This window comes from Syngnathoides biaculeatus, chromosome 2 (genome assembly GCF_019802595.1).
Source record: "Syngnathoides biaculeatus isolate LvHL_M chromosome 2, ASM1980259v1, whole genome shotgun sequence".
NCBI lineage: Eukaryota > Metazoa > Chordata > Actinopteri > Syngnathiformes > Syngnathidae > Syngnathoides > Syngnathoides biaculeatus.
The window spans coordinates 21468851-21613029 of record NC_084641.1 but is presented as its reverse complement, the minus strand read 5'-3'; the positions used below and the strand labels follow the sequence as shown (position 1 = coordinate 21613029).

General features: G+C 42.1%; 3 protein-coding genes and 1 long non-coding RNA gene across 16 annotated transcripts; 2 read left to right on the top strand and 2 right to left on the bottom strand.

Annotated features, from left to right (window-relative positions):
* Positions 1-21130: 21130 nt before the first annotated feature.
* On the top strand, positions 21131-24612 carry LOC133494920 (uncharacterized). The gene is made up of 3 exons (XR_009793459.1): positions 21131-21407; positions 23542-23710; positions 23824-24612. It is a non-coding gene; the product is annotated as an uncharacterized LOC133494920 (long non-coding RNA).
* A 4246-nt stretch (positions 24613-28858) lies between these two features.
* Positions 28859-35886, bottom strand: sox18 (SRY-box transcription factor 18). The gene is made up of 2 exons (XM_061840566.1): positions 34891-35886; positions 28859-31596 (listed from the first exon to the last, which is right to left on the bottom strand). The coding sequence occupies exons 1-2, from the start codon at positions 35267-35269 to the stop codon at positions 30380-30382; spliced, it is 1596 nt and encodes a 531-aa protein (XP_061696550.1). The 5' UTR covers positions 35270-35886; the 3' UTR covers positions 28859-30379.
* Positions 35887-65481: 29595 nt separating this feature from the next.
* LOC133511594 (transcription elongation factor A protein 2-like) lies at positions 65482-84821 on the top strand. Of its 3 annotated transcripts, none has more exons than XM_061840527.1 (11): positions 65482-65848; positions 67363-67627; positions 68800-68862; positions 69377-69482; positions 77297-77393; positions 79385-79512; positions 81596-81653; positions 82290-82443; positions 82517-82663; positions 82756-82827; positions 84502-84821. In XM_061840527.1, exons 2-11 carry the CDS (start codon positions 67559-67561, stop codon positions 84508-84510), a joined length of 903 nt encoding a protein of 300 aa, XP_061696511.1. In that variant the 5' UTR covers positions 65482-65848; positions 67363-67558; the 3' UTR covers positions 84511-84821. The 3 variants fall into 3 exon arrangements, with proteins under 3 accessions (XP_061696511.1, XP_061696510.1, XP_061696509.1); XM_061840526.1 differs by having other exon boundaries at positions 65485-65848; positions 67437-67627; positions 79382-79512; XM_061840525.1 differs by having other exon boundaries at positions 65485-65848; positions 79382-79512.
* Positions 79519-129876, bottom strand: LOC133511630 (regulator of G-protein signaling 17-like). 11 transcript variants are annotated; one of them, XM_061840532.1, is made up of 7 exons: positions 129214-129862; positions 113662-113753; positions 105428-105597; positions 103387-103482; positions 101254-101488; positions 95815-96059; positions 94987-95116 (listed from the first exon to the last, which is right to left on the bottom strand). In XM_061840532.1, exons 2-6 carry the CDS (start codon positions 113674-113676, stop codon positions 95862-95864), a joined length of 714 nt encoding a protein of 237 aa, XP_061696516.1. In that variant the 5' UTR covers positions 113677-113753; positions 129214-129862; the 3' UTR covers positions 94987-95116; positions 95815-95861. The 11 variants fall into 11 exon arrangements, 9 of the variants coding, with proteins under 9 accessions (XP_061696517.1, XP_061696536.1, XP_061696519.1 ...); XM_061840533.1 differs by lacking the exons at positions 94987-95116; positions 95815-96059; positions 113662-113753 and adding exons at positions 79519-81101; positions 85535-85645 and having other exon boundaries at positions 129214-129875; XR_009798003.1 differs by lacking the exons at positions 95815-96059; positions 113662-113753 and adding an exon at positions 90695-92893 and having other exon boundaries at positions 93238-95116; positions 129214-129833.
* Positions 129877-144179: the final 14303 nt, after the last annotated feature.

Here is a 144179-nt window from a genome sequence, read left to right as displayed (position 1 = left end):
GACAAGCTCTGGTAGCTGTGTGAAATAACACAAATATGAAGAGGCTAATGAGGAAGGCTACATATTTCCTCTAATTGGTCAGCTCCCTTCATTCTCACATCTTTTTGGAACACTAACATAAAACAAGAGCAATTCATAAACTTAGTGTACTACATGAAAACAAAAAAAAAACTCTGTTATCCACACTTTGACCTAGCAGGACTCATCAGGGTCATACTGAATCGAGGATGTCTGCAGCACTGAAACAGATGCAATGCAATGTCCCAAAAAGAATAAAAAATCAGAATCAGCTTTATTGACCAAGTGTGTAAAAACACACAAGGAATGTTTCTCCGCTACTGTCTCAGCAGCTCTTGTGAAAGGCTGTGCTTCCACAGAAGCCGGAAAAAGTACATCCTTTGCTGGGATTTTTTTGAGGATGGAGTTGAAATTCGTCCCCCACTTCAGGTCCTCTGAGACTGTAATTCCCAAGAACTTGAAGGTCTCGCCAGTTGACACAAGACAGTTGGACAGCGTCAGGGGCAGCTGTGGTGAAGGATGCCTCCTGAAGTCCACAATCATATCCACAGTCTTTAGAGTGTTCAGTCCCAGGTTGTGTTGACCACACCAAACCTCCAGTCTCGCCACTTCCTGTCAATAGGCAGAGTTGTCACCGACTTTGATGAGGCCAATGACCGTGGTGTCATCTACCAACTTCAGGAGTTTGACAGTGGTATTCCAAAAGGCGCAGTCATTCGTGTAGAACAAGAAAAGCAGAGTGGAGAGGACACAACCTTGGGGTGCCCCGGTGCTAATAGTGCGGAGGTGGTGTACCCCTGCATCACCAGCTGTGTCCTGCCCGTCAGGAAGTTGTAGATCCTCCGGAACATGGCAGGCGAGACGCTGAGCTGGAGAAGAGGAGTTCAGGGATGATTGTGTTAAACGCAGAGTTGAAGTCCATGAACAGGATCCTCACATAGGTACCCTCGCTGTCAAGATGTTCAAGGAGGAAGTGCAGACCCATGTTGATGGCATTATCTGCAGACCTGTTAGCTCGATAGGCAAATTGCAGTGAGTCCAGTTGGGGACCTGTGACGCTCTTGAGGTGGGCCGGCACAAAGCATTCAAAGGACTTTATGACCACAGATGTCAAGGCAACAGGCCTGTAGTCATTAAGACCTGAGACTGCTGCTTGATTGGGGACCGGTATAACGGTGGAGCGTTTGTAACAGGTTGGTATTTCACAGCGTTATAGAGACCTGTTGAAGATCTTTGTGAAGACAGGAGCAAGTTGGTCTACGCAGACACAAGTTCTGGGCCCGGCGCTATGTTGATCTCAGTGCTATCAAAGTTTGGGTTTTTTTAAGGTTGGGAAATGCAACTTGGACTGGTTTCGTCCACAATGTTTGTTTTTTCATTATACAACATTGCGAAGGGTTGTAAGATATGACGGGATGGACATAAACCAGCCTTTGACTGGATTATATTACACGTCGGTAACATACTTTCTAACCTTAATATGATAGCCCCAATTCCAAGACAACTACTCTTTCACAATTGTCTGTTATTTCTGACAGTGAGCCACGGCACCCAATGGCCCATTAGAGACTAGCAGTATTTGCTTCTGTTTGTATATACAGTATATTTTAAAAGGCCCATATTGGACTTGATGGAGGCCCTTTATGGGTTGCAGGCAATAGGAGCTGTTTGGGGAGATTCCAAAGCAGCGACTGTGAAAGTTCCACCTCAAAATGTTTGAATATAATTTTAGCCCTAAAATGAGTGATGTTTTAACGTAACTGCATTCCACGTTGTTGGAACTGGTCACCAAAGTGACTAAAAAAGTAATTATTTTATCCAGATAATCACTCACTCACCCCAATGTAACCTTCTGCAAGGTTTAGTATTTTTCTGTGTAATCCTGCTAATTGCACATCCTACTATTTCCCGTTTGTTTTTCTCTAGAGTCGCAGTTATTTATCCTCCAAGTTGCACGCCACCCAATAAATGAGAGTCTTGATGAGTGTTGGAGCACAGGAAGCTCATTAAAAGGTCTCAGATCAGTGCACAATCATACACATTATACAAGCAGCATCGTGGTTTCTAGGGATTTAAATACTGTATATCTGCACTGCTCCACCCCTGCTTTAAATATTGATTTTATTTCAGTGAATGCTCACCTATGGGCATGAGCTGTGGGTTGTGACCGAAAGAACAAGATCCCGGATACAAGCGGCCAAAATGAGTTTCCTCCGCAGGGTGACCGGGCTCTCGCTTAGTGATAGGGTGAGAAGCTCGGTCATCCGGGAGGGAATCAGTGTCGAGCCGCTGCTCCTCCGCATTGAGAGAAGCTAATGAGGTGGCTGGGGCATCTGATTCAGATGCCTCCTGGATGCCTCCCTGGTGTGGTGTTCCGGGCATGTCCCACCGGGAAGAGACCCCGAGGATGGCCCAGGACACGCTGGAGAGACTACGCCTCTCGCCTGGCTTGGGAACTCCTCGGGATCCCTCCGGAAGAGCTGGAAGAAGTGGCTGGGGAAAGGGAAGTCTGGGTATCCCTGCTGAAGCTAATTCCTCTGTGACCCGACCCGGAAAAGTGGTAGATAATGGATGGATGGATGGATGGATGACATACTACTGTAGTCTGAAATTTGTTGATGCAAAAAAGAAACACAAAACAGACTAAGAAGTGGTAAAAATGTGAGTTGAAACAGCAGTTCAGGAATTTTTCTTTATCAGTCAGGGTTGGTATCAGGAGAGAAAGGGAATGGCAATTCTAAGACTCCATGACAGACAGAGGCCTGAGAAAATAATACAATATTTTCACTTTGCAGTATCGGCCCAAAGTACTACTTTTTCTATTGGTCCACAAATCATTGGTAACAGCCCTGCATTCATGTACTGTATATAATGCAAATAATATAACCTCACAAAGTGGTATTGGTCAGAATTTCAGTTGATCATATGTGAATAATGTAAATAAATGTAATATTTTGGAAAAATAGGCCTTTAAACAGAACGTACACATATAATGTAGAATTGACCTTGAAGAGGCTCCTCCACAGGTTTGTGCAGCTGAGCAGAATGCGTGGTCTCCCACGGTGATGAGCCACCGCACAGTAGGTGTGTGGACATCAAGTAGCCTGCTGCCTGTGGATCTGAATGTACGGTTGGAAGACTTTAGACTAGTGATGAGATCTTGGAGGTTGCATAGCGTGTGTCCGTAGATATACCTGTAGATTAGCAGCCAGATTTTGAATTGGATCCAGGATGAGGTTGGAAGCCAGCGGAGTAAGTAGAGGATAGGGGGCTAGATGCAAGTTAAGCTACAGTATTTCCGAAGTCTCTGGAAAATCTTGTCAGTGCAATTGTGGCAGTGTTACAGCTTCTGGATTCTCTTGCAACTAACCCTGATGAGGAGCCCATTGAAGTAGTCCAGCCATGAGAAGATTATGGAACTGACATACAGTACTTCTCTGCGTGTATCTGGCAGAGAGTGGAACTGAGTTGGAGATGTTTTTCAGATGGTAGAATGAAGTCTGGTTGCACAGGAGCCAATAGTGACCATTTAAAGCGAGCTGACAATAGGTTGAGGACTAAATCTGTTGTATCAGTATTGGTACGATTTAATGATTGATTTCCAGGCAGGTGCTGAGACGTGCAGAGCTGCAGTCAGGTTTGTGAAGGTTCTCTTGTAAAGTTGTGTCATCAGTATCAATATGGAAGGACATTCTATCGATGACAAAACCAAACAAAAGCATGTATAAGATGAAGAGAAGTGAGATGAGTATTGTCCCCTGCGGAACGCCACCTGTAACAGGGTGCAACCTGGATTTAATTTTTTCCAGTGTCTATTGTATCGAGTCCTGCCAGACAGTTAGCCAAAGCAATTGTGGTAGTGTCAGAATTTCAAAATATGTTGAGTCAAATGCGGTACTTTACCTAAAAGGAGAGCACTTTCTCCGGAAATTGGGTGAACAATTCTTTCAATATCTCTTTCTTAAAGAAAACCCTCAAAACCACTACGGTAATTTTTGAAGGCCTACGTAAATGTTTTGACTGCCAAATGTTGTTTTGCATTTTCAGTCATTCCCTGTGTTGGGTTGTATCTGCGTATTCCTGATGATTTGCTAAATTGGTTTCAGCCAAGTTAATCTCGTAAAAGCTGCAGAAAAACCAAGACCATTAAGAACATGGATTTACGATCTTGAAAAGTCCCCCACGCTGATGCAGCTGAGTTGAAGGCCTGCCTTCAGCAACTCAGCACTGTGGTCAGTTAGTATGTGTGGCAATTTATTTTAGTTCCAGTTTGCTCCAAAGCTGAAGGATTCTTCAATACATGTTCTTATATGATCTTCATCCAACCACAGTTGATGATATGAATATTAATCTGAATAAAATGGCATTACTTTTGGTTGTTTAGATATGCAGTTGTGTCAGTGCACTAAATATAAGAAACTCAAGACTTATTTTTCAACAGAAAACAACACTCACTCAATCAATCAAATTTTATTTGCCTGGAGCTTTTCATACAGTAAAACGCAATCCCTTCCTGGCCCTCATCCACACAGACACACTCATACATACACACAGGTCAAAACAATATTAATAATGTAATGTTCTATGGCTGAGCATAGAGAATCCAAGTGAGGAAACACCCTTGACGCATCTTCAAACAAGAAAAGATTAAAAAGGGGCAGGCCCAGACCGTGTTCTCCCATTCTGTCTCAAAGTCTGCACAGACCAACTTGCTCTAGTCTTCACAAAGATCTTTTGCAAGTCTCGAGAAACGTATGAAGTACCAACCTGCTTCACACACACCACCATCTTCCCGCTCCCCCAAATAGTGAGCAATCTCAAGTCTAAATGACTACAGGCCTGTTGCCTTGACATCTGAGGTCATGAAGTCCCTTGAACGCCTTGTGGTGGACCACCTCAAGAGCATTGCAGATCCTGAGCTGGAGCCACTGCAGTTTGCCTATCGAGCTAACAGATCTGCAGATGATGCAGTCAACATGGGTCCGCAGTTCATCCTTGAACACCTAGACAGCATGGGAACCTATCCGCGTATCCTGTTCGTGGACTTCAGCTCTGAGTTCAACACGATCATCCCCGAACTCCTCTCCTCCAAGCTTTTCCAGCTCAACGTTTCACCTGCCATCTGCCAGTGGATCTACAACTTCCTAACAGGCAGGACACAGCGGGTGAGGGTGGGGGACTCCACCTCATCCACACACACTATCAGCACCAAGGCACCCCTATGGTGTGTCCTCTCCAAGCTGCTTTCTCGCTCTACATGAATGACCTCAAGGCATTCAGCTGTCGGACTCCTAAAGTTTTCAGATGACACCACAGTCATCGGGCTCATTAAAGACGAGTCTGCGTATCGACAGGAAATATAGAGGCTGGAGCTTTGGTGTGACTGACGCAACCTGGAGCTGAATGCACTCAAGACTATAGATGGTTGTTATCCTTCACTACAGCTGCCACTCAGCTGTCCAACTGTCTCGTGTCAACTGTTGAGACCTTCAACTTCTTGGGAATTACAGTCTCACAGGACCTGAAGTGGGAGACAAACATCAATTCCATCCTCAAAACAAGCCCAGGAAAGGATTGACTTCTTTCGGCTTGTGAGGAAGCACAACCTTCCACGAGAGCTGGTGAGACAGTTCTACATAGCAGTCATCGAATCAGTACTGTCTAGCTCCAGTCTGGTTTGGGGCTGCCACAAAAAATGACAAACACTGATTGCAGCGGACAATACAAACTGCTGAACAAATTGTTTGCACCACCTTTCCCACCCTTGAGGACTTGCACGCCACCTGAACTAGGACAAGAGCTCTTCCAGCGGGCAGGCACTATCTGCCAATGCAAACCAAAACTAGGAGTCATTCCAACAGCTTCTTCCCTCTTCCAGTTAAATTGTTGAGCAGCTAACTTACAATTCCACTGCAACACACTGCCAGTTTTTTGCCTCAGGTTTGTTGTCACATCCTGCTGTGCCAATTAGTATTATATATGATAGACTATCGCACGACTAGACATTCTAAACGGCATACATTCCTTGAAGTCTTGACAGCCTTTGCACAATGGCCATTGCTCTGGACTATCGCTCCAGCTGAGAGTTCTCTTGTGAATTTGAAAAGTGAAGTTCTGTGTTTTGACCAAATTTGAGTTGGTATCCCACTGGGGCCTCTGTTCCCCGAGAGAGGTTGCGTCAGGAAGGGTATCCAACGTAAAAACTGTGGCCAACAAATATGAACCGGGACAAGCCGAAAGAAACTCATATAGAGTATATATAAATCTATCTATAGTGTGTGATGTCAACCAAATATCAGTGAGCCACTGGAAACTGTTTAATTAAAGGATCATTTGCTGGACTATTATTTTGGAATATTACAAGGAGTAAGACACTGAATTAATTGGATAATCATTCACTTATGTCATCACGGATAGCGAGTGTGGAAATTCACCCTGAGTCTAGGACCTAATAATAAAATACTGAAAAGATTAAGGAAGTTAAAAAGTAAATAAAGCCATTTAAATGTTAGAAAATTAGTTATTAATTGAAAAGGTAAATTACAAAGGGGCACCGTGGTGACTGGTTACCACCTCTCCCGCCTGTGTGGAGTTTGCATGTTCTTCCTGTGCCTGCGTGGGTTTTCTCCAGGCACTCCGGTTTCCTCCCACATCCCAAAAACATTAATTGAACACTAAATTGCCCCGAGGTGTGATTGTCAGTGTGGGTGTTTGTCTCTACGTGCCCTGCGATTGGCTGGCAACCAGTTCAGGGTGTACCCCGCCTCCTGCCCATTGACAGCTGGGATAGGCTCCAACACTCCCGGGACCCTTGTGAGGATAAGCGGCAAAGAAAATGGATGGACGGATGGATAAAAGCAAAATTACAAAGAGGCACCGTGGTGACTGTTTACCACTTCGCCCACACAGTTCTGGGTGCCCGAGTTCAAATCCAGCTTCGCTTCCGTGGAGACTGCATGCTGTCCCCATGTGTGCGTGGGTTTTCTACGGGCACTCTGGTTTCCTCCCACATCTCAAAACCAGGCTTGCCTGGTTACAGACTTTAAATTGCCCTTCGGCGTGTACATGAGCGCAAGATGATTTGTTTGTTCACGTGTGCCCTGCGATTTGTTGGCGACCTATTCAGGGCGCACTGTGCCTCTCATCCAACATCAGCGGGGATCGTCTCCAGCACACCCGCGAGCCAAATGATGAGAAGTGGTACAGAAGATGAATGAATGAATTAAAAATGAGGGTCTTGAGCCTGTTCTTAAAAACATGGAGTCTCTCTTCACCTCTACGTTTGCTCCAGTGGGCTGTTTCACAGAGGACACAGAACACTGGAGCACATCACACAATATTTCCATTGATTTATTTATCTTGTATGCTGGTCTGCATGTTCGTGTTGTGTGTGCACATGTCACAACTGCAACCTACAACTCTAGTAAAGACACACACCCGGACACACACTTCAAAGAGCACAATGTACAGACAGACAGACAAACCGTCTGCACTTTATTCATCCTGTAGCTAGCCGGTAGCTGCAATATTCACAATTGGTACACGAAATATAACCACGACCAACAATGTGAAAAGCAAAAATAAATACCGAAACATTGTTTGAACGGGACATGAGGAAAATGAACATCTAATATGAAGCAGGAAGAAAGGTCGAAAAATCCATGAGGTGCTGGGTGATGGGACACACATCCAAAGCAGCTTCTCACCCATCAGAAAAGGTTGGATGCTATTGATTGAACCGGAGAAATGAAAAGTTATGACTCTCACAGTGCCTCCGCTATCATCCAGGTGTGAGTGAGCACGATAGATCAGATCGGTGACATTATTAGCCACGCCAACATGTGGCTTAGGTGTTCATGTACAGTACGAAAGCAAGCATTCGTCGGCTGGAAAATGTTTCTCATTCTCCTCGAGTGAAATATTTCACCTCACCCATTGGAAGATTAATTCTGCTCGATATTTGTACGTACAATAGCTCTGATGTCACCTTTTTCATTTCTTGACATTGCTTTAACCAGAGTTTCCTCCTCATATATAAATGAAGGTCACATGTAACGTAAAAAGGTCAACTGACATAAAGAAAAACCGACTTGTTTCTTTTCCATTTTGGGCTAATATAAAAACTTGAACTCATTAAACGTGTGTGTTGTTTTCGCTAAGGGATCAGTGACTAAGGAACATCTGTCGTCAGCATGTTTGAATTTGCTTGTTTTTCTTTTTTTTTTTTTTTAAGTGCGTGGTACTTCTATTTTAAGTACATGAGTTCAATTCAGTTGATGTTATTGCTTCTAAACTAAGTTGGAGCGCTCACCGAATCCGATACTTGCAAGTACACGCGATCTGAAATATCTGATTAATCCACCTGCGATCGGCTGGCGACCAGTTCAGGGTGTACTCAGCGGGCTTGTATTTGTGGACGAAAATACTATGTGACTACCATGTATCCTACTTTTCATAGACCCATACACAAACCATTTTAATTGTTCTCATGCAATAGTTGGGTTTTTGGCGTGGCTGCCCACTGCTCATTGTTCAAGTCTGAAACTGCAAACGTGATATGCAAGCCGAACTCACAGGGGTGAGCATCCCCCACCCTGGAGAGAGTCTCAGAGTCACCAGAGGTCTACGATAACGCCACAAAAAGTCACTAGATTTGTTGAAAATTTCACGTCAATAGCACCTGTGGAAATACACGAAAATGGTGACCTGTTAAACCTACAATGAAGAAAATAAGTATTTGAACACCCTGCTATATTGCAAGTTCTCCCACTCAGAAATCACGGAGGGGTCTGAAATTTTCATCGTAGGTGCATGTTCACTGTGAGAGAGATAATCTAAAGAGAAAAATCCAGAAACCACAATGTATGATTTTTTTAACAATTTATTTGTGTGATACAGCTGCAAATAAGTATTTGAACACCTGTCTATCAGCTAGAATTCTGACCCTCAAAGACCCGTTAGTCCCCCTTTAAAAGTCCACCTCCACTCCATGTATTATCCGGAATCAGACGTGAGATCCGTGTGAAGTCATTACCTGGATAAAGACACCTGTCCGCCCCATCCATATTGCCAAGACCATGGAAATCTTTTGCCTCATCATATTTGCACATGAAATTTGTGAGCTAGTTTTGGAATTACAGATCAAGGTTAATGTGTTTTTAACGTATTGCCGATGCTTGGGTAAACAATAATGCTCGCAATATCTGTATGTACCGTACGTTGGTCTTATTGACATTGAACGGCATTTTTTATACATACGTTTCAGCGTCTGAAGTCCAAATTCCATGGCCCCCGAGCCCTCACCCTGAAACGTCACCATGGTTTCAATTATTCAGTCAGGATGAATTTCTGGTGTCCAGAAATGGTACCCGTCTCATTATGAAATTAATGGGCCCCCGACAAGAGAAGGAGAAGATGGATGACTAAGAAAAACGATTTCTCCCCTCATGCACACTTAAATATTCAGTTTTAATTACTCTTTTTTTTCCCACAGCTGGAGAATCTCATATGTTTCATTTTATGTATTATGAATGATTAGATTTGATCATAAATGATTGAATTGATTTTTAAAACATTTGGTAACCTTATTATCATGATATCATGTATTTTTACATAAAACCCAGCAGGACTGTGATAGAAAATTATGATAAAAACATTTGTGTTCATATTTAGACACCCGTGTGAAAATTGAGGTGACCAAAATATTACAAATTCAGTATGATGCTTCAGAGTTGGGCATATCCATCCATTTCTACCGGATGCCTTTTGTACTAATTAGAGTCCTTGGTGACCCGCAATCTTTCCCAATTAACCTCGGATGAGGGACACACTCAGGACTGGTTGCCGGTCAATCGCACATATAGAGAACTTTTCAGGCTCTTGTTCACAGTCATCCATCTGTTTTCTTCACCGCTTATCCTCACGAGGGTAGCGGGGAGCGTTGGAGCCTATCCCAGCTGTCAAGGGGCAGGAGGAGGGGTATACCCTGAACTGGTTGCCAGCCAATCGCAGGGCACTTCGAGACAAACAGCCGCACTCACAATCACACCTACAGGCAATTTAGAGTGTCACTCAGCAGCAGTGCTGCTGTCTCCGTTGAAAATCGACGGAAGAGAGCTATAGCTGGGACCACGGTAGCTCAGCTGGTAAAGCATTGGCCTCACAGTTCTCAGATCCCGGGTTCAATCCCGGACACGCCTGTGTAGAGTTTGCATGTTCTCCCCGTGCGTGCGTGGGTTTCCTCTGGGCACTCCGCTTTCCTCCCACATCCCAAAAAACATGCAACATTAATTGGACACTCTAAATTGCCCCAAGGTGTGATTGTGAGTGCAATTGTTGTCTGTCTCCATGTACCCAGCGATTGGCTGGCAACCAGTTCAGGGTGTACCCCGCCTCCTGCCCCTTGACAGCTGGGATAGGGTCCAACGCTCCCCGCGACCCCCGTGTGGATAAGCGGTGAAGAAAATGGATGGATGGATGGATGGATGGAAGGATGGAGAGCTATAGCTGATTGTTTAAACAGTGTAATAATAAGTTGTTGTTTTTTTCTGACAAAGGAGAAAGGCATTTTTTAAAATAGTTCATACCCATCTCTAACGTTCTGGCGAGCCTTGTGAGGATAAGAGGCTCAGATAACGGATGGATGTTCAGCCATCGTCGGTTTACCGTGGAAAGCAACACTGCCGCCTGGCGGATGGACGGAGGGCCTTCCCACGCGCGTGAATATTCTCAACGCGTGTGTTTGTGTGAATATCTTGAAAACTGCTTTATGTTTGTCTCAGAAAATAAATGTGAGGGGCTGCTGATCCACAAAGACACCTTGAACAATTCCCAAGCACAGCTGAATATTTACAAATGAGCAAATCACGATAAATGCACGTACAACATAAAAAAAAAACAACACGCAAATCGTGGATATATTTGTTTTTGAGAAATCTCTCCCCGTTGTGGGAGGTATTCTGACAGAGCACAATGAGAATAATTTCTGGCGGGCTATTTTGAGTTCTCACTTTAAAAAAAAAGCAATGTTCAGGTAAGAGAGAAAAAAAATATCTATTAAAAAAAGTAAACAGAAACTAAAGACACCCCCAAGGCACTGGCGACTGTCATCTGCCGCCACCTGTTGGTGAAAGTGTGTAACACACAACCTTCCTGCGCAAAAGGTTTAAATTTCATGCAAAAATGATGTTGACCAGAAACTTTTCAACCAGGATTTGTCGTTTGTCTACAGGCAAAACTATACGAGTGGAATTCCGGGACGAAATAAAAAAAAAAAAAAAAAAAAAGCCAATTCGTGTGTGTTGAGCTCATCTGCATCCTAGTTCTGAGGTTTGGGGTTCAAATCCGGGCTCTGGCTTTCCTGTCTGGCGTTCGGATTTTTTTTTTTTTTTTTACACATTTGTCTCGGGGTTCTTCAGGTATTTTGGCCATCTGCCACTTTACAAAAACGTGCATGCTACGTTTATTGGAAACTAAATTGTCCTTAGGAGTGAATAGTGGTGTCAAGGTTTGGTTGAGCTACTGGCAGGCTAAGATAAATTTCACGGTTTTGTACATTTTAATGGGATTTATTTCCCACGTCTATGAAAGAGAAGCATAACACTTTTTGAAAGTATGTGACTAAACCATAATTTCTGACTGAGCTGAAATAAGTCACAGCAAGAGACAAATGGATTGGATCCATAAAACAACCAGACCAGAGTCACTGATGGTACACACGCCTGCCTTTGGTGCGGGCAGCGTGGGATCGATTCCCACTCAGTGACGGTGTCGAGTGGTGGACACTTGTTTCCACAAGAGACAGGACCATAGGTTGACCCACAAGAGCGGATTTTCAAATTACGGTTTATCATTTGGATTATTTCTTTTATCAGCTAATGCATCTTTGAGCCACTGACAACGAGGAGAGCTAATTAATTTTTTCATCATTTTACGGGAGAGTGATTTTAAGTTTTATGGCTGCAATAAAATCTGATTTATGTCATGGTGATTTATATGTAAATGATTACGTTTTGCGGGTACTTGTTTTTGCAGATATTGTGGTTCTCCTCAGATTTTAGTTTGTGACAAAACATCTGTCGATTCAACCAATATTTCATAAAAGATGACAAAAAATGACTGGTGAGCACATCTGCCACACAGTCCTGGGGGCTGGGGTTCAAATCCGGCCACCCCGTGTGGAGTTTGCATGTTGTCGCCGTGCCTCCGTGGGTTTTCTCCCACATTCCAATGATAGATTGATTGAAGACTAAATTGTCCGTAGGTGTGAATTTCAGCTCGCATGGTCATGTGTGTTAATATGTGCCCTGCGATTGGCTGGCAGCCAGTTCAGGGCCTGATGACAGCTGGGATTGGCTACAGCACTCCCCGTGACCCTTGTGAGCATAAGCGGCTAAGAAAATGGATGAATGGATGGATGGATAGTTTGTTTCTTTCAAGTGTCGTGAATGTATTTTCCTTAGCTTTGTGTAATTTAAAATTTGATGCCCAAAGTGAAATGTTTCAATTTGACCAAATGATTTTCTATATTTTAATGTGATTTGTGCATGCAGTATGGATTTGGATGGAAGAAGCAATGTTGACGTGGATTAGAAAAATTTCTTAAATTTGAATTTGGATCAAAAGTGCTACTTTTGGCTTTGTTGGTGTTTGAATGAACACAAAGTCAAATGAAAATGTATTACAATTACACCCTACACTATTTTGACTGTTGCTTCTTTCAGGTTTTTTCACTTGTAATTTCCCCCCCCCCCCACCATTTCTTGTCTTCTGTCTACTTTGTAGTCCTTTTTGCTTATTTTCTTTCGCATCACGTTCTTTCTTACATTTCAGGATTGGATATTTATCAGAACCAAGAACTGCGGGACAGATGTGCTCGCCGCTCGACTGCCATGCTGTTCTCTGTTTCGACGAGCTTTTCGTCATTGATTCTTTTCCAATCTTCTTTTTCCTTTCCTCTCCTACCTTCTTGTCCCTGTTTTTCCTTCATTTGTAGTCCTTTCTTTCTTCTGGCATTGCTTCTAAAGCTATTTAAGTATAAAGTGGCTTTTTTTTTTTTTCAATTTGAGGGGAGTGAAGTTGGTGCTCAGTCAAAGTGAATTTGAATGTTCTTTTAGTGTAATGTAGAAATTGTCCATCACCTGCAGAACCATTTGATGGAATTACTTGCTAATCGCTTCTCATTTCCTACCTGATGTGTGTCCAATTTGCAAACAGCCATTGTTGCTTCTCAGCTGGGGTGTGACTCATTTGCGACTCCGCTGAGACGTTTATGTCTTCCCCTTTAATTATCTTTAACGTGTGAGACAAAGTGAAAAACCTGTTGCCGTGCCGGACGGGTTTCCTCCAACAGGATGTTTACTGTCGGGATTTCCTCCATTTACTGTGACTCTTCCTTCTCTCATTCGCAAATCGACCCTGTACCCCCCCCCCCAAACTCCCACCCCCACCCCCACAATCCCCTGTTAACCATATCTGAAAAAATCCCAGCATTGTTTTCACACTGAAGACTACGCACAGAAGCACAATGAAAATAACCTTTTGATCAATTAATGTATTTATTTGCATGCGTGGATATTCTCCGGGCACTCCGGTTTCCTCCCACATCCCATAAACACGCAACATTAATTGGACACTCAAAATTGCCCCAAGGTGTGATTGTGAGTGAGGCTGTTGTCCGTCTCCATGTGCCCTGCGATTGGCTGGCAACCGGTTGAGGGTATACCCTGCCTCCTACCCAATTGATAGCTGAGACTGGTTCCTGCACTCCTGCGACCCTTGTGAGGATAAGCGTCTCATAAAATGGATGAGTGTATTTCACAGGAAGTACATAGTAATTACATAAATAGACATCTGTAGCCATATTGTAATAATGACATCCACATAAATACATGGTGACTGCAGTCAAAGCACATTAAAAACTGTCAAATGTTAATTAGTTGGAGAAAATGAATATGTTCATATGCATGTGCGTGTGTATGTGTGTATGCGTGTGTGTGTTGTGAAGTCATTAGTCATTATGTCTATCATTGTATTTGATTGACTTTTTCACATTTCTTTAGTTCTCACCAGACCAATAATGTCATAATCAGCCCATAACAATTGGCCGAAGGTGATTACATCATCCATTCAGGGCTTTAATAACTTTATGGGCTGTGCTGATCCTTCATGAGTACATGACTTTGCCACCAGGGAGCAGTTTAAACCCATGCAAACTACATATTGTACAGTCGTATGATAACAATAAATCGCATTCATTCATTCAAATTAAGAAGAGTTTGACAACTACAACAAGTGACCCATCCATCATACAGCAGTAATGTTAATAATTTTTCACAGAGGCTAAAAAAATACATATACCTGTATTCTATTTTTGTCTGTCTTCATAAGTTGCAACTCCATTTGTGTTTAAATGTCCATTGCTTAAGGCAGAGGTGTCAAACTCTTTTTTCTCGAGGGCCACATTGTAGTTCCGGTTTCCCTCACAGGGCCGTTGTGACTGTGAAACAATAAAAATATTGAATCGTCTCCTCATATTTACATCATCAATTTATCAACTAGTTTTGCAATCAGAAATCAAGGGCAATGTGATTTTGAACTGGTAACACAAAAATGCGTTTAATATCTCAACTTCATCTTTTATGATAATGACAATTTGAAATTTTGGTACAGATTTTAAAAGGGTCATGAAAATTGCCACTCTAGATTTGGCTCCGTGGGCAACATAAAATCATGTGGCGGGCCAAATCTGGCCCCAGGGCCTTGAGTTTGACACCTGTGCTTTAAGGGGTTATTACATCACCACATCCATGCTATAAATTAGCCTGTCTATGGTGTTTCCCATTATGTGTTAGCATTAAGCTAGAAGACTTGAACTCAAAGTTACAATATGTGATTGTACACACATGAAGTTTACAACATCTTTGTTTCTTGTTTTGTTTGAGAATGAACTTCTACTGGAAGTGCCATAAATAACGCTGAAGCCAAATTTTTGGGATGTTTTTTTTGGATTCACTGCGACTATACAGCATTCGGATCGAAAATTTGTTTTGTTGAACAAAACGATGGCTTGTATTTCAAACCAAAAACATAAATTGGGGCACTCATGTCTGAATAATTAACGCGAGAATAATTTTTGGGCATTGTGACCATTTTTCATTTTCTGCAAACAATTCTCTAAATTACAGTGCAATATTTGTGCTACGTTGTCAGTCGTTTATAGAATTAAATCCATCAATCCTTCCATTTTGTTCGATGCTTATCCTCACAAGTGGGGTGTGAAGAATAAAATCAAAATGTTCATTTTACTGAAACATATATAAATAGAGGGGCAGCACTGTGGAATGGTGGATCAGCTGGTAAAGCGTTGGCCTCACAGTTTTGAGGTCCCAGGTTCAATCCCAGACCTAACTGTGTGGAGGTTGCATGTTCTCCCCGTGCCTGCGTGGGTTTCCTCCGGGGACTCCGGTTTCCTCCCACATTCCAAAAACATGCAACGTTAATTGGACACTCTAAATTGCCCCTAGGTGTGATTGTGAGTGCGGCTGTTTGTCTTCATGTGCCCTGCGATTGGCTGGCAACCAGTTCAGCATGTACCCCGCCTGTCTTCTGCCCGTTGACAGCTGGGATAAACTCCAGCACTCCCCGCGACCCTCTTGAGGATAAGCGGTTAAGAAAATATATGGATAGATATATACCTAGGGATAGCAAAATCAGAGAAACTGATCATTTTGGAAAGGAGTCTTATTTTTTTCCACAGCTCGACACGTTTTACTGTATGTAGTGGTTCTGTTGTCTTCATCCTGTTTGTATCACAAAAAAGACAACTGCCCAAAGCAAATCACATCTGGAGTCAGTCTTTGGATGCTCGCTGAACTGAACTTGTGATGTTCCTTCCCCGAGCTCCTGTGTGTCAGTCGAGTGTGAAAGCCTTCCCCCCAAAACGAGGAGGTTTTGCTTGAATTTCTTCCAAAGGTGTTGGTCAAACTCCAAGTAATACAACCTTAGGCCGTTAGACTTTGGAGGGTCCATTAGAACGTGATGGGAATAATCAGGTTGGATATGAAGCACCAATGTATGAATTGTGGTGGACAAAATCCTTTACACATGGTGGTCACGTGACCTCGACACTCGGCCAAATGACAGAGTGAGAGAGCCAGCAGCCGACTAAGAGAGAGAGCGCGAGGTGCCCCTCAGTCCCTGAACGCACCAGCGGCTAACCGCACACTCCATCTCATGGCTCCAGACACACGCACGCACACGCGTGTGTGTGCACGTACACACACGCACACACAGACGCCGCCGATGATATGTTGGGAAGAACTCGTAGGGGGAAACCTAAGATGGGAAAAGCGAAGACAGGAGACAAACAAAAACAATGGCGCCCAATTTCTTGGACGAGCAACATTTTGGCCCAACGTGCTGTGCAGGGGGTCCCAACAATGGAGCGACGAATGTCCTTTTATCGCTCATAATCACGACAGAGACCATTAATATGCATTGTAATCCTCAATTAATGTCTTTTCTTGGCATTTAAAATATTCATGATCACGGTGAACTTATTAACTTCTCTCTTCGGCATGGGGGGGGGGGGGCACATGGAAAGTGACTTACACTTCTATTTCGGACTGCAAGGCATCGACCTTGAAACTGGTGCGCCTTCATCCTTGGTTCATTTGAACAACAATTCCTCATCTAGACATTAACTATATCAATACATACTTATCCCTGTAAGAAAGTGCTTATTTTTAGTATGACTCCTCTCGGAGATATTTTTCCTCCTCGTGTTCTTTTTTCAGTTTCCCACACGTTCTCTTTGCGTCTGCTGGCAGTCGTGCACGCTCACCGCGGCGTCACGCTGGGTCGCCACGCTGCACACCCTCCCACGTGGCGTCAGGGCCTCATATAGTGACAAAACCAGCGGAGCGCAAATATAGAAAGATGGGTTGAAATTCCATTTAATTTTAGCCAGATTTCCACATCGCTGGTGCGCTCGCAAAGCCAGTGTTTAGACCCACGCATGTCGATTCACGGAAACCGAGCCAGCCAGAAAGATAAATATTCCGAACTATAACAGAAAGTTTGGACACGCAAATAGCAAGATCGCTTAAGTTGAGGGTTTACAAATAGACGCTGTGGAGCACAGAGAGCCTCGATTCCTAAAAATGCCCCGCAGTCAGCCATCTCTGACTGACTTTTATCTCACTCTCCCCGCTTGACACACTTCAAACTAAACGTTTAGAGCTGGGAAAACGCAGCACAAAAAGTTAAGAAACATTTGATAAAACTTTTAATGAGGAAAACTAGCAGTGAAAAAGTGGGGGAAGGAATCAATCCAAACTACTCCATCAAGACAAGAAGACAATTGTACTTGGTGTACACCTCATATATGGCGAGTTACTTAAAGCTCAAGTGTCATGCCTATAAACATTCTAAAATAGATATTGTAATGAAAAATAAATATAACATTATTCACTTAAATGTCTATACGAAAAAACAAATACGAATCTTCCATGCGCAAAGTTGCGGAAGTCTCATTCGACATCCAAATGGTAGCCATATTGCCTGCAACATCATCAGTAGATGTTACACTGGGACATTCGCCATTAAGCAGTCAGATTTGCAGTGTTGCACTTTGTCCCTTTTGCTGTTATGTCATCACAACGGTACTGTTCTGTGGCAGCATCACAACTTCCCAAGGAGGTCGTCCTTTGGAGGTCTCATGAGGTTCACAGAAGACAATGTTGTGATTATGTGTAAAGTATGGAGTATTAGTATAAAGCACATTCATTCTTTATGTTAACTCAATCTGTCCGGAATGGCATAAAAAACTGAATCGGTCAATGTCATACTTTAGATACGATACGGAGCATTATACAGTAAAGCCTCGGTTCCCGAACGTCCCCGTTTTTCAACAAATCGGTTTTCGAACAAAAATTTTGAGATTTTTTTGCTTCTGTTTTCGAACAAAAATCGGTACTCGAACGCCCCAGACAAAACCCGGAAATAACATACTGCGCACGGCCAGACCAACTGACCCACGCTGTCCTTTGTTGTGAATCCCTACGCCGCCGAAAAAATCCGGAAATAACATAATGTGCACAGCGCAACCAGCTGACCCACCCACGACGGATTTCGTTATTGTCAATTTGAACGCCCCCCGGAAAAAAAAAACGGAAATGACATAACGCGCATGGCACAACCAGTGCACTTTTGTTATTCTGTATAACGCAGCCTCTGTACACAGACGTGTCCCGGTAGTGACAGTTTAGTGTTGTTTTTCTTCTTATCGAGGACGACCGTATTAACCAACCAATCATGGCTCCAAAGAAGGTAAGTTCCTTGTTTAAAATTATTCTGCACTTTTGTTAATAAAAAAAAAAAAATACAAGGCTGGGGGCGGAGTCGCTACAGATACGGCAATGCACTACCAGCCTCGCGTACTTCAAGACTAAAGCATACATTTTAAGGAAAAATTTAATATATTTCTTAAATTATTTTATTATATAAAGTATTTTAACTATATATGTATTTTTACTATGCAGTTTATTATCAGAAAAAGCTAAAAAAAATTGCTTTAAAAAGCCACATTTTTTTAGGTTTGGAACACATTATTTCTTTTTCCATTCATTGTAATGGGAAACATTGATTCGGTTTTTGAACAAATCACTTCTTGAACCGTTTTTTGGAACAGACTGTGGTCGAGAACCAAGGCATCATTTTTCTTACACTTCTCTATTCTAATGGGAACAAAGCCTCAGACTATGTAAATATATCCATCAAACCATCCATGACTCATTGAATATGAAAACAATGGATACTGAAAATTGTTTTCAGGAAGAATCCCTCTTGCCCATCCCCACAGGTTTGGTCCATCCATCCATCCATTTTCTTGGTCGCTTATCCTCACAAGGCTCACGGTAGAGCTGGAGCCTATCCCAGCTGTCATCGGGCAGGAGGCGGGGCACACCCTGAATTGGTCACCAACCAATCGCAGGGCACATGGAGACAGACAACAGTCGCACTCAAAGTCACACCTACAAGCAATTTAGAGTGTCCAATTGATGCATGTTTTTGGGATGTGGGAGGAAATCACAGTGCCGGGAGAAAACCCACGCAGGCACAAACTCCACACAAGCGGGGCCGGGATTCGAACCCCAGTACTCATAACTGTGAGGCAAATGTTCTCACTAGTCATTCACCGTGTTACTTTTTTGCCATCGTCATTTGTTAAATCCAATGGTAAAGGAATTTGGAATAATGACGATGGAGTAACAAATACAAGCAAAAAAAAAACAAAAAACAGATTGAATCGATTTGATTTACTGTATGTTTAAGTTTTATCATACGCGAGCTAATATATTTCACCAAGAGTCCAACAGAGAGATAAAATGCAGGCTTGCCTCGCCACTTGTTCAACAAGACCAGAAATAAACTTTATGCTGACTCAGATTCTGACTGGCAGCTCGGCTGGCTGTTACCACGGTGATAGATGGCCTCCACCAGTTAGTGGCTTCTAGCGAGCCCGCAACCCGCGAGACCTTGGGAGCCAAGGCCACCAAACCGGGCGAGCTCAGAGGTTTGACACCCACACCTTGGCTCGCAAAGTGCAAAAAAGGGAGCGAGCGATGACGGGAGGAGGTGAGCGAGCCAAGATTTGGGATTCAGGATCAGTGGAGCGGATTTGCTAGATGTGGACCAAATACAGCATAATACTAGAACGCAAAGTTAAAAGAAAAATCAGCCAATGAGGAAGTGACCTTTTTACATTTTCCTTTGATTTATTAATTGGGCAGACAGGCTAAGTCTTTTATAGATGAAAATGTTACTTTTACTTTGATATGTATGCAAATGAGGCGGCACGGTGGGTCAGCTGGTAAAGCGTTGGCCTCACAGTTCTGAGGTCTCGGGTTCAATCCCGGACCAGCCTGTGTAGACTTAGCATGTTCTCCCCGTGCCTGCGTGGGTTTCCTCCGGGCACTCCGGTCCAAAAACATGCAACATTAATTGGACACTCTAAATTGCTCCTTGGTGTGATTGCGAGTGCGGCTGTTTGTCTCCATGTGCCCTGCGATTGGATGGTAACCAGTTCAGGGTGCAACCGGCCTCCTGCCCGTTGACAATTGGGATAGTCTCCAGCACTCCCATTGATCCTCGTGAGGATAAGTGGCAAAGAAAATATATGGATGGATGGATGGATGTAAATGGAAATTTCTCATTTTGATTATAGAATTAAAAATGGTAATTTCTGGCCTACATGTCGAGACCTTTTTCACACGCTTTCAACCCTGCGGTTTATGCAGTGATGCGGCGGTAGTGTTAGCGCGGCGCTAGCGTTAGCACACCTGGTTATAAGTCATGTACACAGAAAGAGTTTAATGCTAGCGCCACGCTAAGGCTAGTGCCACGCTAACACTAGCGCCGCATCACATCATAAAGCGCAGGGTTGAAAGCGTGTGAAAAAAGTCGTGGCTTGTAGGCCGGAAATTACGGTATAATTCTATTATCAAAATGAGCAATTTCCATTTACATCCATCCATCCATCCATCCATCCATCCATCCATCCATCCATCCATCCATCCATCCATCCATCCATTTTCTTTGCAATTTATCCTCACGAGGGTTATGGGGAGTGCTGGAGCTGGAGTTAGCTTCGTGCTAGCATTAAACTCTTTCTGTGTATCGAGGCTTATGAACAGCTGCGGTCTGCATGCCGGGATTTACGGTAATTCATTCTTATTTTTACTGTATTATTTTCATGACTTTAATTAGACTTTTAAAATACATTGGTGAACAGCTGACCTATAGGGCTTTATGAAAATGAATAGAAACGAGTAAATACAATGCTCATTCGCCAATTTTAGTGAAATTAGCTAGATTGATTGACAAATATTCCAAGACTCTTGCTAATGTAAATGGTGAGTAAACCCGAATAAAGATATTTGCTCGCCACTGCCTTAGACTGTCTGACAGTTAACAGGTTAGACTACTCAATTCCTCCCACTTTGGAATATTTCAATCAGTTCACCCACCCCTGAGCTCCCCCAGTCATCCTTTCATGTTTGGAATGAATATCCGCACCTTTTCTTTTTTTCCATGAGCTCGTGCCTCTTGCCAAATTTACTCACATAGTTCTGTAAACTCCCTCCGCTCAAAGGAAGTGAGTGCAGAGCGACTTCCTGCACGGACAGGAAACAGGAAGTGGTGGGGGTTGGAAGAAGCGAAAAGGCAAGCGGAACGCCCTCGTGACAACATGGAGTCCAGGCAGAGTTCAGACGTGTGATGCTGAGTTGACACTGCGTGGATTTATGTAACAAATATTTCACGTTAGTGACAAACGATGAAAGTGGAATGAAGAAAACTTCAAGGCAGGAAAAACAAACACGAAAAAGGTTGGGATTGTATTCTACTGTGGTTCTCCTGAGCAAATGTGACACAAAACAACTAGTAGACAGAACCGGTGAGGAATCATTTGTTCGCAGTTTAGAACGTTATGTGCCCTCTAATTGGCTGGCGATTGGTCGAGGGCGTACCCCGCCTCCTGCCCAAAGTCAACAGGGAGAGGCTCCACGTCCAGCGTGACTCAACGAGGTCACGTGCCAGTGAAAATGGATGGACAGATGAACTTTTGCACCAAGCCTGCTCCTCTGGCGTGATAGGATTTCATTGGAGGAAATACCGATTGAGTTTTTGAGGACCCCTGCAGATGGCGAGCTGAACATCAGCACCACCAGCCGACTCCGTAGCGAGCATTTTACAACGGACAGTTTTGTAAGCTTTCACCAGAGTCAGGAGTGCTTCGTAGGCAACTTGATACTCGTGGATGGGGCAGTACCGACTATCTGGTCTTCCTCCAACCGTCTCGCTCTCATCAGATGCCGTCTTCGGCTGTGACAATAATGCCACCAACATTGAGGCTATGTTTCTAATTGTTGATTGCTAAGCTAATTTTTCCAATTAAAGTTCCCAACAACCATTCACTTTTGAAGTTGAGCCCACCAACGCGAATTTCACCCCCTCGGCATGTTTGAGTCCCCTTTAGTCCATTCATTCGAAACGGTTACAGAGTCCGAGACCTGTGAGGTGACCCTTATTCTTCAAGTTTTGAAATCAGATTAAATTTACTGTACCATATTTTTTTTTAATTCATTGAAATTTGGCAGGTTTGGTAACATTACTCATCTCTGTGGTGTGTTGAATTTACATTCAATTTTTTTGGGCCTGCTCACTGTCACTTTACCTCACAACCATCCATTTTCACTTTAGGGCCACAGTTGACTTGGATCCTATCCCATCCTATCCCATCTGACTTTATCCGAGAGGTGGGGCACACCTTCAAAAACTGGCAAAATCAAATGAACACTAAGTACCGAAGATAGAGGCACGGTGGCGTAGCTGGTAAAGTGTTGGGCTGACAGTTCTGAGGACCCGTGTTTGATCACGGCCCCGCCTATGTGGAGTTTGCGTGTTCTCCCCGTGCCTGTGTGAGTTTTCACCGGGCACTCCAATTTCCTCCCACGTCCCAAAATTGCAACATTAATTGGACACTCTAAATTGCCCCAAGGTGTGATTGTGAGTGCAATTGTTGGCTCTCTCCATGTGCCCTGCCATTGGCTGGCAATCAGTTCAGGGTCTACACTGCCTCCTGTCTGTTGACAGCAGCGATAGGCTCTAGCACTCCCCGCGACCTTCGTGAGGATAAACGGCAAAGAAAATGGAGGGTTGGATAGAGACAAACGCACATTCACAGCGATGGACAATTTCGAGTGTTTATTTGATAAAACTAAGCAGAATCCACACAGGCCTGAACAAAGATTTGAACCCGGAACCTTAGAACTATGGGGCAGATGTATTTTTTTTATTTTTTAATTTCTAACTGGACATTTTATTTTGTTTTGCTGTTTTTTTCCATTTCCTACTGCAGCCATCTTTTAAGGACTAAAATCTATCCATCCATTCATTTTCTTTGCCGCTTATCCTCACGAGGGTCGTGGGGAAGACTGGAGCCTATCCCAGCTGTCAACGGGCAGGAGGCGGGGTGTACCCGGAACTGGTTGCCAGCCAATCGCAGGGCACATACAGACCAACAGATGGACTCACAATAACACCTACAAGCAATTTAGAGCGTCCAATTAATGTTACATGTTTTTGGAATGTGGGAGGAAACCGGAGTGCCTGGAGAAAACCCACGCAGGCACGGGGAGAACATGCAAACTCCACACAAGCGGGTCCGGGATTGAACCCAGGACCTCAGAACTGTGAGGCCAGCGCTTTCCAGCTGCTCCACCGTGCTGCCGGACTGGTCAATGAAATCCATAATACCATTGATTCAAATTCCGTAATTGATGAAATTTGTAACTTATTGCAACTGTCCAAAATTAATCAATGAGATGCCCTCCTATTAGCACCGTAGGCCAGGACACGCACACATCCAAATAAAAAACATGGGAAAATCCCTCCAACTCTTACATTACCACACTCTTCCCCCCCCCCGCCCCCCCCCCCCTCTCTCTCTCTCTCGGACAGATGGCTGTCCAAGCTACACCCCTGTGGAACTTCTCGCCAATCTTCTGGGACATTTTGTTCCCACCGTACGGGTTACAAAGCAGCCCCACGACACGCAAATCCGTGACGAATTCATCGAGTGGATGTTGCACTCTTTGAACATCTTTTACGACACCGCACTGCTTTTTATGTGCGTCAACACGCGGCATTGTGCAACATGTGCGCACAACTTAAAACGGGCGACAGCCTAAATGAATAACGTCCGTCTATCTATTTATTTTCTACACTGCTGATGCTCTACAGGTTCCCTGGAGGAACTTCTCCCAGCTGATTTCGATTGAAAGGCGTTCTGCACCCTGGACTGGATGGGGCATAAAGAGACAGATTCTGAGTAGAACTCGACCCGCGCTGCCAGCGCTGAACTTGGACAAATGCACCACTACCATCAGCAACTAATGACAAACATTTTAAAACCGAAAAACTGAAAAAAGCACATGCAAATTGTAACCTCCAGAGGCATTTGAACAGTTTCTTCAAATGGATTCAAAGCAATAAATTATGCCATTGTTATTGTATTTATATCGTAACAATTTACACTGTTCAAACGGTTACTGTCACACTTGTCAGCACTCTTTGAGTTCTAAGTGGACAAAAGATGGATCTCAATTTTTCCAAATGAGAAACGATTTCAGGCGTTTTGCTTTAAATGTAAGTGAACCTGTTCCTGTTTGCATCTTTTTTTCATTTTTTTCCCCTTACTGTCCCAAATATGAACCAAACCATAAACCCAAATTCAAGATACATACCGGACAGTCATTATTTGCCTACCATTACAGCCCAAGTTACGATCCATTTATGTTTTTGTTTTCACAGATATAACAACCATAACTTTGATCTAACCATAATCTTAACAGTAACTTGCAATAAAAAACAAGGTGACACTGATGGACTAGTGAGTGAAAAGGCACTAATAAACAATATTGAGTAAGCCTGTCCAGATGATAATATTGATCATGGTATGGCTGATGTGGTATGTTAAATGAGGGAAAGGGACATCTTGAGCACATAAACCTCCTTCACATCAATCATGCTAACAGATCACGGCTGTCAAAATATTTTTTGTAGCAGGCCACATTGTTGTCGTGACATTCTGGAAGGAACTGAAGAAAGGATTTCGGCGCATCCTAGACAGAGAGTGAGAAAGAGAAAGAGAAAGAAAGAGAGAGAGAAAGAGAGAGTCGTGATTGGTGGAGACTGTAATAGACATATTGGTGAAGGAAACATGGGTGATGAAGAAGTGATCCAGGAAAGGAAATTTGAGGGACAGATGGTGGTGGACTTTGCAAAAATAATGGAAATGGCTATAGTGAACACTTTTTTTTTTTTCCAGAAGAGGCAGGAACATAGAATGACCTACAAGAGCGGAGGTAGAAAGTCGAGTTCAACAGATGAACTTCATTCAAGACACTTAAAATGGTGGCAGGACTGTACTGAGTCCCCTTTAAGATGAGTTTGAATGTGATTGGTTAACTCTCAACACAGCCGCATCCCCACTTGAGCAATCACATTACTTCCTTTTTTTTTTTTTTTTTTTAGTTTCCCTGGAAAGATAAAGATATTTTTTTTTACTTGAGTTGTACAGGTTCCCGGTCCCATAAATGGTGGAAAATGTTCTGAAATGATTTATCATGTTGTGATATTAGTAAAACACGACAATTGGACAGGACTGTTTAGACGTTTTTTTTATCCACTTGATATTCTCTAATCATTGTCGAACACGAGTCCAATCAAAGTCAACCATGTGTTTGGTTGCGTTCCTCATCCGAGCTGATGAAGGTGTGACCTTGTACGTTCAGCATTCTGTACGGTTTAGTGGATGAATTTCATTGAAACATCAAGGGAATTATGAAATTTCTGTTCTTCATAGCAAACCTCAAATCATTCAAATTCAGGATTTGGATCCTCTGGTGCCAGAACCACAGTTCCCCTGACACTTGCCGTAGTGATGTGGTTTCCTGTTAGAACTTGCGGTTTTGCAACTCAGCTTCTTCTACGTTGTCCGTGATCCAACACTGCAGGATTAAACGTGAAACCTCTGCTAAGCGGCCCCTAAACTCATTTGACGAGTTTGTATGCCGGAGACGCTACAATCTGTTTATCAGCACCTGCGGATCATCTTTAAGACGCATGTGAAATATTCCTTGGTGTCTTTTTTTTTCTTTACTGTGGCAGAATCTGAGAATTACCTGATTTGTAATTTTGGGGGGGGGAATTATGAAGGCAAATTTCCAATGAAAAAAAAAGATGAATTGTCCATCTTTAAATATTCATCTTATTTTTCATATTAAAATTTTATAAGTATGATAACTGGATGAAATTGTAGCTAAAAATGTGTGTTTTGTTAATTACTGTTTGTGAATGTGAGCATGAATGGTTGGTTGTTTCTATCAGCCGTGTGATTGGCTGGTGACCAGTTCAGGGTGTAACCCGCCTTTCGCCCAAAGATGGCTGCACCGGGGAGGCTTCAGGACGAGGACGAGCGTTATAAAAAAAATGGATTGATGGATGTGTGCTTAAAGTGCGACTGTCATGAAATGGATGATTGCGGTGCGTCGGGCTTTGGGGACGGGGGCCGGCTCTGAAGAACCCAGCCGAGAAAGCGTCACTCAGCCGCATGCGCGCATGAAGCGCCCCAGCTCGACTGTGTTGCTCAGTACTGCGTCGTCTGTCAACACCCCCCTAAAGCAGGCCGGCTCGGCTCCGTCATAAGCCACACCGGCCGGCCGGCTGCGATGAGCCGCGATGGCTCATCTCCGCCGAGGAAGCGGATCGGACGGGGAAGCGGTTTGGCCGTGATCGCATATCATCTGAATATGGCTCAAAACAAAAGTGTAATATTGCCCCAAGGGCTCGAAAGAATAGTGTAATATTGCCCCGGTAACTTCACTCGGTTGTGTGGCGTTGTCCTTTTCGAAAAGAGCTTCCGTGTCAGACGGGGCGCGTTTGTCTAACATAGTTAGGGTGCACCGCGTGTTTTCATTGGCGAATGTCCGGGTGACGTCACGGACGGAGGATGCAGCCAATATGGCGACCACATGGATATCGTAGAATGACACTTCTGCAACTTTGCGCATGGATGGTGCGCTCTCCGCTCACATTTATTTTTTCGTATAGACATTGAAGTGAATAATGTTATATGCATTTTTCATTACAATATCTATTTTAGAATGTTCATAGGGATGACACCTACGCTTTAAGTTGAAGTGTCTTGAAAAAAGTCTTAAAGTCTATTGCCTATAGAGTTAATAAAAGTTTTCTGATGGTGACAGTTTGACTGATTGTTATTATAAAATCATTTTACAGAACAAATTATGTTGTGATTGAATTACACACCTAATTAAAAAAGCGCAAATGGCATTGATTTGATCGTGTCTGGTTCCTGATAATGTTCATTTCGATAATTAGTGGACAGCAACTAACAGTGTCGATTTTAATTTCTATAGAGCACCAAACGCGGCTGTTGTGTTTTACGCGTTTACTTTGTAAAATTCCATCATAAAATAGTACAGAAGCACCGACAGACCACCCAAATATTCCAAAAAGAAAACACAATAGACAAATAAAAGAAACTACGTCTCCAAAATGTCCCTGCCAAACAGATTGGGAACGAGTGGGAAAAATCCTGCTCATAATTTATTTATGCTGCTTGAAAAAAATGTCCTTTGTATCAATCCACAAATGTTATGTCCTTTTTGTCCCGCCACCCCAACCCCACTGCACATAATTATAACCAAAAGCCTCAGAGTTATTGCATGACTCCAAAGAAATACCCCTCTGATGTGCTTTGTGTGTCACAGCTAATTAAAGTGGGAACAAAATCCTAGCCAAGACGAAGAAGAAGATGAAGGAGATGAAGAAGGACTTTTTCATAATGTTGTTTCTCCAAGTGAACTTCAACCCTCCGAGGACACGCTTGGAAAGATGAATTCGGCCACAAGGAACAGTGCGGTAAATATCGTACAACATACTCGATATACTTCTACTGTGTCATGTAGAAAAATGTATTGTGTGTGGCTGTAATGCACAACAGATGGAGGGGAAGATCAAAATCAACATCTTGCTCGCAACAAAACTACATGTTGTATAAACATCTCGGGAAACAAAAAAAAAACACAAAACAAAACAAAAAAAAAAACGGCTTGATTTGTCATTTTTCCCAGGACAGACAAAACCACATATTCGCATTACACTCTCCAGTAAACACTTATCTGGCTAGAGGAGAACCTTTTCTAGTGTTGAGCAAAGTAGAAGTTCTTGTAACAGATTTGCCGGCTCATTCTCGATTAGATTAAATCGAAAAACAGGACACATCGATGCATTTCCCATCTCAGAGGAAGTGCATGACATTTTCATGAGGATCATATTGCTCTAAATGAACAGAATCCCGCAACACACCGGTTCAGAATCCACACCCCTTACAGAGCAAATTATTCATTTTACGTTTAGATTAGTCACTGGTGTAGTGGTACACATGCCTGCCTTTTGTGCGGGGAGCGTGGGATCGATTCCCGCAGGATGGATCAGCTGGTAAAGAGTTGGCCTCACACTTCTGTGTGGCGTTTGCATGTTCTGGTTTTTCTCCGGGTATTCCGTTTTTCCCCCGCATCCCAAAAAACACGCAACATTAATTGGACACTCTAAATTGCCTGTAGGTGTGATTGTGAGTGCGGCTGTTTCTCTCCATGTGCCTTGCGATTGGCTGGAAACCAGTTCAGGGTGTACCCCGCCTCCTGCCCGTTGACAGACGTGATAGGCTACAGCAAAGGCTCCAGTCACAAATGGGACGATATGTTCTCAGCAAACAAAATTAAATGGGCTACTTGTTGAAAAATGATACATTTATTGCGTTAGAAGTAATAACGGGTAGGAGGCCACCCTGAACTGGTCGCCAGCAAATCTCGCCAGCCAATCGCATGGCACATCAAGACAAAGAGCCGCACTCACAATCTCACCTAGCGGCAATTTAGAGTGTCCAATTAACCTGCCCGTTGTCATCTGGAATAGGCTCCGACCCTCGTGGGGATAAGCGGCAAAGAAAATGGATGGATGGATTATACAAATGAGCAAATTAGAATTCGCTTATTACTTCTAACTCAATAAATGTGTCATTTTTCCACATTTTAGCCCGTTTCATTTTGTTTGCCGAGAACATATCGTCACATTTGTCTTATTTTTGGTAAAACCCTGTTAAATATTTTGAATTGTTGTGCGGAAGTGTTATCTTTTAGTGACTGTTTGACACGCGACTTAGATGATAGCATCACAGTTTAAAGGCAAATACGAGTCTTTATTTCAAATACAAATGAATAATATCACAGTCCTTTTTTGTACAAAACATTGAAAAGCAAGGACATTTAGAGTTGGAAATTCTATACAGCAAAGACAAACCCAGTGCAAAGAGAACATTTCATACTTCAATTTCCCCTTCACAGAATCACGCATGAGCTCTATGTACAGTATTTTACACAGTTAAAGTCCCCGTGGAATCGGGCGTTCCAAAACTCCCACGTGCTCGTGAGCAAGCAATTTCGAAGAGAGAGCTGGAGATGTCACATTTTCTTCTTTGCATTTTGGGATGGGAAGCCAGACAGCAAAATAAATGAAGCTCATGCTGGGATATAATGACGCATTCATCGCATACTGATCTTACATGAAGAATCCGTACGAGCATCGGGGGCCAATGTGAACATTGCGGTTTACAGACCATGAACAAAAACATGGCAGTAATCACTGGCCTTGTATTAGCTGTGCTTCCATGTTTTTGTTGCACTACTTTCACATTGTGGTCAATTCTGGCCTGTGCTCAAAAAGAAAAAAAAAAAAAGTAAAAAAAAAAAAAAATAATAATAATCCCAGAGCTGATTGTGATCTTGGAATTCAAAAGTTTCCATGATCTACCGAGTGAGGCCTAAAGCCCCATCTTTTTTTGTTCCATAGAACTAAACAAGAGACATGTTTGCAATGTCGACTGATTAAAAGGAAAGACTTCCTAATCTGCGCACGGGTCATGTTTGCCAAGCGAAATGTTGGCATGAAGTGAGGAAATAGGGAATATATCATGATCCCGCTCAGGAACAAACTTAAAGCCATCCTATAAAACATCCGAATAGTTTGTGGGAGACCTCAGTGGTCCGCCCCGGCTTTTGTGGCTCAGGCTTTCCCGGAAACACGCACACGGAGGTTGGATCGAGTTCTCCCATTATCCCCTCTTTTCTCCTGAGTTTGGCCTTCAAGCGGCCGTTAAAGAAGCGCCTTCCATTCATCTAAACCTCATCGCCACAAAGGCGTTTAACTTGACCTTGCAAAAACTCCTCTATCTTAACGACGAAGTCTTCCAGTTAATTAGGTAGTACACTTCATCGCGGAATTGTCACTTCTGATGTCACAGCACCGAAATGGTAAATTTATGCAAACACATCAGTGAGTAAGTCCGCATTTTGTGGTAGAAATTGAGTGACAACAAAACAAAATCTGCCTTTTTCACTGTAAATATATAATGAAACAAACTAATACATGATCTATACTAAGAAAAGTCACGCCATCAGTTTATATTTCTCGACTCAGATATTGGAACTTACTGGACCACCACCTTGCTGTTAACTAGCTACATAGCTAGCATATTTTAGCAAAGGAATGAGCTCCAATTTGAAACATTGAGTGACCTTTTCTTTTTTTTTACCAGTTACCACCGGCACATTTTTTTACATGTTCCTATAATAATAGGGATCACAGGGGTATAAGAGCACCTCGACAGTTAAGATGAATTGGAATCAGTCATGTCCGTCCCCAAATGAAGATGTTAGCCCGTGATACAGGCGCTGTAGTAGACAGCACTGCTAGCATCAGAAAGAACAGATATAAGGGGGCTGACTCCTTCTTCACTGCCGCCATCCCGGTCGGAGTTGCTAACACCCCCGCTACCGCACCAGACCAGGACTTTGGACCCGACCCCGCCTTGTCCATAGACCTCATCTCGATTTCTCGCCGCAGTATTCACGTACTGGTCCAATTCATGCCTGTCCACCTCAGACCAGAATTCAGCAGATGAGGAAGGTCCCAAATGACCCGCTGAGTCTGTGTTGGATTGGTCTGCTATATGCACAGGGTGGAGGAAGGATGAGCAGGAAGGGGGGGAGGTCTCAGGAGGAGGCGAAAGTTGGCCCAAGTGAGTCGGGGTGAAATTGGAGGTTGCGCTCCCATACATTTGGCCGTAGTAGCTGAGGGGAACTGAACCTTGGTGATGTTTAACTGTCTCATGGAGGCTGACTGAGGACTGGGGATAAGACACTGAGTCATGGGGAGGCGGCGGGCATTTTATGGGACTCCTCAAAGCAATATGGCGGCCTGATGTTTGTGCGAGGTTCAGTCGAGAACCGTTGGAAGGAACTGGGCTCATACTCGAAGCCATATTTGATTCTACTGAGGTCATTCTGGGATTCCGACCTGCACTCAAAGTGTTCATTGCCAAATTCATTCCTGGATTCGGGTTCTGCATGGCATTGTGGTGGTTGCCATAGTGATGGCCGTAATGCGAATTATGGTGGTGTGGGTGGTGGTAGCTGTTCCAGCCTCCCATCCCTGTGTCCTCCTGTGGATGCTGGGGGAAGAAGACTGATTCACCAGCTCCGTTTTCCAGAACATCCAGAGGGGACATCTCTGGGGTGGGCAGGCCATAGCTCTCCAGATCCTGGTGGCCCGGTGCCTGGAGGTCCCTAAAGTGGCCCAGAGAGGGGAGCAGATGATGGGTGTGATGGTGGTGTGGCACATTTCCGTAAGGAGAGCTTCCTTGGCCACTTTCACCACCCAGGGGGACCATGCCAGGACCCATGCCGTGGCTCTGGGCTAAACTGTGAAGCAAGAGTCCCGGTTCGACACGCTTGAGTTTCTTTGTGGTCTTTTTGCGGCGAGGGCGGTACTTGTAGTTTGGGTGGTCTTGTAGATGCTGCAAGCGCAGACGTTCGGCTTCCTCCACGAACGGACGCTTCTCCGTAGAATTCAACGCCTTCCATGATTGGCCTGGCGGACATGGAGAGTACAAGGTTCAAATTGGTTGCATTATTGATACGGAGAATCATAAGTATTTGCTTTGGTTGAGAGACCAGAACACTAGTGAAGGTTTTGCAAAAGATGGTGGTTTTGGCTTTTGTAAGAAGACACTCTGTCAAAGAGACGTGAAGCAAAAAAACAAAAACAAAAAAAAAAAACAACTGCGGATCTCAGGGGGAAGAAAACTGTTATCTCTTTGGCAAAATCAGCTGTTTTGGTTGACCCTCTCATCCGCTGTCTTGCCATTAGGCTATTTATCATCTGATTTCCTCTTTGGCACACTCACAAAAATACTCAGGCCCGCTTTAACTTTTAGAAAGTACCCACAATGTCAACAAAGAAGCCTGTGTCACGTGGCAAGAGCTGTAATTAAAAACAAAACCATTTTTTTCTTTTTTGTTCGATTGTGGTACTATTTAAGTGGTGTAAAAAGACACGACATCCTACCATGAACCAGAGGTGTGGAGTTGAGTCATGGCTACAAAATGTCACACAACTTGCAACTCCACTTGGACTCGAACAGCAACGACTCGTGAAGGAACACCTTGCAGATCCCGCTCTGTAGTTCAATATGTTAACGTTTACTTAATTACAGAAATTATGTAACCTGTAAGGTGATGCTTTCGACAATTAACATTCTGGTAGAAGCGTGCCACAATAACAAAACTTGATGGGAGCATTTTTCTTTCAACAGTTAACACCCTGCTAGGCACAGACGCGGTGAGGAATTCACCAGAACGTCACTCTTTCATACACGACCTAAAATTTTTTTATGAAAAAAAAAAAAAAAAAAAAACAAAACAAACCAGCTATCAAATGTGGCAGCTGCATAAGGTGCATATTCCACGCAGTAATGGTAATAAAATGACAGCGACAGTTAACATAACAATAAGGTTTGTTTGTTATGTGACGGGATAAACTCGAGAAATTCGAATGACTTCAGGCCTCTCTGCAGAAAAAAATGTCTGAAACTCAGCAATGGGTGGACAATTTTAACACATATTTCACATTTACTCAAGCACTACAGGGACAATATTACATCCACATACTAGAAAAGCTGGTTCGCTGAAATATGTCTCATGTTTTGGATATTCACAAGAACTACCAAGTTCGAAATGAAATCTATTCATCTTTGTGTGCGTGTGTGCGCGTTTTTTAGACATATTTGTGCTCAAAATGACCTCACTAGAAATTTTTCCTGGGAGACGCACGGTGTGAATTTAAGAAATGTAAGAAACATAATGCTGATTATCGACAAGAGGCCAGCAATTGATTATCCATTACTAAGCCATACAAAAAATATATTTTATCCAAATACTTGATTATTCCATAGCATTGTCAGTAGGATACTTGATTACTAATGGCAATGATAAAAAATATGTCATAGCAAAGAATTATCATAAAATAATTGAAAACATACTATCGACTGATTTTGAAGGGATAAAAACTAAGTGCTCCCCCGACTATCAACGTTGAAGGTGTGAACATTTCATCAAGCCCTAGTTTTCAATGTATTTGTTTTTCCAAATTAGTTTTGCAAAATAAATGTAAATTTTCAAAGATATCAATTATATAAGAATATAATATTGATGACAAATGTTAATATGTTAATATTATATATATTATTACTTTATTGATAAAATGACTCCCAAGGACTTGAAACTCAAAGTGAAGGACTTGGGACTTGACTTGGATCTTGGCGGTCTCAACTTGGGACTTGACTTTGGCTCCGACCTGAGACTTGCAAAGCAATGACCTGGTCCAGCCTCCGCTACAAAAGTGTTATAATAGTTTGACGCTGTATCAGTGACATCAGGTAACCAAAACATGGTAAAAGGCTGCCATTAATAATGCGTTTATTATGAAAATAATAACTCAAACCTATTCAGTTTTATTACTTTTCTGAATGTAAAATACATCAATTCACTCTTGCACTGGATTTCATTTCTATGATGCATGTACCTAATGAAGTGGCTTGTCCTTTTATATTTCTCATGGTTTTTTTTATTATTATTGAGATCCATAGAACATATCAGTGCAACACTTTAAATGTACTTTAGCTCAATATGGTGCACTCAGAATTTTTTTTGTATATTATATTATATTATATTGTATTGCCCAATTGCTATCACAACAGATGCGATATATTTACTGCGCAATGTCAGCGCTATTTGTCTGCTGTTAGGAAACCTTTCAATTACTATTTAAGTATCATTTTAATCAGGAAAAAAAGGGGAAAATGTACAGCTGTGTGTAAAGGAAAACAATCTTTCCGAGTTGAAGTTGAAGCAATCAGTAAAGCGAGACAATCCTGACACATTTTGTGGTTGAGTTCTTTTAAAGTTACTTTGTTTCTCATCTTCAAGATACAGTATACATCCAGTAGTGTCATTTTACGTCCGGTTTGGCGGCAATAGCGTTTCCTTCATGGATAAGTTAGATTTAAAATGAAGGAAGATGACGAATGATTGAAAGCTATCGCGAATGACACCCTCTCGCAAAGTTGACACCCAAGTTTGGGGCATATTTCACGCGGCGTCCCGACACTCACCGAGTTCCAGTTTGCAGCAGTTCTGTGGTCACTTTGGATCAAGCCCTTGACATTTATGACATAATGAGCACATGGACGCAGCACAAACCTAATTGACGCTCTGCTGCGAGGCCTCGGACTCTTTTGCAAGACTCGAAACCTGCCAAATAATCTTTAGAACGATAGCCGATTATGTAAATATCTACTCTCTTTCCTTTATATATAATATATGCGTGGGGTCCACACAGTCTGCGTGTGGTTTTTCATTCCGTTTTCATGCACGGCACAAATTTTTCCAGTTTACTACGATGCAGATTTACAACATCTTAAAAAAAAAAAAAACAAGTGAATTGGATTTATCACAGTACGGGTATTTGTTAAATGCTAAATCCATTGAGCTGGAGCAAAATTACACAATGATGATAGCGGCAAAATGCATGTCGACATAAAAAAAAAATACATGCATATGCCTTGGTAATTTACAGTGGCACGAACGTGCCTCTCCCAAGCCCACACGAGAACACGAGAACTCTGATCAATGTTCTTGATAACGACACTTGTATGTGTCCTACGATTTATTGTTTTCTGACACCCAAACTGGTGCTGAAACGACTGCAAAATATGTAGTTTACGCTCCCCTGGCAAATTGCAGCCGCTAGTCGAATTTAAAATGATTGTCAAATTGAGCGGCAAATCGTTTCAAAGGATTCGGCGCAGTTGTATATTTGTCTTACCGAGCATCTTGCTGAGCACGGCGTTGTGCAGGTCTGGGTTCTGCAAGGCCAGTCGTTTCCTCTCATCTTTGGCCCACACCATGAAGGCATTCATGGGCCTACGAATCCTCTGCTCGCTCCCCGCACCCTTCCCATTGCCCGAGCTTCCCCCCAGATCCGGACTCTGGCCCCCTTCCGTGGGAAGGCCTCTGGGCTCTGTTCTCCTGGTGCCTCCGTGGTCACTGGGAGAGCTGCAGTCTCCAGAGATGCTGTGCTCAAAACCCATTTCAAGATCAGAAGCAGGACTTGGGGTCCTTGAGGCCCACGGAGGGCTCACGAGTGACACCTGGCCGGTATGCATCAGAGCCCCCCGAGACAAGCTGGGCTGGATTAAATTCATTCCAGAAGTGGGCTTCCAGAACTCTTTGCTTTGAATTTAGTCCAAGTTGAATTCTGAAGACGTCTGTCTCAGTTTGTTGGGTTGCAAAGTCTCAGGGATACGCACCCACTCTTTCAAATGAAGGGAAGACGGTTCGGGAGAGTGTGAAGGATTTGGACCACAAATCCTGAGTACAAACATAGAGATCCAATAGGGGCGGGACAATGGGACAGAAACCAAAATATTCCTCAGAAGATATTCCACAAAGTCTCTGCTTTTCCCACTGCCCTTGTTTTGGAGAGACTGGTTTGCTGGTTTCTGCTCAGTCTGACTCACTGGCTCGCATCTGTTGTTCCTGCTAGGAACTTTGAGAACTTGTGGCCGGAGTTCGCCGACCCACGCTGAGCATATATAAATGCACACGCGCTCACACACACACACACACACACCACACGTACACGCACGCCCACACACACACAAACACCCAAGGCCAATGACAAACACTCATAGATGTAAATTTAACCAATGAGATGCCAGGCAACCGAGGGTTGGAAGAGTGTTTGTGTGTGTGTGAGAGAGAGAGAGAGAGAGAGAGAGAGAGCGAGAGAGCACGCAAGAGAGCGAGCGAGAGAGAGAGGAAATGATGGCGGTCATCGAGGAGGAAGGAGGGGGAGGCAACTTTTTTAGGACCACCAGTACCCATGGTCTCTGACCCACCCCCCCACACCCTTCTTTTCTCCATCCCTCACACACACACACACACACAGTACCCGCTGTACAGGGGAGATGTAATCAGAGAGGTTCCATTGTTTCTGCCCAAGCGAGAATTGAGCGTCTCTCACACACTTCAATACACACATCCAGGACTAATGTAAGTGCTAACGCGATCACACACGCACATGCACCCACAGATGTATGTGCTTTGCAGGCCAAACTGTCAAATGCCTTTGAAGTCGTACGATTTGGAATTCGGCCAGCATTTATGCCACAGAAATATGTATGTAAAAAAGCCAGAACTTCATACATTCTGTCATGAGAAACTTCCACGAGTGCTTTTTGCCTGAACTTTGCGTGTGTGCTTATATCACCACAGACGGGTGCAAGTGACGGGAAAGACATCAAGTGTCTTCCAAGGGGCAGTTTAAGAAATTTGGACGATTAATTAAAAGATTTCTTGTACAGGCGGCACAGTGATGCAACTGGCAAGAGCGTTGGCCTCACTGTTTCAAGGACCGGGGTTCAAATCTCGGCTCTGCCTATGTGGAATTTGTATGTTCCTCTCGTGCCCACGTGGGTTTTCTCTGGCCACTCGGGTTTCCTCCCACATCCCCAAAACATGCAACATTAATTGGACACTGTAAATTGCCCGTAGGTGTTATTGTGAGGAGCACTGTCTGTCTCGACGTGCCCTGCGATTGGCTGGCAACCAGTTCAAGGGTGTACCCTACCTCCTTCCTGATGATAGCTGGGAAAGGCTCGAGCACCACGGCGACTCTCATGAGGATAAGCAGCTTGGATAATGGATGGATGGACTTCCTGTACAGTTGGGAGATGACGACAGTTCGACCCTGGGACACTCATAGCCGCTATGGTCAGTCTTGTAAAAATTAGCATACCTGAAATTGAAACTTGGGAAAAAGTACCAGTACTGCCAAACGTGAGTCATTCATAGAACTCTACTTTAGTAAAAGTCCAAAAGAAGCTGATGTCTGCTGTACTTAAGAATCAAAAGTTATTTTCTGCAATTGAATATACTTAAGTATTAGGAGTAAATGTTAAATATAAATTTTTTTTTCAAGTATTTCGAATTTTTATTATTTTTTGTTTATTGTAATATTTGTTTTACTTCAGCGGTATGCTTAAAAAGTGAGTTTCGTTACTATACACAATCATAACTGCAAGAACGTCATGACAGCCCTGTATTCAAAGAAATTAAGGTAACGTACCAGGTCGGAGGGGAAATTTCAAGTGCCAATATTTCTGTTACTGTAAGCAGTCATACAAGGCATTTGAACGTTTTTTTTAAACGACCAATGTTTGGAGAAAAGAAATACAAAGAAATTCAAAATACGCCCACGGGTGTGCCACATTATTCTCACTATCACCACCACAGAGTTCACCACTGTAGCCGTCTTGGTGCTCATCTCTTGCTGAGTGCTGTTGCGGCAACAGAGTTGGCAACAGGTGCTTCCATCTTGAATTCCATTTCCCAGTTTGAATTGTGTCAGTCGGAGAGGACGCTGGAGTAGCCACAGAAAGTCTGCGCAAGCACGTGGACAACAAACAAACTCCAAAGGAAGGCTAAAACCCAGTACAATGTCCATGAGGCAGAGGTGCTAACCATTAGTCCACTGCGGTCACTCAAACCTGAAGCACATTTGTTCTATTACCAATGAATCCCATGGGAATTTTTTTCTTTTTTTTTTTTGAAACCCAAACAAATCAGATGTCATCCAGATGTTTGACCTTAGGAGGTCTATGGGACTGAATCATTCATGAATTCTGTATGCTAGCATGAATCAATTGTGTGTGCCCCAACCGCAATGATTAGTTTTAGACACTTCAGTAAAATAACAACTGGGGTTATAATGGTGGCAATTCGGAGATGGCATTTTCACTCACATTGTTTCTTCCGGTGTCTCTGTCATTGGTTCGCAATCAAGCAAAATTATATAATGAGAATGATTGCATTTGAGTAAGTCTACTGATAATGTTGCGTATAGGGGACGTAAAAACATATAATGTCTCTGCTACAGTGTAACTGCTGACGCTCCCACTGGTCAAGGGTTCCGAAAAGGCGGTGGAGGTCAAGTGGACGACGAAACACTGGTGGAGACCAAGAAAAGCTTGGCTCCAATAAATCCACTGAGATGAAAGTATCAAACCACCTGTCCTGCGAGCGTAAACATGTTATTTTAGACGTGCGTCTTCTGCAGCCAGTCAGATTAAATAAAAGCCGCCTGGATGCAGCTCAGCCTCGCCTAGACACGAATCGTCCGACGTGTCAAATGTTTGGACACACAGAAAGTACGATGCCATGATGCGATCTCTAAACCGGATCTAGGCAGAGGACATGGGTTTATACCTTCCATATGAGAGAAATCTTAATATTACATTCAGGAACACAAAGATGTAAAACGGGCCCTCTTTTCTGTTTTTTCCCACCACTCAGTTTTTATTTAGGTGTAGAGCTGAAATTCATTGTCCTGCCCCCTCACTGTACTGTAGGTACGATGTAGATCCACGGCAAAAGATCAGTGCAAAGAGTTGAACTTCTAAGGCCGAACACAACCCAATCCAGGTTGCTGGTCAACATCCAATTTGTTCAGATTCTATGGGATTTGTTTTCCTTTTGAAATTAACACTCTACAAATTATTTACAAAAAATTACAGTGAGGAAAATAAGTATTGATCACCTTGCAATTTTCTAAGTTCTCCCACAATGAAATCATGGAGCGGTCTGAAATTTTCTTCTGAGGTGCATGTCCACTAAGAGACATAATCCAAAAAAAAAAAAAAAATCCAGAAACTGCAATTTTTTTGAAATAACATATTTGTATGTTATTGCTACTAATAAGTATTTGAACACCTGCCAATCATCGAAAATTTTGGCCATCAAAGACCTGTTAGTCCAGCTCTAAAAAGTCAGCTGAACTCCACTTAGTATACTAAATTAGAAGCACGTGTTTCAGATTATTAGCCGCATAAAGAATCCTGTCCATCCTACACAATGAGTAAGACTCCAACTACTAACATTGCTTGGATGAAAGAGCTGTCCAAAGACAACTGGGACAAAATTGTAGACCTCCACAAGGCTGGAAAGGGCTACGGGGCAATTGCCAAGCTGCTTGGTGACAGAAAGATCAACTGTTGGAGCCATTTTTAGAAAATGGAAAAAGCTAAACATGACTGTCAATCTTCTTTGAACAGGGCTCCAAGCAAGATCTCACCTCGTGGCGTATCAGTGGTCCCATGAAAGAGGAGGAATTTGAACCTGAAGAGCGCTAGCACCATTGTTTCCAAGGTTACTGTGGGTAACGCAGTAAGACATCATGGTTTAAAATAATGTATGGTGCGGAAGGTTCCCCTGCTTAAATCAGCAGACATCCAGGCCCGTCTTAAGTTTGCCCATGACCATTTGGATGATCTGGAGGAGCCACGGTAGAAAGTTCTGTGGTCAGATGAGATCGAAATAGAACTTTTTGGTCTTAATTCTATTCGCTGTGTTTGGAGGAGCAAGAATGACGAATATATCGCCAAAACACCATCCCAACTGTGAAGAATGGGGGTGGAAGCCTCATGCTTTGGGAATGTTTTTCTGTACATGGGACAGGACGACTGCACTGTATTAAGGAGAGGAGAGGGATAACCAAGGAGTGGCTTCGTAAGAAGCATATCAAGGTTCTGGAGTTGCCTAGCCAGTCTCCAGCAGATCCAGTTTTTTGACATCTTTATCACATCTATACATTGAGCTAAAAAGATTCTGATTCCGTCATGAAGGCGTGTTCTTCAACTATTGCTGGATTAATTTGCAGCTGTGTGCAAAACGGCTTGGATGAAAATCAACACCTCCAAATCAGAGATCACGGTGGGAAAAGGAGTGTCATCTCAGGGTCGAGGGGGAGATGCTACCCAAGTGGAGGAGTTCAAGAATAAAGGGGTCTTCTTCACGAGTGAGCGAAGAACGGAGCGCTAGGCGGATCGGTGCAATGTCAGCAGTGACTCCCTCAATCTGTTGTGGTGCAGAAGAAGATGATTTGAAAAATAATGTTCTCAATTTACCTGTCCATCTATATTTCTTCCCTCACCTATGGTCACGAGCTGCGGCTCGTCAAGTTGCTGCTCCTCTGCATTGAGAGGAGCCAGGAGAGGTGGCTCAAGCATTTGGTTAGTATGCCCCCCATGACACGCTGGAGAAATTACAATACCTGCCAGGCCTAGGAAATCCTCTGTATCCCCCTGGAAGATGTGGATCAAGCGGCAAGGGAGAGGATAAAATAGGCTTCCCTGCTTAAACTGCTTCCCCGGTGACCTGACCTCGGATGAGCAGAAGAAAATTGATGGATGAATGGATGAAAAATGAAATAGCACAGCTTCTAAGGAATGGCAAGACTACTGAAGTTGAATATGACGGGATATGTTTGTGTGTCTGTCGTGGGCAGTCCCCCACCCTTCACCACAATGAGATGACACGTGCACACGCACACGCATGCACAGACGGCTCCAGGGGGGTGCTGCAGTGGCGTCTCGCAGCCTCCTGCTTGACCACCATGAAGCGCTCCTGCTACGTAACTGGCCACTGTTCTACACTGTGCGGATCAGCGTGAAGACAGAGAATAATTCCAGGCTTGTCGACTTTCCAGTGAGTCGTGTATAATTGGAAGTTTGTCTGCCTGCACAGACATACTGGACTCTAGGTCTACATCAGCATGCACAACCATGTCAACGCCATGCTGCTTTGCAAACCATTGTCCGCATTTGTGTGAGGGTTCTTTTCGACGCCTCACTGTCCTGTTAGACGCCTTCCAGAAATGAGTGTCTCACCATTTTACATGCACACAAGGCAATTTTCGAGCTGTTTCTTTAAATAAAATCTGCACGGTCATCCCTCAAGAAAAATACTAGAACTTTCCAACTAGAATAGCATGATTCCACAGGTGTCAAACTCAAGGCCTATGGGCCTGATCCGGCATGCTTCATCATTTTATCTTGGCCCGCTTAAACAAAATCATGTGTCTCTACTTCATGTTTCTTGCTAGATTTCGAACCAAAATAGGGAATTGCGGGCATGGTTATGAAACCCTTTAAAATGAACACTAATTCAATAAACTATTTTGCTTGACTTTTGATTTCAGAAAGTTGATACCCATTAATGACGTATAAGTAATAATATAATGAGGCAATTGGGGTCGGATTGCTTCATGTTACTGATTATCAGACATTATTTATGTACCGGTATTTCCAGTCAATGACGGACCTCCGAGGGAAAGAATAATAATACCCACGACAAATGTTGACACGCCTGCTTTATTAGGTGTCCCGATGCAAACAAACATGGTCTGTTTCTTATATCAGGATAAGACAGATTTTATAACTTCCCGGCATGTGCGTGTTTGTACTTGTATGTATGCGTGTGTGTGCTTGCATGAGATGGAACCACACCTTTGTATCAAGGAAATTTGGCAGGGACTGTAGACTTGGTGGCGAGAGAGGAGACAGAATCAAGGAGGGAGGACGAGGCAAAAAGCCGACAAGTGCTGATACAACATTCTACCCCCCACCACCACCACCTCAACACCGCGCACACACACGGACGTGGGGACACAATGGCATCGGCAAGCAGGCGTGTTTACTTGTGTGAGTGTGAACGTGTTTATGTGTGGGAGAGGTCATGTTCACACACATCTATTTTTGAACGCACTAAGAGAGGGAAGTGTGTGTGTGATGGATGGACATACACACACACACACACACACACACTTCCAACACAGGTCACCACGGGAATCCCCAAACACTATCACACACAGACACATGCGCATTGTTCTACACTGGAACTGCCTACAATCACAAACAAGGGTACAAATAAGAGGTCCAGTGTATAATAAAACTGAACTAAGTAAAAACCATTACTCCCACTATGGAGTACAGATATTTGCATCACAATACTCTTGCCTATGATGTGTCGTCAATATGTACCCTTTCAATTGCTTGATTGAAATGTGCGGCTTGTTAGCAAGCTTGCCACTTTCAATCTTCTTCTTCTTTTCCTTTCGGCTTGTCCCGTTAGGGCTCACCACAGCGTGTCATCTTTTTCCATCTAAGCCTATCCTGTGCATCCTCCTCTCTAACAGTCACTGTCCTCATGTCCTCCCTCACAACATCCATCAACAACCTTTTCTTTGGTCTTCCTCTCGCTCTTTAGCCTGGCACCTCCATCCTCAGCATCCTTCTACCAATATACTCACTCTCTCGCCTCTGAACATGTCCAAACCATCGAAGTCTGCGCTCTCTAACCTTGTCTCCAAAACATCCAACTTTGGCTGTCCCTCTCATGAGTTCATTCTCTTCCCCTTCAATAAATGGTGGAAAGTACAATAAATAATATTATACAAGAGAATACTCTGTAGCTTTGTGTTCCACAACCCACCAAGATCTCACACTGAGTACATTTTGCAGTAAATTGTAAATATCATCTTTTTAGTAGCATTTACTTTTACAAACACTGAAGGAGGGAAAGGTTCCTCCTAAACACAAACACGCTGACAAAGGTTTTTGACCGCTCAAATCCGCTTCCAAAATTACACTGGCCTAGAAGTGCAAAACAATATCACAAATTGTGCAACACTCTCGCAGTTCAGAAAACAAGTGCACAAAAGCCCAAACCCTTTTACAGTTCGGAAAACGCATTAACAAACGTAGAAACAGTTGTACAAAAGAAAAAAAAAATTAATTGAGACAACCTAGAAAGGTCCCGTTTTGGAGATCCCACGGCCTTTCTCGCATGACCCGTCTCGCTTTGCGGCGATTTGTTCCTGCATTGGGAGGCTACGCAGATGTAATGAGACGTCCATCCGAAGTATAATATATAAAAAAAAACAAAACACTAATAAGTTAATGGCGGCATGGATGAACAGCTGCTAAAGCGTTGGCCTCACAGTTCTGAGGACCCGGGTTCGATCCTGACCCCTACCTTTGTGGAGTTTGCATGTTTCCCCCGTGCTTGCGTGGGTTTTCTCCTGGGACTCCAGTTTCCTCCCACATCCCAAAAAATATGCTTTCTAATATTTTTTTCTAATCCTAAATTTCTAATCCTATCCAACCTGCTCACTCCGAGCAACAACCTCACCATCTTCATTTCTGCTACCTCCAGTTCTGCTTCCTGTTGTCTCTTCAGTGCCACCGTCTCTAATCCGTTAATCATGGCCGGCCTCACCACTGTTTTGTAAACTTTGCCCTTCATCCTAGCAGACACTCTTCTGTCACATAACACACCAGACACCTTTCGCCAGCTGTTCCAACCTGCTTGGACCCGTTTCTTCACTTCCTGACCACACTCTCCATTGCTCTGTATTGTTGACCCCAAGTATTTGAAATCGTCCACCCTCGGTATCTCTTCTCCCTGTAGCCTCACTCTTCCCCCTCTACTTTTCTCATTCACGCACATATATTCTGTTTTACTTCGGCTAATCTTCTTTCCTCTCCTTTCCAGTGCGTGCCTCCATCTTTCTAATTTCTCCTCCGCCTGCTCCCTCCTGTCACTGCAGATAACAATATCATCTGCAAACATCGTAGTCCAAAGGGGATTCTTGTCTAACCTCATTTGTCAGCTTATCCATTATGATCACAAACAGCAAGGGGCTTTGCGCAGATCCCTGATACAGTCCCACCTCCACCTTAAATTTTACTGACACACCAATGCCACACCTCCCCGCTTTTCTGATGCCCTCATACATGTCATGTACTAGCCTAACATATTTCTCCGCCACACCGGACTTGCGCATGCAGTACCACAGTTCCTCTCTTGGTACTCTGTCATAGGCTTTCTCTCTCTTTCTACAAAGACACAATGTAGCCCCTTTTGACCTTCTCTGTACTTTTCCACAAGCATCCCCAAGGCAAATACTCCTCATAAATCATTCTGATTTCGATTTTATGCGATTTATGGAAGCATATAGTTGGTAATGGTAGTGTATGTAATTTAATCTTGATTATTGCTTATATTGTAAAAAGACACCTGGTATGTTCATACCTCATATTCTTGGCAGTGGTGGAAAATGGTTTGTGCGACACCACAAGGCAGCAAGCACTCTGCATCTCCCCTTGGTGTTTGATGCTGGACTGTATATACAATAAATTGTACTTGATCACATTTCTTCATCCATAAAAAAATAGATTAAGAGTTAAGGAAGAAGCAGGTTGTAAAAAAAGAGACAATCCAGTTCAGAATTCAAGAGAAAGTGTGGATATTGGAAAGGAAAATGCCGGTTCAATTAATTTGAATGTACATCTTGGTGACGAAGTTCACTTTTTCATGCCCAGGCACATTTAATATTATGAACATAGGCTAGTATTGAGTTAAAACAACATTTGATGCTTTACATGCTGTTTATATAGATTGAGCCAAGTCAATAAATGTATTTTCACAGTCGCGGAACACCCCGGTGCATTTTGAATTAATCTAAAACGGGACGTTAAAAGGCCGTGCAACGGAGATGATAATTTTAAATTGCGTCATAACCAGTGGCCGACTGATCAGCTGCTCACGGAAACAGTTGCCAAACCACGTACACGCTTGTACTTCAGTTGGGTTCGGCAGCGGTGCTCGCCGTGCGCCAGCCTTAACCAGCATAATCCTACCCTTAACTCATCCAATACTGCCCCCAACCTAGTACTAAACCTAACCATAATAAACCTATTAGTCCATAGATCCATTTTGTTTGCCGCTTATCCTCACGCCAATTGCTGGGCACATAGAGACAAACAGCCGCACTCACAATCATACCCAAGGGCAATTTAGAGTGTGTCCAATTAATGTTGCATATTTTTTGGGATGTGGGAGGAAACCGGAGTCCCCGGTGAAAACCCACGCAACCACGAGGAAAACGAGACGGGTCATGCCGAGAAAGGCCGAGAAAGGCAAAATTTGTTTCGTCTTCTGTAAAACTGTTTCTGCGTTTCTTAATGCGTTTTCCGAAATGTAAAAGGGTTTGGGCTTTTGTGCATTTATTTTCCGAACTGCAAAAGTGTTGCACAATTTGTGATATTGTTTTGCACTTCCAGGCCAGTGTAATTTTGGAAGCAGATTTGAGCGGTCAAAAACGTTTGTCAGCGTGTTTGTGTTTAGGAGGAACCTTTCTCTCCATCAGTGTTTGTCAAAGTAAATGCTACTAAAAAGATGATATTGCAATTTACTGCAAAATGTACTCTGTGAGATCTTGGTGGGTTGTGGAACACAAAGCTACTGCGTATTCTCTTATATAATATTATTTATTGTACTTTCCACCATTTATTGACGGGGAAGAGATAAACGATATATCATTTGTAGTAAATACATTTTTTTTAATCATTTAACCAATTATAGTGCATGAAATTGAATTATTTCTGGCCGTGGTATGCACTAATGGTTTGGAATGACTGCTTGAGACAATATTCTACTACTCCTTACATACATCACAGCTGATGTTTTGGCTTGTCACATTGTAAAAATGTCTTATCGTTGTTAAACTTCTGTGAGGAAATGCGTTGTGATTCTTTTGTACTGAACACAGTTAAACATCGTGTGGATCGAGCAGCTCACGTACGCGTCGAAATGGCGGCGGCGGGTGTGTAAAATTTCACGTATTTGCTCTTTGTTTCTCGGACAAACTGCAGTCTGTTTAGTCTGCACATGTCCACTTATCGTTCATTTCACCGACTTTCTGCTCTCGACCCGACTTTCCGTAAACTCCCTACATTTGTCACTCCTGTTTGGTTTCCGTCGCCACGTGAATATCTGCGGCCCATCAAGCGAGCGTTTCCGAACAAGAAGAGAAAGTGGGATTGGAGCGAGGAGGAAGGAGGAGGTGGGAGATGGTGGATTGTTCGCTGCGACAACAGCAGCAGGCTGGGAGGTGAAGTGTTGTTGTTTTATTTTATTTTTTTTCTCTCTCTTTGTGGTGTGCCAGTCAAGTCAACTTTTTTCTTTTGTGGCCAGCCTGTGGGAACTGTTCAATGAGACGGCGTGATTCCTCAAGTCAATGCTATCAGGCTGAGACACACTCAAACAGTGGTGGTGGTGGTGGTGGTGGGGGGGGTGCAGAGGATACCAGGGAACAATATGGGGGTCACTCTGGGATAGGGAAGCCACGAGGAACATCTTCTTGTTCTTTACCGAAAACATCAATCAGGCAAAACAGATGAGGGACCCAAACTGGATTTACACCCCTCACTGATGTGTCATACATTTTTTGTTTGTTTGTTACATTTTACAGGAGAAACCGTTATAGTTTTATAATTTAAGGAATAGTTCTCTGACCCAGTCAAACTCAAATATGAACACAATTTTGTGTTTACCATAGGAAATAATGTACTGTAAATGATATTTTCCAGAGCCATCTTAAGACATTCATGAACTGAGTTTTACATTTGGACATTCAAATTTCATCCATTCATCCATTTTCTGAGCTGCTTATCCTCACGAGGGCCGTGGGGAGTGCTGGAGCCTATCCCAGCTTTCAACCAACAGGAGGCGGGGTACACCCTGAACTGGTTGCTAGCCAATCGCAGGACACACAGTGACAATTGGTCACACCCACAATCACACCTCGGGGCAATTTAGGGTGTCGAATTAATGTTGCATGTTTTTGGGATGCTCGGAGAAACCCCACACAGGCACGGGGAGAACGTGTAAACTCCACAGAGGCGGGGCCGGGATTTGAACCCCGGTCCTCAGAACTGTCAGGCCAACACCCTACAGCTGCGCCACTGTTCCACCAATATGATGAGAATGAAACTCTTAACCTTAATGAAGGTGAGTCAGGTCACAGATGGACCATCCACATCACATCAACTCAACACAGCAACTCCTTCCTGTTACAAAAGTGTAAAAAGAAATTAATCAGCAAAATTATGACAAAAACAATTATTTTAAAAAGGAAAAAAAAAATTTAACTGCTCATACTAAAATGAAAACTTTTATGATGGTGTAATGTAAGGATGACTTGCTTCCCATGTGTAATGTATTGTAAATTGTATAAAACCCATCAAATATTGTTTTTATTTCCTTGGGTTGTCTCACAGTGATATTAAAGCTGGCTTGATGACTTGAACCCTTTGTGTGTGTGATATGGACAAACAAACAAAAACCAGAAACAGAAAAACTTTTTCACAGCACTGGAAACTTGTTTACCGGATGACCGAGTACGAGCTTCAAGATTTTGTTCAGTGGCTTTGATAGAGCCTTTTATTGGATGAAGGCGAGACGGGAAAAATGTCGGGAATCTTTCTTTAATTGTTCCATCGTGCTGCAGCTAGCTAGGTGGTCTCGCAATACGTTTCTGTGGGCTCTTTACATGTTGTGCCTAATTAGGTGCAAATGAAATGCATTATGACTTATGACCGAGCACTTCCTAGAGCATGCACTTTTGGTTTTAGTCCTGTTTCCTCCTTTAAAGGCATCTTGCGGTTCCATTCACTTACAATAATCCATGACATTTGGTCAGACTTACAGTATAATTTATGCTACAGCGGTAAATAATGACACCATCTCACGTGCCAAATGGAGGAATGTTCATCAAAACACATAAAAGAACGTCTCGAAACTCAAATTGCTTGTGACATTTGGACAAAAAGACCAAATGTTTCAGCTCCACAAACACTGCCGGTGGTGTCAACGTATTGACAACAGAACCACAGTAGCATTGGAACGTCCAAAACATTAAATCAGTCAACCGAGTGAAACTTAAAGAGCTTGGAAAAGTACCAAAGAAGAGTGCTGTTAGCAAGTCTGGCAAATCTGAATGATTAAAAATAATAGACACACAAAGAAAATAAATGTAAATAATATAAAATTATATATATATATATATATTATCTTCTTCTTCTTCTTTTCCTTTCGGCTTGTCCCGTTAGGGGTCGCCACAGCGTGTCATCTTTTGCCATCTTAGCCTATCTCCTGCATCTTCCTCTCTAACCCCAACTGCCCTCATGTCTTCCCTCACCACATCCATAAACCTTCTCTTTGGTCTTCCTCTCGCTCTTTTGCCTGGGAGCGCCATCCTCAGCATCCTTCTACCAATATACTCACTCTCTCGCCTCTGAACATGTCCAAACCATCGAAGTCTGCTCTCTCGAATCTTGTCTCCAAAACATCCAGCTTTGGCTGTCCCTCTAATGAGCTCATTTCTAATCCTATCCAACCTGGTCACTCCGAGCGAGAACCTCAACATCTTCATTTCTGCCACCTCCAGTTCAGCTTCCTGTTGTTTCTTCAGTGCCATCGTCTCTAATCCGTACATCATGGCCGGCCTCACCACTGTTTTGTAAACTTTGCCCTTCAGCCTAGCAGACACTCTTCTGTCACATAAACACACCAGACACCTTTCGCCAGCTGTTCCAACCTGCTTGGGACCGTTTCTTAACTTCCTTACCACACTCACCATTGCTCTGGATTGTTGACCCCAAGTATTTGAAGTCGTCCACCCTCGTTATCTCTTCTCCCTGGAGCCTCACACTCTCCCCTCCACCCCTCTCATTCACGCACATATATTCTGTTTTACTTCGGCTAATCTTCATTCCTCTCCTTTCCAGTGCATGTCTCCATCTTTCCAATTGTTCCTCTGCATGCTCCCTGCTTTCACTGCATATGACAATATCATCTGCGAACATCATGGTCCAAGGGGATTCCAGTCTAACCTCATCTGTCAGCCTATCCATTACCACTGCAAACAGGAAGGGGCTCAGAGCTGATCCCTGATGCAGTCCCACCTCCACCTTAAATTCCTCTGTCACACCTAAGGCGCACCTCACCATTGTTCTGCTGCCATCATACATGTCCTGTACTATTTTAACATACTTCTCTGCCACACCAGACTTACGCATGCAGTACCACAGTTCCTCTCTTGGTACTCTGTCATAGGCTTTCTCTAGATCCACAAAGACACAATGTAGCTCCTTCTGACCTTCTCTGTACTTTTCCACGAGCATCCTCAAGGCAAATATTGCATCTGTGGTACTCTTTCTAGGCATGAAACCATACTGTTGCTCGCAGATACTTACTTCTGTCCTGAGTCTAGCCTCCACTACTCTTTCCCATAACTTCATTGTGTGGCTCATCAACTTTATTCCTCTATAGTTCCCACAGCTCTGAACATCCCCTTTGTTCTTAAAAATGGGAACTAGAACACTTTTCCTCCATTCTTCAGGCATCTTTTCGCCCGCTAGTATTCTGTTGAATAAGTTGGTCAAAAACTCCACAGCCATCTCTCCAAATTGCTTCCATACCTCTACCGGTATGTCATCAGGACCAACTGCCTTTCCATTTTTCATCCTTTGTAGTGCCTTTCTGACTTCCCCCTTGGTAATCATTGCCACTTCCTGGTCCTTCACACTTGCCTCTTCAACTCTTCCTTCTCTCTCATTTTCTTCATTCATCAACTTCTCAAAGTATTCTTTCCATCTATTTAGCACACTACCGGCACCAGTCAACACATTTCCATCTCTATCCTTAATCACCCTTACCTGCTGCACATCCTTCCCATCTCTATCCCTCTGTCTGGCCAACCTGTAGAGATCCTTTTCTCCTTCTTTCGTGTCCAACCTGGTGTACATGTCTTCATATGCCTCTTGTTTAGCCTTTGCCACCTCTACCTTTGCCCTACGTCGCATCCCGATGTACTCCTTTCGCCTCTCCTCAGTCCTCTCAGTATCCCACTTCTTCTTCGCTAATCTCTTTCCTTGTATGACTCCCTGTATTTTGGGGTTCCACCACCAAGTCTCCTTCTCCCCTTTCCTACCAGATGACACACCAAGTACTCTCCTGCCTGTCTCTCTGATCATCTTGGCTGTCGTCGTCCAGTCTTCCAGGAGCTTCGGTTGTCCATCGAGAGCCTGTCTCACCTCTTTCCGGAAGGCCGCACAACATTCTTCCTTTCTCAGCTTCCACCACATGGTCTCTGCTCTACCTTTGTCTTCTTAATCTTCCTACCCACCACCAGAATCATCCTACATACTACCATCCTATGCTGTCGAGCTACACTCTCCCCTACCACTACTTTACAGTCAGTAACCTCCTTCAGATTACATCGTCTGCACAAAATATAATCTACCTGCGTGGTTCTACCTCCGCTCTTGTAGGTCACTATATGTTCCTCCCTCTTCTGGAAATAAGTGTTCACTACAGCCATCTCCATCCTTTTTGCAAAGTCCACCACCATCTGCCCTTCAAAGTTCCTTTCATGGATGCCGTACTTACCCATCACTTCTTCATCGCCCTTGTTTCCTTTACCAATATGTCCATTACAATCTGCACCAATCACAACTCTCTCGCTGTCTGGATGCTCAGAACTACTTCATCTAGTTCCTTCCAGAATTTCTCTTTCAACTCTAGGTCACATCCTACCTGTGGTGCATAGCCGCTAACCACATTATACATAAAACCCTCAATTTCAAATTTTAGTCTCATCACTCGATCTGATACTCTTTTCACCTCCAAGACATTCTTAGCCAGCTCTTCCTTTAAAATAACCCTACTCCATTTCTCTTCCCATCTACTCCGTGGTAGAATAATTTAAACCCTGCTGCCAAACTTCTAGCCTTACTACCTTTCCACCTGCTCTCTTGGATGCACAGAATATCAACCTTTCTCCTAATCATCATGTCAACCAACTCCTGTGCTTTTCCTGTCATAGTCCCAACATTCAAAGTCCCTACACTCAGTTGTAGGCTCTGTGCATTCCTCTTTTTCTTCTGACGCTGGATCCGGTTTCCTCCTCTTCTTTGTCTTCGAGACACAGTAGCTGAATTTCCACCGACGCCCTGCAGGTTAGCAGTGCCGGGGGCGGGCGTTGTTAACCCGGGCCACGGCCGATCCGGTATGGGATTCTTTAGATGAACGCTCATATTTGTTTGGCACAGTTTTTACGCCGGATGCCCTTCCTGACGCAACCCTCTGCATTTATCCGGGCTTGGGACCGGCCTACAGATTGCACTGGTTTGTGCCCCCATAGGGCTGCATTATATATATATATATTATATAGAATATAAAATAAGGCTCACAATTTATGAAAATTACTGTTTGAACTCTCCTCCAAAAAAATCTCTATAACTGAGATGCTGGAGCAAATGTTCACGCTTTATCAAAAATATTCATTGATGCATTTAAAAATACATATTCATCTATCAAAACGAATTGGATAAACAAGTGCATGGGACCTTTATAGAAAACTAGGGGACAGACCAAACTGTTTCCACCTTCAAAGCCAATCGTTGGGGAGTTTATTGTCCCTTGAAAAATGATTGATTGTAGGTTTTCACTTATTATATGAAAACGCGATGCTATGACTTACTATTTCTTACTTTATTTCTGATGTGACATTAAACGGAGCTGTCACAAATGAGAATTTGCAATCCAGTAGTGTTGCACTTAGTTACCGAGTACTTCTACTGACAGTTCTATTGGAATAACTCTGTATAAGGCTAAAATATATTTTGCTTGATTAAAGAACAATTATAATTACACGAGAAAATTACAAATGTAATATTATTATTATTGTTATTCCAATTTGGCCCCACCCGTTTGGAGTTTGCACATTCTCCTCAGGCAGCTGGTAAAGCATTGGCATCACAGTTCTTAGGACCCGGGTTCAATCCCGGCTCCGCCTGTGTGGAGTTTGCATGTTCTCCCCGTGCCTGATTGGGTTTTCTCTGGCCACTCCAGTTTCCTCTCACATCCCAAAAACATGCAACATTAATTGGACATTCTAAAATGCCCCTCGGTGTGATTGTGAGTGCGGCTGTTTGTCTCTATGTGCCCTGCGATTGGCTAACAACCAGTTTAGGGTGTACCCCGCCTCCTACCCGTTCACAGCTGGGATAAGCTCCAGCACACCCTGCGACTATTGTGAGGATAAGCAGCAAAAGAAAATGGATGGATGGATGTTCTCACCATGTTTGCGTGGGTTACTTCAATTTCCTCCCACATCCCCAGAACTTGCAAGGTAGGTTAATTGAAGACATCAAATTGCCTGTAGGTATGACTGCGATTGCAAATGGCTGTTTGTCTCAATGTGCCCTGCGATTGGTTGGCAACCAGTTCAGGGTGTACCCCGCCTCCTGCCCGAAGATAGCTGGGATAGGCTTCAGCAATCCTGTGACCCTGGGGAAGATAAGCAACTCAGAAAATAGATGGATGGATGGATGGATGGATGGATGGATGGATCTAAATCATTATTATCTTGTCTCAAGATGCCATTTTATCCAACTGTGGTATTTCAGTCAGAACACTATGGGGTACAATGCAAAATTTTACATGAAAAAGAGGCATAGATAAGGACATGAAGAACATAGTTACATATTGAATAGATGCTTGCTCTGTGATATACAATCCTTGGGTTGCAATCACGTGATAATCGCCGCCATTTCCACAGACAAGCTAGGCATTGCAGACGACATCACCATGGCAACGTCGACAGATGCACGTGTAAGCGGCGAGCGGCGGAGGTTTTCTGCCTACTTAAAATCACGCGATGATGTTGCCAAAGCTAGATTTGTACAGAAGATCAAACTCTGTGAAGATATCGATGCGTATACTCTCCACAAAGACATACTTTCAAAGGATCTGAAAGAGTTCCCTGAAGTTGAATATCCGGCACTAGAAATGCACATGCTTACGACTTACAAAATGATCAGAACAGACTTTCAAATAACCTTGTGTACTTGAGCTTCGTTCAGATCTGCACGTCATACATTTGCGAGTATATTTCGCCGTTTTTTAAATAACTCCAATGTATCTTCTCCTTCATGCAATCAAATCTTTGGAACATGGAAAAATCACTTCCTAATGTCTCCGTTTCCACGATTTCCACATCTGTAGACGCAACAAAAATCTGGCATGATGACGATGGACAGCTGACTGCTTGTCTGCAAAATGGTGGTCAAGTACCCGGAAGAACAAGTGTGACGTCACGTGCCACTCAGCCATAAAGGTATATAAAGTCACTAAGAAAAAGAAATACAGCAGACTACTACTACACTGACTAAAATCAGACCACACGGTACAGGAACTTCAGAGAGCGCACGACCGCCGTGGTGTGTAACTATATGCGTCATCGCTCGCAAAGTTAGCCGCTGATGCTAACAAAAACAAGCATACGTAACATCAGCCAAGCAATTCCCACAATGCAACGTGTTTGTTTTTTTTATGTTTCAAGAATTAACATCTTTATCGTTACATTAAATATCATTGTCATTTCTGTATATGTTAACAGTGTTTGTTGGAATGTACCTTATTTACATTTACAGTTACATTATTTTTTTATGGACCTGTATGTTGTATATTTTTTATTTGAATAAAACCACTTCAGGTAGTGTATGAAAGAATATAACCTCTTGCTCAAATCCTCTACCAGAGAATACACGACAAATTGTTACCTGTTAACAGATAGCAAGAACTTACTTCACATTAGCAATGATTGTGTGGGACACTACAACTTGGTAATATTTGGAAAGACCTTAATCATTGTGTTATCGCTTATTATGTAATAATTGTCCTGTTGTAAAACAGTAAGTTGCATCTACAGTATAGTGTGGCTAGAGCAAAAGAAATCCACAAAGTGTTGTTTTCTCTGTGCTGCGGTCAGAATAGAAACTCTTTTCAAGTCAGTAGGTTCAAGCCCAAGTGAAGTCACGAGTCATTGCCGTTCAAGTACACTTGCAAGTCTTTTAACTTCATGTTGAGTCGAAAGTCATCATCTGACTCGAGTCCAAGTCATGTGAGTCGAGTCCACACCTGTACTAACACGATTGCGAAGCGACACATCTTCTCGACAGCACCCTTTCCGATCAGCCTTCAGCTTTTGTTGAGAGCAGAGTTGAGCGAGGACAACAAGTGACAGCGAACTCGGAGGCTCCACTTCAGTCACCACACACTTGGCACACATGTTTTCTTGTGGTTTCTGCAACTATGCAGACAATGTCAAAGATTGTGTGTGTGTGCGTGTACGGGCGTGTGTATGTGAGGTCGGCGAAAGCTTGCGTGCAAGTGCCCATGTATGTGACCCCACACTGAGCGTATAATGTTCATGTTGATGTCGGCGGTTTTGTATCACGCTGCCTGCTTTTCTGTAAGTGGAAATCATACAGAAAAAAAAAAAAAAACATCTGTTTCATCATAGACATACCGTACATTAATATACAGTAACCGCATACTAAAAGCATCGTTGTAACAGTTACCATAAAGAAATAGCCCAGCTCAGCTCTACTGATCATTTGATTTTAAAAGTAACTTGGATTACAAGAAACGTTTTTCTTGTTACATTCAGCAGATGCTGACACCACTGCAACACAAAAATCATAACCAGATTTGGCAATATTTTATTGAAACAGCGTTTTACACACATGGTCAGCACAACCAAGTGGCGCTGTGTGTGTAGTGATTCACACGGAGTGTGCCAGAGGAAAAGTCGTGTAAAAGCCTGCCAATGGTGATACAGTCAGACCATGCAGGAAAGTGGGTCTGAAACACAAACAACATCCTAAATAAATGCAGAAGAATACATAAATAGTATGTACTGGTACATTATAGGTAATGAAATGCTGAACGATTTTCAAACCCTTCTGGAAAGTTTTTGTGGATCCCAAAATGTGGATTTGCCCAGGAAAAAGTACCAGTGCACCACATGTAAGTGGTACAATATCAGAATGTTATTAGAAATATCATACATTCATTCATTATCAGAGACGCTTATCCTCAGAAGAGTCGGCAGGAGCAACGGAGTCTATCCCGGCTGTCTTTGGGCAGGAGGCGGGGTACACCCTGATCAGGTTGCCATCCAATCACAGAGGACATAGAAAGAAATCACACCTAAGAGCAATTTAGACTGTCCAATTGACCCCTCCGTACAAGACAAACAATTCGTAAAAAATGGCAAATACAATACAATACATTGTTAGACGTGCAGACGCCATGCTTCTGATTTCATTCAAATCAACGATATATTATAGATTCTAAATACATTACATTCTGAACTGAGAGAGACGCTATGCTTCTGATTTCATTCAATCATTCACACGTAGCAATGTTATGCTAGCGAAGAACGTCTCATTCATTTATACGAGACGTGTATTAAAAATAAAATTTAGGGCATATCTTCGTGCAAACACAGTCTGGTTAAGCTTCGGCCGCGAGCCAGCAAGAAACCGGCACGTTTGTGCAGTCCGATCATCGCTAAATATCGCTCAACAAAGAATAAGTGTGTCAATCGTTCACATGTCCCGGTGTTATGCTAGCGGAGAACCTCTCATTCATTTATACAAGACATGTATTGAAAATCAAATATAGGGCATACCTTCGTGCAAGCATATCTGTTCCGGTTGATATTAGACAAAGTTTGATCCAACGAAGGCATTTTTCGTACTGGGTCTTCGGTTTTGGAAAGGGTACGAATCGAACTCCACCAACTAGCCTTTCAGGATACCTGTCGTCACTATTATAAAGTCCGTGACTACACCTCTTAACCATATTTTTTGTTAAATAACCCAAATACGCGATAAAACGCTAACAGAACCAATACTGGACCATGCAATGTTGTCTGAGAAAATAGCGGGAGCAAAAACGGGCTTTGGTTTATGCAGATCTCTGGCCTCTGATTGGTCAGTGACGCGGATTGCGTAATTTCCACGGAGGGGTCAATTAATGCACGTTTTTGGGGATGTAGGATGAAACCGGAGTGCCAGGAGAAAACCCAAACAGGGGCGAGAAGAGAATGCAAATGCGACACGCTCGAACAAATCGCGCCACCCTGTCGCCATACATTAGTACTGTACAGCGAAAATACAATCACTGTGATTGTGTTCCATGCATCCATCCATCTTCTACTGCTTTTCCGGGTCGGGTCGCGGGGGAAATAGCTTTAGCAGGGATATGCAGACTAAATAAGATGCCCCTGCCACCTCATCTGACTCCTCTCAATGCGGAGGACCAGTGGGTCACTGGGCCCCTCCTGGATGACTGAGCTTCTCACCCTATCTCTAGGGGAGAACCAGGACACCCCTGCGGTGGAAACTCATTTCGGCCGCTTGTATCCAGGATTTTGTTCTTTCGGTCATGAACCCACAGCTAGTGATCATAGGTGAGGGTAGGAACATAGATCGACTGGTAAATTGAAAGCTTCGCCTTTGGACCGAGCTCCCTTTTTACCACAATGGACCGATACAAAGTCCACATTACTGCAAACGCTGCACCGATCAACCTGTCGATCTTCCGCTTAATTCTTCCCACACTTGTTAACCGCTTGGGGCAGGGTCTCTTCCCAAAGGGCACAACGCCCTTTTCTGACTGAGGACCATGATCTCAGATATGGAGGTGCTGAATCTCATCCCAGCCGCTTTTCACTTGGCTGCAAACTACTCCAGTGGGCATTGGAGATCACGGCTTGATGAAGCCAACAGAACTACATCATCTGCAAAGAGCAGAGATGCGATGCTGAGGCCACCAAACCGAACACCCTCTAATGCCTCGACTGCACCTAGAGATTCTGTCTATAAAAATTATGAACAAAATTGGTGACAAAGGGCAGCTTTGGTGACTGGAAACGAGCCTGACTCATCGCCGCCAATGGGGGCCAAACTCTGACACCACTTGTATGGGGACTGATCAGCCCGTATAAGGGGCTTAGTTACCCCATACTCCCAAAGAAACCCCCACAGGACTCCCCAAAGGACACGGTCAAACACCTCCAAATCCACAAAACACAAGAACTCCCATGCACCCTCAAGGATCCCGTTGACGGTGGAGAGCTGGTTCACTCTTCCTTGACCAGGACGAAAACCACATTGCTTCTCCTGAATCTGAGATTTTACTTCCCGACGGAACCTCCTCTCTAGCACCCCTGAATGGACCTTACTAGGAAGGGTGAGGAGTGTGTTGGAACACACCCTCTGGTCCCACTTCTTAAAATCCAGAGGCACTGTCCCCGGTGTTCAAATGATGTTGCAGATTTGTGTCAATCTGCCTACCACTGAGGAGTTTTTTAACCACGTCAGTGACCTCAACCCCAGAGATAGAAGAGCCCGCCTCAGAGAACCCAGACTCTGCTTCCTCATGGGAAGGCGTGTCGGTGGAATTGAGGAACTTGAAATTGAAGGTATTCTCTCCACTGACTCACAATGTCCCGAGTTGAGGTAAGCAGTGTCCCGTCCTCACTATACATGGTAATTGTGTTGTGTAAACAAACTGTAACTCCCATAACAATCAATAATTCAAAATAAGAGTTACAAAAAAAAGTTCACTTTTTTTTTTTTTTTTAAAAAACGTGGATGATCTATTTTAAAAGATGTCTGCAAAGCACACGCATAATAATGAATGATGTGCACTCAATGCATAATGGCAGACATTTTCTTTCGCTTGGACCGTTGTACACTTGCAAGTCGACACGCATGTAAAACGTGCAGCGCTCACGTGGTCACAGTTAATACAAATCGATAGGGTGTGCACGTTTTGTGGATGAAAGGCAGTTTCTGGGAATTGTGCTGCCACCACAGTAAGGAGCTGTAGAGTGCAGGAGGTGGGTGGACCGTGTGCGTCTGTGTGTTTTTGTGTGTATTCCATTTATTTATTTATTTATTTTTACAACGGAGAGCGATTACAGCAGCGTTTCGACAATCTTTTCAACAATCAAAAGTCCTACCGAGCACACACCCTCATTTGACCTAAATGCAACTTTGCTTGCCAACACACACTCACACACAATAATGAGGGCAGGCATGCTGAAATGGGACAAAGCCTTTTACTTCAAGATGAAGCTGATTGAGAGTGACAAAGACTCGCCAGAGCTGCTGCGCGTCCTATGTGCGCTGGAACGTCCAAGGTCAAACTCAATCAGTTCCGGGATAGTGGTCACCCCCCCCCCTCCCCCATTTTGTTCAAAATGCAAAGTAATTTCCATCCATCCATTTTCTGAGGCGCTTATCCTCACAAGGGTCGTGGGAGTGGTGGAGACTGTCCCGGCTATCATCGGGCAGGCGGCGGGGTACACCCTGAAATGGTTGCCTGCCAATTGCAGGGCACAAAAGTACACAGGCAGGGCCGAGATTTGAACCTCGGTCCTCAGAACTGAGGCGAACGCTCTAACAAGTTGCACCACCATGTCACTGCAAAGTAATTTTTGGTTTGGAAATAATACAAATACATACAATGCAATCCAAACATAAAACTTTAAACTGGACATTACAACTATCATTTCACCTTCTACACTCAAACAATTCTGGTGATGTCAGGCACAACAGAGATTTAAACTCTAAATTCGTGTGCGACTTAATGCTATAAATCCTTTATATGGTGCATGTTTTTCCCATGTTTTGTGATGGTTCTCACATATACGGCAGCCATTTTGTCGTGGTTTACAGGCCTGATGGGAAATGGCTCTTTGTGCTCTAGGAGGGAGGATAGAGGTCAGAGAAATTCAGACTGCTGTGGCCACAAACAACATCCTGCAAAGCTGTGTAGCATCCATGTTTCATCCATAGAAAGCCTTTACCAGAAACAAAGGACTTCCCCTGAATGTGACCAACGCACTGGCATTGTAGTCAACCACGGTCAGAACTGTTGCGTGGCTTTGTGGCCCCAACTAAGGCCCATCATGGTACATGATAGATTGTGAGAAAACATAATAAAACTTGAAATAAGGAGAAAAAAAAATGGCCATATTCCAACCCACCGTGGGTGCCAGGAACATAGTGTAAATGTAGCATGTGAGGTGTATGTTGGACACATTCCAAATTCTACAAATTCAAGGATCCACGACTGTTGGTTCCATGACAAAATGTCTTCTCTAGAAAACAATAAGGCAGCTAAAATGAGCGCTACAGTCACGTTGACGATTGAAAAATCAACAGCTATTAGTTAGGGAATCCGTTCAACTAATTACAAACTTCCACATGTCCCATTGACAGGAGGTCTGTCAACTTTATGCATATATGTGTCATTGTGCATGGATTATACAACGGTGGTTGGAAGACGACTCAGAGAAAAAACGTTGTCTATTTCATGCTACAGCAGCTATTGTTTTGCATTAAACCCTGTAGGGTCACACGCATGGTGCATGTGCTTGTCCAGACAAAGAGGGAAACAAGGAAGATGTATAATATCTTTTTAACCTCATTCTTTTCGTGTTTTTCAGAAGGGTTCTTGTTTTATTATACAACAACAATACGCGAAACATCAGATGGAAATTGTGATTGGGAGAGTGACAATTGAATGCTCGACCTTCCAACGCAGTTACCTTAAATCTACTGTTTAACATAGAAGTGGTTAAGGTAGCCAAATAAAGTGCTCAAAAAAGTACTGTTACAAATACAATTCCAGTGAAGTTGGGACATTGTGTTAAAGATGAATAAAAACGGAACAAATATTTCATTCAATACACTACAAAGATAATTAACGTTCAAGTTGATCAACTTTACTGCTTTTCACAAATAATTGTTAACTTCTAATTTTATAGCTGCAACATGTTCCCAAAAAAGCTGGGACAGATGGAAAAAATTGACAATTACAAGGAATTTAGGGGTTTCAGCATCTACGATCCAAAAAGTCATTAAAAGGTTCACAAAATTTGGAGAAATCACCGCATGTAAGTGGCAAGGCCGAAAACCAACATTTAATGCCAGTGACTTTCGATCCCTCAAGCGACACTGCATAAAAAAAAAACGACATCAATGTGTGTGGATATCGCCACATGAGCTCAGGAACACTTCAGAAAATCAATGTCAGTAAATAAAATTTGGCCCCACATCTGTAAGAACAACTTAAAACTCTAACAAAGCAAAAGCCATTTATCAACTGCACACAGAAACCGCGCCAGCTTCTCTCGGGCCGAGCTCATCTAAGATGCGCTGGTGCAAATTAGAAAAGTCTTCTGTGGTCCAACGAGTCCACATTTCAAATTGTTTTGGGAAATTGTAGACATCATGTCCTCTAGGCCAAAGAGGAAAAGAACCAGTTGGATTTTTTTGGACAGAAAGTTCAAAAGCCAGCATCTGTGATGGTATGGGGCTGTGTTACTACCAATGGCCTGGCCATCTTACACATCTATGAAGGAACCAATTAATGCTGAGAAGTACATACAGGTTTTGGAGAAACATATGCTGCCATCCAAGCAACAGCTTTATCATAGACGCCCCTGCTTATTTCAGGAGGACAATGCCAAACCACATGCTGGACATGTTACGACACCATGGCTTCATCGTAAAGGACTGCGGGTACTAGACTGGCCTGCGTGCAGTCCAGACCTCTCTCCCATTGAGAATGTGTTTTGCGTTACGAAGCATAAAACACGACAATGAAGACCTCAGACTGTTGAACAGCTGAAGCTGTAAATCAAACAAGAATAACAAATAATTCCAATGACAAAGCTTCAACAGTTAGTGTCCTCAGCTCCCAAAAGTTTATTGAGTGTTAAAAGAAAAGGTGATGCAACACAGTGGTAAACATGACCCTGTCTCAGCTTTTTTGGAACATGTTGCAGCCATAAAATTAAAAGTTAATGATTATTTGATAAGAAAAAAGGTTACCAGTTTGAACATTGTCTTTGTAGTGGATTCAATTAAATACACAACGATTTGCAAATCATTGTATTCTGTTTTTATTTGTTTAACACAACTTCCCAATTTAATTGGAATTGGCTTTGTAGAACACCTTGATAGGGCTGGAAGCTATCCAAAGATTGTGTTTTTGGATATCACTTCTACATTCAGTGATCCTCAAACTCCTCGCCTTCAACGTTCTCCAGCTCATTGTCTCACCTGCCATCTCCCACTGGATTGTCAGCTTCCTGAAAGCCAAGACACAGGAGGTGAGGCCGGGGGACACCACCCCATCCACACACACCATCAGCACTATGGTGCCTCAAGGATGCGTCCGCTCCCCGTTGCTCTTCTCTCTGTACACAAATGACCGAACCTTAATACAGCCAGCTTTCAAACTCTTGAAGTTTGTAGACGACACACCAGACATAGGCCTCATCAAAGATGGTGATGAGTCTGAATAGTTACCGTAAGTGAAGCAGCAGTAGCTTAGAGTGGCCAACACAACATACAAACCTGTAGATTAAAGACTTTAGAGATGATCGTGGACACCAGGAAGCATCCTTGGCCACCGCTGCCGCTCACGCTGCCCTGTGTCTACGATCGTGACCAAGTTCCTGGGAATTACTGCCTGAACCCACCTGAAGTGGGAGCTCAACATCAACTCCATCCTCAAAAAAGGCCCAGCAAGAGATATACTTCCTGTGGCTTCAGAGGAAGCAAGGCCTCTCACAGAAGCTGTTAAGTCAGTTCTACACACCAGTCGTTGAATGAGTCTTCACTCATCACAGTCTGGTTAGGTGCTGCCACAAAAAAATATTCATTTCAATTGCAACGGACAATCTGGACAGTTGAAAAAAAAAATTGTTGATAATCCGTTGGACCGTCCATATCCTGGTTATCACATCTCCCAGCTCCTTCCCTCAGGTAGGCGTGATCAATCCATGCAAACTAAAACCAGGAGCCAATCCAGCAGCTTCTTCCCCCTTGTTATTAACGCCTTAAAAAGTTAATTTAGAATTCCATTGTAACATGCAGCCAATTTTGTCTTGAAATTGTTGTCCCATCTCTGTGGGGACTCTTCCAGATTATTCATGCACTCACTGTCATAGTCTCCTCAGTAATCTGTCTGCACATCTGTTGTTGACCAATACTGCCAGCTGATGTACTTGAGAACTATGTGCACCATTTGCACAACTGTCACAGTTTCAGATTACCAGAATCTGAATCATCTTTATTGGCCAAGAGTGTCAAAACACACAAGGAATTTTTCTCCGGCAGTCGGCGCTGCCCTGGTCCGACATTCAAGACAAAAAACAACAAGAACAAGAGACATTATCTAAAATTGCTCGAGGACGAACATCATTTATACAATTGTCATTGAATCAGCATTACCACATTACCAGTGACCTTTCCTTGCTCCTTGACACTCCGTAGTGTGTTTTTATGTCACAAAAGTATTTTTGTCAAAATGGCTGTCTGTTCTCATACTAGAGTGTCTGAAACTACCAGAGACATATTCTTTGTGTGTGTGTGTGTTTTTTTTGACATACTTAGCAAATAAAGATGATACTGCTTCTGATTTAACATTTCAACCATTTCTCCAAATGTGAGCGATCCCATGCATGACGAGACAAAAATAAAAATGGGGAAATGTGCGCCGACTGCTCTTACTGGGCCTCATTCACTATCTACGTGTACAGTATGTAGCGGGTGTGTGGGTAGGGTTCAATGAAGATGTACCCTCCGACGTGTTGCCAGCATTTATTTTCTCCCGCAGAAAACTTTATAACGACATTGGTTGTCTTCTGGTCCTTTTTTGCGCTTCTGGTTCACTCATCAAGCAGCATCACAATCGGAGAGAAGAAGGGAGGTACACCGGAGTCAGATAATACAGGAAATAATCAAGTATCGTGAAAAAAACTAAGTCATTTAGATTAAATTCATATTCAAAATAACCCTAAAATGAGTAATAAAATTGAAAGATACAAGGAAAATGATGAAGTAAATTTTTACACATTCACAACGATTTGTGCTTGAATCGTGCATATGCATGTTTGACGCACAAATCTGTGATTCATTAATATGTTCATACTTGTTTTTGTCCGTACTTTGCCAACATATTTAGAACCCCCTCAGACCATGTGTACGCACAAACAATGAAGGATCAGTTTCCACCACACATCTTCCACCCAAGATGCATAACGTTTTGGAACTGGGGTCGTTTACAAAAACAATTATAACAATTTAATGAACATAACTCAATAAGATTAAATTAATTAGATTAATAAATTGAGCCTAAATAATAAAGAAGAGATAACCTGTCATTAAATATATCTATGTCTATATATATATATATATATATATATATATATATATATATATATATATATATATATATATATATATACACACAACATACATCTTTGTGAGACGCTTATCCTCACAAGGGTCCTGGGAGTGCTGGAGACTATCTCACCTATCTTTGGAATGGTCCTCAGAACTGTGAGGCCAACGCTCTACAGCTGCGCCACCATGCCATTACATTACTATACAGTACAAAACTATTGTTTTGTTCTTTTTTGGGGCCTAAAACACAGCGTAGTCTAATGTTATTGTAAATAACACTTGTGTGTTTGTTGGTGTAGTGAGAAGTGCTACGTTGAGAAGTGAGGTGAGTGGAATCAAAGGAATTGGTGTGAATCCTTGAATTAGATGAGTGGCCTGATGAAAAAAAATTCTCACTGTACCAAAAATAGCCTTTTCAAGACCCCTAGACTTGTGAGTAGCGTAACTCTTAAAAGTAGTTTTGGTGCCATCTGTTCTGACTTTATACAGTAAGTATCTTGGCCAAAATGTGTAAGGGCATACGTCAGACGACTTGTCCAAGAGAGTTCTACAGAGACTATATCACACAAGGATATGTACACGGAATTAATATTTTGGAAAGAGCAGAATGCAATGTCAGAGTTACAGCGAAACGTTGGCGATCGATGCAAAAAAGCTAGATGCCTCACAAACTTCATATTGAAATCCAAAATAGTGGAATCGTACTGCGCATGTAAAGCAGGGCGAGTACTTTTTACTTGGAAAGATCATAAGTAATATCATTGTAGTCTTAACGGGACAAGCCAAAAGAAATTTTTTACTTATAAGTGAGTTCGGTTCGACTTTCTCCAAGTGCAGTTAAAAGAATGATGATTAACTCAGTCAGTACCATAGTCACCAGATGAAAAGTTTGACTTTTCTTGTATTGGAACTCAGTGCTCTAACCCTAACCCTAACCCTAACCCCTAAAAGTCGGATGTGATACAAATGGGCAAATAGACATTTCTCTCGCATCGCGCATTTACGTATCATGAACCCGACTCTGCGGCATAAAACATGAAAGACTTCATTCAGCAGGTCAGTGATACGCTAACAAAGTTATTCTCCTGCAATGTGTAAAGCACTGATAATAATTCAATCAAACACAGAGAAGGTACTTCTCCCTCAGTTACCTTCGAACATACAGCCTTGTGTTTGTTGATATTGTCCACATTTAGTTGTACGTGGGCTCTTCCGTGAGCCTTAATCCATCGTCGTGTCATTTCGTCAACTGTGTATTGGGCTTTGGAAAATGAATCAAGCGGGCCCCTTGCAACCTAGCAGGGTGTCTTTCATCAGAATTGCACGTTCCCCAAGCACATCTGAGGACCATTTTCTTCGTAACATGAACTTTTCCAAGCGCACGCTACTGACAACCAGCATATTGCTTGTGGGGCAAGAGAAAGAGGGCGAGAGGGGCGTGTCAAGCCAGGGGTTAAGACAATGCAGCTGTCGGATTGGCTATTACTGTACGAGTGATTGACAGGTCGGAAAGGTCCGTTGCAAGTCTTCCTCCCCAAACTATGTCTGTTGTAGTCTCAAGACTGACCTGAAAGAGGCAGCAAAGTGAAAATGCCTCAGTACAGAAATTACAGCGAAGAAAGGGTAGCAATAAAAGAAGCTGGCCCGATAAACCTGTCTGGTTTTAAACCTTTTAGTGTCATTTTTACGGCTGTGATTGGCAAAGAGATGTTTTAAAAACAACACAACCAGTTAAGCATCTATTTATGCCTGTAAACAGTGCAAGTGTCAGGTCTCTTCCCAATTGGCTATCATTCCATTTCACATCGCTATCTGCCAGTCTTTGGCCCAGACGAACTTGGTATTGACCAGAAATAGTAAACAGGTTTAATATTTATGATTGTCTTCCTAAGCTTTTTTCAAGCAGACTGCGGGAGGGGAAAAAAAAAAAACACATTTTAATCCAGTCCTACCACAGGATGAGTGTTTTTAATAATCTTCCAGAGATCAAAGAATCAGGCCTTTCCTCAATCTGATCAGAAGGGAGATGCAAAATGCTGTATTTTGATCCAAGTATCTGTACCCTTGGTGTGCATCTGCAGGCGAATTGTGTAAATGTTGTAGCAGGTGCATGTTTTAGCTCTTCTTATAGGACATCTGAGCCCAGTCAGGTGATCTTGAGGAGTCCACATTTTGTTCTGGCTGCAGTGATGTGTGGCGAGGTCCCGCCAGCATACCGGTCAGACTGGGATTGCTGGAATCGTTTACCATCAGAGAGGAAGAATGCGGCCCACAATGGCTAGAATGGCTCCATCCATCCTCCAGAGAGGACACTTCCTGTCTGACATCATCTGCGCAATCCGCTGAATAGACTGGGGGGGGGGGGGGGGGGTTGTAGTGGGGTTTGGGTGGAGGACAATTCCTGGTGCCCAGGTTCTGGTCCGGTGGCGGCACATGAAGGACAGCAGACACTTCCTGCTTGGGAGGGTCAATGGCGGAGACTCCATAGATCTAGTTGAAGTAGAGAAGCACTTCCTGGCGTCAGAGGTGACTTTGAATGACTCCATAGATCACAGGGAAAGTCCACTTCCTGAATTGTGCCACTGATAACTGGAACAAACACTTCCTGCCCCAGGTGGGTCCAATGTGCTATCACATTGTTCTCTTGTGATCCAATACAAATCAAAATGATTTCCAAAAATGTGTCGTTGGATTAAAAAAAGTGCTTGCACATCAGCACAGAGAAAATAAGACCAATACAAAATTAAATACATTATCTTCATCAAACTGGATTACTGGGAGGGCGGCCAAGGTCAAACAGTGAAGAATGTGACCCATAGATATCAATAAGTAGATAAGACAGCTGTGTGCTAACTCCAAAGCTACAATAAGGAGGTAGGTAAAAGTTGTCAGTGCAATCAGTGCGTGTGGATGGCAAAAACAAACACAAAGGAACAAAAGAACCACAAGAAGGGAACTGGATATAACTTTTAACAGGTAAAAATGTTTTTTTGTACTTTTTCTTTAAAAACGATGTCTGTATTGATAACATTCGCCTTGACATTGATCAAAAAGTAACGCTCATGAAAATCGGTTGGGATTTAAGCAAATTACTACTTAATTTCACCGCCCATCGTTTACCTTTGATGGCAACGACAACATCTCCAACATGGCCGCCATGTCGGCACTTCACTTAGCCTGGCTGGTACAGTGTGCTGGTGTTGCGAGTCTTCATGTCTATGATATGACCCGTACCCCAGTATGATTCCCCTTTAATAGCTATAATCACAACCCTCCTCCTTAAACCTTTTTTTTTCAGCGAATTCATCCATCAATCCATCCATCCATCCATCCATCCATCCATCCATTCATCCATTTTCAACCCTTATCCAAGGTTGGTTCGTGGGGCAGTAACTTTAGCGGGGACGCCCAGACTTCCCTCTTGCCGGCCACTTCTTCCAGTTCTTCCAGGGGGATCCCGAGGCGTTCCCAGGTCGAGAGATGTACTGTAGTCTCTAAAGTGTGTCCTGGGCCATCACCCCGGTCTCCTCCCGATGGAATGTGCCCGGAACACCTCACTTGGGAGGTGCCCGGGAGGCATCCGCATCTGATGCCTCAGCAATCTCATCATGCTCCTCTCAATGCGGAGGAGCAGCAGCTGAACTCTGAGCCCCTCCCCGTCCCACACTTGAATCCCTTGAGATAAAATCAGGAAATTAACAACAGCGTATACATGTAAGCAGACAATTCATACACAATTTGAGAAAAAAAAAGTACAAAAAAAAAAAGACATTTGAAATTGTGGAGGGCGGTATAATGGATCAGCTGGTAAAGCGTTGGCCTCACACTTCTGAGGACCCGGGTTTGATCCTGGCCCTGCCTGTGTTGAATTTGCATGTTATCCCCGTTGCCTGATTGGGTTTTCTCTGGCCACTCCAGTTTCCTCCCACATCCCAAAAACATGCAACATTAATTGGACACTCAAAATTGCGGCTGTTTGTCTACATGTGCCCTGCGATTGGCTGGCAACCAATTCAGGGGATACCCCGCCTCCTGCTCATTGACAGCTGGGATAAACTCTAGAACTCCCCGCGACCCTCGTAAGGATAAGCAGCAAAAAAAATGGATGGATGGATGGATGGATGGATGGATGGATGGATGAAATTCTGGATGTGGCTCATTCGTAATTCATCAAGTCATTTGTGTTGCGTGTCTTGAAAGAGCAGCTTTGATGCAAAAGAAAAAACAAAACCATATTGATCGAAAATTCACATTTCTGTATTGTGCCACTATGTAAAATCTACACATGGAATTTAAAAAAAAAAACCTGCATTTTGCATTTTGGGAACGACGTAACACTGACATCTAGAGGACATGGTGATTATGTGCACATTTGAAACGCATTTTCTTGCTGGTTTTATGCTTCACAAATCACGGTCCTAGTCAGAAATTATTACAGCGTTACTACAAATCAAAGTTAGAATACTGAAGGTGTGAATTGATTAATTTAGCTGAAGGAAGAGCAAGCGTCGATAATGACGTCAGCAGGCACCGCTGTAAGCCGGAAATAAACTTCAATTCCCAGCATGCAGCTGGCGCTGCGACAACAAGGCCGCAGCTGGGCGCGAGGCACCCGGCCAGCCAAAAAGAGGAAACACCGCTTGGCCACTCGTCTTTCTATGAAACTTCTGGAAGGTCGCGCTTGACATGGCCACCGACCAAGAAGTGGAGCGCATCGGCAGAAAACTTGACAAGATGGTTCACAAGAACAACACGGTGAGTAGGCAGCATCCCTCAACATAAAAGCTGACATCAGCAAGTGCTAAGAGAGGTTTAAAAAAAACAAAACAAAACAAAACATAAAAACGTCACAATAAGAGCTAAATCACAAAGTGTGATTGGTCGAAAACGCCGAGCACCAATCATTTGCACCTGCCATCCCTTTACACACAAGAGAGCACCAATTCGTTTCAAGGAAGTCAATAATTTTATTTGGAGCAATTCGAAATTTCTAGACAAAAATGTTTCATTTTTCAATGACGTTTGTTTAAAATTTGGGAGTTATCAATAGGTTTTAAAATGAAATTAAAATGTTTGTTTTGCCAAAACAAGAGTAACTGATAATCCAGTGCTCCTGTTTTTTTATATATATTTTTTTTTGTATATGATGTTTAATGGTGATGTCACATTCAGAAGTAGTTTTACCCTTATTTAAGCTTAGATACAGTAAAAATGCATATGTCCATAACGGTTTATGTTTATGTGTTAACCCATTGAAGTCACTAACAGTGCGGTTGTAAATAAATACATAAATAAAACCCCAATTTTAAAAACTGGTGCTTTTATACAGTCACACTCCACCCTGTCCAAGTACTGCACAACACACATGTAATGGTCTCCTTTAAAACTAATATTTGACACCTCCAAGCCAATATGTGAGAATTCTCCACTCCATTGTTTTCCCCCCTCATCGCAGACACACACAGCTCTCCATAAAATAAAAGACCCAGTTGGTTCACCTGCCGTTCGAGAGCAATGTAACCGGAAAAATCCACAAGTGGAAGGAAACTGTTCATCGCATTCAGAAACATGCCCACACTCGCTGTCTTCAACTATTGTGTTCGTGGTTCATTGGTGTATGGGTATGACTCCCACTTAGGAAAAAACTGTTCCAAAGCGGAGCCATGTGTTAAATTAAAGTACAATGCCCGCCGTGGCATAGCTGTTGAGAATTCCTATCATTGTCTGTGCATGCATGTTTATTTTTTGTGTCACAAGTGATGGGTGAGTGTATTACTCGTTAACAGAAAAGTAATATCAAATATTTATTGAGCGCCAGAATGTGCCCATTTGTGCTGACCTGAAGGTCAGTTTCGGATGCAGCGTAGGTAAGTATGCAAGGAATTCAGTGTTAAAAAAAATAATAATAAAATGTTGTTGTCTTGCAGGATGGAGCATTGGACCTGCTGAAGGAGTTGAAGAACATGACAATGTCTCTGGGAACTTTGCAGGTTGATTTTAATTTAATTCCCATTGATTTACTGGCAGTGCATGTGGACGTGCATGAGTGGTCTGCACGTCTCCCTCACACTTGATCGGTTCCGGGTGCCAATCTCATTTCCGTCCTTTCTGTGTTAAGCAAGTCCATGACAAATTAACAGGGGGGGCACTGTAACCCCCTAAAATTTCTGGAAAACAGCCATGGCACTGTCAATGGAATTAGTACAACAAGCAAATATGTTGATTGACTGTAGTACAGTAAGGGTCCATGGGTCTTTTGAAAGATGCTATGTGAGTTCAAAATGAATAAGTAATATTTGTATGAAATTCATTTGAATGAATATTAATATTTGAGTTACATGAGAACAATGAAAACTGAGTTTTGGGACATCATCATGATCGTTGCATCATCACAACGGCTTCCTGGAATTCTCCAGAAAAAAATAAGATTTTAGTGAACTAAAGCACATTTTAGATTTGGACAAAAGTAAAAAAAATGTTAAACTTCATCTGTCATTTGTCCAGTCCACCAGAGTCGGAATGTCGGTGAATGCTGTGAGGAAACAAAGTTCAGACCAGGAAGTACAGAATCTGGCCAAAGTGCTCATCAAGTCCTGGAAGAAATTAATAGGTGTGTGTGTTTTTTGTGTATGCTGCGGGAACTCTAGAATCCAAGGAAATTGCAATTCTTTCCATGACTTTGGACTTTTATCTTTATTATTATTTAGTATAATAATTTCTCATGCATAATACATGCTCAAGTCTAATAAGCACCCCCCAAACCGACACCAAAAGTTAGAACGCTTCCATCAATGTATAATGCGCACCATCGTTTTGCTGGTGTTATCCATGAAGATGAATTATGGATATTTCATTGTTTTTTTTTCAAAGAAATGTTCTTGGTCAGTGTGCATGCACTGATGAAATTCAGATTTTCTTTCTTTCTTTTTTTTTTTTAAATAGTATATTAGTCTTACAGGGTATGTTACGACTGGATGCCTTGTTGGCTGTGTCTTGCCATGAACAAAGTAGTCGAGTGCTCACCTCAAAGTCCACTGTGTTGGATTAATTAAATCGTTGGTTCATAGTGTGTGTATAATCCACCAGTAGTGTTTTTTTTTTTCAGCAGATGTAGTTTTGATATTTGATAAGTCTAGAGATTGCACCAGGCAGTTTCAGGAGCTAACTAGCTCAATTAGCAACACAGAGTAGTGATCCAAAAGGAATGAGTTCGGCGTGAAAGATCCTAAAGGTAGTCAAGTGGAGAGTCAGCACTGATTTTTATCCTGATCAGAATCTGACAATAATTGTCATTTTATGCTGATTGGTTTTACTGTCTTCATTTGCCGATCCGATTAATGACTCCACAAAACACATTAAGCTCGCGTCACTGTCGTGTACTGTATATCTAAATCAAAAAGCTACTTTATATAATGTCGGCGGCATGGGACAGACTGAGACAGACAACTCGAAATGGATGGATCAGACTACAAGAAAAAATTGCTCTCTGATGATAGCACTGTCAGACTCCGGCAATAAAATCTAAACTCCACTCAAACACGACTGGATATACTCGTTACCATGGCGATGTCAACGACAATGGATCACGCCGAGTCTTTTAGAACAAAATAGGGGGGAAAAATGTGTGTTGGTGGTCAGCGGTGTTCACGAGAGGACGTTCGTTTAAGGGTTGCTTGTGGCATGTTCGCGTACTTTTAATACAATATGGCTTGCAAGCAGAATACAACAACAGAACAACAGAATACTACCTGGTGAGAAGATACCTGAAGAATGGAGGAAAAGTGTGTTAGTTCCCATTTTTAAGAACAAAAGGGACTGGCAGAGCTGTGGCAACTATAGAGGAATAAAGTTGATGAGCCACACAATGAAGTTACGGGAAAGAGTAGTGGAGGGTAGACTCAGGTCAGAAGTCAGTATCTGCGAGCAACAGTATGGTTTCATGCCTAGAAAGAGTACCACAGATGCATTATTTGCCTTGAGGATACTAATTGAAAAAGCTAATAGAGAAAGCCTATGACAGAGTACCAAGAGAGAAACTGTGGTACTGCATGTGTAAGTATGGTGTGGTGGAGAAATATGTTAGAATAAGACACGACATGTATGAGGGGAGCAGAATCAGTGGTGAGGTGTGCTGTAGGTGTAACAGAAGAATTTAAGGTGAAGGTGGGATTGCATCAGGGATCAGCTCTGAGCCCCTTCCTGTTTGCTGTGGTAGGCTGACAGATGAGGTTAGACTGGAATCCTTTTGGAGCATGATGTTCGCAGAAGATATTGTGATATACAGTGAAAGCAGGGAGCAGGCGGAGGAACAATTAGAAAGATGGAGGCACGCATTGGAAAGGACAGGAATGAAGATTAGCCGAAGTAAAACAGTATATACATGCGTGAATGAGGGGGAAGGTGAGGCTACAGGGAGAAGAGATGGCGAGGGTGGACTACTTCAAATACTTGGGGTCAACAATCCAGAGCAATGGTGAGTGTGGTAAGGAAGTGAAGAAATGGGTCCAAGCAGGTTGGAACAGCTGGCAGAAGGTGTCTGGTGTTCGATGCAACAGAAGAGTTTCTGCTAGGATGAAGGGCAAAATTTATAAAACAGTGGTGAGGCCGGCCTGATGTACGGATTAGAGACTGTGGCACTGAAGAGGCAACAGGAAGCAGAACTGGAGGTGGCAGAAATGAAGATGCTGAGGTTTTCCCATTGTGTGAAAAGGTTGGGTAGGATTAAAAACGTGCTCATTAGAGGGACAGCCAAAGTTGGATGTTTTGGACACAAGGTTAGAGAGAGCAGACTTAGATGGTGTGGACATGTCCAGAGGCGAGCGAGTGAGTATTTTGGTAGATGAGGATGGAACTGCCAGGCAAACGAGCGAGAGGAAGACCAAAGAAACGGTTCATGGATGTTGTGAGGGAAGACATGAGGACAGTGGGTGTTAGAGAGGAAGATGCACGAGATAGGCTGAGATGGAAAAAAATGACAAGCTGAAAGGAAAAGAAGAAGAGGCTTGCAAGCAGGCAACAAAGATTATGTAGCTTAGCAAGGTAGCACTCATGCTACCAATATGCAAGTAAGTACGTAATTAAGTACATGCTGCCGTTCTGTCAAATCATGCTGAAAACCTTCAGTGTGCGTGAAATGATTTAACACTTATTATTTCTGTCATGAAATGTTGGTTTGACCTGGCTGGTTAGAAGATATGAGCTGACGAGAGCAGTTATTTCTAACCTTTGTGGAGCTAAAGCACATATTTTACAAATGAACAATCTCGGGGGACAGTACCAAACAAAAATGTCACAAAAACTTCATGTATGCCATCTAAAAGAAAACCATTCATTTGTTCTGTCTGTGGTTATGCCTCACTGGCATCAATAGATGAACAGCGATGCATTTTTTCTTGTAAATATATTTTTTCAGCAATTAAGTACACGAGTATAGACAGTACATGAACCTGTCTTTTCTATAGACACATTGCTCTATCATGTGATTGGTTGTAATTTTGTTTAAACTCTGTGATCGGCCCCAAAAATCCTGAAAAGTCATATAAAGCCTACTACATACTGTATACAGTATACTGTCGGGGAAAAAACTAGATTGGGAGTGGTTAAAACCCCACATTCACGCATCCCACTCATTCCAGATGGCCGTGATACCGATATGGCATAAACTTTAATATACATTACACAATATCTTTCCAAGAGTCTTTTGTCTTCATTTTGTTGTATGTGCGGATGTGCTTTGCTCAGCTTCCAGTCGTGTACAATGCTGTGTATATATATATATATATACAATTACTTTTGGTCCAATCAGATTTCAGGTTCTGTGTGTTGCCATGTAAATGTAATGTGCCCAAGCGCTGGCGTCAACCAAGTCAACACACACACACACACACACACGTCGTTGAAACGGTCGAACCATTCAGGTTTGGCTGAATCATATTGGTATTTTTCCCGTCCTCTGATTGGTTCGGCTAAAGAGTTCTCTGATTGGTTGACCAGACTGTGCATGACAGTTAATTATTGAAGAGGACAATTTTGGACATGATTAAAAATTAATTTAATGGCACTTAAAAAAGAAGAACAACAACAACAACAAAAAAACACCTTCACTTTGTGGGGCTAGCTCAACAAGCATATGATTGTCAGGGTTGTTTTCATCCCGGAAAAGAGTTTTAAGGCAGACTTTTCAGGTAGCTTACATAGACAGGCAAGAGAAATGAAAGGTCTGCTGCTTCTCCATCAGCATCTCCGATGAATTTTATTTAAAGATTTGATGTTTTTGTCACGTTATTAGATAAATATCGATTGTGAACTGCTATTAGTTTTGACAATACAATGACCGTAGACAACTTACTTGTGTGGAGGTGATGTATTGGAATCTAACGGTAACTTTTTGATTGCTTTTGCTTTTTAATGGCATTCAACCTCAATTATGGAAGACCCCAAAATTATAAACATTTTTTTTCATTTCTTAGGTTGTCATCTATTAGAATGGCAAAAACACTGCACCATGTGCCAACTCGATGCAAGCCTCGTCAACCCAAAATATCTTGTACCGTTGTACTTGGGCCACCGGCATGTTAACTGCTGTAGGACCCCAAAATTATGTTGCATTGCAAATGTATTTGTCCGTCATTGATTTAAAATGGTGAACACTGGAAAAACCACAATACATCCTCGTCATTTCCTCAAGCCATGCGAGGCCAATTGTATTGCTCAAGCTAAACAGTTAGACTCTGTCTCATGAACACAACACCTAGAGCAGCCAATAATTATTTTCAATCGCTTATCTAATGTGCCTAAAAAAATTCACAATTCATTACATGGTCATTGATTAAAATGTCATTTTTGAGATGACCATCCTTGCATACAAATTCTGTAAGATGTGCACATCAGAGTCACTTCTGGTGAGCCCCTGAGCGTCTAAAAAGTCTTTTAATATGTCATAAACTGAAACGGATGTGTAAGGTCACCAACCAAAACACTTTTTTCAAGAGTGCAAGCCTGATAAAATAGTAGGAGCACAACATTGTACTGCCAAATGTTTGCCGTATTAACACCTGCCAGTGCCCATCAAAGTCAGTGGTAACGCGAGAACACCAATTTTTAAAAAGCTTTGTAAAAGCTAATGCCTGTTATGTCAGCTTCTAAAGCTGTTTTTCAAACGTGAATGGTGGACTCCAACAAGGTGCTCACTAAACTTGTGGATATTAAGTGGAAATGAATCATTTACCTCAGGTGGTTGCTTTCAGCAAGGAGTCATTACTATCAACAAAACAAGCATACACAAATTTATCTGACTTCACAATTTTCACTTGTATTGTCCAAATAAACATCAAGACTTTGATTTTAGGCAGCAATTACCCCGCCGCCCAGGCTTTCTTGTGCTTTCAATGTGTACAGTAACTGGTAATGGATAATTACATTTCCTCCTTGCGCTGATGTTGTAGGCCCAAAAACAGGTTTTTAACCTTTTTTAGGGAAGCAGGAAATTCTTCAACTGGGCACTTCAGTTTCCTCCTGCATCCCAAAAAAAGTGTGTTAATTGGAGACTCAAAATTGCCCACAAGTGTGATTGTGAGTGCGTATGGTCGTTTGTGTGCAAAGTTTATAAAACAGTGGTGAGGCCAGCTATGATGTATGGATTAGAGACGGTGGCTCTAAAGTAACACCAGGAAGCAGAACTTGAGGTAGCAGAAATTAAGATGCTGATGTTCTCGCTTGGTGTGAACAGGTTGGATAGGATTAGAAATTAGCTCATTAGAGGGACAGACAAAGTTGGATGTTTTGGAGATAAGGTTCCCGAGAGCAGACTTCAATGGTTTGGACATGTTCAGAGGCGAGAGAGTGAGGATATTGGTAGAAAGGTGCTGAGGATGGAGCTGCCGGGCAGAAGAGTGAGAAGAAGAACAAAGAAAAGTTAGATGGTTGTTATGAGGGAGGACATGAGGACAGTGGGTGTTAGAGAGGAAGATGCACGAGATAGGCTTAGATGGAAAAAGATGACACGCTGTGGCGACCCCTAACGGGACAAGCCGAAAGAAAAAGAAGACGACGATGTTAACGTTGCCACACATAGATCATGTACTACCTTTCCTGGCTGGAAGCAGTGAGGTGTGTTCCACTGGGGTATATAACACCCAATCATCGTGCAGCACCGCCTGTCCTGGAGCCAGTAATATTGGAGGAGGGTATGTTCTGCCTAGAAACGATGTGACTATCCTAATAACACGTCAAAGCACAATCTGTGGTGTGCATATGCACCACGTTAGTCACATTTGATCGACAACTATATGGGAAAGTCACAAGGTCAAAATATAGGTTTTGCAGTGTTCCGGATTAGATAGGACTTTATAAATCCTTTGGGAGGGTTCCCTCAGGGAAATGAAGACTCCAGTAGCAACATCGCAGCACCAACAAGCAGAAGTAGGCAAGTGAAAGAATTAAAAAAAAAAAGTCATTCATGCAATGTTAAAATTGGTCTTTAAATCTATTTTATGTCGAAGGATTATGTGCAAGCAAAGCCAATTTCTTTAATCTGTTCTACAGCACCATATTCATCATCATCCTTGAGATTACCTTTGTTCGAGTCCAGCTATGTTTTGATAATAGTAACTATATATATATATATATATATATATATATATAAACAGACGTTTCCACTCACAGTGCATGTCAGAGCAAATGAGAATCACAAGGTCAAAGGAACTGCCTGAAGAACTCAAAGAGAATTGTGGCAATTGTGACAGAACTGGTCAAAGTTACAAAAAAAAAAAAAAAAAAAAAAAACATTCTGTCTGCTGCACTAAAAGCCCGGGTGTCATCCCTATAAACATTCTAAAATATTGGAATGAAAAATACATATTACAGTATTCACTTCAATGTCTACACGGAAAAAAAAAAAGTGAGGGGATGGCGCATAATCCATGCACAAAGTTGCACAATTGAGTGTCCCTCGACATCCAAGTGGTCGCCATATTAGTCGCGTCCTCTGTCCTTGACGTCATCGTCACTTCCGCCATTGAAAACCCGCAGTGCCTGCTACTACGAAAGCCGAACAACAGAGATATTTGCATTTTTCCAACGCCCCTTCTGACACCGAAGTTGTTTTCGAAAAGGACAACACCACACAACCGAGTGAAGTTACCAGGGCAATATTACACTGTTTCGAGCCCTCAGGGCAATATTGCACTATTGTTTTGAGTCATATTCAGATGATATGCCATCACGGCCAAACCGTATCCCGTCCGATCCATTCCCGTGGCGGAGATGAGCCATCGAGGCTCATCGCAGCCGGCCGGTGTGGCTTATGACAGAGCCGAGCGGTGCTGCTTTAGTCACAGTCGAGCCGGGGCGCTTTATGCACGAACGCGACTGAGTAACGCATTCTAGGCTGGGATCTTCAGAGCCACCCCCTCCCCGTAGGTAAAACTAATGGAAACAAAGGAGTACACTAGGGGGCGCCCCTGTCCTGTACGTCATTTCCTGCTTCTTCTCGAAAACAAATCCCTCGAGAGGATTTTCCTGGCGGCAGTTACAAAAAGCTGTATACTTCAAAATCATGTTTTGTGGTGAAAAAACACATGGGACCATATTGGGCGGATGCGAGGGAAGAGCCTTGGTGAGAGAGGTAAAGAAGAACCCAAAGATCACTGCGGCTGAGTTCCAGAGATGCAGTTGGGAGATTGGCAAAAGTTCGAGAAATCACGCCAGCCCTCCACCAGTCTGGGCTTTATGGCAGAGTGGCCAGACTGAAGTGTCTCCTCCGTGCAAGACATGAAAGCCCAAGACAAAAACTTCCTGGCCTTAATTCTAAGCGGTATGTATGGAGAAAACCTGGCACTGCTCATCACCTATCCAATATAGTCCCAGGAATGAAGCATAGTGCTGGCAGGATCATGCTGTGGGGGGTGTTTTTTCAGTTGCAGGGACAGGATGACTGGTTGCAATTGAAACAAAGATAAAAGGAACAATTTTTTTACTTATTGTTCCGTTGTGTCTGATAACTGTTTTATTGGGATCTGTTTTATCGAGGTTGAACTGTTTTTTTTCTTTTTATTTTTTTCATCTCTGTAATTGATGGGTTACGGATTTAAATAAAATGCCACTAAACTTGTTTCATGCACAGAACAGTTGTATTTTAATTTCTTGAATAATTTCAAAGATTTTACGTACACATTTGAACTATGTTTCAAATAAAAAAAAAAAAAATTAACCTTCAAATGACCTGCCTAGTGCCTATTCTGTATGTTCTCGAAATGAAATGCAGCCCTTCAGCCAAAAATGCTTGAGAGGAATTCTTCCCCAACATTTTATTCTATTTCTGGTTTGTGTGACCGCATAACATTCGATTTTTGGAGGTTCCCAATGAAGACGACATCTCTTCTGTACTCACAACAGCATCACTTGTCCCAATTGTTTTTGTATCAGACGGTTCAAAGGATAAGTCTGAGAAAAAGGAGAAGAGTGATGGCTCTCCCGTCCGGACGACATCCAGCTCCAAGGACTCGTGCGACAATGAGAAAAGGTGCGTCAACTCCACTGTGTTGCGTCGCGTCTTCGTGGTTGTGCATCATTAATACAAGATGTTGGATAAAAATGCTAACTTCCTTTGCATTAGCCACTCGTGGCACTCAGTGAGTGTTTGTCAAAGCCAAATTTGCTGGTTATAACTTTTGCACAACTAAAGTCAACCCTGCTTTTGATCCTTACCTGGCTTTATTGACTGCAGGGAGTTCTAACTTCCCCTGTTCCCACTTGGACTGGTTTCTATTGCAGGTCTAAGTGTCCAATTCCAGTCCTATATTCATTTTTGTTGAAGTCATGTTTCCAACTAGATTTCAAGTGTATTTACAATTCTGAAATATCCTGCTGTGTAGTCTTCTGTTTGGCCAAACTTTTAACTGTGGAAAACATCTTGCGGTAAGTCGCAGATGTTTTTGTTGTTGTTTCGGCTGAAACGTGCGTCTTTTCTGCTCCATTTTGTAGTTGCTCGCTGACACATATACGTAGACTCATGCACCCAGAAACTTAAAACAAATCTCAATAAACCTGGTCCGGCTTCTCTATTCCGTCATTTCAGTAACTAAAGCAAATTCTGTAAGGCCCTGTATATGTTGTTGTTTTTTGGGCTCCAAAAACATTGGCAGGTGTGTGTGTGTTAACTCCCGTTGAACATGAGTTTGAATGTGATCTTTAATTTTGAACACAACCACATGCCGGTTAGAAGAGGTGTCCATCCTTGTGCAACCAGATTTATCCATCCACCGGCGGGGAGTGCTGGAGCCTGTCCCTGCCGTCAACGGGCAGGAGGCGGGGTACACCCTGAACTGGTTGCCAGTCAATCGCAAGGCACAGGGAGACAAACGGCCGCACTCACAATCACACCTGGGGGCAATTTCGAGTGTCCAATTAATGTTGCATGTTTTGGGGATGTGGGAGGAAACCGGGGTGCCAGGAGAAAACCCAGGCAGGCATGGGGAGAACATGCAAACGCCACACAGGCGGGTCCGGGATTGAACCCGGGACCTCAGAAGTGTGAGGCCAACTCTTTACCAGCTGATCCATCCTGCGGCCCAACCAGATTTATTTTAATTTTATTTAAGCTTTATTCAACCATGTAAAACACCAGTTGAGGCGGCACATCTCTTTTGCAATGGTGACCAGGCCAAGGAGTTGGTTACATATTAGATTACAAGATACAAGAACAGATGATGATGGCACCTTCAGGGATCTGGAATTTGGACCCAAGGTGGGAACCGAAATGTGCAATTTCAGGGATCTTAAATCCCCGAAATTCTGAATCTGCTGATTTCCTTGCACTTTCGTGTAATGTTGTGTTCAAATACACTCACGTGTGTTTCTTTAACTAAACTGTTGTCAACAAATGTATAAAAATCTCGCAAAGAAATGACATCCGGATTTTCCCAAATTGTTTGAAGGCATAGTAATCTTTATCCATTTAAATTTGTGAATTTGAAGAAATGGAAAATTGATGTTTTGTTCTTCTGAGCCCTAAAGGAACTGATTTTCCCAAAAATTAGTTCCCTTGATTTCCTACTAAAAATTGAACATGAGCAAAAAAAATGAAGTTTTTTTGCTCATGTCCAATTTTTACTACTACTACTAAAAGTAGAGGTAATTGGAAGGCAGTTGCTGCGGAATCATCTGTGTTGAATATTACCTATTTGTATTTTGGGATTTATCGACTGTATAGGTACTTGGAAACTTTGGACATATAGGTATATACTTTTTGGAAGCAAATATTTTGCTTTTTTTTTGTAATTTTTATGTTAAAACCATATTAAATACATTTCCAAGACTGCTGATTCCAATTTGAAGACAGCTGATGTTTTTTTTTTTTTTTTAAATTTATTAATGCTGTCATGATGCAAATCCCAATTGTGCCACATGAGAACAAAAACTATCGATTGTGCCTTACTAGTATGTCTTGAGGGACACAAACAAGGTGTTAGCTGCTAGCTTGTCAAGTTTATTTGTTTAATGTGTTGACAGCAGCAAGACTAGGGATAAGTCCCCCGCTGGCATGCCTTCCTTGGCCACTTCCTTCCCAAGCATTCCCCTCACCACAGACAATGTTCGGAATAAATCTCGAGAGCTATTGGTGGTGGCCCTGCAAACTGCCGGTAAGGACCTACTGTATGTTATTGGCAAATATGTTACTCTTTGATATCCATCCAGCCATCCATTTTCTTCCATCTAGCTGAGGTCGCATCGCACCTCCGCAGCTTAAGCAGCAAAGCCCAGACTTCCACTTGCACTCTTTGACAAAACTTATTTGTTTTATTAGGGGAACAGGTGGAGGTGAAAATTTCTCAACACACTGCCCATTGAAATAAACGAGTACCACACACACAGCGCTTATCACCAATATTGTCATGTTTAATGTACTTTTTCATGTACAATGCACATCCCCCCCCCCTAAAATTTGTCATATTTTTGCACGTCATACATGGGTAAAGGCTAAAAAAAGGTTGACATTTTATAATTGTAGCCATCGAGAGGTTATGAAAAAGCTGTGCACTTTCATTCCAATATGCCACTTCCACTTAAGAGTTTTGAGAGCTGCGCTTTTCATTCTAATATGACTGGTACATATGACAGCATATACTTACTGATGTGCTCACTGGTTTACATACCCTGGCAGAATTTGTGATTTTTTTTTTTTTTTTTTTTTTAAATCTATATATACTACTGACTGAACAACCATGCATTTCTTTATGGTTATGTTTTGCTTAATGATAATGCTTTTCTGAAGTGCTTGGCTGTTTATTGTGAATCATGTAAAATAAAATTAAATGATCCATCATGTTTTCTTGAAAAAAATGTAACCATTTTAAGAATTCTGCCGGTTCACAAACCTGAGCACAACTCTTTTTCTCATTGACCAAATAAAAGTAGGGCTGTAAATTTCAAAGCGCAAGTAGAATGTATAATGTGTTAAAATAAAATGCTTTCATTCAGAATAATTATTTGAAACCAAATACAGATACTTCATTTATCATAATAAAGGTAGAAGCAAAATGTTGCATTGTAAAAATGCACTATACATGGGTAGAAGGGATTTCTAAAATTTTGAGGTAAATTTTGGAAGCCTATATACATTGAGTGCACGTTACACATGACAAATTATACTATACATATGAAGAAGATTACTGGCCTCTCATCTTTTTAAGTGGGAGAACTTGCACAATTGCTGACTGACTAAAGACCCCCCCACACACACACACATACTGTAAATTCAGGACTATAAACCGCACCTGATTATAAGCCTCAGCCAGTACATTTTTAAAGAAAAAAAAAAAACGTTTTGTACATACATAAGCCACACCTGTCTATAAGCCGCATGTGCCCACATTGAAATGAGATAATTTGAAATAAGTTCAGGCCACCTGCTTTTATTACCTCTGAAATATTTTTTCATCTTTTTACATTGCTCCGATTCTTTCCGCTGCCGTTTCCAGCGTCTCACCATTAAGTCATTTATGCCAAGTTTACGTGCAGCAGCTCTTTCCTTCTTTATCTACTCGCTCGATTGCTTTTGACTTGAAAGCTGCGTCATAGGCATTTCTTCTTGCATTTTCCGTGATGAGGTTCTGTTCACGCTAATTTTATTAATGTACAAAGTGTGAGGTTACATGAAACTTGCGTCTTCCTCGCCACACATATTCCACCTGTCTCACGCTTACCTTTTCTGCTCGAGCACCTCTGGCGGCTGTTAGGGTTAGGGAAAAAAAAAGCATAAATTAGCTGCATCGGTCTATAAGCCGTCAGGTTGAAAGTGTGTGACAAAGGTCGCGGCTTATAGTCAAGAAATTACGGTGTGTGTGTGTGTATATTTGTGCCCCTGAATTGATCATTTTATTTAGGAACTACATTTCGTATTCACGTTCTTTGTTTCTTTGAGATGTTAAAATTGATTTGATGATTGGAGAGATATATGTGCAGCAGATATTGAAATCAGGGGTGTAGTAAATCGTTTTTCCACTGTCACGTAAAAGTTCATTGGAAAGTCAGAAGTGTCCATAGGCGATGTGAATGGTTGTGTATATGAAGCCTGCAGCTTGTTGGCAACTGATGCAAGGCATCAGTCTTCCACCTCTCAACATTAATGAGGACAATTAGCCTTGTTTACTTACTTACTTCACTTACAATAAATTAACTTCAAATCAAATGTCTAAATCTAGAAAATCCTTGTTGATGTTTCAGATGACTACAAGAACTTTGGCGTCGACTGCAGCCTCCTTGCGGCGCAAATTGAGGAACATATCCTTTTTTTTGTCCTTCACTTAGCTGATATGAGCACAAATTAAGAATTTAACAGCACTGATTTCATTTTTATTTTATAGAAATAAAATGGTAATGGGCAGGACGGTGAACCAGCTGGTAAAGCGTTGGCCTCACAGTTCTGAGGACCCGGGTTTGATCCCAGCTCTGCCTGTGTGGAGTTTGCGTGTTCTCCACGTGCCTGTGTTGATTTTCTCCGGGCACTTCGGTTTCCTCCCACATCCCAAAAACATTCAACATCAATTGGACACTCTAAATTGCCCCTAGGTGTCTCACCTGGTCTCACTCCTAGAAAAAATGCACAAATTTGCCGCATCACCTCATAAGCGTGTGACAAAAGTTGCGGCTTATAGGCCAGAATTTACGGTACATTTGAAGGCTTTACCTGGACAACAGCATTTGCACGTAATCAAACTCTTTTGTCGTCTTCTGGCTCACTCTGTCATGATGCTGAGAAACTGGCCATATTGGTAACATAAGATACAATACAGTAACAAACATAATGACCATGTAGCTGAATAGGAACAAGATATGTTCTGGTCACTATGGCAACTTTGGCGGTCATAGACGCACAATAAGAGGCACTTGATGTTCTTGACAGCTGGCCGCGCTCACAGATCTTTGAAGATTTCAAGTCAACAGACATCAAGTACAAAGCGCGTCTGCGGAGTCGTATCTCCAACTTGAAGGACCAGAAGAACCCGGACCTGCGGCGGAACGTCCTGTGTGGAAACATCTCCGCTCGGCGCATCGCCTCCATGACTTCGGAGGTCTGCTTCCGGGCACGCTCCCGTTTTGGGAAGTCACCGCCGCGTGTTCACACGTGTGCGTTTGCGGACGCAGGAGATGGCGAGCGCAGAGCTGAAGAAGATCAGAGAGGATCTGACCAAGGAGTCCATTCGGGAGCATCAGCTGTCTAAAGTGGGTGGGAGCGAGACGGACATGTTTGTGTGCGCTAAGTGTCAGGGGAAGAACTGCACTTACACGCAGGTACAAGTATGCGCACAGACACACAAACAGACACTGTAAATGTGCACAACTGACTGAGTACGTCCGTGTATGTCTGTGTGCTTCTTAATTAGGTGCAAATTCGCAGTGCGGACGAACCGATGACCACCTTCGTGTTGTGTAATGATTGTGGCAACCGATGGAAGGTAAACACTTCATGTTCGTGATCACGTTGCCTCACATTACAGAAGGCTTCATTTTTTTTTCCCCCTTGACGGTCGAGAATACCCAGCCTTTATGACAGATAATAAATGCTAGCTATATAAATTGTACGTTTGTTCAAATATGTTAAAAATAGTATACCGTAATTTCCGTTCTACAGAGAGCACCTGATTATAAGCCGCACCCAGTACATTTGTAAAGGAAATACTATTTGGTCCATACATAAGCCGCACCTGTGTAAAAGCCGCAAGTGCTCATGTTGAAACACGAGATATTTACAAAGAAAGACGGTACGCTGAGTTTCAATACCTTATCTTAGCTTAACATAGCAACAACACGGTAGCACTAACGGTCGATTTAAAAAATCAAAAAAAAAAGAAAAAAAAAACATACCTCAATCACTGAGACGCGGCAGTAACACAGCAACAACACGCTAGCACAGTGCTAATGCTAGCGTGGTGCTAATAGCTCCAGTTAAAAAAAAACATCTCAATCACTGAGACATGGCTGTAACACAGCAGAAACACGTTAGTGCAGCACGAAAAGGGCAGGTTAAAAAAAAAAAAAAAAGAAAAACATACTGGTAAAAGTCACTTCCTCAGCACATATATTCCACCGGTCTCGCTCTTACCTTTTCCGCTCGAGTGCCCCCTTGCGGCCGCTAAAAAAAAAATATGCACAAATGATCCAAATCACCGCATAAACCGCAGGGTTGAAAGGGTGTGGGGGGAATAAAAAGTCGCGGCTTGTAGGCCAGAAATTACGGTAGTTCCAAATGTTTGTCAATTGATCAGTGCAGTGGAACCTCAGTTGACAAACCTCCTCTTTACATGAACAAATCAGTTTACGGATCTGACAAGGGAACAAATATGGCTCGGCTCGCTGAGCTCTGCTTGAGTCTGCAAATGCTCACAGCAACCAAGTGAAATGCTCACTTGTACTTTCCCATTCAAGCAAGGAAATATTGTTTACTCTGTGCGTCACGTACAGTGTTTATAAACTACTCCTTCCCGGTCTCATGACATTGAACGAGTTCCAGAACCGAAGTTCCACTGTATTGTGAATGCATGGTTCAACCTCTCCAGTAGGCGGCAGCAGAGAGCAGCATATTGTTCCTCTTTTTTTCCCCACCCCTTCCTTTTGTTATTGAAATGTCCCCCTTGGCCACCGCCAAAAGGAAAACAAGCGAATGTATACAAAGCTAACAGTGAGCAGAAAGTGGAGTAAACAAGATTCACACAGTTTGATGCTGTGTTTGACTTATGACTGGGGGTGTTGTGCAATGATTTTTTTTTTTTTTTATTTACTATTGCAGTTGTGCATTGTAAAACGTTATGATTATTATTCGCAAAGGTAGCCAGGGGCATGACACCAAATGAAAGGAGTCATTTTCCGCAATCAAAAAAAAAAAAAAGGGGCCCATCTTGCCAAATGTTTCATGATTGGTGGAAAACGTAGAAATGTTTTTCTACATTCCTTCTGCCATCCGCCCATATAGAATGTTAGCAGTCAATGACATGAGTGCCATGAATTTTAGCATATAAAAGATGAATTCAATATGATTAAAAAAAAACTGTCTCCAATCCTGAACTCAATTTCTATTTTTTCACATATTTCTCCTGTTTTTTTTTTGTTTTGTTTTTTGTTTTGTCTTTCAGTTCTGCTGAGGAGTGCATTTTATTTTGCCGCCATGATGTAAAAGAAGCAGCTGAATTTTGATTTGAAGGGTAGCTTTGCTTTGGAACATTTCTCAAAACTAAATGTATGTACAAATATGTACTGTATATCTTAAGATAGTAATGATGGGATATTTAGTGGAAAAAAAGTATTGCAAGTTTGTCTGTTGCTATTTCTTTTGTATAGAATATATGTTGATGTATATAAAATGTTCGCCAGTTGTTGAGCTATTTGGGCTTCGTGGATGTTTTTTTTTCCACACGAATGTTGGGTCCAATAAAGTTACCCTTAAATTACTGCATCATTCGGGTGCTTTTCATTTTTTTTCCCCCCATTCCTTTTCTCAGCTTCAAACAAGTCTAATGACACAAAACGTGTATCAGAGGTGAGCTGGCAAAAATGATAAGAAACAAAAATGTAATGAAAATTAACCGATGAAAAATCTGGCATTTCTTTTGACTGGTGGTGCAGTGATTGCCTGAAAAAAATGTTGTGCAACAAAATATTAAGTGTAATATTTAGTGTTGCGGAGAGTGGCAGAGCCTATCCCAGCTGTCAATAGGTCGGAGATGGGATACACCCTGAATTGGTTGCCAGCCAATCACAGGGCACATTGAGACAAACGGCCCCACTCACAGTCACACCTAGGGGCAATTTTAGAGCATCCAGTCAATGTTGCATGTTTTGGGGATGTGGGAGACAACCGGAGAGCCCGGAAAAAACCCACGCACGCACGGGGAGAAAATGCAAACTCCACACAGGCGGGGCTGGGGTCGAACTTGAGACCTCAGAAGTTTGAGGCCAACCCTTTACCAGCTGAGCCACCGAAAAAGATCCACAAGGTCTCGCATTTTGTCCCCTACATTTGAAAACATCAAATTGGGTCTTGTATATAATTGACGGTAAAAAAAAAAAAAAAAGTACTTTTTTTACATTTGAGTAGTCACTGATGGTGTAGTGATACACAGGCAGAGTGGGATCGATTCCCGCTTAGTGATTGTGTCGAGATCTGACCTGCGACTGGCTGGCGACCAGTTCGGGGTGTAGTCTGCCTTTCGTTAGCTCCAGCTCTCTCCCCGGATACATGCAGAGGGGTTGCGTCATGAAGGGCATCCGGCGTAAAAACTGTGCCAAACAAATATGAGCGTGTCATCTCAGCTGTTGCGACCCCTAGCGGGACAAGCCGAAAGAAATACATACAATACTAATACATTTGAATACTTTTAGAGTGCTCCATAAAGGGATTAAATTCCAATCTTAGCAGTGTTTTAACACAAGTACGTGTACTTGCACATGATTTAAGATTTGTACTTGACGCTCAAGTGTGAGTTCTTTTGCCCGTTTATGGCATCATCTGGAGTCACGCGGGCCAGCCAGCAAGCCCAAGTGAACGAGACCGGGTGACACTTGTGTCTTTGTGTTTATTGTGGAAACACGGCTGAGCTTCTTCCCGTACATGTGCATGCAAGAGGAAGATGTGGCTACTGTACTCGGGTCCTGTGTGATGTCAGGGAGGCATTTTGGAACGAAGCGCTCCGATGTCACGTAGCAGAACCGGGCCAGCCTGTTTTGAGAAATGGAGTAATGGAAAAAAAAAAAAAAAAAATACTACAAGTCGGGAAAGTGGCAACCAAGTGCTCAGTTGTGCTCAGAGTAATAGTAGTGCGTACTCGCTTGAAATCACAGACTTTAGTTCGACATTGGGAACATTCCACATATTAAAAAAAATAGAGAATATAAATTTTATTTCTATACCAAAGTGCGTGTTTCTTTAAAATAAACATTTACGGTACGACTGAACTACTACATTTAAATGTGCAGCATAATCGGTGTTTCCGAGATGGAGTCGATACATTTCTGGCACCCGTTGAGCTGCTATTGCAGCACAGATAGTTTGAGTCATTGATTTTAGAACAAACTTTTTTTTTTTTTTTTTTTTTTTTAACAGTGGGGGGAAAAAAAAAATCACCTTTGTTTGACTGCAATTGATTTAAATGTTGGTACTTCAATAATTAAAATTATTTGTTTGGCCAAGGACATTTTAGTAAGGGTGCAAAATGGTTGTGCTTTTTTTTTTACAATTTATTTTGGAGAAGGGTTAGGGTTAATTTAAGTTATTTTTTTTAATTTCAAAATTAAAATAATCACTCAGGGGTTGCTTCAATGATTTAAGTGAGTTAAAAAAAAAACTGAAAAAAAAAAGAAAAATATTGGGCTGTTTTAGGATCTAGAACAGGACTTTGTAGTCACTGAATCCCTGGATGCTTGTGTGTGCATGTGTGATCCATACAGGAGTAAACCCAAGCAGAGCTCAGGTTACAGTGAATTGTGGGGGGAAAAATGTGTTGGAACTATGAATTGACTGCTCAACTGTTTTGGCACAGTAATTTGCTAATGTTGTGTCAACAGTGAGTGTTTCCTCAAGTCATGTTCACTTTTGCCTCAAAGTGCAATAACAGTTTTGACATCTGGGATGTCAAAAGAAAACATCCATTCACAACGTGTGTACTTGCACATACATATTTCAAGTTGTCACTAATGTAATTGCCCAATTGCATCACAGATACAGTGAAGAAAATAAGTATTTGAACCCCCTGCTATATTGCAAGTTCTCCCACTTCGAAATCATGGAGGGGTCTGAAATTTTCATCATAGTTGCATGTCCACTGTGAGAGAGATCATCTAAAAAGAAAAATCCAGAAATCACAATGTATGATTTTTTTTTCCAACTATTTATTTGTGTGATACGGCTACAAATAAGTATTTGAACACCTGTCTATCAGCTAGAATTCTGAGGAATCAGCCCAGGACTACATGACAGGACTTGGTCAATGATCTGAAAAGAGCTGGGACCACCGTTTCCAAGGTGCCGTTGGTAATACAGTAAGACGTCGTGGTTTGAAATCATGCATGGCACAGAAGGTTCCTCTGCTTAAACCAGCACATGTCAAGCCCCATCTTTTGCCAATTACCATTTGGATGATACAGAGGAGTCATGGGAGAAGGTTTTGGGGTCAGATGAGACCAAAATGGAACTTTTTGGTCATAACTAACCGTGTTTGTAGGAAGACGGGTGATGAGTTCCATCCCAAGAACACCACCCCTACTGCGAAGCATGTATTGTGTTATTTTGGGGAACAACCTCTTTCCCTCAGTCAGAACATTGAAGATGGGTCGTGGCTGGGTCTTTCAACATGACAATGACCCGAAGCACACAGCCAGGAAAAACAAGGAATGGCTCTGTAAGAAGCATCTCAAGGTTCTGGTGTGACCGAGCCAATTTCCAGACCTAAACCCCATAGAAAATCTTCGGAGGGAGCTGAAACTCCATGTTTCTCAGCGACAGCCCAGAAACCTGTCTGATCTAGAGAAGATCTGTGTGGAGGAGTGGGCCAATATCCCTCCTGCAGTGTGTGAAAACCTGGTGAACAACTACAGAAATCGTTTGACCTGTGTAATTGCAAACAAAGGCTACCGTACCAAATATTAACATTGTTTTTCTCAGATGTTCAAGTACTGTACTTATTTCCAGATTTATCACACATACAAATCATTAAAAAAATCATACATTGTGATATCTGGATTTTTCTTTGTAGATTCTCTCTCTCACAGTGGACATGCACCGACAATGAAAATTTCAGACCCCTCCATAATTTCTAAATGGGAGAACTTGCAATATAGCAGGGTGTTCAAATACTTAATTTCCTTCACTGTATCATTTGAGCAAGAACGGTGACGCTTTACATCACTTTACCGGCTTTGGTTTTTTGGGTTAGCTCTGTGGTCTTCAAATGTCGTCACCTCAGGAAGCGCATTTTCATTTTGGTGCGAAGCTGTGACCCACTTTCACAGAGGTTAACCACATTGAAAAATAGCCATTAAAAATGTATGTATATCGCATTATTAACTTCACAAAAGCGTCTTTTATAACACCTTAATAAGAAACCATTAAGAACGTTATGACTGCATGTCTGAAAATGGGTCAAGAAAATTCAACATCACTATTACATAAAATATGGCCCCCAATTTTGACACATATTGGCTGTTTGATTGCTTCCTTTTAGGATTGTCACTTAATTTACTGTATACAGGAGCTCGGTATGGCACAATGTGCGTTCTCAATCATAAACCATATTGTTACCCTCATGGACCTGAGGGCCCCTCGAATTATTTTTTTTTTTACTTCCTGCACGACCCAACAGTTGAGAATCACACAAACGGGACGCCCTGATTTCCTACAATCTTCGTGGATCACTCCCACATGCGCCTAGCAAGAACACATCAAAAATGCACACTGAAAAATTGATATTTGCTTCTTGTCTTTTTGCTCTCAACTCACCATGCTGAATGCAAATAATCAAGTCTAATTCACACTTTCCAGCACGCAACCACAAGTCCACAACTTCGTGTATCGTTGTGTAGCTGTTTGGTCCCATTTCTAATAGACTATTTTCTAATCCCTCCGCCTCCAAGACAGACCCTTGAGCCAATCACATGGCACCTTTAGGCAAACAGCCATTAACATTCACACCTCTGGACAATAAATACTTTTCACGTGACGTCACGAGTCACATGACTTTTGTTTACCACGCCCACTGGACGGCAAAACTACAATACAACCCGCGTTTTTTAGTGATCTTTTTATGAATATTGTCTTGCTTATAAGAGTCTTACGGCCTTATCATCACGGTATTTCATTGTGTGGATTATGGTTGTAAGAACAGAAAGAAAAGGGGTCTGACATTTTAGGCATTGTTTACCTTTTGTTGGGCATTCAGCTAATTTATTGTGGTATCCTCCACACTTGTTACATACTTTTACGGACATCTTTGGGCTGTCAATATGCCTACTAGCACCTGCAGTGAAACTTTGCTTTCTAGGTTTGCGGTGGATAACGTGAACCTCGTGGCTGTTGCTTGCCCCAGCCTTTAGCTGCACTTTTGCTAACTCGTGGGACCAGGCTACGTCGATCACTTTTTTTTTTTTTTTTTTTTTGAGCGTGCCCGCTCAGGCCCCTGGCTGAGTAACTTTTCGCGCACACTCGGTGAGTTGGTAGCAGAAAGTATGCGGTCTCTGACAATCTCATTGGTATTTTGTAGTTATAGTCTTTAACTAACAGCTTGAGTTCTGTCACAAAGTGCTCACGTGACTCACAGTTGCCTTACGCCTTCTCGTGAAACTTACATCTAGCAAATTTGGGGTTTGCTTTCGGAATTAGGTAAATCAGAGAATTTTTCACAAGTTTTTAGCAATTTATCTTGGTCTCTGGTCAGTGTCCACGGATTCCCGACATCCCATCCTTTATTTGCGATCCACAGCAGGAGGAAACTTCAACTCTGTTTTTAAGCGGTCCAGTGACCAGGAGTTCAGCGTGATGCTTGAGTCTCCACCATGCATCTGGTAAATTGGGTGAGTTGGAACACCGAACGCCTCCCCGTTGTCTTCACCCGTTTTTTTTTTCGTGAGTCCGCAGTTATACTACCGTCACTCTGATACCATGTTATGATCTTGCGGTCGTGTTATTGAATCACGTAGACGTGAGTCCAACTGTACTTTTTAACGTGGGTGATATTTATTTCGCCCCCCCCGCCAACCTCTCTTGCTCACTTCCTTATTGTCCTGTCCCGTCGTGCCCCGCTGACGTCGACACAATCACACTACACTTGCTATGTACGAGACATACTAAAGCGCAATCTAATAATAACAGACGATGCTTGCGCTCAAGTTTCAGATGTGGCTTCTTTCTTCCTCACTCCAGCACAAGTGCCTCAATCGCCTTTGGATACAGTGTTCGTTTGTCAAAGGACTTTCAAGATAAAAGACCAAACGACAACCATAGCCAGAACATTACAGTATACAATTATCGCTTCCTAGCCATGATATGTAGACATGATCTTGCCGTCCAACATGGCGTTGTAAACAAAAACACGTGGTTGGCGTGACGTCGGTGAAAAGTAGCTATTCAGTCTTCAATGAACCTAACATGCAGTTCTTGCTGTTTTCTGTTTATTGCGCTAACTGTCATGGTCGCGCCGGTCCCCAATGCGGCACACACCTGCCGCAATTAGCGGAGATGCACACCTGTGCCTCATCACAGTAATTACTGCTCATACGTATAAGGCCACGCGTGCCAGATCGTTGTCTTATGTCACGTTCCGGTAACTTCCTGTTCATGCGCCTGCTCTCCCGTGCACCGACTCTTGCCTCACTCCTGACCTGTCTCTTACACCTGCTGATTCTACTATTGTTGGCCCCGTGGACTGCTTGCTGGTATTTTAACGTCGGACTGTACAAAGACGCTTCCCGAATTGCTCCAAAGTCTCGTGAGTCGTGCATTTGGGTTCAATCTCGTGTTCTGGTCATGACACTAACTTTGATCGTGTTTCTTTCATAACCCACAAAAGAGAAATGGACAAAAGACAGAATCACAAAACCGAACAAGACCCTGACACCCCCAAAAAACAAACAAAAAACAATGCAGCTGGATGTTCCAAGGCTTTCAGTTTATATATGTACAAATAAAATCACAGTTTTGAAATAAAATATAAAATAAATAACATGAACAATAGCAAGATAAATCCATTTAGCGGCCAGGTTGGTTAGAAATGGCCCTTTTCAATTTTTGCCTCGACTGTTTCTACGAAGCGTCACCGAGCAGCCCGAGCATTACGGCCATTGGCACAATACTGCATAATATACATACACCATATTCAAAATTCTGGTTTACAAAGGTAAAAATGCTCCCAGAGAGCCACGTCTTAACGAGGTAAGAGAAGTATGGACACACCATTAGATTTTCAATTGCTAAATCAATACCTCATTGACAAAACTGAGCATTCCTATCTTTGTAAAGGCACAATATTTGATACAGCTCTTGTACGGTAGATTATATTTTCCAACTGTTAACAAATGTTGAAGTTGTGCACCTGAATCGATCGACCCCAGTTGAGCCCGCAGGCAGCCAATTAGGAGCCGGCGGCAAACAGTGGCGAGGTCACTGGTAAAAAGTAACGAGGGGGGGACAGCAGCAGCAACCAGGTAGGCCACCCTGGTGTTGTCCACTTTTGTTTTTTTTGCATCACTATACTAACAAATACTTAAAACTAAAAGACAATTTGACTTCAGGCTGCTGAGAAATATTTCAGTAATCACGTGGAACATACGAAAACACTTAACATGTAACACTGACATATGTGCTGGGCTTCGGACACAAATCAAAACAGAGGAATCGCTCAAGTTGAATGTCGTCAAAATTCAAACCCCATTCTAGAATTCATCGCAAGACGCCGACTTAAGATCGTTTCAGTGCGCGTCAGAGGATTCACTGCGTGTTGTTCATTTGGCTTTCATTGGGACAATTATTCAGAAAAAAAAAGGGGGGGGGGCAGCCTACCCAAGGAGGCTCAAAAGAAGTAGAAACATGAGAAAAAAGAATGTAGAAAATTTTATAAACAATTGTCAAGTTGGCCTCAGATTCCAGCGTCATTGTAAATAATCAACCAGTCGTTTGTTACCAAAGTTAAGGCAGAGATGATTTTACATTTTACAATGCTTAGCTTTTTTCTTTTCTGTGTGTGTCGCTAATGCTAATGACCCACTTTATTTATAATTCAGAATTGTAATTCATCTGTTAACGTTGTGCGGTTCAACTATTAACTGACACTTGGTCGTACAGTTGATCGAGGTTTTACGATGGAAATATTATTTTCCACTGTAAAACTAATACGAGGTTAACCGGGATCACAGAACAGATTGTGTTTGAGCAAAGAGGTTCCGATATATTTATAAATAAATAAATAAACTATCCTCAAGTCTCCTAAAGTATGGTGATGTAAATACTATATGTGGATCTGAATCACCCCACTTAAGATTTTGGAGCAAAAACTATACATTTATATATATATATAATTTCAACATCAGCAGAGTTGTACTGAACACAAGTTCAGTTTTATATTAGTCTTGCTGAAAAGCAAAATGTTGTATCTTCTTTGATATGAATATGGTGTGTCTGTGTGCATGCGGCACATGTGTGAACTCCAGTTTTTATTGCAGCGTGTGTGTTGCACCGTGTTGGCTCAGTTGAGTCCACAAAGGATTGTCCTCTTTTTTTTCTTAAAAAAAAAAAAAAAAAATCCCAGAGTGTGAAAAGTGTGAGACACCAGGAAACAAATTCAAATGAATGTCCAGTGGTTTAAAAAGTCATTCGTACAGTTTCTAGGAAAAACAACAAAAAACAAAAACCCCAATGACTCCTCTTGTTTTGAGTTTAAAATCAGTAGTCAGCATTAGTCCATCACAGCAGTGAGTAGATCCAGTTTGTAGGAATGGTCCTGTGCTTTCCAGTTGCAAAGGGGGTCAAAAGATGATAAAATCCTAAAAAAAAAAAAAAAAAAAAAAAAAGGCAAACAGGCATGGAGGTCGGCGGAGTTAAGAATGTCCTCCATTGGCTCTTAAAGGTGATTGGCTGGTCAACAAGCTCAAGGATTTGAACGATTACAGTCTTCGGGTGGCCTAAAAAATTAAGGTTGGGAACACAATCAACCAGGTGGACAACACGATGAGGGAAAGGGAATGGGGGAAAAAAAACAAACAAAAAAAAACATCAGCCTGACAAGTACTAACCTGTTCTGCATTTTGTGTTCAAATAAGACGCAAGTACAAAGAACTGAAACAGAAATCTGAAGGCCAAACAGCTAAAATGAACAAATATAATCTACCCGTTAATCTCTTTTCCATCACGATGGTCCTCATTTGAGGTGCGGCTGAGCTGGACCTTATCCCAGCTGACTTGGGGCAAGAGGCAGGATACACCCGGGACTGGTCACCAGCCAATCACAGGGCACACGCAGACAAACAACCATTCACACTGACTTGATCATCTACGGACGAGAACCAGAATTAGGTACAAATCTTTTACCGTTCCGATTGAATTCACTCCCGTTAAAGATCTTCGGTCAACGTGATCTATTCCGATCGATGATGTGCACTATTTTGAATCAGAGCAGCCCTGCATGACCCGCACTTTGTCGTGAATATCGTATCATTTATCGAGAGGGACATCCGTCGTCTATTTAAGCACAGCAGTTGGGATGACTTTTATTAAAACAACATCTTGATCAAATCCAGTTCCATGGAGTTAAAAAGATCTCCACTGCCTAAGAACTCTGGTCGGAAGGCCTTTTTTACGCGTGTAAACGATGACGTCACCGCATATTTACGTCAAGACAGAGCAAGCCTCTCAAGCTCCTTTCCGATTCACGTTTTACAGATGAAACTTCAATTCTTATGGGTTTTGGCGAAAGGAATCTTCCACCCACTTGAAAATTAATGATAGTTTACTTGGATTTGGTCGGTTTATTCCAACTGTTCGTATGGAGCATTTTCACTCAGTTTGGGCTTCTAAACCAATTAGAATTGGAATAGAAGGCTCCATTTAAAATCCACTAATTCAGAAACTCCAATGAATCTAATGTATCTTTTTTGAAAGGGAGGAAAAAACTGTAGTAATCGGAGAAAACACACAAATGCAACACAGGAAGGCCAGGGCTGAGATTCCATTGGCAAACATCACAACTGTGAGGCAGGCGTGCTAACCGCTAAACCACAATGCTGCCCATAGTGAATAATACCCATTCTAAATTTAAATACTATAATGCTAGTATTGTACTACATTAATACTTCGTGTCTTGGGGTACTTTCAGCTACAGTACGCATTGTCATGACATTCATTATAGCCTCATTAAGCTACGGTAGCGCTGGTGGGTCTTCTCTTGTAAATACAACTTTAGTCCACTGGTTGGAGACAGTGAGTCAGTGCAGTGTAAGGCAGAATTCTTCAGTTTCAGCTCAACGAAGTAAGAAACTTCTTCATTTGAGACATGCTGTCCTCTTGATTCAAACACGGAAATATGAAGGACTACTTCATCCGGATCGACTAAACAAGTTCTGTACCATTTATAAAGAGTATAAAAAGTGTGTCAGATGCCAATGGGCCATCACCTACAAGCAGTGGTCAATTCCAGTTCTAAAACATGAAAAAGAAGCATCTTGCTCAAATTGATCAAAGAATCATATAAGGACTTCCCACAAGTAGAGTGGGCAGAGGTTGTGTAACGTGGTTAGACTTAATGCTCTCTGGCCTTATCAACCAATTGTTGAAGGTTTTGTGAGAGTTCCTCTGGTTTGGATTTGTCTTTCACATAAGATCATGAAGGGACTGACTAAAAAGGAAGATGGGAATGTGAAAAAGGGGAAATGCAAAAGAGGGTGGATGGGACAGAGGTGGACTTGAGGTGTCTTGGCCACTCTGTCAAGTCTTGGCAGTCATGGCATAGATTTGGGGTAAGGGCAGCATCATCCATAGGGATATGAAATGGTTGGAAGGGAAGCGTGACACACAGTGCTGGACTAGGACTCCGAAGAGCTCCGTGAGTTGCTGTGAAAGAGTGATTTGTAGATGTTGGAGGAGAGGAATCGTGGGTAGGAGTCCCTGTGCATCAGTGTGTAGATCTGCAACTGGGCGTCCTCGAAAGTTTGAGGTGTCGGTTCCTCCATCTTCCTGTTGATCACCTCCCGTACGCGAGCGTCCAGACTCACCTGGAAAGAAATTCAACAAGCTCGGTCAGGAGAAACGCTTCCTCAACTTGGTCACCTCGAGTCAACACTCGCACAGCAGCAATACTTTTTTTTCAAAATTGAGGCGGCAAGTAGCTCATCCGTAAGGGTCACGTTTCAAACCCCAGTGGACAGAAAGAAATTGCAACAAGCTGTCGGGCTGATGCGGATTAATGAACACAATGGATTCAGGTTTCCCCTTGCCCAGATGCGGATCACCGGGGCCCCCCACTAGAGCCAGGCCTGGAGGTGGGGCTCGAAGGCGAGCGCCTGGTGGCCGGGCCGTGAGGCCCCAAAGGGGAATGTGGATCCCCCTTCCTATAGGCTCACCACCTGTGGGAGGGGCCATAAGGGTTGGGTGCTATAAGACAGCTCCTCCAGAAGTTACTTTATCCATTCCAAAACCAGTCTTGATGTCATATTCCGATAGGAACATCCAATTGTGTTCCGTCATGTACCTGGAGCTCATCCCTGACTTTATAGGATTTTTCCATTATTCTGACATTTTGCCGATCAAATAAGTGCTTTCAAACCCTTTTTTCTAGGAAAGAGAATTGACCAGCTGCAGTCAATCACAAACCAGAAGTTAGAGAAGAGAGAATTTGTTTACTGTAAATTATATTGATTTGACCCCAAACTAAAGTTAACTCAATTATTGTAGGTAGGTTTGTTTCACGTACCTGTATTTGACATAACTATTCCATTCTCTTCCTTTCGGCTTGTCCCATTAGGGGTCGCCAAAGCGTGTCATCTTTTTCCATCTAAGCCTATCTCGTGCATCTTGATCTCTAACACCCACAGTCATCATGTCCTCCCTCACCACATCCATCAACCTTTTCTTTGGTCTTCCTCTCGCTCTTTTGCCTGGCATGTAATAGTGCGATGGCTGCTCACTGCTGATGGACGTCACTTTTGACACACACACCTACACACGCACACATACTCATACACACACACACACACACACACACACACACACACACAAACTGTGAGTCTAGCTATGACTCACAGGTACTTTAAGGTTTCATGTTGTGGTTTTGGCATGAATAATCTCCCGTAGGTGCGTGAATGCATCCATTTACCATTCACACATTCAGATACACACACCTCCTCCAGTCAGGAGATATTTATAGATGCGTGCGTGCACGTTCACACACACATCCACACAAATACAAACACACAGTTACAGGCAATCAATGTGGTGCCTTCTGTGAGATTTTATATGGCGCCTCCCTCAATCAATTTGCATAAGCTTACAACAACAATGAATCCCGATAATTTTTAACGTTGCCTTTAATTTAGAACATGCCCATGTCCATTTTCTAAGCTGCATAGCCGCACAACATGCCACACAAATTGAAATGATAAAATAGCTCCTTCTTTTCACTGTGTTACTGTATCGTGAATGCTAAACAAATCATGCAAGTAAGTTGCCGGTGCGACATCTAATTGGACAAACCAAAAGTAGCGACAACTTGATCCCTGGTGATCTAATGCTAATTTGAGCTGCCCCATCATTGGGGATTTCCATTTACTGCTAGCGTGATGCTGGCCATATCTAAAACAGTCCTGTGGGTTTTGTTTTGAAATTCTGCGTTGCGTGTTTAGTTTTAAAGTAAACTAAACTGTGGGTGTAGTAAATCGTTTGAAGCACGCTCAGGGAGGCTGTGTTTGTGGGTGTATGTGTTTCAGTCACTTGTATTGTAAGGGTGTTAAAAATACACCTATAATATAATATTAAAAATATAATAAACTAATCTATTGTTGTTCCATATGCCAATATCTTTATACCTTTCTATTATTTTGTCACTTTGTGACATTTAAAATGTGAGAAAATGAATATGACTGATTCTTTTTTTTTTCCCACCTGATCCCGATCAGATGAAAATCACGTGATCGACCCTCATATTTCATCACTTTATCGAATCAGCACATCCCTAAAAAAGCCAGAGGGCCATGATAACAACTACAGTACTGCTTTCCATGCCCGTACACACATGGATAGGCACACACACGTACACGCAGGCACACTAGAGACACTTACAGGAACAGTATTGTTTCGGGTTACTCATTTGGAGACACTTGTGGAACAGTGACTTGAATAAAATTGATCATCTTTCAGGATTTCGTTTAATTGCTGTGCACTGATGTTCCCATCCAGAGGTGGAGAGGAATGGACGTATCTTAGTATATTGGCAAAATGAGTCGCTCACCTGCCATGACTCATGAATTTAAAGGAATAGTTCACTGAACAATGAAAAGCCTTAATCTGGTTATGTCATGTACCTGGAAAATTTTAGGTTAATCCGATATCATTTTGTGGCGTTATTTTCAGGAATTATGAATTTTCATGGCCGCCGCCATTTTGGAAAATGACTTAAAAAATAGGAAGTGATGGCTCCTGTGCCCCTCCTGAGTGCAAACACAATCATGGATAGCGCTGATTTCTAGGATTTATTCTCATCTGCTGAAGAAATAGCGGCATCGGTTGATAGGGGAGACGGCAGAATACGTCCATACAGATTTGAACCTGTAGCTGTAAAAAATGGTGAATATTTGAATGTATTTTCAGACTGAAATGAAGCAGAGTCTGACTCGCTAACTAACCACAGGTGCAGAATGGTGGACAACTGATTGTGTGGAACAATAATTATGGAAACTTTTGACAAAGGTCACTCAAAGAAAAAAACATGAGTACCGAAGTTTTTAAGGGAGGCTTCTGCTGTGTGTTTAAATTCACAGATGGGGAGTATGCCAAAGCATTCGTACTCCAAGTTGCCAATCAATATTTTGCCAACTTCGCATAAAGACAATATAATCAAACGAATAAAAGACACGCCTTTGTCGGCAAGAACTGTTCTCCATCGTACTATCATGATGGCAAATCAAATTGAATTATGGTAACGATGAACGGATGGAAGTCCCAATGCCTGCACAACGTATGAAAGCACAAGAAGTGGCATTAATGTTAAGAAGTACTTTTGTCATCATTGGTTAGCAACATCATAACAATGTTATTTAAAAGAATTCAGAGACTTATTGTACTATAAAAGTCTTGGTCTTGAATACATCCGCAAATACACCTGTACAAATGTCGTACGGCTCAGGGTGACCACACTGTGCTAGCCACTGGGTCCTTAAATGTTTCTTTTTCTTACTGGGCAGACCATGCCACCAAGCCATCCTCGGATTATTTCGATCCGAATTATGGCAAAATTTTGCGATACCGTAGGGCATTTTCACGTGCCCGATGGTGGTGGTACTGCATGTGATTACACTACAAATCGGCTATGATTTCTTTGTTTACGCACATCCGCGCAAGAAGGTCATGTGGGTTGCCAAAATGGCGGCGCCCAAGAAAATTCGTAATTGCCGATAAAAACACCATTAAATGATATCGGATTAACCTCAAATTTTTAAGGTAAAGTACATATGACATAACCTATCAGATTAAGGCTTTTCATTGTTCAGCGGACTATTCCTCTCAGTGACATCCCATCTTTAATCCATAGGGTTTACTCCACACTTCTAACATCGTAAACCCTTCTGGAAAAGGATTCCACCAAGTTTAGGGAATTTAGGATCATTTTTACACAAGTGCATTTGTGAGGTTACATACTGATGTTGGGGGAGAAAGCCTGACTCTCTGCTTGAATTCATCCAATTGTTCTATCGGTTTGAAGATGAATTGACCCCTCCGTACAGGGCACTTAACCACGCCTCCTGAAGTGACGTCACGCCACGTGCGCTCACGTAAGACAAACAGTAAAAATGGCAAATACAATACAATACATTCTGAACTGAGACAGACTCTATGCTTCTGATTTCATTCAAATCAACGATATATTATAGATTCTAAATACAATACATTCTTAACTGAGAGAGACGCCATGCTTCTGATTTCATTCAATCATTCACAGGTAGCAATGTTACGCTAGCAGAGAACGTCTCATTCATTTATACGAGACGTGTATTAAAAATCAAATTTAGGGCATATCTTCGTGCAAACACCGTCTGGTTAAGCTTCTGGCCGCGAGCCAGCAAGAAATCAATACGTTTGTGCAGTCCGATCATCGCTAAATATTGCTCAACAAAGAAGAAGTGTGTCAATCGTTCATACGCAGCAGTCTTATGCTAGCGAAGAACTTTGAATTCATTTATACGAGACATGTATTGAAAATCAAATATAGGGCATACCTTCGTGCAAACATATCTGTTCCGGTTGATATTAGATGGATTTAGTTGATGATGCGGTCTTCCACAAAGTTTGATCCATCGAAGGCATTTTTCGTACTGGGTCTTCGGTTTTGGAAAGGGTACGAATCGAACTCCACCAACTAGCCTTTCAGGATACCTGTCGTCACTATTACAAAGTCCGTGACTACACCTCTTAACCATATTTTTTGTTAAATAACCCAAATACGCGATAAAACGCTAACTAAACCTATACTGGACCATTCAATATTGTCAGAGAAAATGGCGGGAGCAAAAACGGGCTTTGGTCTATGCAGATCTCTGGCCTCTGATTGGTCAGTGACGCGGATTGCGCAATATCCACGGAGGGGTCAATTAGTGCAGGGCAGTCAAGTCCATCCACATCAAACTCTTTCATCCTCGTCTAACCTTGATTTGTGCACTGATGTTGGCACAGAATGCGGCAATCTCCAAAGTGTTCTCACAAAGTTGGAAATGTCTCAAATATTAGCCCATTAGCTCCAGCGAAAGAAACTCTGAATGCTTCAGCATACGAACATTTTTTAAAATTCCATGCTTTCAACTTTTCAAAGTTTGGAGCTGGCCCCATCCTCTTCCAACATGCCTGTGCACCAATGCACAAAACAAGGCCCAGAGAGAGACGGATGACAGTCTGGTGTGGATGAACTTGACTATCCTGCATGAATTCCTGACCTCAATCTGACGGAAGACTTTTGGGATTCATTAGAACGGAGACTGAAAGGCAGGCCTTCTCATCGAACATAATTGTGTGAGCGCAGAAACGGGCTTCTGAAAGAATGGGCAAGAATTCCCTACACACACTCCTGAAGCTTGTGGAAAGCCTTCTCAGATAAGTTAAAGCTGCTGTAGCGTAAAAGCGTGGGCCAACCTCATATTGAAGCCTGTGGATTTGGAATGGGATATCACTTAAGTTCTTACAGCAAGACAGTAAGTTAAAGCAGGTGAGCGAATACTTTTGGCAACATGATGTAGGTATGTCAGTTTTGTGCAATCATATTAAAACCACTTGAGTTTGTAATTGTTATCAAAACTGCATCAACAAAGTGCTGTGTAAAAGCTGTTCGTGCTTATGTACATGCATCCATCATCCATCCATTTTCCGTACCGCTTATCCCCACTCGGATTGCGGCTGTGCTGGACCTAGAAGATAGCTGGAACTTATCTGAGCTCTATTTGGGTGAGAGGCAGGGTACACCCTGAACTAGTCGCTAGACAATCGAAGGGCACATACAGTACACACAAACAAGCATTTGGAGTCACATTCACACCAACGGGCAATCTAGAGTCGTCAATCAACCTACCACGCATGTTTTTCAAATGTGGTAGAAAAAAATGAGAGAAAACCCACGCAGGCACGGGGAGAACTTCAAACTTCACAGAGGTGAGGCTGTGATTTGAACTCTGGTATGCAGAACTGTGAAGCATATGTGCTAACCAGTCTTCTACACTGCTGCCGCTTATGCACGTGTGATGTTAATTTATTTATTGGAAATACATTTAGAAACAAACTCCCTCATGTTGTCATTTTAGATAGTTATATGTCAAACGGAGAAAAAAAAATGATGACCCCATTTTTGGAATAAGGTAATAAAAATATAATATGAATAAAATAAAGCACTAACAATACTTTCTGGATTCATGGTACTATTACATTGTCTTACACTTCTGAAAAATGTATTTTACTCTTGGATGAACATCACATACAGGTCTTGGTAAACAAAAGAATCTTCAATTCATCTACTGTGCACATTATGTATTATTGTAATCATACCGTCGTTAACTACAATTCCTCAACAAATATGATCATAAAGACAGTTGACTGTTTTTGGACTTAGCAAGGAAATTTGTGTAATAATTACTGTATGTTTCGCCAACTTTCCTACCTCTTTTGGGGACAGTATGGAAATGTAGTCCTCGTAGATGGATCGCACTTTCTCCTCAATGATGTTCTTGTTCATTTCCTGTTTGAGATCTTCACAGGCCAGCCAGAACAGCATGTTCTCCTCACTGTATTCTGTGCGCAAAAACTCACGAAAAACATTGCGACCTGCCGGGTTCCTCATCAGCTTGTCGAAAGATTGAGACCAGAGCTGCATTTCCTCTACTGAGGGTTTGGTGCTGGTCAGGAAAAAAAAAGACAGGAAAAACACTTGGTTACCCACTTTTTGAATAGCTAACAACCATTTTTGGGGTCAGCCGACTACTGTCGTGTGAAGGGGACTATGAAGTATTTGTATCTGCCTGTTTGTTGGTTGGAATACTACTTCCTGCTTTGTGGAGGATGAAGAACAGACAGACAGTAATATAATAATAATTCCATTAATAGGGAGTCAAATGGTTAAATTAAATTCCAGTATCTGTGACTTGATCCAGAATGAGACCAAAAAGTATTTGTCCTATTTCTTGGCCCACACACAAGCCCTCTATAAAGTTACTATGAACTAGTGTTTTATAGTATACTGGTACCAAAGAAGTACTGTCGTAACTCGTTGGTGAAAACGACATCATCAAATGTTTTTTCCAAAAGTACTTGTCACGCCCATGGCCTGGTAACTGCCGTGGGTGCCGCTTCCTGTTCAGGCCAGTTCGTTCTGTCATAAGCCAGCAGCACAGGGGCGGACCCAAATGCAGAACTCCGAGGCAAGGGTATGATCTTAAGAGTGGGTTTTATTCCAGAAGGAGATCTAACACAAAAAGGCAGTCCAAAACTAGTGAAAGTACAAAAACGCTAGGCAACAGGCAAGAACCAAAAACGTGCACAAGGTCCGATGACTATGAGGTAAACTAAGAAACATAGGGTTAGGGTTAGACAAGACAAGACGTGGTCAAACTAACGAGCCACAGTCTCGCTGCAACAAAGGATTCCTCTACACTAAACTTGTGACTTACGCACAGTAGCGAAGTACCAAAGGATGCGGTAAAGCATATGCAACAAACTGGCCAATGCCAGTGACACATTCACCACTCAAGTGCTTGGTCCATTAGTGTCCAAAATGCAACACAGCTGTGACAGCTGTCAGCGGTGTCACCGCCCAGGGCAGTGGCCAGGCCACGCCCCTTCACAGGAAGTGCCGCCCATGGCGGTGGCCAGGCCATGGCTGTGACAAGTACTTTTGGAGAAAAAAAAAAGCATTTCATGATGTTGTTTGCACTAGCGAGTTACGACAGTACTTTTTTGGTCCCAGTATACCATAAAACACTTTCACAGTAACTTTACAGAGGGCTTGTGTGTGGGCCAAGAAAGAAGACAAATGAATAAAATGACAACACTTTATAAAAATAACTATATAGTGGGTAGTTTTTGGCCTGTGTCCAGGACAGAAGTATAACAAAGTGATGTGTCAACCAATTGTTGTACCATCCTGATGCATGGACTCTAACCTGAAATTATTTTGCATACATCCGTAGCCGACAGGCACCGCAAAGCCTGTCTGCAAGGATTGACAGAAAGCTATCTGGCATACCAAATTATGAAACAAATTCAAAGAGCGACAGGTTAAAATATGACATACTGCAGATTTCCTTGCATGTCAAACAAATGAATTTTTTTATGATAGGCAATTTTGTTCCCAACTGGATTTATTTCTGGAATTAATAAAGATTCTTTGTCGGTTGATAGGTGTATACTGGGTATACAGTATATATATTAGCCCTGTTTGGAAAAAATATAACTATTGTCTATCAATTTGTACCACACATTACATATCATATCGGAATGAAAAGCACAACTTTTTAAAAATCGCTAGGTATCTGAATACACGTGATTTTTTTCCCCCCCTTATACTGATGTATAAAGCTATCACCTTTAGATGATATTGTAGGCACACAAATGGGTATTACAGTATACATTAGAAATTCCATTAATTGTTACCATGAACATAATTTTCTAAAATGGGATGCCAGGAAGGGGCGCAAAAATGTAATGGAATATTTCTTGTCCTATGCATAACCCATCTAAAAAAAAAAGTCTGCATTAGTGTTCGTGCACCATATTAGCATGTTTAGCGTGGACTCACCAAGCTTCACAGTTTGGAATGGTTTCCATCTTGTTGTCCTGTGATATCCTCTTCCTCGTACGTCGCCTCCTCTCATCTTCATTCCTGATGTTAAGACTGACATGATAAGACGGCTTTCAGACAGGAAACAGCCACACTCACTCACACACACACACACAAATCCACTGATGACAGAACTTTTAACACACAACCACACACACGGCTGTTACTACACCATGCACCGGCATCCCCATCTACAGTTGTTTCAACAACAGTGTGTGTGAGAGAAATATCTCCAGTAAAAAAAAAAAAAAAAAAAAAAAAAAAAAACACTAAGTGAAAGCAACACAATTCTGAATCGTTGAAAGCAATGTTTCCCAATTATTATTTTTACATCAAGTACCACCTCGTTAAATATTTTCCTCTGCATGTACTACCATCATGACCAATTTTACATTATTATTTTTTCCCCTTTTGTAACCACTGATTTATTTGTATTTATTTACTAAAATAAAACAATACTGTAGTAGAACTATGTTAATAAAAAAAGACTGATAATTAAAAACTATACTGAATACTATTGTAAAGGGTTTGAGCTAGGGTAACAAAATAGTCTCAAAACCGATTAGTCGGTATTTTAAGGCTTTGTCGCAATAAACGATAGCAAACACAGCAGTGTCTGTATTAAAGTTTCTGCACTGTAAAAGCACTCTGAATGCAACATGTTTACTCTTCGTGCAACAAATATAATCACAGACAATGTATATTTAAACAACATATACTTACAGTAGCTCTAGTTTAGCTACTGAAAATCACCCGCTTTGAAATATCCTATTGCTTTGCTAGCAAAAGTTAGGACAGCTCATGGGAGTGATATATCTTCAAATAACAAATATTCACACACGTTTTAATACCACATAGTGTACAGACAAGTAATAGAACAACGCACAAGACTTACATGCTTGCTATTCTGTGAAAAATTGTTATATTAATAATGTTAAAGCACAGCTTTCTTTTTTTCCTCTGTTCTTTTTGTCTTAATGTGTATTGCCTTGTGTACACCACAGTGCCCTTAAGAGGCCAAGGGCCACACAGTAGAAATGTTAGGTATTTATTTTCTTCATTGTTCGTTATTATGTTATTATTCATCTGGCTGTCGGGGATCTCAACTGTCTGCCCGCTCTGGTCCCTCTACATCTTCTGTTCTGTGCCCAAATGAGTACTGATGCACTGCAATCATGTAGAACCACACAAACACTTGTAAGAGGTATTACCGCAATTTCCGGCCTATAAGCCTCGACTTTTTTCCCCACGCTTTCAACCCTGCGGTTTATGCGATGATGTACCTAATTTGTGCATTTTTTCCTAACGGCCGCAAGGGGGCACTCGAGCGGAAAAGGTAAGAGTGAGACCGGTGGAATATATGTGCCGAGGAAGTGACTTTTACCGGTTCGGCCCTGTTAGCGCGTCTCAGTGATTTTTACCGGTATGATTTTTTTTTAAACTGGCTCTGTTAGCGTGGCGCGACCGTTCGCTTTAGCAAGGCGGCGCTAGCGTTAAACTTTCTGTGTTTCGTCTTTCATTGTAAATATTTCGTGTTTCAATGTGGGCACTTGCGGCCTTTACACAGCTGCGGCATATGTCTGTATCAAATGGTATTTCCTTTACAAATGTACTGGGTAAGGCTTATAACCAGGTGCACTTTGTAGGCCAGAAATTACAGTACTCTAATATATCATTATTTTACATTCTTTTGATTTATGTTTAATACTAAGTTTTGAAAATCAGTGAATAATCGTATTTATTAATCTTGATTTCAAAGATCAAAATAATTGTGATTTTTATTTTTTCAATAATCGCCGAGCCCTACATAAATATTAAACGCAAATGTTTAAACTCAAGTTAAATACAACTGAACTGTACTTGGGAACGGATTCTTGTGTACAACTAGAGGGATCCTGCCTTGCCACTCTTTGGGAGTCACTGAGCTAAAAATAAAAACAAAAAATAAAGCTCATTATAATTTTAGTCAGCCCATGTGTGTACATTTCTCGTTTCCTACCATGAGCAGCTACAACAGCAGCACCAGCAGAAGCAGCAAGCGCTAGGTCGCTGGGAATTTTTGGTTGTGTTGAGGCTTTGTCCCACTGGCTCGCTCAGCGGAGAGCTTTCACCGCGACCCACTCCCATGGCCAGCTCACCCTCTCCCTCGGCCGGAATCGGACCTGTGTACTAGAGAAACAGGCATGTTGTCATACATTTGGACTTTTCATGAATATCCAGCGTATCACAATGTGTAGTATTGATTAAATTAGGAATCAAAATGAATTTACAGGAATAAACAACTGCAAAGTTACAGGTTAGTCAACAATAAGGTATTTAATTGTCACTAATTTTTAAATCTGGCTGTAGAACATTGTTTAAAATAACAAGGCTTTTCCCACTAAACTTGTATGGGATGGGACCATGTCTCTACAAATGTTTTACTTTTTGTTTTAGTGATTAAAAAGTGGTGGGGGATGGGGACACACCTGGAATCGTGGCCTCAACTCTAACAATATGAATAACGTTGTGTAGGGTAAAATAGCAGAAATCTTATTTGTCCGAGACTTGAAGAAATTGTGAGGAAGAGGGAGATGTTGAGAAGAGGAAGTGAGAAAAAGAGTGTGATGCATCATGTGATTGAGTGGTGATCACACACGCGAACACGCGCACTCAGAAACACAAAAATGTTCAAGGTTTTTCTGCTTGTTTGACTCTTTTGTTTCAGTGTGCGTTCCGGCTTTGCAGTCAGTTACAGGAGATAATGACGAGAAAGTGTACTTAAGATCCATTTCCCAAATCCAAAGCTAAATACGCATAAATAGCTTTAAACAACATAAAAAAAAAGAACTAAACTCCTTTTCTGTGTCCACATCTTGCAGTGTGACCAAATATGTGTGCGTGTAACAGGATTTTGTTTTGCAAATTAATCTGATTAAGTGGGATTACATTACACTTTGTAATCACAGCTTTAAATATACACTCGTTCACATAAAAATTGTCAGCTCAACTTCAGCGCTGTCGGGACTCCTTTTAAAACTGATTGACACAAGGAGTTGCTGCCATGTGATCGTCTTCCTATCACAGCCTCGCGATCATTTCACATTGCTGACATGACATCATCACAGAGATGCAACACAAAACGGAATTGCTGAGCTACTCATGACATAGTCAGGCATCCCTTTAGTGCAGGGGTCACCGACCCATTCTTGGATACTGATTAATGTGAAGGGCTACACCAATTTCATATTTAATACAATTACCTGTCACACTCACAATTACCAATTAACGTTGAATGTTTTGGGGATGTGGAAGGAAACCTGAGTGCCTGGAGAAAACCCACACAGCCATGAGGAGAACATGCAAACTCCACACAGGCGGGGCCGGAATTTAACCCATGTCCTCAGAACTGTGAGGCCAACGCTTTACAGCTGCTCCACCGTGCTGCCGCAATCATTATTATTTCATTATCCAAGCCCCTTATCCTCACAAGGGGTTACGGGAAAGCTGGAGTCTATCCCAGCTAGCTTCGGGCGAAAGGCGGACTAGGTTGGATGGGAACCATGAGTGCACAGCTATGATAGCGATCAGATTCAAGTCTGAGCTCTGATACATATATACATACATCCTTGGGCAGTTTACTATATTCCTCCTTGGAGCACCTCTCGAAAAATATGAGGTTGGATGGGAAGGATGAGTGCACAGCTATGATAGCAATCAGATTCAAGTCTGAGCTTTGACACATATATACATACATCCTTGGGCAGTTTAGAATATTCCTCCTTGGAGCACCTCTCAAAAAATATGAGGTTGGATAGGAAGCAATCATGCACAGCTATGATAGCAATCAGATTCAAGTCTGAGCTCTGACATTCAAGGACATTCAGTTTACCTGAAGCCACTCCTTGGACCACTTGACTGTGTGCTATGTGTTCATTGTTCCACTACAATATGCATGCTAAATTATCGCTGCAGTCAAGAGTGTAGTCAAGAGCACTCAGGAGCAGGTTTTAATCCAGGATGTCTCCTTACATTGCTGCATTCATCTTTCCCTCATGCATGACAAGTCTTCCAGTTTCTGCATCTGGAAAAGTTCTCCACCGCACGATGCTGCAACCATGTTTTTATTGTAAAGATGGGATTGATGGTGATTAGGTTTGCCTGACATGCTCCAAAAAAATGACATTCACACCAAATAGTTCCATCTTTATTTCATCAGGCCAACCAATTTTTTTTTTCTGTAATGGTCTGAGAGTCCTTCAGTTCCCTTCAGGCAAACTTCAGGCAGGTTGCCCTTTGCCTTTTATTATAAGAAGTGGCTTTGGTCTGTCCACCCTAATCCAAGAGACCTGATTAGTGGATTACTATAGAAATGTTTGTCTTTTAGCAGGGGTCTACTTTTTTCACAGAGGAACAGCGGAACACTGACAGAGTGACCAGGAGGTTGTTGGTCACCCCTCTGACAAAGAACCTTCTTCCCCAATTGCTTATTTTTGACTGTGGCCAGCTCTAGAAGGACCCATCATTGGAGGATATCTCTAACGGTGTGTGTGTGTGTGTGTGTGTGTGTGCAGATGTTTGTACGAAGGTCATTCATAGCTCATGTGTGTCTATTTGTTTTTTGAGATGATCATTTTTTTTAATGATTTTTGATGATTGTTTTCAATTATTTTTTTCCTCCTTACAGCATTAGACACAAACACACATGTGCTGACACACGAGCACATACCCGGTAGGCCTTAAGTAATGAAAACTTCATTTTAAATATCAATCTGACATAACCACTTGATTTGCAACCAGTTTCTGTGCACCAATGTGTCTCAATGAATGTGAAGAACAGGGGTTGTCATTATCACGTTGCAACACCGCGACAAAGTAGGAAGGAAACAGATTAATGTTGTGTTGAATGGCCATTAGACAAGTCACTAGAGATGTGATAACGTCCAGTCACATTAAAATGGAATACCCTAGAGTGGGTCATGAGATGCTGACCTATGGCTTGACATTCACCTTAGAATTTGTACGTTTTGCTGAAGCTACGAGTGTTAGTTTGAAACGCCAAAGCCAAGCTACAGTTGTAATCCTGTCTGAAAAAAATTCACACTATATCGCCACAATTCAGTAGTCTTAACTATTTTTAAAAATGATCTTCAAAAATATATGATGTATTTCGAAACAAAATCATGAACCGACGTTACCAAGGTTTTAATTACAATTTGAAAAATCTGTCTGCTGTCAGAAGGTAAAAAAGGATTCATGCATCACACAAGGATAACATTTCAACGGCTTTCTTGACCCTCCAAAGCTACCTTCAAGTGGTTCAAATCCCATTTGGCGTGGAGGAATTTGAGCAAAAACCTGCCCAAACATGTTGAAAATTCTGCTTTGCCCCCACCTCACACCCATGTTCTCTTTTTACATGTACGCACACATGCGTGCTGAAAATGATCTTTCTGCAACATAAATGTATAGTTATTAACTAGTATTTATTACATAAAATATCTAAAACACTAAAACACCCCCACCAGTACAGCTATAGTAGCCCAACAGTACGAGAACATGATAACAGCAAGGCAAAAATGTTTTCTACATTGTGTTTTACGTACATCAAAATGTCAAAATGATTCCCGTTTACACAGAAATACAGGATTGGTGAAACCACTGTTGCCAGGTAAGTAGTTGCGATGTTGCTTTGTAAACACTGCACACCATGCATATTGAGTATGGGTGTTCTTGACACCTGTTTTCAAATGTACAGTGTACGTTTAAACAACCATGACAGCTTATATACACAGCCCTTTAAGTACTGCGACCCTCCAGCAGCGTAAGGCCCAAGCATGCCGTGTGTCAGCTGGTCCAAAAAAAATGTTTCGGTTTCATTTCTTATTGTTATTGTGGAAATACAAAAACACGTGGAATTAAAGTCGAAATGGTACATCATTGTAATACATGGGCAAATGTGATGAAAGAAAATCTTAAAATTAAAGCAAACTTGGCAGCTAGTCAGTCTCAGTGGCTGAGTCACTTTTCTGGTTGAAAAAAAAATTAAATAAAATAAAAATACCATGTTTAATTGCTTTTAAAAATAATAGGGGAAAAAAGTCTACATCACACAGGAGACGATTTTTGCCGTGCAGTGCTTTGCACTGCACATACTGTATCTCAGCACGGATGCAACACAAAGAACAAGCCCTCAAACAGAGCAGGAATTAATCCGTTGTGGACCAAAGTCAGATCCTAAAACCTGAATGTTATCCAAACATTGAACAGGAATACTCACCAAAGAGAAGATGAGGAAACGTGGACAATGCAACCAATGCTCTCCCCACAAAATCTCTGCAGTTGTCGCCAAACTACAAATATTCCAACAGTCAACATGTCTTCGTTGAGCAAAGGAGGAAGGGAGGCGTGAAAGGCGTTGAGAGATCACAGACAGGAAACCGAGTCTAGGGTGGGAGGTGTATGGAGGATGGCGCTGATTGTGACACTTCTTGGTTTAACTGTGAAACTTGATGAATCAGCCATGGCATCTGCACTTCGACAAACCCGAGCACCTTCCAGTCTCAACTTGTTTCCCGCTTTTTTGAAATCTCTCCAAGCCAACTGGAGATGCACTCACGCTCCAGGCGTCACAATCAGGGCTTGAAAAGCTACGACAAGTGGTCCAATATTGCCCAACTCACCACAGGACTGATGTATTTTTTGTTTTGTTTGCAGGTAGGTTGACAAGAACTGGGTCCGATAGGTAATAATATGGCTTCATAATGTGGCGCCACATTGTAAGGCACCAATAAACAGAGAAGAGAAATAAAGTTTATATGACAAGTGTTATGGCGCTTGAAGCTTAAGTGTAGGATTTTGAGTACAGAACGGTGGCTTCCTACAACTGTCTGGGTCTATTTAAAATGACAGGTACAGTAAAACCAAGACTGAACATTGCCGTGATAAACAAAAAAACAGCAAGCTATTGGTACCTTCACTACAAATGTTTACAACTCCCTTTATACAGTAGTTTAAACCAGAAATATTACACGCGCTTTGACTTCGAATACTTCAACACAAGGCTACAACAAAGATCGATAAAAGTGTTGGCAATGGATTTCATTCTCCATTTGTTGTGTACAGCAATTATTATGGTCACCCAGAGGCAGCTCTCATCGTAATGACATACTGTATTTGTGTCGCCAAACTAAAAATATGGATGACGTCAGCAATGCTGGTTAATGTTTGGATCTGAAAGGTCAAATGTCGTCAAACGGATGATTTTTGGTATATTATTAATGAAAAACCCACAGCCAATATGGTCCCATGTGTTTTTTCACCACAAAACATGATTTTGATGTATACAGCTTTTTGTAACTTCCACCATGAAAATCCTCTTGAGGGATTTGTTTTCGAGAAGTAGGAAATGACGTACAGGACAGGGGCGCCCCCTCGTGGACTCGTTTTTTTCCATTAGTTTTACCTCCGGGAAGGTAGCTCGTTGTTCCTTCGTGTTAGCCAAAATGCCGGCTCATTGCATTGCTGGACATTGCTTGAACACTCAGGAGAATGGAATTACCCTTCATAAGTTTGAAAGAGACCCTGTTCGTTGTGAAAAATGGATTGGATGGGTGCAGAGGACGAGAGCTTCGTGGGTTCCAAATAACAGGTAGGTGTGTATACAGCTCAAAAAAAAAAAAAAAATAGTTTGGGGCGGACCACGTAATCGGTCTCTCTCATAACGGAGTAAAAGATCCGCGTATGAAATGTGTTGTATGTGTGCATACAGCTACTAAAAAAAAAAAAAATAGTTTGGGGCGGACCACGTAATCGGTCTCTCTCACAACGTAACAAAAGATCCGCGTATAAAATGTGTCTATGTGCGCGTTGCCCAGCCAACAATGTCTCGATAGTGTTCATCGAGTACTGCGGCGACTTTGAATATACCCATAAAAGCAACATAGCTAGGCTCAACCTCCTCCTAATATTCCACCACGGGCGCCGAAACTCAGCCACACCGGCTGGGGCGCCGCGTTCGGCGGTCACAGCTTCTGCGAAGGCTGCGCGTCGGGCTTTGGGACGAGGGCGGCTATGAAGAACCCAGCCGAGAATGCGTTACTCAGTCAGGTGCGCGCATAAAGCGCCCCGGCTCGACTGTGACTAAAGCAGCACCGCTCGGCTCTGTCATAAGCCACACCGGCCGTCTGCGAGTGGATCGGACGGGATGCGGTTTGGTCGTGATGGCATATCATCTGAATATGGCTCGAAACAATAGTGTAATATTGGCCTGAGGGCTGGAAACAATAGTGTAATATTGCCCCGGTAACTTCACTCGGTTGTGTGGTGTTGTCCTTTTTGAAAACAGCTTCGGTGTCAGAAGGGGCGTCGGAAAAATGTGAATATCTCTGTTGTTCGGCTTCCGTAGTAGCAGGCACTGCGCGTTTTCAACGGCAGAAGCGACGATGACGTCAAGGACAGAGGACGCGACTAATATGGCAACCACTTGGATGTCGAGGGACAGTCAATTGCGCAACTTTGTGCATGGATGACGCGCTCTCCACTCACTTTTTTTTCCTATAGACAAAGTGAATACTGTTATATGTATTTTTCATTACAATATTTATTTTAGAATGTTTATAGGGATGACACCCGCGCTTTAAGTCCCTCTTTACCACAACGGACCAATTCAAAAGTCCGTATCACTACAGACACTGCACCAATCCACCTGTCACTCTCCCGTTCCATTCTTTCCTCACTCGTGAACAAGATATATTAACACCTCCACTTTAGGCATGATCTTATGCCCAACCCCGAGAGGGCACGCCACACGAGGACCAAAGTCTCAGATTTGGAGGTGCTGAGTCTCATACCAGCCACTTCACACTCAGCTGTGAAGCGCTCGAGTGTGCGTTGGAGATCACGGCTTGATGAAACCAACAGAACGACATCCTTTGCAAAGAGCAGAGATGCAATGCTGAGGCCACTGTCTATGTCTCGGCTGCGCCAAGAAATTCTATCCACAAAAGACAAACTCTGACACCGGTTGAAAAAGGGACCAAACAGCCTGTATCGGGGGGTTCAGTACCCCATACTCCCGAAGAACCCTCCACAGAACTCGAGGGACACAGTCAAATGCCTTCTCCAAGTCCACAAAACTCATGTAGACTGGTTGGGTCAACTCCTATGCACCCTCGAGGCTCCTACTTAATGTGAGATTCGATTTCCCACTGGACACTCCTCTCCAGCACCCCTGAATAGACCTTACCAGGGAGATTGAGGAGTGTGATCCCCCTGTTGTTGGAACACACCCTATGGTACCCCTTCTTAAAAATGGGGGACCACCACTCCAGTCTGCCTGATGTCCACGCGATGTTGCAGACGTGTGTCAAACAGGACAGCACCACAGCATCCAGAGCCCTGAGGAGCTCCGGGCGAATCTCATCAATCCCCGGGGCCCTGCCACCTAGAACCGTTTTAACCATATCGGTGACCTCAACCTCTGATATAGAAGAAACTGCCTCAGAGAACCCAGGCTCTGCTTCCTCATGCGAAGTTGTGTTGGTGGAATTGAGGAGGTCTTTGAAGTATTCTCCCCACCGACTCACAACATCCCAAGTTGAGGTCAGCAGTGCCCCATCCTCACTATAGAGTGTTGACGGTGCCCTTAGACACCAGACGGTGGACCAGAATTTCCTCAATGCCGTTTTAAAGTCGTTCTCCATGGCCTAAACAAACTCCTCCCACGTCCGGGTTTTGGCCTCAGCATACCACCAAAGCTTAAAAAAAAAAGTTGAGGTTTGATAACAGTGACAGTTTACGCCTGAAACAAATTGAATAACTTCACATCATTGTAAATAAAGATTTGTTTATAAAATGATAACATTAGCACAACAATGTTCGTGTGTCCCATCACTAAGGCTCCTTTTCCTGCCCACATCCGTGTGTCTGTGGGTTCTGGTTATCTGTGTGATGTAATGCATGCAACCTATACACACAGTAGAGTGGAAACTAATTTCCTCTCAACGATTAAAATTTGGTTAGCAATTTTAAAAATGGACTTAGGTTCAGTTGAACTAATTAAGTTTCACTCAATCAGATGTAGCCTGAATTTATGTCGTTCTGCCATTATAAAACACCACTGGTATTGCTTTTCAACCATTAGGCTTGTGATAAGATTTGAAACTGTGTCCAAACGTTTAGTATGAATGGAAGCTTATACACATGGTGCTAAACAACGCAAATTAAGCGCATAGAAAGAGAGAAAATGTTTACCAGCATGTCCGTCATGTCGGGAGGGCGGCCGTTGGGTAAGGGTGTGAGTCGTCAGCGTTGTTAGCAGGCTGGCCACATGCATGTCATCCTCCCTTCACACCCACAAGATCACATGCGTGGACAAGCATGTATTAGTGCAAATGGTCATGGAAGTGTAAAAATATACAGAAATGAATGCGACAAGATCATTAGATCACAAGAGTGGTACACAAAATGCAGCAAAAATACACACACACACACACACACACACGCACACACACAAAAACACACTGAGAAAGGATATACTAAAATCATCGTTGACAACTGCATATTTTACACTAAAGATTTACATTCAATTCATTAAGGATACAAATACATTGTCCATTGTTAAAAGAAAGTCAAAAACTATGAAAAAGAGAAGTACTTTAATCACAGTAATAGTAGTTAGTCGCGTGACCACAAAGTGTTGAGCGGGAATGTATTATGAGAATTGGGTCTTTGAATGTGAGTACACTATAATGCTTATACCACAACTAACTTGTACATTCTAGTCACATTTTTCTTCTCTTCACAACTTTGCAAAGACTTTTGAAATAAGTCTTATTAAGTACACCGACATCTCATGTAATGTCCGTATAAACTCCAAAGGGTTGTTATGACACTGTTAGAAATTGCTGTAAATTCTACATTTATTTACCACAAACCATACAGTACATACAGAGCTCCCAATCCATGATAAAAAAAAAAAAAAAAAAAAAAAAAAAATCACTTCCAGATCAATTAGTCCAAATTCATCCGAATCTGTATTTTTTTTTTTCTTCAAATTTAGCTGCTGTGCGAAAACACTGTTCCAGCTAGACCTATTTGACAAGTGCACTGTATCACCGAATCACACGATTGCTTTTAGCAATTAGTACGGTTTTGACATTGTCTTCACTTATTGACTCCTCATCCTCCCTTCGTTAAACTTGCAAGAAGCATAAAACTTGTAGCTTATTTGCTCCAGTCAGTGACGTGATAAAATACAGTAGCTTGCACCTAGCAGCTGTTCAATGTGGACGCGATGGCAATGTCAGACACTGGATCTATTTTTCCAATATGCGGAACAATGAGTCTTGTGGCCATAACGAGTCAACATTCAGGGACTTCCGGAGTAAAATACAGACGTTCCACAACATTTGACAGCTCTGTTAAACTGATTATTCAGTCATTAACTACAGTTTCCACTGCATCACGGGATTTTGGTTGCCATCATGCAGTGTTACTGCATTTTGTGTCAGAAGCAGCGTGGCTCCAGCATGCATTGCCTGATCGTGCCATGAAATGTTGAACATTTGCTGCAATAAAGGCCCATCATTAATGTTCATGAAGGGTCAGGATTAAAGTAACATGAATAATGTGCGTTTATGTTTCTTATAGTTTAGATTTTTATTTTAAATGTGGAAATCTTTTTAACAGTAAAATAAATTAAAAATAGATTTCTTTTGGGCCATATCACCGACCCCTACTTTACACTACATATTTTACTGCATAGTATGTAATTAACTAGAATTTACAGCAATGTAATGTGTACAGCAACATATTTCCAGCTTGCATTGCAATATGAATGGGTGCAATCTTAAAATCATTTTGATGCAGATAACAGTACGCATACAGTATATAACAAGAGATGCATGCAAGATAATACATCCATCCATCCATCCATTATATGAGCCACTTATCCTCACAAAGAAGGCGGGAGTGCCAGCCAATCACAGGGCACATGGAGACAGACAACAGTAGCACTCACAATCATACCAAGAGGCAATTTAGAGTCTCCAATTATTGCGAGGAAACCGGAGTGCTTGGAGAAAACCCACGCAGGCACGGAGAGAACATGCCATTTGCACAAAGGCGGGGCCGGGATTTAAACCCCGGTGGTCAGAACTGTGACGTCAACACTCTAAAGCTGCGCCATCCTGCCGCCAAAGATAATACAATAATACAAGAAGGGGAATGAACATAAAAATCTACTGAGTACAAATAATGAACACTAACAATGTGGCACTGTTGCAGACAACCGTTGCTGTGTATTTTTCTTTTATATACGTGTGAGTTTGGTAGTGCACGCCTCTAGAATCCAATTAAGACTACTCACCTCCCACTTTAAGGTTTTTTAAAATTTTTTTTTACAGTTTTCAAAATGGTTTTCAATGCGGCGGAGCGACCGGTTAGAGCGTAAGCATCACAGTTCTGAGGAGTGTGGAATTTGCATGTTCTCCCTGTGCCTGTGTGGGTTTTCTCCGGGCACTCCGGTTTCCTCACACATCCCAAAAACATTGATTAATCGGAGACTCTAAATTGCCCTTAGGTATGATTGTGAGTGCAAAAGGTTATTTGCTTGTGTGTGGCCTCCAACATGCTGGCCGCCAGTTCACGCTGCACCTTGCCTCCTGCCCGACAATAGCTGGGATAGGGTCCAGCACTCCCATGACTCTTGTGAGGATAAGTGGCTCAGAAAATGCCACAAACACACACATCCTACACATAGTATACATACATAAAGTAGAACATTGATCGACATGGGAGCCTACTAGGGAAACGCCAACTTGTCCAGGACCAGATGCTAAAGGAAGCAAGTTTGTAGCTATTTATTTACCATCACAGAATGGTGCTTTTGTTTAAAAGTGCTTTCAGTCTGTGCAGAGTATCAGCAGGCTGTTTCACATTGCTCTCCCAGAAAAATGGAGACGCAACAGTCACAAGTAAGTATGACTTCTGACAGTTAAAATTTGAGATTTACCATTGAACCTCTTTATTTTAAAGAAGGAGTTTGTCCAAACTTTCTATGTACAATAAACCCTCCAAGCTGAAGTAATATATATATATATATATATATATTATATATATATATATATATATATATACACACACATATATATCAGGGGTCACAAACGCAGTACCCGCAGGCGAATGGTAGCCCGCGAGGACCATATAATGCGCTCGCGAGGTATGTTCTAAAAATACCATAGGTCACAAATTGTTACTATTATTTGTGCTTTAAATTCTGAATCTGACTTGCTTATGTGAATTAAAATTTTAAAATACCTGTAATGTAATTTATTACAATAAATTAAAACAAAAATGTTTTATGTACGTGTAATGAACGGAGTCTGAAATTTGCCACAAACAGGTTACGTAGCCCTTCAAACGATCGGTGCTCACAAAGTAGTCCTCAGCCTCAAAAAGGTTGCTGAGCCCTGATATATATATAAATATTATATTTTGGACATTAATTGAAAAAACATTTTTGAAATCCATGCAATATCTAGATATGTGCCAGCTTTCACAACCAGACCCGGAAGAAACGTCATTGACCCCTCCCCATGACATCACCGGGGTTTAGCATTCCAGACCATTCTTTCCAGCTTGACCAAGATGCCGACGTGTTGTGCCCCAAACTGTCACTACAATGAGAAAAAGCACCCAAATTTGTCGTTTTTTTAACCTGCTGTGGAGTAATTTTATTATTATTACCAATATAATTATTAATTATTTAATATAATTATTTTTGTTTTGTTTGTAATTATATTTTTTACCAAAATGCTAGATAGTGGACGTTTTCTGTTCGGTGAAACCTTACCCACAAGCAATGGGGTCAGAACAGGAAGCACCATAGACGTGGCAAACGCTGATTGGGTGTCAGTTTTAGAGAATTTCGGTCATAGTTTCCAGTTAAGAGATGTTTCTAGGTGAAATCTGTGGATAAATTTTGCAAACACTGAACCCTGATCTACGAACTTTTAATGTGTGCTCTTATTTCTATTTTTTTTTAAAAAGTCCTCCTTTAAATAGATGTGCCTTTATCAATGCCTATGTCGAGCTTTTTTTGCAACGTACATCCACACAACAACGTGGTGTACAGTAACAGAGTGAACACTGTTAATGTTAGCACTTCATGAGCATATGGTGAACCTTCACTTAAAAACATAATTGAGTTACCAAGCTGATTGTTTAGTTTATTGCATAAATTTGTTTTTTCAGTTTTTACAACAGAACACCGATATAACAGATATCAGATAATGCAGATCGTAGTTTTTGAGCAATGTATCAAAAAACTAGAACTAGTTGTTGTTTCGGAGGTTGAACAAATTGGACTTTGAACACTTTGCAAGAATTATGATCGAACGCCGAGGTTCCACTGTATTGTAATTTCATTACAATAAAGTAGTGTTCCCTCGCTACAATGGGGTTCACTTTATATAGCCTCGCTGTAACTGTTTTTTTCTGTGTATAATATATTAAAGGGGAGCGGGCTTTTTTTTTTCTTTAACAGCGTATGAATCCCCATTGTGTTCTGTATCCTGATTTGCTAAGGGAAAACCTGTGTTGTGCTCTACATCTTGATTGACTCAGGGACTGTAGGCCATTGTCAATCAATCTTGTCCATGCCATCTGTCCTGTAATGCACATAAAGTGTTCATCCTGCTTAATTTGCATATTTATTCAATGCTTGTAGTATGGCTCTTTAGTGCTGTATGTGTAAGTTTTCTCCCAGACAATCTCAAAATGTCGCTGACTGTTGAAGACCTGTCAAAGATGACAAAGCCAGCACGTGAGGATCAGGGAGAAGAGGAAGAAGAGGACATGTGTTGAGAAAGACCAAGAGGATGGACTAACAATTGACAATGCTTGACAACCATGTCGAGAACGGCCAATGAACTTCAGCGAGCTGTCCAAGAATGTGATCTTTTGATGTTTCGTTCATTACAATTCTCAAACATAATCGAAAGTGGCATGTCTGTTTCTAAGAATATTCTAATGCAGAAGAAAAAAAAAAAAGAGCACCAACAATGACCCAAAGCTTCACATGAAAAAGAGACCTGCAGCAAGGGCTTCAGCAGAAAATGACAGCGGTGCTGCACCAGAACAAAGACCAGAGGAACTGTAAAATATGCGTGAGTCGCGATGTATAATTTGTGTGTCTGACCTCAACGATTGATAATTAAATTTGTTATTTCTAAAAGCTATCATATTTTTCTTTTGAGAGGAAAACATTTGTACCCGGTATTGGATAAAGTGGAAGAAAATGAATGATGGAACGAGTGACTGGCAACCAGTTCAAGGTGTTGTCCGCCTTTCACCTGACGTCAGCTGGGACAGGCTCCAGCTCCCCCGTGACCCGGAACAGGATAAGTGGCTTTGAGCAAAGCAAAGCAAATTTATTTGTATAGCACATTTCATACACGTGGTAACACAATGTGCTTTACATGATTGAAGACATTTGAAAACAAAGAGATATAACATTTAAAACAGGATAAAAAGAATAAAAATGACAAACACAATATTAAAAAAAGACAATTAAAACCGCATACAGTGCAAGTAATATGATCAAAAACTGGATATATTCTCAAAAGCATGAGAAAAATGAAACGTTTTCAACTTGGATTTAAAAACATTCCCACTTGGGGCTGACCTCACCTCTGTTGGCAACTTCTTCCATTTGTGTGCAGCATAATAGCTAAATGCTGCTTCGCCATGTTTGGTTTGGACTCTGCACTCCACTATTTCACCTGAGTCAGTCGATCTCAGATCTCTACTGGGCTTGTATTCCGTAAGCATTTCTTTCACAGTATTCAGGACCTAAATCATTTAGTGATTTATAGACCAGTAGCAGAATTTTAAAATCCATTCTAAAGCTGACTGAAAGTCAGTGCAATGACTTTAGGATTGGAGTTATATCCTCTGACCGTTTTGTTTTAGTCAAAACGCAAGCTGCAAATTCTGAATGAGCTGCAGCTGTTTAATACTCTTTTTGGGGAGTCCAGTCAGAAGACCATTACAGTAGTCAAGTCTACTTGAGATAAAACAGAATGGATGGATGAAGTACCTAAACTCTTTGAACTTTTGAGGATTTTTTTAAATGCATATTATACATGAGAAATTACAGTATATCTTAGCCACTTCAAGTATTAAATACACTTTAGTAAGCCCCCAGAGTTTCGTTATTTTGCTGCATCTTCATGATGACTGCGGGATTCTGATGAGGATACCAAAGGCATATTCCAGTGCATTTATATGTGCCTTTCAGGCAGAGCTTGTCATAGTGGGACAAAAGTGGATCTGTAGTGTGAGTTCACACAGCTGTTACTGCTTCATGAATTCATTTTGCAACAAATCTGTTGTAAACACACAAAAACATCAGCGCCAGGGGCAGTGACAAATTGCTTTTTTTACACAAAGGCATGGGGTCAGTGAGTGAGATGATGAACTTGGTCATGGCTGCCCGATACTGGTGACATACTGGTGACATTTCTTCACTTATTATTCCATGTCCTCAGCAGCAAATTCATTGGTCAACTTGACTTTAGCAAACCCACCACCACCACCCACAAATAAATAAAATAATACAAAGAAATTCTACACTTACTATCTCATAAATTGTACAATGGACGCGTGTTGATGAGTCAATTAATGACATGCTGCCCCGGATGCTGCCTTTTCTGAATTTCACCAAGGGTTTTTCAAGTGGTAGTGAATGTGGTCTTTGAGAGAGAGATCCTGTTTGAATTTACAGAAAAGCTGCTACCTGCCAAATCGTAGCCACGGCTGCTGCATATGTGGAAATGTAAACACAGCAAGATGGAGTAGGAGAGATACAAGGAATAGAAAATGTTAAGTTAAAAAAGACAGACAGATGTAGCAAGAGTGGGAAGGAAGGGATGGCAACAACTTGAGAAAAAAAGAGGAAGCAGCAAGTGACAGGTACAATGAAGAAAGAAGCAGGAACAGGAAGTGCGTGTGTGCCAATAGGAACCAGAAAAACAAAAATACTTGTAGACTCAAAAGAAGTCTCAATGGCTGTGACAAATTTTTCCAGATCTGTGGTGATGGATCCAGGCTTTTCCTATCAGTATTTTTGTACAAGCAATGCAATTTGCAACATGACCGTGAACTTTTACAGCAGCATAAAGGAGTGAGTGATTTTAGTGAAAAAAAAAAAAAAAAAAAAAATATGGTGATAGATAGTCACATCTTCTTGTGCGTCTTGCATTGAGGAAAGGAGAAGGTAATTTTGCTACTTTTTCATCTCAGCTTTTAAGAACAGACATAAATAAATATTCATATTTGAAGTTTGATTCCAAATTCAGCAAAAATATACTACTAACAGTTCATCATCTAATGATCCAATGTTTGTTGCCGCCTACTAACAGAAGCCAGTCTGTGGGGCAGGGGTTGTCCTCAGTGTCAGACAAGTTTGGGTGTGCGGGTGTGTGTGTGTCTCTGTTTAAAACTGTGCCCATCTGACACCGCCTGGCTCCCACAAAAAAAAAAAAAAAAAAAAGACTACAGGCTTCATTATTGACAGGAAATGAACAGTGTGAAGTAGCGGACCACTACAAAATGTAATAAAACATGTTTTATGAGCTGGGGTTTGAACCCCAGTCCTCAGAAATGTAAGGCCAATGCTCTACAGCCGCCCCACTGGGCCGCCCGTCCCGTCCATTTTGGAGAAAATTTAGACTATTAAGTGCTCTTAAAATACAGTACACCGCTCAAGTGCATGTTGAAATAAAACCTTAATCGGAATAAACATGGTATATGTGTATGGAATTTCATTCTGTTTCACATGGGTGGAATAATACTTTTGCCAAACCGATCAGAAATAAACTTGTGCCATGTATACCTTCATTCAGAATAGAGCCGGTAAAACCGCTTTCTGGGCATGCTTCATCTCGACATGACTGCACGGTGACGTTCGTTCGTTCGTTTCTGTCTGGCGTAAATATGGCTGCTGGCAATGGAGCTCGTATGCAACTGAGATCTGTATAATTTAATTATCAGTTGTTTATAATTGAGCGTTTTTTTAAAATAAATGGATAGAATCAATCCATCGTGATAAATGACGTGACATTCACAACGCAGTGCGCATGTCACATGGTTGCTCCAATGAAATGTAGTGCATATCATGTAATGACCCAAACGAAATAAATCACATCAGTTGTAGACAGTTGAGCGGCGATCGCCAATCAATGATTCTAAGCGGAATGACAAAAGATGTTTTCCTGTAAACCCTCCACTGTGGTTGGTCTGCTGAAGACGAACCCTTGGCTATGAAGAAGATGCTCTAGTGAGTCTTCCACCGTGATGCCAGAAATATATACAGATCTAAATAAAACACTTAAGATGGAATACTTACAAGCTTTGAAATCTATAAAGACAGCAGAAAATGTCTTACACCAGTATGCTCAAGGTTACAAGGTTAACAGAAAAGCCCACACAAATCCTCTTAATCCCTCCTATGATAATAACGTAACGTGTCCAGAGCCCTGGAGGACATCCCAGTAGGTACCACAATCCCAGTGCCATTTGCTCCACAAAGTTGTTGATTCCTCCTGCTGAATCCCAAAATTGATAAAAAAGTGTACCGAGCTAAGAGCCCATCCCTCCTGCTGGTACCCTAAAAGGATAAATGTGCACGTAGTGTCACGACCTCTCGGGTACTGCGGAGGAAGCTTTCGCTGGGGCACAACGCTGAGGTGGTACTGGAACCACATAAAAAATGTTATCGCTTAAAAGAAAAAACTTCAACACAACATGAAGATATAGTACATATGCGAGACGGTCAAAGCGTGGACGAGGCAATGCCAAAAGAAGGAAATGGTGGGGCAAGGGAAGTTGCTGGGTGAGGCTTCGATGATGTGCAACCAATCAGCTCCCAGGCAAAACCCCCTCGTGCTCTCATAGGTCAATGTCACACTGGGAACAAAATACACGCTTTGTATCATGTCTTTCCGCAATGTGCCAATATGGTTGTATTTTTCTTTTTCTTATTCATAAAAATCTGCAAAGCACTGAAGGCACAAAAAGTGAGTACCGAGGGAACCCTGTAGTAAGAAATCACAAAAGAAATTCAAAAACTTTTCCGGCACAAAGGGAATGCAGGTTCTCCATTCTGCTTAATCCAACAACCGAAGAGGACACAAGAAAAAAATGTATGGCTCAGATGACAGAGTGAGTTGTGTAGTGTCCGGAGGGTTGCTCGTTCAAATCCTTGCTTTACATGTTGAAGTGTTCTTGGGAAAGACTGAATCTTAATTTTTGTTCCCGATGGGCATGGCAGAAGCCTCCGATTGGTGGATGAACGTGTGTGTCTTTCTGAATGAATGTACATGAGGCTTTGAACAGCACTTTAGGCAACGTAATGGTGTAGCTAAAGCCCTATATAAATGTAGTGGATTTGCCATTTATCAATCAGAATCTTAGAAAAAGAAAATCACAGGCATCAAACATCACCAAAGTCCACATGGAACACCACATCTGCATTGGCAGAGTTGGAGCAAATCATTTCACTCACAGTTATTTTCATTCTTCTTTCAAACATTGTTCAGTAATGGGATGGTGTGTACAGAATATCTTGCTTGGGGGATGTGGCCCCGGATAGTTAGAATAGTATGGTGCAAACTGACCAAGCAGAAGGAAAACATTCACAAACTTGCGCTGACTGCAGCAAAAAAAATAATCTACATGTTGGACATAAAACTGATTACCACGTTTCAAACACGTTTATCCTTGATTTAGATGTGGAGCAATTACCGCAGTTTTAAAAAAGTTACTGTTACCGAAATGTCAGGGTATTTTGGGGAGAGTGGTGAAAGTCAAAGAAAGTCCGGGCTACTGCCAGTGTGCTGCCAGCATGTTCTAATCGCTTCCAACTGAGTTCTAAGAAGGACACTGGCTCCTTGCAGTCAGGAAGCTTGTGCAACTCATAATGAGCGCACAGTCATGCAGAGCAACTTGACACACCCGCTCTCGATCCTTGTGTGTGGATGAGTGCATCACCATCAAAATAATACAATACTTTAGGATTGTTAAAATGGAGGGGCTGTCATCGAATCTTGCCTATAGATGTGAATACATACGGGTACTGGATACCACCAGTGCCATACTGGTCAATTTTATATATTATATAATGCACTAAAATGATTATACCATGTTTACCATGTAAAAGAGCAAACAAATGTTGGCAAATGTAGTCATCCATAGTACTGTGCATTTTATTTTTAATGACAAAAAAATATGTTAACCTTGAGTCTGTACATTATTGGCACTCTGCTCTGAGAGCAAAAATGTGGTGCTACTACAATTTCAATGCTTATAACATCAAGCAACATTTTAAGGAAAAAAGTCTGATAGAACACGCATCTTGTATGGAAGTAAATATGTGCCATAGGATTTGAATTTAAAATGCCACAGAAAACAGGATTTCAATTTGAAATGTAAAGAGATCACATTTTCAATCCTTGTATTTCAGTGTAACTTTTCAATGTTAACAATTCAACTGGCTGCAATTCGCTGTCTAAAATTACCTATCTCCGCCACCAGGGTTACGCTTTCTAAGTCACGTGACGTCACATATTAAGAAAGCGTAACTGGATTGGCTGGCTGTTTGGTCCTGACCTGACGGTGAATTTTAGACAGTGAATTGTAGCCGGTTGAATTTCAGACTGCAAATTCTAGCCAGTTAAATTGTTTACATTGAAAAGTTACACTGAAATACAACTATTGAAAATGTGATCACTTTACATTTTAAATTCAAATCGTGTTTTCTATGGCATTTCAAATTCAAATCCTGGTGGCACATACTGTATTTACTTCTATATCTTACAGTATGTTGGGATACTAAGTCATTTCGGATTTGATTAGGAGCTTCGTTAACTATAGTATTTCGCTCTCGAATGCAATGTCAATCCTGTCGCTGTATTTATAGTCCGTTGCAAAGCCAAGATGATTAAAAGTAATGTGACACTATGACAAGGGTAGGCAGCTTTGTTAGATCTAAAGCCCGATTTGCCATGTTCTGTTCTCTGGTCCTCCTTCGAACACAAATGAGAAAGTGTCAGCTGGTCCAGTATGGTGATGCAAAGGTGGTTAGGCTCTTTTAGAAGGTATCAACTCCAAGTGAGGGGACATAAAAAATATACAAAAATAGTTGAGGTTAATCAATTCATATGTGTTTTCTTTTTCATGTAAGATGAAGCCCGATTCAATATTTTTAGATGGGAATGTTAAAATGTCACTGTTGGTTATTGATACACTGACTTCAGCAGCCCTGGCAAACTCAATCCAGCCTCACTCAACTTTCACCACTCTGTGGTGCAGCTAAAGTATTATCAGGGATAAGAATGACCAATTTGGAAAAACACTTCATCTTTTTGCTCCAAGACTTTCACCAGACTGGCAAACGTGCAGACCGCCCGATAACATACGCGTACGTATGTCTATAAGTTATAACTATGCTGTAGTAAACAGAATGCTTCTCTATGAAATGTTAACGTCAGAGCGAAAATACCAACGAAATACCGCCAAAATGCTGCTGGAAATTGGAATGTTGTCGTTATTCTCAAGACCAAATTTAATGCAAACAGATAGCAATGCGGTTTTCCGCTATCACAGCTGGAACTTATTCCACGACGAGCGTTGCCGATAGATGCTGACGGCTGGTCTTGATCATAGCCTCGCCCCGTGTCAAACCGTCCCCCCCCCAAATTTTCTCACCGGATTTACATGTTTCACAAAAATGACAATTTCAGCTGAAAAAAACTCGGAATTCCGCAAAACCGCGGAAAATTCTCAGCCCTGTATTATATATTAAATTTAACATTTTTGTCATTACAGATCACAAGCACAATTGACTGAAATGCAGATACAAACACAATTCCAATGACGTTTGGACATTGTTAAACAAATAAAAACTGTGATTTGTGAAACAGTGAAAAACAATGATTTGCAAATCATGTAAACCGAACTATGTACAAATCATATTAAACCTATATTTAACTGAATACTTAATGTTCTGATAAAATTGATTCTATTTGGCAAATAATCATTACTTCTCAATTGCCTCACCTAGATAAAAGGGGTACGTTTTAAAGAAATTAAAAATATTAAAAATGTTGTTAAGGATATAAAATAAGACAGAGAAAGCTTGAAATACCAGCATTTTTAGCTCATTTGCATAAGATACTCTGAACTCTTAAGTGTGATAGAAACCCAAAGCACAGGCACCACAGAAAGCTTTTGCGATCAGGAACTCGAAGTTCCTTTGCTGTTTGGTGGGAAAGCCCCAATAGTCACAAGCGTAAAATACAGTAATCTAATATTATTATGATACTAGCCATCCATACATTCTCCCTATCACTTATGCTCACGAGGGTTATGGACATGCTGAAACCTATCCCAGCAGACTCTGGCCAAGAGGCGGGGCACACCCTGAACTGGACGCCACGAAAAAGAAACAATCATTGACTCTCACACCGACAGGCAATTTAGTCATAAATCAACCGACCATGCATGTTTTTGGAGAAGTGGGAGGAAACCATAGTACACAGAGAAAAACCCAAACAGGCACAGGGAGAACATGAAAACACCACACATGGGCTAGGGTTAGGCTAACCCCAACCCTAAACCTAATCCTGAACCTGGGTGTTAAGAGGTATGAGGCAAATGTCAACCCCCGTGCCACCAATTATTATTATTATTAGATCGCTTTGGCAAACACAGCTATGGAGGGGGGCATACAAATGATTGGGGGCACATGCCACTTTACGGCATGATCTCCTCTCAAGGCGTGGAAATCTGCTTGTAGTTCCATGTTAACGTAATTTGCTCACTTCAACCTCCCTGGCTGGGGAAAATAATAAAAAAAATTATTGCAAAAAATGGGGCCGTCTACACTCTGCCATGTCAAAACTGACAGTGTGTGACTAGCATGTACATTTAAAGGGAATGAAAGGGGCAGCTATGATTGCAGATGAATGAACCAATTACTCTTGGACAAACTATGGACCATCTGAGCCATGAAGTTTGAGGGCTCCTTTTATTCTGCTAATCATTGGACAGCAAAAATGTTAATTTAATAAGAATCCTATTTTCATATACATTTTAAAAGCCCACCCCGCCCAGCCCAACAAGAACCACTTTATTTAAAAAAAAAAAAAAAAAGATGAAATAAATATTTCTCTTCTGTAGATGATGAAGCAAGTTCATTCTGCGGGGGAAAATTGTGTTTGGTATCAGAAAACATATAGCTAATCCCCCCCCCTCCAAAAAAAAAAAATCTACGTCTGTTTTAATCAAATAATTGTCTTCTTTTAAAACAAACAAAGGATGAAAAAACGAAAAATTAAAATCCCAATTTTTATTTTTGTGAAAAACGTTTTTTAAAGGCCATGTTGTCCAGCATTAGTAGACATATTATATAATTTATAAATGAGGTTATTCAGTAAAAGTGAGTTTGTCTGTTGTCAGGACTACTGACATCCAAACTGTATTTCTAAGAAGGTAATGGCTATCTTTTTCTGATTGGCAGTCATATTTTTTCTGGACAATTCCATCTTCTTTCCAAAATTTACAGTTTTTATTAACGCGTAAGAATCTAAGTTTGTCAGTCCCCAATGAATAAGTGCTCAAATCTAAATAATAACCTGATTACCTATTCACTTGTTGTAGTGATTCTCAAAGTGGGCTTCCTCAAATGGTATGTGCCTGATCTTTCAGTGGCCTTTTTAAAATAGAGTACAATATATTTTTTTTAATTCAGTTCAATCTTATTTATTTTTTAAGCAGAACCTCATCCACGTGCACTATCAGCAGTGGGCCACCCCAAGGTTGTGTCCTCTCCCCTATTCTCATCTTGCTCTACACAAACAACTGCACCTCAAGGTATCCGGGTGTCAAACTCCTAAAATTCGCGGACGACACCAAAGTCATCAACCTCATCAAAGTCGACAACAAGTCTTTATATCGTCAGGAAGTGGCGAGACTGGAGCTTTGGTGTGGCCAACTCAACCTGGCGTTGAACACTCTAAAGACTAGAAATTATTGTGAACTTCACCACAGCAGCCTTTCATGGTGTCCAACAGTTTTGTGTCAACCATCAAGACCTTCAAGCTCTAGGGAATTACCGTCTCATAGGACCTTAAGTGGGAGACGAACATCAACTCCATCCTCCAAAAAGCTCAGCAAAGGATGTACTTCATGCGGCTTCTGAGGAAGCACGGCCGGTAACCAGAGCTGCTGAAACAGTTCTACACATCAGTCATCAAACCAGTATTGTGTACCTCCATCACAGTCTGGTTTGGGGCTGCCATAAAAAGGGACAAAATCCGACTGCAACGAACAATCGAAACTGCTGAACGTATTTTTGGCACCACCCTACCTACCCTTGAAGACTTGCACCCCACTTGAACTAGCACTGGAGGGGGCAGGATCCTTTCGGACCCTCCACATCCTGGCCACCAGCAGTTCCAGCTCTTTCCGCCGGATAGGCGCTACCAATCAATGGAAATGAAAACTAGCAGACATTCAGTTTTTTCCTCTCATCCAATTAAGTCATCAAATTCTTGATCAGCGAACCTATTACTTTCTGCCGTGCTTCGTTGTTGGGACAAAGTTTTAATAATATATACTGTAGACTATCACACGACTCCTAACGTTAAATTGCTCCGTTTGCACAAATGTCATTGCACTGGACAATAATGGTGAACCGCTAACGGGTAAGGGATCTTTGTATAATCGTAACATAATGTGGGCCGTTGATGCACTGTTAATTGCTCGAAATGAGGAAGACTCTGATAAGGAATCGTTCGTATTAATTTAGTCTTCGTTCTTGTTAGTTGGTTTGTTCTTCTTCTCAGTACTCTACATGATTGTCATACCAGGGCAGAACCGACTGCCAGAGACAAATTCCTTGTGTGCGGTTACATGCTTGGCCATTAAAGCTGATTCTCATTATATTTTAGAAATGTTTCCAAACATTTATTTTGGTAGATTTTTTTAGTGCATTACAACTTAATCACATTACTTGTGTACATTTTTTTTTTGTATTTTTCTACTAAATGCAGGGTGAATGTACAAACTGTGCACATTGTTGAAGTAGCTTGCAACAATGTTAAATACTATTTACTGTTATGACAAACACACCCACTATACGACTGCATTTTAATGTCATGATGTCAAACTAAGTTTTGTTTGTTTTTGACGTGTCACTTGGTGTAAATAGTCTGTGAACTACTGCACTTGCGTCTAGTACTTGTAATGTACAACTTGTGTGCCACTGAATCAGGTGTTACAACAAACATCACAGATTCCAAAATGAAGTTTGGCAGAACATGGCGAAACCTTTCATGCTAGTTTGACCGGAACATCTGCATAAACGTGACCAAAACCGTCACTCAACAGACAACCAAAGCGTTTCTCGTCTTACTATTTGTGTTATCCGTCCCGGTGACGCGAACATGTTCAATCAACAACACCTGGAGAACCCCCCCCCCAAAAAAAAAAAAAAAAAGTCCACAAAGGGTTCCCTTGGTCGCCATTGCTCACGCCTCCATTGAAAGGAATCAAGGAAGCAAAAATGAGCGAGGAATCACTTGAACGCGACCTTTCCGTCCACGCGACGGACACCGCAGCATTAGAATATGAAACCGCCGCCTCGTCTCCCCCTGCCGCGAGCCCGTTCCAGCCCCCGCCGCTCACTGGCTTGCCCTCCCCGCACGGTTCGCTCGCCTCGCAGCGGATCACAGTACTTACAATCTTGGCATTAAGGAGGTCCGGAGGGCGACATCCGCGGCGCAGTCGGAGCCACATCCGCCTTTTTCCTTCTCCTCTTCCGCGGCGCGAGTGGACTTTTTTTTTTTTTTATACCTTTCCCATTTCCTGATTTGTTTTTATTTAATTTAAAATGTGTCAGCTTCCGTGTCGGAACAAGCCCTCTTCCTCGCTACCGGTTCTCCTCTCGCACGGGTTTTTCCCAACCCGAGAGAGAGAACGGGGGGAAGGAGGGGGGGGGGGGCGAGAGAGAGAGAGAGAGAAAAAAGAGAGAGACCTTCAAGGAGACTGAAGAGGATCAGTGCGCATGCGCAGAATGTCCCGCTCGTCCATTCAAGGAGAAAGGCCACAAGTAATAAGTTAAACTTCTTACGTGCGGTATTTTAAACCCGGACTTTTCATTCATTCATTTGCTAAAGTAATTATAAAAAAAATGTATTATTAATAACTGCGATTGGCTGGCAACCAATTAAGCATGTACCCTAGCGCCCTGCCCGATGACAGCTCCCGCGAACCCAGTGAGGATAAGCGGCTCGGAAAGTGAATGGATGAATTATAATAGTAACAATATTAATAAAAAATGACTATCTATCTATCTATCTATCTATCTATCTATCTATCTATCTATCTATCTATCTATCTATCTATCTATCTATCTATTGATAAGAGGAATTAACATAAAAAACAACATATCTTAGTGTTCGATTATTATTCCCAATTTTAACATTTGTTTGAATCACTCATTCCTGAGTGACGAGCACGTTGCACCCTTTTGAATAAAAACTATAAATTCACTTCATCTGGTCTGTATAAAATCTCTACATTACACTCTGACGCCCCCTGTCGGAAAACGGAACTCAATAAGCGCCGCTCGTACGTCAGTTTATTTGTTTCTGTTATCTTTCATATTATCAATGGAAGTTTTTTTTTCAAACTCACACACACACACACACACACACATGATTAGGACTCGTTGCCATGACGAATACAGAAAACCGTTAATGTCACGTGAACATTATTTATTTCTATTGTGATCGTGAGTGCGACTGTTGTCGGCTTCTATGTGCGCTGATTGGCTGGCAACCAGTTCAGGGTGTACTCCGCCGCCTGCCCGATGACGGGTGCGATTGGCTCCAGCACTCCCACGACACTCGTGAGGATAAGTGACTTAGAAAATGGATGGATGGTTGGATGCATAAATTGGGAAAAGATGTACCAGATTTTGCAGAGACTGACAATTGAGACAGATTTTGGGGAGACGACAGAGAGGATCTGGTTCAAGGGAGGCGGCAGACCATTTTTGGCGCATACCTACCTTTATATCTTTTGTGCTCCCTTGTTTATCTCAAAGTATAAAATATAAAACATGCATTTGCCAAGTGTTTTGCCCTTACCATGTGTGGCAAATCTTTAAAAAAAATCTGCTAAGATGTTAAACCGCTTTGTTTCACCCCAGTTAATAGAACCCATCAGTTTTCCAGGAAGGCACCTGTTGACCGTGATGTGCAATTCTACATTTGGCCACATGGGGGCACAAAAGGTATATAAGGTTGTCACTGACCGTTAAGATGCAAGCGTCGGTTTTCAAGTAGTTTACTGTATTGCTCCTATTTTTTTTTAAATCACAAGAGTGCTGTTAAAGCTAAGATAAGCTATTTGATACTGCTTTACAAATATGTGCAAAACAAAACGTTGCTATCAAAAACAAGTTGACAACTTCACTGGAAAATGGTGAAAACAGTAACAGCCTGACTTTTCTTTGATTGCAAGTAACAATTCGCATGTTCACACTGATGTCTTGGTGAGAATGTTTATTTCCTCTTCCTTTTTCACTCGTTCTCTTGACACTCCTCGAGGATGTTCATTTGAAATGTGTCACAATAAAGCCAAAATAAGTCACAGTAGACATTTTTTTCAGTGCTGGGACAACTTACTGAAACTCTCTTCATGTGTGCTGACATCTCGCAAGACGTCTCCATGAGGATTGAGATAAAAGTTCACATTTACGTAAATATCCATCCAACCATCCATTTTCCGAGCCGCTTATCCCCACGAGGGTCACGGGGAGCGCTGGAGCCTATCCCAGCTGTCAACGGGCAGGAGGCAGGGTACACCCTGAACCGGTTGCCAGCCAATTTGAGGGCACATGGAAACAGACAACAGTCATGCTCATAATCACACCGAGGGGCAATTTAGAGTGTCCAATTAAAGTTTTAGGGGTGTGGGAGGAAACCGGAGTGCCTGGAGAAAACCCATGCAGGCACTGGGGGAACATGGAAACGTCACACAAGGGGGGCTGGGATTCGAACCCCGGTCCTCAGAACTGTGAGGCTATGCTCTAACCAGTTGCGCAACCATGCTGCCTCAAGTAATCGTACAAGCAAATTTAATTGAAAAAGTATTTTCAGTCAAGTACATCTTTACTGTTATTGATCATTTATTTATGACAATGCGCCATATACGAACAGCAAAATGTCAGTTTTCCACATTATGTCCTTTTTAAAACTTTGGGGGAAAAAAAACAAAGATTTTCACCTATAGCACGGTGGCTCACCTGGTAAAGCATTGGCCTCACATTTCTGAGGACCCGTTTTCGATCCTGGCCCCACTGTGTGGAGTTTGCATGCTCTCGTGCCTGCGTGGGTTTCCTCCGGGCATTCCGGTTTCCTCCCACGTCCCAAAAACATGCAACATTAATTGGACACTCTAAATTGCCCCTAGGTGTGATTGTGAGTGCGGCTGTTTGTCTCTGTGTGCCCTGCAATTGGCTGGCAACCACTTCAGGGTGTCCCACGCCTGCTGCCCATTGACAGCTGGGATAGGCTCCAGCACCCTCTGTGACCCTTGTGAGGATAAGCAGCAAAGAAAATGGATGGATGGATATTCCATTCTCCAACCTCCATATACATTCCACACTTTCTGTAATCAATTCATCTTCTATGTTGCTTTTCATCAGTTTGGTTGTGGGCGTGTTGGTGCTTATTCTGTCTGACTTGGGGTGAGAGGTAAGGATTTAAAAAGCCCATTGGAAAAAAAAAATCCATTTAGTTCTGTTGGCTGTCTTTCTTTTCCATATGGACAGCTTCCATTTGTACGTGGGCAGGAAGTGTTTGGGGTTGAAATGTCTTGCAGAAGCTGAAAGTGGAAATGGCTGATCCCCAAAAGGATTAACTTTACAGATGAGGAAATGAAATGACCAGAAGCCCTCCACGGACGCAAATCCGCTCTGAATGGAGTTGATGATGACACAAGAAATGACGCTGCTGCAGGTTAAGCCACATATTTGGACACCAGTCAAGTGGGGGTTTGTAATGTGAGGTGATGCAAATTGACATCAGAACAAATGGCCAACAAATGGATGCAATACACATTTTAAAGATTGTCTCATCTATTCCTTGGGACAAATCAGGTAAATTCAAGGGATTTCAGCGAAAGCTCCAAATTTTAGTCAAGAATATGTATCAAAAACACAAATCTAGTAAGAATTCAGCTCAAGAGATGGGCTCAAGCACTGGTGTCAAACCCAAGGCGTGGGAACCAGAGCTGGCCCTCCACACCATTTCACGTGGCTGGCTAAACCAAATCATAAGCTTCTACTGCATATGTCTTGGTTAGATCCGTGCCAAAATTGAAAATGATCTTCTCTTAAAGGTCAAGTGTCATCCCTATAAACATTCTAAAATAGATAGTGAAATGAACAATACATATAACATTATTCACTTCAATGTCTACACGAAAAAATAATTACGAGCGGAGAGCATGTCATCCATGCGCAAACTTGTGGAAGTCTCATTCGACATACAAGCGGTCACCATATTGGCTGCATTTACTGTCCGCGATGTCACCCTGGATATTTGCCACTGAAAACACGCTGTGGCCCCTACTTCAGAAGCGGAAGCTCTTTTCGAAGAAGAGAACGTCTCAAAATCGAGTCAAGTGTCTGGGGCAATATTATCATATCGTTTCGAGCCATATTTAGATTATATGCGGATCACTTCTAACTAACAACAGACTCCCCGACAGTATGACAGTATGTAGTGTACTCAGCCACGAGCGATGGCGACATCGTAAAGCAGCCCGGCTCGGCAATGTCATAAGCCACCTTGGCACCGAAGATGAGCCACCCAAGCCGAAGCTGTGACCGGCGGATGCGGCGCCGAAGCACAAAGGCTGCCATGACGGCTCACCGCGGCAGCGACAGACTCCCAGAGATTATGTATGAGCCAGCCTGGCTGAAGCCGTGCTCGTCCGCGCGGCACGATGCGGCAGCCTTCGCTGGCGAGCCGTCACGGCAGCCTTCGAGGGCGAGCCCGACGCGGAAGCCGGCTGACGCGCACATCGACACATTTAGCACCCCTGTCATACCTATGCGGATCTTTTATTATGAGAGACGGATTACGTTGTCCGCCCCAAACTATTATTTTTTTTAGTAACTGTAGACACACCTACCTGTCATTTGGAACCCACAAAGCTCTCGTCCTTTGCATCCGTGCAATCCATTTTTCACAACGAAGCGAGTCTCTTACAAACTTATGAAGGGTAAATCTGTCCTCCTGAGTGTTCAAGCAATGTCCAGCAATGCAACGAGCCGGCATTTTGGCTAACACGAAGGAACAATGAGCTACCTTCCAGGAGGTAAAACTAACAGAAACAAACGAGTTACAGTGTACGTCACTCCCTGCTTCTTCTCGAAAACAAATCCCTCGAGAGGATTTTCATGGCGGGAGTTACAAAAAGCCATATATGCCAAAATCATGTTTATTGGTGAAAAAACACACTGGTCCATGTCAGCTGCTGTTTTTTCATTGATAACATACTAAAAATCATGCATTTCATGACAGTGGCACTTTAATGTCACGCTATCAAGCATGTGCTGTCACCAAGCTACTTTTAAGATGAATAGTACAATATTTGAAAATATTTCCTTGACTTCTGATGTCACAACTAGCAGCAGTTAAACAGATATATAATTTCACTGTCATAAAGAAAGGATTAACTCCAAAAGTGTGTTTTACTTTTCTTTGTCTTGTGGGGATTTTTTTTTCTTGATCCCTCCACAACAGGTTACCATTGATGGGCAACAAAACAACAACTGCAACTGCATATCCTGTGGGTCAAAGGAGACACATGAACAAACAGCACGTGTATTTCTGTGGAGACAAAAGAAAGCTGATGGCCACCTGCAGTGTCTAAATGGGTGATATCATAGGATGCCGGGCTGAGCACAGGGCTGAGAGCCAGGTCGTGTCAGTCTGGCATTCATCTCACCAATGATGGTGTCCCATATGTCAGCACGCGTCCTCTGTTGCTCAGCAGGCCATCTCTTGTCATCATGCGCTGCTGCGTGACGAGAGCACGACAGACCTGGCAAAGTCTGCGTGACGGCTGGATACGGACAACCAGAACAATCTGATGAGTGATTAATTTAGCTCCAATATGTAGCATGAGGAATGTACTGAACCTCCTGTTGCTCCTGATCCTACACCATCAGTAAGTGAAAGAGGAGTGCATTGAGTACCATCAAGGAGGAAAAGTACTACACAAGTGAAAGCCCGTAATGTATTTGATCCATCCTATACATCCATTTTTGTAGCCGCTTATCGTCACAAGGGTCACGGATAGTGCTGGAGACTATCCCAGCTGTCAACAGGCAGGAGGCGGGGTACACCCTGAACTGGTTGCCACCTAGTCACAATTTAGAGTGTCCAATTAATTTTGCATGTTTTTAAGATGCGGGAGAAAACCGGAGTGCCCGGAGAAAAACCCACGCAGGCATGGGGAGAACATGCAAACTCCACCCAGGCGGGTCCGAGATCGAACCCGGGACCTCAGAACTGTGAGGCCAACCCTTTCCAGTTGATCCACCGTGCCGCTATGTTTGATCAATTTATATATATATATATATTTTTTTTTTACATGGACCTTTAAGTGATTCACAGCTGTGTTTATTTTGTCAGTCAAGGCCTGAAATAAAACATACATGCAAAACGCTCCAAGATATATTTCACATGTATTTAGTGGGAGGGGCCATCTCACGAGTAACTGCAGAACCACTACGAAAGCTGACTTGAAAAGTGCTCTGATTAATTCTTCAACGTAATGACTGTAATTCCTAAGTGGCACAAAATTGCTATAAAAACGGTCAAGATGGACATTTGCTAAATGTTTAACTTTTTGTTTCGCTGTTTGATTGTCTTGATGTGTTCAAACAGCCTTCAATAGTCACTTCACATCATGAAGCTGCAAACCATTCTAGCCAATTGGTTCGAGAAATGGTTCATTTCTTGAAGCTGCGTGTGCACACAATACCACCTGCTAACCATGCCAGGAATAATGGGCAGCTGTAGCTTCATCTGTGATGCAGTGAATTCTGACATCTGTTTTGGCTCTTGGGAATGACTGTGTATGACAAAAAATGGGTCAGAATCAGAATCAGATTTAATGTGTAAAAACACACAAGGAATTTTTTTTTCCAGGAGTCGGTGTTTTATTGATTTGTAGTGCTTTCCCAACGGAACGAGCTGGAAGAGCTGGTGGCCAGGATGCGGAAGATCTGACAAAATCCTGCCTGCTCTGGACCTAGTTCACGTTGCGTGTAAGTCCCCAATAGTGGGTAGAGTGGTGCCGATAATCCATTCACCCATTTTAATTGTCTGTTGCAGTCGGAGTTTGTCCTTTTTTTGTGTCGGCCCCAAACCAGACTGTGATGGAGATACACAGTACTGATTGAATGACCGCTGTGTAGAACTGACTCAGCAGCTCACGTGACAGACCGTGCTTCCTCAGAAGAAGCCGGGAATTTTTGAGGATGGAGTTGATGTTCGTCTACCACTTCAGGTCCTGTGAGACTGTAATTCACAAGAACTTGAAGGTCTCGACAGCAGCCACAAGACAGTTGGACAGCATCAGGGGCAGGTGGGGTGAAGTCATCTCTACAGTCTTTAGAGCGTTCAATTCCAGAGTTAGTTAATTGACAAAGTGCATGATAAAATCGAAATAAATAAACATGGGGAACATTTTCTTGTCCACAAATGCTTCCATTATCATGTGACCTTGCTTGAGGTAATGCAGGCAGAGGACAGTGAAAGTGCTTGTGGAATTTGGAATAGGACACTGTAGCTGCATGCTTCTGTAACTTGGACAATAAATTACAGGGGAGATTTTATTGATTTTCATCTTTCCTATAAACTGTCCAAACTAATACGAACTAAACTCTCCAAGCTAGCAAAACCCTGTCCAGACTCTGAAGTGACTGCAACTCTCCACAAAACCCACATTGAAATGTCCGAACCTGAGGGGTTTATATTGCTGTCGAACTTTGCGCCAAATTCTGAACCACTTCCCAAATCCGACACGTGGTACAGCCGGGGAGCGAAGCTTCGGGAAGCCATCGTTTCCAGCCCCTCGCCCCAAATGAATCATACCTCGATACACGCTTCGTGGAAATGCCCACTCATTACTCGATGCACACTCTGAAGCCTCAGCATGTCTTGAGACATCGATACTGAAGAAGTTGCTGACCCCATGACGCAACCCCAGATAAGAGGTAGAAATGGATGGATGGATGGATGGAAGAATATTCTTGTCCCCGCTCAAAACTGTTATTAAACCTATAATGTGTGCATGGAAAATGACTGGAACAGATTAATTGCATGTCCATTCATTTTATTGGGGAAATGTGTTTGAGATAAGAGCCTGATCATAGAATGATTTTAACCCGTATCTCAAGGCAGCACTGTATTTCAGAGGGGATTCGCTTCACACACACGGCATGTTTTCCAGTATGCCATTCTTTCTTTATTGAATAATTGTGACTTTGCTTCCAACCACTGGGGAGCATATTTTCAGTGTACTTGGGGATTGCTATAAAGGGCTGTGATTTATGATCACACATTACTCCTCAACTAAACTTTTGAGAAAAGGCCAAACTGGGGGTTATTCTGGTACATGAAGAAAAAAAAATCATTTGTGTTGGTTGATTGGACTTGGTCAGCATGGTGAATAACTGTTTCACACATCTGCCTTCCAGTTCTGAGGACCGTTGTTCAAATCCCGGCTTTACCTGGGTGTAGTTTGCATGATTTTCCGGTCATTGAGTGTTTTTGTTTTCCTGGGCACTCCATTTCCTCCCACATCCCAAAAACCTGCATGGTAGATTAACTGAAGACTCTAAATTGCCCGTAGGTGAATGTGAGTGTACATGGTTGTTTGTCCCTACGTGGCCTGCGATTGGCTGGCAACCGGTTCAGGTTGTACCCTGCCTTTTGCTCGCAGTTAGCTGGGATAGGCTCCAAAATGTCCACGACCCTTGTGAGGATAAGGGGTATAGAAATGTTTGGACTTGGTCAGCGTTGGTGCATGTAGCTCAATAAGATTATCAAAATACCAACGCTTGCAGAATGATGAGTTGAGCATCACAGTGGAATCTTAAATTGAATCCATTCCATGACTCAAATCTACTCACTTATCAAATAAAATGTAAACATTGACATTGCATTCATCTATTCCAACCCCACCACACTATGAAAATAATAGCACATAATTAAAGGGAAAGTAAAGTGATAAACCAATTTTATTAAGCCCAATTACGATACGAACTGCATTATCTTGAAGACCCACAGAATATTGTGTCCTATAATAATTGACTCACCAAAACTACCAAATGAAAGAGTAGTCTGTATTCTTGGATCAAGAATTCCCGACAGCAATCTTTCGTAGCAGTAGTAGGTTGGTTCAACCAAAAACACCTGTATCTGACCTGAAATGGAGCAAACACACTTTTGCGAAAATAAACATCATGCAGATTAGTGACTTTGATCCTCCAAATGTTTAAATTCAGATCAAAGTCTAAAATAACGCAAAGAGAAAGACCTTTTGTTATGTACGTAATAAAATGAGCTCTTCATTGAGTTTCATAAAATTACATTCGCTCTTTGCAAAGAATGAGACATGGTGTCTGGCAACCTTGATGCAAACGACCTTGCTGCAGCGTGACGCGGGCTGAATTTAAACATGACCGTGACATTAGCCTCCCGCCGCAGCAACACGCTTTACCAACGTACCAAAGCCGTGACACTCCCTCGCTAGACACACTACAGTCGGGTATCGTTGGCTTATTTTGGGTTTGGCCATTAACACTGGTAATTGAAGTCTGCGTGGGATGTGAGTGTACATGAGCAAGGCCAGACAGGCTGTCAAATTTGGGAAATAATAGGCACAACATAGTGTTGGAGGATGACCAATCAGCCATGTAGAGGTGGATGCATGGAAGGATGGATAGAGCGGCTCTGCCCAAACATTCACAAAGCAAGGTCCATGAAGCCATGCTCGGATGAGTTTAGTGTGAGCAAATAAACTCCATCGAAAACCATTGGGATCAACCACAAGAGGCTGGAGCAGAGCCGGCAGGTCTCTCTATTTTGCTATTTGCTACTACTTTTTTTTCCCCCTTTACTGACAATTAGATGGACAAAAATAAAGAAAACGAGCCATCGGCGCCTTTTGAAGGTCTTCCTTCAAAGTTAAAAGTTGGAGATTGTTGCAATTACAATGAGAGGCATCCAAAAGCAACGTTTACCAACCACCAGGTGAATCAGGTGTACGATAAATAACTATTCTTCAATGGACAATAATGTATCTTTAATCTCTTGAAAACAGCGTCATACAGTGACAGCCAAAACAATTAAGTGCGCTACTACAAGATGGCAGAAGGCACTAGTAAAATCTGCATTTTGGTATTGTCATTCATCCATCCCTTTTCTTTGCCACTTATCCTCACGAGGGTCACGGTAGTGCTGGAGCCTATCCCAGCTGTCACCGGGCAGGAGACAGACAACAGTCACACTCATATTCATAGAACAGAATAATAGCATTTTGTTCAATTAAAGCAGACCAAGATTTCACAGTTAGTACTTGAGAATGTGCGCGTCGATTCAGAAGAGGTCATCATGATGTGCTTTTTTTATGCTTTTAGAGACATATTTGTTAGCTTTGTGTGTCAGGAGATTTTTGTAATGCAAACTTAGTGCGTTGCCTGTGTGCAAACTTTGTGCTTTTTAAGAGACAATGGTCCAAAAGAATAGAAAATAAATAAGTAGTGTTTGAATGGTTATTATGCACGTTTTCAGACATGGCTTCATCGTGCAGTATCACTACATTTTAATGTTAAAAAGTTAACTGTGTAGGTTTCTTTTGGGGGAGGAGGTGCTTTTTATTTCTGCATTACGGCACTTTGTTCAGGATAACCTCGGTTAAAAAATATCTAGGAGACCTGGATATGCTTAAAAATGAATTATTATTAAGGAACAAAATCCAATTGACCCCTCCGTGGATATTGCGCAATCCGCGTCACTGACCAATCAGAGGCCAGAGATCTGCATAAACCAAAGCCCGTTTTTGCTCCCGCCATTTTCTCAGACAACATTGCATGGTCCAGTATAGGTTTTGTTAGCATTTTATCGCGTATTTGGGTTATTTAACAAAAAACATGGTTAAGAGGTGTAGTCACGGACTTTGTAATAGTGACGACAGGTATCCTGAAAGGCTAGTTGGTGGAGTTCGATTCGTACCCTTTCCAAAACCGAAGACCCAGTACGAAAAATGCCTTCGATGGGTCAAACTTTGTGGAAGACCCCATCATCAACTAAATCCATCTAATATCAACCGGAACAGATATGTTTGCACGACGGTATGCCCTATATATGATTTTCAATACATGTCTCGTATAAATGAATTTGAAGTTCTTCGCTAGCGTAACACTCCTGCATGTGAACGATTGACACACTTATTCTTTGTTGAGCGATATTTAGCGATGATCGGACTGCACAAACGTGTCGCTTTCTTGCTGGCTCGCGGCCGAAGCTTAACCAGACTGTGTTTGCACGAAGATATGCCCTAAATTTGATTTTTAATACACGTCTCGTATAAATGAATGAGACGTTCTTCGCAAGCATAACATTGCTACGAGTGAATGATTGAATGAAATCAGAAGCATGGCGTCTCTCTCAGTTCAGAATGTATTGTATTTAGAATCTATAATATATCGTTGATTTGAATGAAAAGAGAAGCATGGCGTCTGTCTGAGTTAACAATGTATTGTATTGTATTGTATTTGCCATTTTTTACGAATTGTTTGTCTTACGTCAGCGCACGTGGCATGACGTCACTTCGGGAGGCGTGGTTAAGTGCCCTGTACGGAGGGGTCAATTGTCAAAAGGAGCTTACGGTATGTTAAAAAAAATACAGTACTTCTCTGAATGTGCCCTTTTCTCGGAAGATGTTCTTGTCTGGCTTTGTTTCTTCTGATTTAATCGAACAGGAATGACTTGCAGTATCGTCTCAACCACAAATACACACAAAACAGTTTAACCAGTCATAATTAAGTTGGGTCATAAATGTTTTGACATAATGTGCGGTTTCTCACGACCTATTAAACCAGCTTGTGTGTTCCTCCTGACAAATGCAGACGCAAATGGTCAAATTTGAATCGAGCGAGCACAAATTTTCAACAAAGAGCAGGAACATCATCAGTACGCGAACATGCTCCACTACTCATTCCTTGGGTGCATTTACATGCAAATCATCAGGAAGCATGAGGAATTCCAGTTATTTAGTACATCATCACAGCAGCGGCACACGCAAAAAAAAAAAAAGAAACAAAAGGCTGTCGCAGCCACTGGGAATAATTTTTGGCTCAAGTACAAACTAATAGAAAGGATAGCTTGGAGGCAGGTCGTGAATGAAAACCTCATCTACCACGCCCATGTTCATAAAGAGTAGCTGCTTACTGCTGCAATTCTTCCATCCATCCATCCATCCATCCATCCATCCATTTTCTTAGCCACTTATCCTCACAAGGGTTGCAGGAGAGCTGGAGCCAATTCCAGTTATCTTTGGGGGGGAGGCGCGGTACACCATGAACTGGCTGGCAGCCAATCGCAGAGCACATAGACAGACAACCATTTGCACTCACAATCACACCTACGGGCAACGGGTTAGAGAGGAAGATCCAGGAGATAGGCTAAGATGGAAAAAGATGACATGCTTTGGCGACCCCTAACGGGACAAACCGAAAGGAAAAGAAGAAGACGACCATAACCCACGGTGGAGTGACTGGCTAGACCGTCTGCCTAATAGTTCTGAGGACTGGTGTTCTAATCCAAGTCTTGCCTGCGTGGGTTTTCACTGGGCACTTCGGTTTCCACTCACATCCCAAAAACATGCATTAATTGTAAAGTCTAAATTGCCCTCAGGTGTGATTGTGAGTATGAATTGTTGTTTGTTTCTATGTGTGCTGCGATTGGCTGGCAAGCACTTCAGGATGTACCCCGCCTCCTGCCCGGCGTTAGCTGGGATAGGCTCCAGTGCTCCCGTGACCCTTGTGAGGATAAGCGGGTTGGATAATGGATGGATCAACTGTAACCCAGTCATGATAATTTTTAAAAATGTATTTAAAGAGGACTTTTCATACACGAGGTAGCTCATTGCACTTTACATGATTGAAAGCATTGAAAAGTCAAAGACGTTCAAGTATTTTATCTTTTAAAAATGGAAGATGCTCAGTCATAAGCATAAGAAATAAAGAATCATTTTTAACCTGGACTTAAAAACATTGAGACTTGGTGCTGACTTCACTTTGCTTATCTTAGCTATTTTTGGGCAGGAGGCGTTGCACACCCTGAACTGGTCACCAGCCTTATGCAAAATGAATGTAAAAACCTGAGCCAAATTCTTGGTGAAATTAGGAATGTATAGAGATCTTTCTTAGAAAGACCAAGCGAACCAGCGGTCTAAATTGTGTATTCAGGCTCCGCAGGGAAACTTTTGTAATTGCTTTCTCGGGCCAAGTTGGGTTCAGTTCCCAGTAGATGGCCACATGGTTAATTCATTGAGTGTGGTCACATTTGAAAATCAGCAGCACGGGGACTTGCACAATATGTGAGTTTATCCTCAAATACAATAAAAGCACAAAGTGAAATAGAAACACTGAAGCAGAGGCATGAGATCATTTTTTTTTCTTTTGTCCTGTCTGTCAACAAGCTCTGCTATCAAACACAGACTGAGACTTGTTACCTCATTGGGGAGAAAACATGCATAGGCTGCTCCCGGTACCAAGCCCTTGGGGAAGCTGAGCGGCACAAATGGCACAAAAGTAGTGAATAGAGATGAGAGTGGACTTTCGTGAAAATTCCTGAAAATACAAATGCGAGCACAAGGGGATCCGGGGGCATTGCCCCCCTGGAAATTTCCAAATTAATGGATGGCTGTGGTGCATTCTGGCGATATCTGTGAACAAAATTAAGACAAAAATTGAAAGTAAAATTTCTTAGTCCTGACCCCAAAAAAAATGGGCAGAAGTTCCCTAAGGGTCAAGCCCAGATACCCCCCCCCCATCCCCCTATCACTGGATAGCACAAAATCACATTTATCATTAAAATATGCTATCTTATCTCAAGACAACTGAATTAAGTGAACTATTCAGTTAAAAGACATCTAAAATTGTCTTTTTTCCCCACATTATACATATTATAGTATAGATATAGAATATACACGAAAATATATCCTAAAATTTCTACACCGTACAGCAAAACATGTTAAAGAAGTTGATCTATAGTAATTACTATTAACGCTTAAGTCTCAAACTTGTTACGTCGAGTTGATACACTCGACCACATTGCTCACTATCTTAGAGATAGATCTAGTAATACTAATAGTATAATCATAATCAGTTACCTTTAATATATATATATATATATATATATATATATATATATATACACACACACACCCACACACACACACACACACACACACACACACACAGTCACTCATATTTGACAACTGTTCAGGTGCTCGCAGATAAAGTTGCGGGTGTGATTAGGGATGGCCTTAAAATAACTTACTGGATTAATATAAAATAACTGTAAATTAAAAATAAAATAAATACATAACTAAAATAGAAAACTAAAATTTTTAAACTCAGAAATGATAATTTCCAATTTCAACTGATATTAGTAGAACATGATATAAAACGGTATTTAAAAATTTTCATCAATAAAAATTCTTGATCTGACAAACTTTATCTGAAGAAAGTTAAATGCACTGGCCTGTCAAGGAATAAACACGAACGGTCTGTACCCGCAAAGTTTTGAAGATGCTGAAAGTTTAGTTCAACATAATCGGTGTTCGTGACAACAAGCTAGCGATACATTGGAACAAATATTCCTGCCGCCAATCGTGGTGTGTTGTTTTGGGGGTGTGGGGGGAGGGGGGAGAAGTACGCATCGCGGGACTGCCGTAAAGAGGAAGCAGGCTTGCTGGAACGCGCCTTTATGTGTATGCGCCCGACGTATTGGCCACACCTGAATCAAGCGACGAAGTGGATGAACGTCTAATTTTTTTTTTTGTTTTTTTACACCGTCACACCGCCTCGCGATGGAGCCAATGAGCATCCCTGGTGTAACTTAATTTCCTTTCCTTTCTCATGATGTTGATGACTTTCAACGTAAATGCTCTCGTATTACGTGAAGCAGTTCTAAAGATGCATTTTTGTACATGCTCCGTACATGCTCAGTATGGTTAACTTGCATTTCCCGTTTCCAGGTGGAAACCGGTTGTTTTGGAGCAAGCTCGTTTAGTTAACGTTTATGAAATAAACACATAAATTATTGTCAAGACCACGCAATATAAGCGACGTCTTGAGAGAATGCGAGGGGAGGGGTGTTACTCTTACTAGTGTTAGTGCCTCAACATGGCTACGCTCGTGAAAGCAAAACAATGAACTGAAACGCATGTTCGTTCAATGTTGTCAACTAATATCCGGATTCATTTTAGGGAACTTTTCCTCAATTTTCCAGAGGAATTTTCATGAAAATTTAAAAATGTAGAATTCCGGGAAAATTCGTAGGACTTTCATCACTGAGTGAACCCTGTGTAGCCAATAGACGACT

Coding starts and splice junctions, on each gene's coding strand:
- sox18 (XM_061840566.1), bottom strand. CDS start 35,269: ATGAATTTAATCCAGCCCAGCTTGTCTCGGGGGGCTCTGATGCATACC. Junction 31,597..34,890: donor CGTGCTCAGCAAGATGCTCG/GTAAGACAAATA, acceptor CATGTCCGCCAG/GCCAATCATGGAAGGCGTTG.
- LOC133511594 (XM_061840526.1), top strand. CDS start 67,559: ATGGCCACCGACCAAGAAGTGGAGCGCATCGGCAGAAAACTTGACAAG. Junction 79,513..81,595: donor GGTGGCCCTGCAAACTGCCG/GTAAGGACCTAC, acceptor TTGATGTTTCAG/ATGACTACAAGAACTTTGGC. Junction 82,664..82,755: donor AGAACTGCACTTACACGCAG/GTACAAGTATGC, acceptor CTTCTTAATTAG/GTGCAAATTCGCAGTGCGGA.
- LOC133511630 (XM_061840528.1), bottom strand. CDS start 129,270: ATGTGGCTCCGACTGCGCCGCGGATGTCGCCCTCCGGACCTCCTTAAT. Junction 105,598..129,213: donor ACCTCCTTAATGCCAAGATT/GTAAGTACTGTG, acceptor CTGTTTCTCTAG/TACACAGGTCCGATTCCGGC. Junction 96,060..101,253: donor CCATACTGTCCCCAAAAGAG/GTAGGAAAGTTG, acceptor GTGCGTGTGTAG/GTGTGTGTGTCAAAAGTGAC.